This window comes from Stigmatopora nigra, chromosome 20, assembly GCF_051989575.1.
Source record: "Stigmatopora nigra isolate UIUO_SnigA chromosome 20, RoL_Snig_1.1, whole genome shotgun sequence".
In the NCBI taxonomy this organism is placed as follows: Eukaryota; Metazoa; Chordata; class Actinopteri; order Syngnathiformes; family Syngnathidae; genus Stigmatopora; species Stigmatopora nigra.
In genome coordinates, this window is record NC_135527.1 from 2739764 (window position 1) to 2883942 (window position 144179).

General features: G+C 40.1%; 4 protein-coding genes, 1 long non-coding RNA gene and 16 other non-coding genes across 25 annotated transcripts in view; 9 read left to right on the top strand and 12 right to left on the bottom strand.

Moving 5' to 3' along the window:
* LOC144213406 (uncharacterized) overlaps nucleotides 1-3356 on the bottom strand; it is a 7154-nt gene extending 3798 nt beyond the window's left edge. Inside the window, exons 1-2 of the mRNA XM_077741857.1 lie at nucleotides 2881-3356; nucleotides 1-339 (exon numbers count right to left, since the gene is read on the bottom strand). The exon at nucleotides 1-339 is cut by the window's left edge and continues 3798 nt beyond it. Of these exons, the coding sequence (XP_077597983.1) occupies nucleotides 1-339; nucleotides 2881-3004 (463 nt within the window). The 5' untranslated portion in view covers nucleotides 3005-3356. The remainder of the gene's footprint in view (nucleotides 340-2880) is intronic.
* Nucleotides 3357-3656: 300 nt separating this feature from the next.
* On the top strand, nucleotides 3657-3738 carry trnal-uag (transfer RNA leucine (anticodon UAG)). The gene has a single exon. It is a non-coding gene; the product is annotated as a tRNA-Leu (tRNA).
* A 4240-nt stretch (nucleotides 3739-7978) lies between these two features.
* Nucleotides 7979-8050, top strand: trnae-uuc (transfer RNA glutamic acid (anticodon UUC)). The gene has a single exon. It is a non-coding gene; the product is annotated as a tRNA-Glu (tRNA).
* A 12156-nt stretch (nucleotides 8051-20206) lies between these two features.
* Nucleotides 20207-31831, top strand: LOC144213414 (uncharacterized). Its single transcript, XR_013329951.1, has 3 exons — nucleotides 20207-20506; nucleotides 26832-27110; nucleotides 30231-31831. It is a non-coding gene; the product is annotated as an uncharacterized LOC144213414 (long non-coding RNA).
* A 384-nt stretch (nucleotides 31832-32215) lies between these two features.
* On the top strand, nucleotides 32216-32297 carry trnal-aag (transfer RNA leucine (anticodon AAG)). Its single transcript has one exon. It is a non-coding gene; the product is annotated as a tRNA-Leu (tRNA).
* A 4248-nt stretch (nucleotides 32298-36545) lies between these two features.
* trnal-aag (transfer RNA leucine (anticodon AAG)) lies at nucleotides 36546-36627 on the bottom strand. The gene has a single exon. It is a non-coding gene; the product is annotated as a tRNA-Leu (tRNA).
* Nucleotides 36628-39065: 2438 nt separating this feature from the next.
* Nucleotides 39066-39137, top strand: trnap-cgg (transfer RNA proline (anticodon CGG)). Its single transcript has one exon. It is a non-coding gene; the product is annotated as a tRNA-Pro (tRNA).
* A 2982-nt stretch (nucleotides 39138-42119) lies between these two features.
* On the top strand, nucleotides 42120-42193 carry trnai-aau (transfer RNA isoleucine (anticodon AAU)). Its single transcript has one exon. It is a non-coding gene; the product is annotated as a tRNA-Ile (tRNA).
* A 9868-nt stretch (nucleotides 42194-52061) lies between these two features.
* On the top strand, nucleotides 52062-52133 carry trnae-uuc (transfer RNA glutamic acid (anticodon UUC)). The gene has a single exon. It is a non-coding gene; the product is annotated as a tRNA-Glu (tRNA).
* A 1834-nt stretch (nucleotides 52134-53967) lies between these two features.
* On the bottom strand, nucleotides 53968-54041 carry trnai-aau (transfer RNA isoleucine (anticodon AAU)). Its single transcript has one exon. It is a non-coding gene; the product is annotated as a tRNA-Ile (tRNA).
* A 1324-nt stretch (nucleotides 54042-55365) lies between these two features.
* Nucleotides 55366-55439, bottom strand: trnai-aau (transfer RNA isoleucine (anticodon AAU)). Its single transcript has one exon. It is a non-coding gene; the product is annotated as a tRNA-Ile (tRNA).
* Nucleotides 55440-57628: 2189 nt separating this feature from the next.
* LOC144213360 (uncharacterized) lies at nucleotides 57629-73108 on the bottom strand. 3 transcript variants are annotated; one of them, XR_013329939.1, is made up of 4 exons: nucleotides 72705-73108; nucleotides 69486-70369; nucleotides 59290-62212; nucleotides 57629-59003 (listed from the first exon to the last, which is right to left on the bottom strand). XR_013329939.1 is itself a non-coding variant. In XM_077741785.1 (3 exons), exons 1-3 carry the CDS (start codon nucleotides 72838-72840, stop codon nucleotides 62192-62194), a joined length of 1041 nt encoding a protein of 346 aa, XP_077597911.1. In that variant the 5' UTR covers nucleotides 72841-73108; the 3' UTR covers nucleotides 57629-62191. The 3 variants fall into 3 exon arrangements, 2 of the variants coding, with proteins under 2 accessions (XP_077597911.1, XP_077597910.1); XM_077741785.1 differs by having other exon boundaries at nucleotides 57629-62212; XM_077741784.1 differs by lacking the exons at nucleotides 57629-59003; nucleotides 59290-62212 and having other exon boundaries at nucleotides 65108-70369.
* On the bottom strand, nucleotides 58383-58455 carry trnaf-gaa (transfer RNA phenylalanine (anticodon GAA)). The gene has a single exon. It is a non-coding gene; the product is annotated as a tRNA-Phe (tRNA).
* Nucleotides 62828-62899, bottom strand: trnae-uuc (transfer RNA glutamic acid (anticodon UUC)). Its single transcript has one exon. It is a non-coding gene; the product is annotated as a tRNA-Glu (tRNA).
* A 4409-nt stretch (nucleotides 73109-77517) lies between the features above and the next one.
* On the bottom strand, nucleotides 77518-77591 carry trnat-agu (transfer RNA threonine (anticodon AGU)). Its single transcript has one exon. It is a non-coding gene; the product is annotated as a tRNA-Thr (tRNA).
* Nucleotides 77592-83533: 5942 nt separating this feature from the next.
* Nucleotides 83534-83615, bottom strand: trnal-aag (transfer RNA leucine (anticodon AAG)). The gene has a single exon. It is a non-coding gene; the product is annotated as a tRNA-Leu (tRNA).
* Nucleotides 83616-97466: 13851 nt separating this feature from the next.
* trnal-aag (transfer RNA leucine (anticodon AAG)) lies at nucleotides 97467-97548 on the top strand. Its single transcript has one exon. It is a non-coding gene; the product is annotated as a tRNA-Leu (tRNA).
* A 5853-nt stretch (nucleotides 97549-103401) lies between these two features.
* trnal-uag (transfer RNA leucine (anticodon UAG)) lies at nucleotides 103402-103483 on the top strand. The gene has a single exon. It is a non-coding gene; the product is annotated as a tRNA-Leu (tRNA).
* A 19189-nt stretch (nucleotides 103484-122672) lies between these two features.
* On the bottom strand, nucleotides 122673-122744 carry trnal-uag (transfer RNA leucine (anticodon UAG)). The gene has a single exon. It is a non-coding gene; the product is annotated as a tRNA-Leu (tRNA).
* Nucleotides 122745-133999: 11255 nt separating this feature from the next.
* On the bottom strand, nucleotides 134000-135083 carry LOC144213938 (uncharacterized). Its single transcript, XM_077742663.1, is given in 1 exon segment — nucleotides 134000-135083. A coding segment is annotated over 1 exon segment (840 nt). The 5' UTR covers nucleotides 134840-135083.
* Nucleotides 135084-136990: 1907 nt separating this feature from the next.
* Nucleotides 136991-144179, bottom strand: part of LOC144213354 (uncharacterized) — a 10316-nt gene continuing 3127 nt past the window's right edge. Inside the window, exons 2-3 of one of the 3 annotated variants that reach the window (XM_077741778.1) lie at nucleotides 139183-140157; nucleotides 136992-139014 (exon numbers count right to left, since the gene is read on the bottom strand). In XM_077741778.1, coding sequence (XP_077597904.1) covers nucleotides 138173-139014; nucleotides 139183-140157 — 1817 coding nt within the window. In that variant the 3' untranslated portion in view covers nucleotides 136992-138172. Of the gene's footprint in view, nucleotides 140158-144179 lie in introns of all 3 variants that reach the window. The other 2 variants (XM_077741777.1, XM_077741776.1) reach the window with 2 other exon arrangements.

Sequence of the window (144179 nt, forward strand, 5' to 3'; positions counted from 1 at the left end):
CACCTGGTGACCAGGTGAAATGATCTTCCTCCTTTTTGATTGGAAGTTGCTCTTCTATTTGTTTTAGAGGGAACTCTGGCTCCTCCTCTTTAATTCGGGGCCATGTTTTGGTGTTTGCAGGTTCCGCCCCTCCACTTGCCACGCCCAGAACATCTTCCCTCTTCACAAACTCACCAAGTGACCAGGTGAAGTGATCTTTCTCCCTTTTGATTGGAAGTTGCTCGTCTCCCATTTGTTGCTGAGAGAACTGTAGCTTCTCCTCTTTGATTTGGGGGAGCTCAACTTCCCCTTCAAGGTCAACAGACTCTTGCCCATCAGCACTAAGATCATTTATGAAACCTGCAAGGACACAAACATAATTGATTAACCATTTACTAATTATAAAGTGACTGAATTTCTTGTTCACAGAAATGAAACCAAACGGAAAAGGGCGCCATACATTCATTTTGTCTCAATGCTGTACTTACTACTGTATTATTTTCTTCAACAGCAACACGATTTGAAAACTGTTTATGGGTGCATTTTTCAAAGTAAGGCACTATTAGTCAGAAAAGTTTCTTCACTGGTGATGTATCTCCTTAAAATTAGTCAAATCTTTTTTGGAGCCCTTTCATTGTAAACGTTCTCCTTTATGTTTTAGATTTTAATTTAATAAAAATGCTTTCACCAAAGGGGAGACATTAAAAAAGAATTAACTTGTATTAAGTAGCAGGTCTGTTATTATTTGGAGGATTAATGAGATTGAAATAGAGGTAAAGTCTGATTGGACACTTAATTTCCCTTAGGTACGAGTGTGAGCCTGAATGGTTGTTTTTCTCCTCATGCTCTGCGATTGGCTGGCCACCGATTCAAGGTGTTCCTCGCCTCTGCCCTGAAGGCAGCCAGGATAGGCTCATGCACCCCATAACAAGATTTAGCATATCAGAAAATGAATGAATGAAGGGATCAAAAACAGTGGGAGAAGCCCAACGTAACCTCAGCAGCAAATCTCGACTGGTTAGATGGTGCATTTCCAGACAATTTTCTGGCACTTGGCTGCCAGATTCAAGTATTCGGCCTTCTTGCCTTCGAAGGTGGTGTCGATCCCCTCCTCTGATGGTACTGGTAGTTCTATGAAGTGAAGCGCTCTTGCCTTGGAGGACCATACCTCAATGTCTGTGCGGATTGATGCAGTGAATATCTCTAAGGATAGTTAATGTTCTATTTATTTATAAGCTGCATTTGAATTTTAGCATTAAATGTTGAACTACTTTTGCAGGCCGCACCACGGAGTGGTAGTGGGCCAGGCTTGGCCTTCGGGCCGCAACTTTGAGATCATTGTTTGATCGTTGCTCTCGTTGTTTAGTTCCTCTTTATTCTTTTCCATGATGGCGCCTTTCACACCGGCTGCCGGTGGAGGTAGCTCTGCCCACTCATGTCTTTCAGGTTTTACAGCCCTTCTATCTTTTTTCATGACATTTTAATATTTCTTAATATATTCCTTTTTACTTTACTTTGTACTTTATACTTTAATGTTTTTACAACTTTCCTTATTATGTTAGCCTGGCTTCTTTCTGCTACTTATTTTTTGGAACCATTCAGCCTTGCCTACGCTCTCATACACATGGGGCTAGCTGTTACAATACGCAGCAAAAGGAGAAACACCTCAATACCGGTGGATATTCGGTGCAGGACAAAAGTGGCGGGAGAAGAAGCAACACCTCTGACCAATCATTCCATCATGGGCTTCATAATTACCAGGCCAGAAACGGAGTCGAGGAGTTCTACTCTCCTACTCTTGTCTTCAGCTCCACACTTCTGAGGAACTGTGTGGATAAGCTTGGAAAGTGACTCTGCATATTCTCTACCTCGGTCACAGTCTAAAGAAGTTCCCCATCTTTTGGAAGACTTCCTGTGTGTTGTTCCAAAAAAGACTGCGCTACAATGGTAAACAGCCTCTCATGTCATAGCCACCTGGCTTGATCGCATCTCGACACTTTGATCAGATCGCGGGCGGACTATTCAATCTAAATTTTCATCGTACCACGAGCATGTCGTAGGTTGAGGTACCACTGTACAAGAATATTTAATGTTCAGAACAATACATCATGGTGGGCAGCAATGTTTTATCTGAATACAAGGTTACTTTAAAGTTACAGAACACATACCTGTCAACCTCTGCCGTTAACTGCCCTTATAAATGATTATGATTCCCCGTACAAACCCCCCAAAAACTGTACACACACCGTACGACGTATGTTTACGCGCAGTAACTCATTTTTTACTATGTGGCTCATCCAAGCGTGTTTCCACGATATTTACCCCATGTATATCTACGCATGTGCATGTCATCTTTTACCGATATTGCCGTACCCACCTCTAAAACAATACATACGATTGAGGATAATTTTCGCTGGTATACCGTGACAATAGTAACGATCGATGACAGTAGCGTTGTTGGCTACCAGCCGACGAAACTATCTAGATTTTAGCCAAAACGGTCTCCTTGAGATGGGTTGTCATAAATATTGGCGATTTTTTTTGTATTTCCCCGTACAAAAGTCGATGTACGGCGTACATGATTTGAAATGGTAAGAAAACGTATAACATACGTATAAAACGTACAAATTGACAGGTATGAGAACAGTAATCTAAAGGAAGATGTTGCAGATTAAAGGCATGAATATTGAGCAGCTGGCGACATCTAGTGGTTTATTATTGTAGCACGTTCTCAGTTCGACTAATAATGCGAAGCGCTGTCGTGCTGCGATTCATTCAATAAAGTCACGATCAGAAACAACATTGCCACCCTGTTCAATATTTCATTAGGAAATATTAATTGTGTAACATAAAGTATATATTGGTCTATTATGCAATAATGCTCGTCTAAAGTGAACGTACCTTCGAGTTTGTGAAGAACAACTTTAACTTGCATCATTTTGCAAACAATAGAATGTTGATGACATGAGAGATCCTCTTTCACGCCATAGAGTTCCATCTGAAACTTTTCCGCAACCGGCTTCATTCTCGCAGGCAATTTTTCCACACTTTATTTGTCTTCGCTTGACGACGTACTGATGCAGACGACGTGTTCCTTTGTTAGCTGCCAGCTAGGCTAGGCTCAAGCACGATTCCCAAAGCGGATTGAAGAAAAACGGACTGGCCTCCGATTTCACAAACTATTTAATTTTGAGCATGTTGTCGAGGTTTAGTTTCATTTAAGTTCAATCAAATTGAGGAGAAACAAGAGGCGCACAAACAAAAAGTTAAAATCCTAGCCATGCAGAAAAATGAACACCCCACCCCTTCTTCCTCTTTAGGTTTTACGTTTGTAGGCAGCCAACGTACTGTAGCATTATCGCCCTCTACTGTCTCAGTACCTCATGCCAGGTTCTCAATTCAGATTTTAAACAGAGGGGGCGATAATGTTAAATTTGGTCTCCTAATGCCACAGCGTGAAGAGAGCAGCTCGAAGTCCAGTTCGAGTCGAGTTAGCCGTGACAATAAATCGAAAAGCTACATTTTGAGAAAAAGTTAGGTAATTTTAAGGACATTTGCTATAAATGATACATTGTGTTTTATCTGATTGCAAGTAACAAATAACATATTTCAATATTTAAATATATGGGTGTTTAAGGTACAATGATTTTTATTAATGCACAACCACCAATTCCAAGGGTAGTGTGGCCGAGCGGTCTAAGGCGCTGGATTTAGGCTCCAGTCTCTCAGGAGGCGTGGGTTCAAATCCCACCACTGCCAGTCATTCATTCTGCCCAACATGATCATTTTGTTCTTGGTGCTTATGGCTCTTCACTAACCTGGAAGACAAAATATGAAACCATGGGTTAGAGAGCTGAGTCCCAAACACACTAATAGGAGTGTCGTGTTTGCACACAACCGTGTCACTGACTGACTTTGCATTAATCATTATGAATTTTTTATGAGACCCATTTTTGCATATCAAAAGTGTAACAATGTTAAAGAATTCAGAGATTTTTGTGTTTTAAAAGTGTAGGAATATTAAATTAATTGCACACATTTTCAGCTGTTCGGCCTAGTGTCATGAGTGGTTCGCGTGTTGGCTTCACATCTCTGGGGTCTTGGTTTCAAAGCCAGGTCATGTCCATCTATGTGGAGTTTGCATGTTCTCCCTGTGCCTACGTGGGTTTCCTCTGGATTACTCTGGTTACCTCCCACATTCCCAAAACATGCATGGTAGGTTGATTGGACACTCTAGATTGCCCCTAGGTATGGCTGTGTGTATGCGTAATTGTCCGTTTCCTTGTGCCCTGCGATCAGCTAGCCACTGATTCAACATGTCCCTGCTTCTGGCCCGGAAACAGCTAGGATTGGCTCTAGTATGCAGGGGTTTCATGAGCCTAGAGAGGATAAAGCGGTTCAGAAATGAAATGAGAGATGATAGACATTTTCAGGTATTTTTACTTTTAAATTCTGGATCTAAAGAATACTACAATTTAAGAATATAAATTGTTTATGACTCTTTGTCAAAAAGTCTGATGTGTTAGTTTCAACCCCACCAACATTTTGCTTGTAACATTCTGCTAAAAGAGATGCCTCCCTAAACAGCCGAGGAGTTACAACTCATTGATTTTTGGGCTGAGCAGACCACTACTGCTGCGGGAACTTGTCTTTTCTTACACAGTACTTGGGATGAAGCTGTATGTAGACTATAGGCAAAGTCAGTCCATTATGAGAATTAAAATTTGGCAATATTTCTTCCATTTCTAAAGCAATACTCGCAATAATTGGCAGTTATTTTTTATTTTATAAGTGGAAATAACACATCAAATTTCAATTAGATTGGTAGCATGGTTTAGAAAATCCCCTATTCACTCAACGTTAAATAATAGTCAATAAATTCCTATTCACCTAATGTTAAAATCTATCAATTGCATGCTAATTGGGTAAACATGAACATTTTTTAAGTGTCCATCTGATCTTTATCAAATTTGGTGGGAAGTTAACCTCTTATAAAATAAATAATAACTGTCACAAATTGTGAGTATTTGTTAAGATTTATTGAAATTACAGTGATCCCTCGCTTATCGCGGTTAATGGGGACACCCTCAACATAACGCCTCTCTGCTGCTCCGTCTGCAGAGGCTGCATCTCCATGCAACGACACATTCTTTAGTCCGACTCGCCGCTTAAATCTCTCAAGCCAGCCCTTGCTGGCAGCGAAAGCCGTACGTGGTCGATGGTTAGTCTGGCTTGAGGCACCGGGCAGAGGATCACCTTCGTCGTCGTCACGTCCTCTTCTTCCTCGTCTAGAACGTTGTCGTCATCGTCACCACCCTCAGGCACCATAGCATCAAACAAAGATTTAGCCTTACTTCGGATTAAGTTTCCGTCCAGGCTGATTTGCTTCGCGCAACAATCACGGATCCAAATAACCAGTGCATGGAGAGCGTTTGGGAGGCATCACGAAGGGCTTCACAAAACTTTTACGCTTAACTTGGCGAGAAGCGTACTGTATAGCACGAGATAAGCGTGGACTGAGAATGGGCATCGGGAGAAGCTTGGGCTTCCGTGGTGAATGGGCCAATGGGGAGTCGAGTATATTCAGTGAGCATTCAGATGGCCAATCAGCTTGCGTTTTTGCCGTGATGCTTCCGTGATGCCCCGTGATGCTTTGCGCATACGTGCATTCTTTGTGTTTTAAAATTTTGTAAAATTATGCAATTACTAATTCCAATTGAATATTTTGTTTCCACATCTTGTAAAATTATCTCATTTATAATTTTAATATAATATCTTTAATTTTTTTTTCCCAGAAAAAAATCCGCAAAGCTCTGCGTCCGCGTTAACTGAGGCGCGAAGTAGCGGGGGAACACTGTATCTTATGAGAGTAGTTTTTTTACATTCAGGGAGGACGGGGTTGGTTGCCACAAGGGTTGGATTTGCCTACATATTTATGGAATAGATGAGCGTTTGTTTTCCTCCGTCTGCCATTGTGGGTGGAGTTTGCGATTTTATGATCTATTGTGGTTTTTCAAAGGTTTTCTTGTGTTTGCAGTTGTTTAAATATATAGATACCATCTAATCTGTTTAGTTAATCTGATACGATTCATGTCAGAAACTGTATTGTAAAATAAGTTCAATATTAACATTTCGATTTTAAAAAGGGGCCTATATTTATTGCTTGACATATGTGCAATTATCTTTGTTATATGATTTACGATTTCTGCTGCTAAATCTCTGACGCCAAAACTTGGGGGTTATGCTTCTAAGTAGTGTGTTCATAAATTGCTTTGTTGTGATTTGGAAAAAAGAATCATTTTTAAATGTGAAATTACCCATCACATTCAAATTACTATTGTCGCGTATATTTTCATAGATGAACTTAGTGGATGAACTTAATACAGTTGAACTTCGGTTATCGCCGTTAATGGGGACGGAGACCACCCGCGAAAACTGAAAATCCGCGAGGTAGCGGCGCCCCTTCAAAAATGCTTAAAAAAGCATAACCACGTGCACAAAAGCACCACCAAACTATATGCTGTTCATTCAGGTGTTTTATTCCACATCAGAATGCAGGTGCCATGTTGATGCATACAAACAAATCAAATACAGTTTAGTAAAAAAAACTGTAAAATATGTTGTCTATTTACAATAACAATTGAGGGTCTAGAACACTGTTCTTCCAAACAATTTACTTACAAACAACTAATTATCGTTATTCAGCTTTCAAAAACAAGCAAACACTACAATTAGCTAACACAATTAGCTAACATAGTAGTCCGCATGGAGGATCTTCTGCTGTTTTTTGCACGTAAGAAACATCGTTATTGGGAGTTTTTTTTGGTCGACGAAGATGCGCCTATGAACAGCCATGACGTCATCAATACGATTGCTAAATTCGACCGCTCTTACCATGTTATCATCAATTTCTTTGGCCCTTTTTTGGAGGTCTTTGGCAACATTGAAGAGGTCCTGTAAATTATTCAATGTAAGGCCACCTTTGTCAGCTTCGTCAGTAGTAGACTCGTCTTCCTCCTCACTCGCCGATTTGGTCATTACCTGTAGGTCCTCCTCTGTCAGTGGGTTTAGGGGCAGTCGATGAGATTTGTAATTTCATCAGCTGTCATATCCGAAAAGCCTTCAGTCTGCACCAACCGAGCCAGCCTGACAGCCTTATCAACGGCAGAGCGATGGATTTCGTTAGGCTTGAAACCCTCATAGTCTTGAGTGATTTTGTATGGCCACAATTTCTTCCAGCTGGAGATGAGTGTCTGTTCTTTCAGGTCCCTTAGGGCATTCTGAATATTAGTCAGACACGTAGCTATGTTGTAGTCCTTCCAATAAGATTTGATGCTGAAGGTCTCGTCGGGCTCTTCAATGGAGGACGTTAGACCCTCCATTGTCAACCAGATTCTCTGGCTACGCTCGCGTAGCTATTTCATGCTCTCAACCTATCCAATAAACTCACTTTTTCGTTAATTGTTAACATATTTCGCTTTTTCTTCGATTCCATAGATGCACCAAGGGATAAAGAGCGTTTGGGAGGCATCACTAAGGGCTTCACAAAACTTTTACACTTAAGTTGGCGAGAAGCGTACTGTATAGCAGAAGATAAGCGTGGACTGAGAATGGGCATCGGGAGAAGCTCGGGCCACTGTAGTGAATGGGCCAATGGGGAGTCGAGTAGTTCAGTGAGTATTCAGATGGCCAATCAGCGTTCGTTTATGCCCGTGATGCTTTGCCCATACGTGCATTCTTTGATTTAAAATGTTGTAAAATGATGCAATTACTAATTCTAATTGAATATTTGTTTTCAAATTTTGTAAAATAATGTAATTTCTAATTTTAAATTAATATTTTTCATTATTTATTTATTTTTACATTTAAAAAAAAAAACCTCAAAGCTCTGAAGCCGCGATGGATGAACCGCGAAGTAGCGAGATCCCAATATAATTTCATGAGTCTATCATCCAAACTGCATGCTTCTACTTGATCTGGATCAGCTTCAGAAGATGTATCCCATATGGTCTAGCGGTCAGGATTCCTGGTTTTCACCCAGATGGCCCGGGTTCGACTCCCAGTATGGGAAACCTCGTGCTATGTGGATGGATTGAGAACTTTTGACTTTCTATAATTTCCAGAAACAAATCCCACAAGCCTTTCCCACTTCTAGCCGAGTAGATGTGTATTGCAAATGATGTGGTAATTGAATGAGTCTGTCATCAAAGCTTTATACTTCTTATGAAATATCCCATATGGTCTAGGGGTCAGGATTCCTAGTTTTCACCTAGCAAGGCCGGGTTCAACTCCTAGTATGGGAAACTTTGAATTAGATGTCTGGAATCAGAAATATTGGACCTCTATACCTTCCGGAAACTAACCCTAATTATTCGCCATAAGGCGAGATAGAACAACCATCTAAAACTAATGACAACTTTCAGGGTCGGCAGACTCGAAGTGAGGAGGTGAGTGAGCAGATCCGTAGTCGACTGTTAAAACTGGAGAAGGAGAACCAAAGTATTCTCCAGACTGTCGAAGAGCTCAGAGCGGTCCATATTCACAATAGCATGCAGTCCCACAAACATACTCACTACAGTGAGAAGGATGATGCCCAACATCACTTTTGTGTAGTGGCTGGAAGTTATTGATAAAGGAAAACATGCCATTTACACAGTTAGTGAAACAGGAGATATTTAATACCTTGCCGTCTAGAGTTTTCATGAGCATCAGCTCACAAAAGAGGATGAGAAGCAGCGAGTTCGCAAGACTGTTCAGAATAACCAATTGGAATGTAATGATGTCATCTTTTGTGGGGGAGAGTGTGACATGCTAAAGTGTTTAAGTTATTAATGATAGAGTGTGACATGCTGAAGTGTTTAAGTTATTAATGATAGAGTGTTGGGGATTACAACTAGTTTTGGATTGGATGTTTATCAGTGTTCGATTATTGATTCCTTGATCCAAATAGCAAGAGTGACATGGTAAAGCCTGAATCGGTATTTGATTACTGCTGTCTATATGCATATAGCTTGTTAAACACAGGAGATGTTCCTCATTACAGTAAAAGTTGGATTGAGGACAACAACTAATCACTGTGATAATTTCTCCCTGTGTGTGAAAAAAAAAGAGTTGGTAATTTGCTTCAAATATTGCCCATGAAAAGTGACAGCTGATTACATCAACATTAAGTAAAAAGTATATTCTAGATTTGTATCCCTACAGAGCAGATTTTTCCGCAGTATCAAAGTAATAAACAAAGACAAGTAGACTCTAGACTTGGCAAATAATGTGTCGACTGTGGGGGAAGCGCTTTGTTGCGGCGGCTGCTGATTATATTGGAATGAAACATGTGGGCCGTGGGGCGGCTGATTTGTACAAGCGACTAAAATATTTTTTGGGCCCCTTCCGTGAAGACATTACAATAATTGGCCTTGGGGGTCCTGAAGCAAAAATGGTGTTTGCTATGATATGGTTGTGCTTGCAGTATATTTTTGATTATGGGGTCTTGGCAAAATATTGTGATATAGTTGGATATCGGATGAGGAATTAATTTAGCTTATTAATGATAGTCTTCTCTAAAATGTGTTATTCACAGGGAAAAGAGAGATGACAATTCAATTCATTTGGGACCTCGCTGGGGAGGAATAAAAGACTAAACAAAACAAAAAGATAAGAATGCTGCTTTCGCAGCGAGCGTCAAGGTCACAGGTAGCGGCTAAAGCATTTCATAATAAGAGCAAAACACGGTCTGCAAGAAATGCAGGGATATGCGAATGCTTTCACATTCATTTTTCGGGTTTTAAACAGAAATGTATAATAAGTTGATAGAAAATCTGTTTAGTAAAAGGTTGATTTGGTAAAAGCTTTGGATTTGGTAATTGAGCAAAATGGCCATTTTTGAGCAATTGTGGGTTTCAAAGGGCTCTTAATTAAAGAAAACTAGCTTTTGGAGGATAAAAGAATATTAATACTATTTTTGAATGGTTGGATTGTTCAAAATACTGTAACGTAGGGGGTTGGTATGGTATATTGGTGACAATTTTTAGGTCTTTTAATAAACATTGAAAATTGTTATTAGGATTTGCCTAGCAAGAGGTTGATTTCTCGAATTTAATTGTTGTAGATTTTTATTGTGGTAACAGAGAGCTATATGAAAGGGCTCTTATCTTAAGTAAACATCGTATCAGGTGATTTGCAAGGTATATCTTAGGTGTTGAGAGTTATTTGGTTGTTGATGATTGTCAGGTTCATTAATAATTACCTTCGTCCGTAATTATCAATAACTGCAGGAAGACATCTTATTCAATTATTGACATTTAATTAAATAGAAATGGATACAACAGGTAAAAGCCTCCGGAGGGGAGCATTACAGCAAGTGTCCCTTACAACTTCCGAACGTCTCCTCGAATAGACGTTTTCGTCCCATTCTTATGGTCACAAGTTACAGAGTTGTTGATCATTCCATCACGTATGAGTAAAAACAACATCTGGGACTACAATAACAATCAAAGTATTTTACTAATAACAAAAACAGGGACTAGACCTAACAACATTTAGATTAGAGTAATTATACAACCTCCTTGACCTAAGAATCATATAATATAATCATAATCATATAATCGTTACATACAGAAAAACCCGAAGTGTACGGTTACATAACGATAACAATATTCTTGTTATTGTCCGAATAGCCCTGTCCTCGTCACCAAGGGCCCACCAAATCTCAAGGACCCAGATTGGGTGGATTGTTTGTATAACCATCCTGGAACAGGCTGTCTAGGTTAAAGATGACTTGGTGTGACCTCAACACTTTTGAAAAACAGAAAGAGAATGATTTAACAAAGTAATGAATTAATACAGAGAAAAGAAAGAGAATGATTTAATAAAGAAATGAATTAATATAACTATTATAATAGTAAAACAGAATAAACCCAACAATGATATCAAACAGGAAATTAACAATGCAATCACAATCGAGCCTGAAAACTTTGAGTGCAGCACAGTAGAGAGTGAGAACATTGGAGAGACCCTTCAATGGTAAGAACATAATCACTTCAACAAACTTCTTGTGTTCACATTTCTTTTTAATGTGGGTTCAAATTACTGTGGTACCTTGAGAAACGACCTTAATGCGTTCAGGGACTGAGCCCGTCGAAATGAACTACCGTATTTTCACGACTATGAGAGTGGTTATCACGTTGGCGTTACAGTTCCGAGGTCATGGGTTAAAAATACACACAAGAACTCATACAGGTGAAAAAACATAGTCAGGAAGAATGTACTCAATGGACGTTTTCAACTTTCAGAACTATGCGTGTGATTTTATCCAATACAAGAGTGTTGGAGTGTGGGAGAATTTGGAATTTTGCTGGATGTTCAAATACTTATATTGAATTCACTGAATTAGGTTATAAAGACACAATAGGATTATTAGGTTCATTAATAATTACCTTCGTCTGTAATTATCAATAACTGCAGGCAGACATCTTATTCAATTATTGACATTTAATTAAATAGAAATGGATACAACAGATAAAAGCCTCCGAAGGGGAGAGATTCAGCAAGTGTCACCTTACAACTTCCGAACGTCTCCCCGAATAGACGTTTTCGTACGCTTCTTATTGCCATGAATCAAAACAATTTACAGAGTTGTTGATCATTCCATCACGTATGAGTAAAAACAACATCTGGGACTACAATAACAATCAAAGTATTTTACCAATAACAAAAACAGGAGACTAGACCTAACAACATTTAGATTAGAGTAATTATACAACCTCCTTGACCTAAGAGTCATATTGTTACGATCTCGCCGCGTAGTGCGACTGGATCGGTGGAGATGTTGAACCCAAATGCAGAGTCGCCGAAGTAAATGGAAAGGTGAGGCAGATCTGTAGCTCTTGTAGGTTGATTTAATAAACGGGGTAACATAACTTAAATAACTTGGCTTGACCACTCATTACAAACGAAAAGAACATGCGGCGTGGCGTCAATGGAAACAGCAATGACTACGAGGATTAACAGGAAACGAAACCAGAACTAAACCAGAACGATCCGACCGCGTCCACAGAAAATCATAATGCTTAAATACCAAAAATAATCTAATCACGTAATTAGTGACAGCTGATAATTATCGTGACGTCATGCCAGGAAAGGCAATCCAGCCACTCCTGACACATATAATATAATCATAATCATATAATGGTTACATACAGAAAAACCCGAAGTGCACGGTTACATAACGATAACAACATTCTTGTTATTGGCCGAATAGCCCTGGCCTCGTCACCAAGGGCCCACCAAATCTCAAGGACCCAGATTGGGTGGATTGTTTGTATAACCATCCTGGAACAGGCCGTCCAGGTTAAAGATGACTTGGCAATACTCGTGACCTCGCAACACTTTGAAAATAGAAAGAGAATGATTTAACAAAGAAATGAATTAATACAGAGAATAGAAAGAGAATGATTTAATAAAGAAATGAATTAATATAACTATTATAATAGTAATTCAGAATAAACCCAACAAGGATGCTTTTTGTATTGAAAGAAACTTTCATCATGGCCAATAATAGATGTATGGATACTGTGCTGTCTAAATAAAAAAAATGTTATTTCTCTTTGAAGCACACTTTTAATAAACTATAAAGCCATAGCTGTCCCACCCAAAACATGGCCCAAACACAAAACTTCACCTCAATGAAAAAATCAGTTTTAAACAGGGGAAAATAGTGTTTGAGTGCATTTATTTTAATCTAAGCTATCACTTTGCATTCAAACACATTTTTTCTTTGATTGAATTAGTTTTGTTTATTATAGTTAGGTTATTTATGAGTTGTTCAAATGCACAACAATATTTTGATTGAGGAATTTTGTTAATGAATATTAAAACAATGATTATACAAATAGAATCACAAATGTACCTCCTTTATCTTGGTTTAACAATATACTTGCGATGAAAAAATAATCCAGAATTATCAGAGAAGAGTTATTTTTTCAATGATCCACAAACTGGTTCTTTTTAATTTTTCCTGACAAAATACCACTACTTCATGTTTGGCAACTATCACCTTATTAGGCTGTTGTAGCATTATCTTTTCACTGATGGTGGATGACTGTTGAAGGAAGAGCACTCTGTCTTCCTTCTCGGGTTCGATTAATTTCGGATGTGGAAGATGTTGGGTGTCCAAATACAGGCTGGAGACGATGGACAGTGACTTTGAAGTTTTGATTACAGAATATTCTGGGCACAGGTTAACCACAGGCAATGCTGTCATCCACAAATGTCCTGAGACAGACAACTTTCATTCCCCTACTTCATACAGTGAGCAATTTATTATAAACCGGCAAATAGAAGATAACGACAATGTTGCAAGTCTTCAAGGATAAGCCATTTGTTATGAACTGGCAAATAGAAGATAATGACAATGTTGCAAGTATTCAAGGACACATCTGAATACAGGACAGAGCTCTACTAAGGAGAAGCTTGAGACTCATGGAGTCATGACTAGAAACAGGCAAAATACACATTTCAATATGAGACCCACTTCATGACCCAGCTATTTGCAAAGCCCCTCTTTTTAGGAAATGAATCGAATATTTGTCCCACTATCAGTGGTGTGCCGTCAGGGCCTTCAAGGCCTTCTCTGCTGGCCTAAGGAATATCTGAATCACAGACCGATGTTAATTATATTTTGCTTATGAAAAAAAATATATATACACATACCCACACACACAGTCACACTCCACCCGCACGCACGCGCACGCACACGCACGCACACACGCGCACACACACACACACACACACACATACATTTGTTAACTGGTAAATCATGCGAAATAAAAGTGATTATTTCGTTTTGCCTGACACGATCAAAATAATTCCACACTGGGGAAAACTTCTCAGAACGAGCCATAATTACGCCAAAGTCCGTCCAACAGACCCACGTACTTTGATACAGTTTATTTCTTTAAACTATTATCACACTTTGGCCAAACGATACATTTCTTGTTCTTGTCACGTGATTCTTTCTTAAAGCTTTACACGCCCCACTAAAGGCTTTCTCTCTTGAGCCATCGGCACAGAGCTGACGCACCAGCGTCGCTCGTTCCATCACTATCTATCAACAAACCTGCTTTAGCTTATCCCAACGAGCAGCTATCAAAGAAACAGGTCGTTGACTAGCATATTTATACTCTAGCTTTATTTAGCTAGCAGCCGTCAAAGAAATAAGTCGACGAAGAAGTCGTTTTAGGTTTACTGGCTATTTTAGCTCAGCATAGCTACTAGCAGCGATGTCGGCAAGAACACAACGGCCAAAGCTCCAGGGGGAACTTTTTGAAGTCAAACAGGTGCATTCAACTCACGAGCAATCGACGGTTTGCTACATAACGCAAGAAAAAGTTGTTCTTCATAGACTAGAAGGTGGGTTCACATTTTTTCCCATATATTCCTTCAAATGTATTCTATTCACATGACACTATAGTAGCGTACGTGCGTTTTCAAGAAGTCGCAGTCGCACCATTCGAAGAAAGAAGTAATATATTATTTCTATTTAAATGTAACCATTCTAAGAGGGAAATGATGAGTCTCAACGCGTGTTAATACTTACCAACTGCATTAAACAGTAGCTTTCCTTTTGCATCCTTATCACAAACAATGTATTTTTCAAATTACGCAAAGCGTGAGCGCCCACCAGAGGCGTTCAAGAGTAAATCCTGCTACTCGCCCTCCATTTTTGGCTACATGCTTGAGGGACATAACACTTATTTACATGCTTTAAATTGAAAATTAAAAAAAAAATAGATGTAGATGTACTAAACAACAACGAGATCAGCGTTCAAAGAATGGTGTCAAAGTTGTGGCCCGATGGCCAAGCCTGGCCCACTACCACTCTGTGGTGCGGTCCGCAAAAGTACCTCATATTTAATGCTGAATTTCAAATGCAGCTTATACATGAATAGAATATTAACTATCATCAGAGATCAGCCAAGTGCCAGAAAATTGTCTGGAAATGCACCATCTACCCAGTTGAGGTTTGCTGTCGAGGCTACGTTGGGCTTCTCCCACTGTTTTTAATCCCAACATTCATTCATTCATTTTATGATATGCCAAATCTTGTATAGGGGTGCTGCCTATCCCAGCTGCCTTTGTGCCAGAGGCGAGGAACACCCTGAATCGGTGGCCAGCCAATTGCAGAGCACGAGGAGCAAAATAACCATTCACGCTCACACTCGTACCTAGGGGCAATGTACAGTGTCCAATCAGACCCTACCTCTATTTCAGTCTCATTAACCCCCCAAATAAAAATAGATCCACTACTGAATAAAAGATAATGCTTCTTTTAATGCCTCTCCTTTGGCGAAATCAGTTTAACTATGTTAAAATCTAAAACATAAAAAGGAATGTTTACAATGAAAAGGCTCCCAAAAAGATTTGACAAATTTTAAGGCGCTACATCACCAGTGAAGAAACTTTAATGACCAATTGTCCCTCACTTTGAAAAATGCACCTATAAACAGTTTTCAACTCATGGTGCTGTTGATTAAAATACTACAGTAGTTAGTACTGGTCACCGGTCTTTTGGTCACCGGTCTTTTGGTCACCGGTCTTTTGGTCACCGGTCTTTTGGTCACTGGTCTTTTGGTCTCTGGTCTTTTGGTCACCAGTCTTTTGGTCGCCGGTCTTTTGCTCGCAGTTAGGGTTATGGTTGTCAAATGTACCGTATTTTCATGACTATAGGGGCACCACATTATAAGCCCTCAATGAATGACATTTTTCCATATATAAGGTGCACAGTATTATAAGGTGCACTGTATTATAAGGCGCACTGTATTATAAGGCGCACTGTATTATAAGGCGCACTGTATTATAAGGCGCACTGTATTATAAGGCGCACTGTCTATTTTGGAGTTATTTTAGACTTAAGTGTGCCTTATAGTCGTGAAAATACTGTAATTGCTATTGACTTCCAGGAAAGAAGCACTCACTACACAGTCACCTCTAGAGCCAGTCATTGTTGATGTTTTGGATTTTTTTGTATAAAATCTTGCAGTGGGGGGGGGGAGCTATATGATGGAAGATTTTGTAAACTAAGATGGCATCTGCATATTTAACAGTATTGTTTCAGTTCAGGCGTTTGTGGTTTTTTAATATCCGACAGTGGTGGTTTTTCGTTTTTGGTTTTCTTTTTTTTCCATATATAAGGCGCACTGGATTATAAGGCGCGCTGTCTAATTTGGGGAAAATGTAAGACTTTTAAGTGTGCCTTATAGTCGTGAAAATACGGTACTTGGATATTAAACACTAACCTTAACCCTAACGGCAACCAAAAGACCGGCGACCAACGGGGACCAAAAGAACTGCGACCAAACGTCCGGTCACGGTAAGTACTGCATTGTGACAAAATGACTGTATGGTGCCCTCTTCCATTGGTTTCATTTCTGTGAACAAGAAATTCAGTCATTCTATAATTAGAAAATGGTTAATCAATTATCTTTGTGTCTTTGCAGGTTTCAGAAATTATCTTAGTGCTGATGGGCAGGAGTCTTTTGACCATGAAGAGGAATTTGAGCTCTCCCAAATCAAAGAGAAGAAGCAAGGGTTCCCTAAAAAACAAATTGGAGAAGAGCAACTTCCAATCAAAAAGGAGGAAGATCATTTCACCTGGTCACCAGGTGAGTCCGTGAAAAGGGATTATCTGGGCGTGGCCAGTGAAGGGGCGGAGCCTGCAAACACCTCAGCATGGCCCCAAATTAAAGAGGAGAGGCCAGAGTTCCCTCAACAGTGCAAAAGAGAAGACCAACCTCCAATCAAAAACGAATGTGTCAAATGTTCAACTGGGGAATCTTTCAAGAGTGAAGATGATCTGGGCGTGGCCAACAGAGGGGTGGAGCTTCTGAACGGCAGCTCAACAGAAGGATGGCGAGCAGAAAATGTAATTTCTCCTTTATCAGATGGCAACAAGTTGATTGATGATGATGATATGAATAATCCCAGCGTTGACAAACTCTGCAAATGCTTTCAGTGTGGCAAAACCTTTGGGAAAAAGTCTTCTTTGAAAATACACACAAGAACCCACACGGGTGAAAAACCATTTTCATGTTCAGTTTGTGGTCAAAGATTCACAGTGAAGGAGCACTTAATTTGTCATGCAAGAACGCACACAGGTGAAAAACAATTTCGTGTTCAGTTTGTGGTCAACGATTCACACAGAAGGGAAGCTTAGATATTCATGCAAGATTACACACAGGTGAAAAACCATTTTCATGCTCAGTTTGTGGTCAAAGATTCACACGGAAGGAATACTTAATTTGTCATTCAAGAACCCACACTGGTGAAAAACCATTTTCATGTTCAGCTTGTGGTCAAAGATTCACAGAGAAGGGAAGCTTAAAAAAACACGTGATAATCCACACTGGTGAAAAACCATTTTCGTGTTCTGTTTGTGGTCAGACATTTAGACTGAAGGATAAATTAAAAGTACACACAAGAACCCACACTGGTGAAAAGCCATTTTTGTGTTCAGTTTGCAGTAAAGCCCTTTCTACAAAAGAAAGCTTAAAAAGGCACACAAGAACCCACACTGGTGAAAAACCATTTTCCTGTTCAGTTTGCGGTAAAGCCTTTTCTCTAAAGCATTCTTTACAAAGACACACAAGAATCCACACTGGTGAAAACCATTTTCGTGTTCAATTTGTGGTCAAGGATTCAGACACAAGGGAAACTTAAAAGCTCACACAAAAACCCACACTGGTGAAAAGCCATTTTCGTGTTCAATTTGTGGTAAATCCTTTTCTCTACTGCAACACTTAAAAAGGCACACAAGTGTACACACAGATAAAAGTTCGTTTTCCTGCTCAGTTTGTAGTCGAACATTTTCCCAAAGGGAAAGTTTAGAAGAACACTTATTAACCCACACTAGAGAACAATGTTTTCCTGCTCAGTCTGTGGCCACAGTTGCGCAACAACAGCCCAATTAAAAAGCTACGCAATTCAGAAACATTTTCCAGGTGCTGTTAATGTTCCAACATTTTCTCATAATGGAACTTTAAAAGAAGACTCAACAACCCACACAGATGTAAAGCCCGTTTTTGCTCAATTTGTGGAAGGAATATCTTAAAAACACAATTACCCACTTCGGTCAGAAACCCTTTTCCTGCTCAGCCTCTTGCCAGAGATTGAGTCGTAAGGATAGGCTTAAAAGATGCAAATTTGTTGTGACAAGCAATAGCCAATGACGTCTTTGCCGGCTTTATCAATTTCTGCATGAAAGATCATTGTAATCAAAGTATAATTGTATTTTGCATTCTGAAAATCAAGTTAACACTTTTTAAAGTGTAATAACAATCCTCACTTCAAATACAGTATTACCTTAAGATACTAGTTCATTGCGGGATTGAGCTAGTATGTCAATTGACTTGTATCTCAAGTCAATTCTTCCCATAGAAATGAACAAAATATAAATGAAGCCATTTCCATCCTAAAAAAACATCAAATTTGTTCTAATTTACTACTGACTCATTTGGTAACCATTTGGTAGGCTCATATCTGAAATTTGTCCCATATGTTGGAACACTTGTATGTCAAGGTATTGCTGTACTGCTCCTCTACTTACGAACAAGTTAGGTACCGATCGCTTGTTCATAAGTTGAAAGTGTTCATAAGTAGAAATTATTCAAATTGAAGTTGATTCAGTGCTATATTTTGTATTATAATTTATGTTAAATGTCTATATAAGTATAATGAGGGTTTATATAAGTGCATTTGTATGTTTAAGGCTTGTATAAGTAACCGGTATTGGTTTGTACTGAAACAAATCATTTCATAAAATGGAGATAATACATACAGTACTGTATACATACATTAGAGAGAGATTTACTAGAAACTGGCCAAAAGAAGCTATCTAATGACGATATCAGTTTTCTTTTTGTTCCATCATAAATGATGCAGTAGCACTATATGGCATCATTCAATTGATTTGAAACCTTTGTGCAACGTTCAATATTTAGGTCCTGCTGCTCGATCTTTCTGTTTATAAATGGTACTGACGGTCAAACGATTCAAGTTGTATTCCCGTGCAATGCTCACCACTTTCTCCCACGCATCAAGCCTCTATATTATTGCCACTTTGGTTTCAAAGGAAATGGCTTGCCTCTTCCTTGTACCTCCCTCACTAGAAGCCTTTTGCTTTTCACCAACCATATTGAATAATGGATGCACCGGATATTTAATGATAGAAATGAAAAAGGTTCTTTGCACACCGGAGATACGCTACGCACTTCTGCATTGCAACGAACTGGGCAGAGGAAGGTAGTAGATGCTGGGTGAGCTGAGCTCTTACAGAGCCAGGCGTCGGTATTAGCGGCGGAAAGAAGCACTACTCAGAAAAAGACGCGCAATAGAAAATCGAACTTGTGAACATTTTTCGACATCAACGCAATTTGCAGGTATGTTCGTATGTACCGTTTGTTCGTAAGTTGAATGTTCGTAAGTAGGAGATCGTCTGTATAATAAAATTGAGTGTTGTTGAAGATTTTATTTACTTCACAATTCTATCCGAAATACTAGAGCCTAAATTAGGAAATTGAAAAAGCAAATAATCAATAATGTGATGTAAATAATATGGAAAATGTCTTTACAGTTAAAAACGAAATTTGAAAATTGCAGTATTTGTCTATTGAATTTGTTTGCAAATCCAATAAAATTTTGATATATTCGAATATATTATTATTATATATATTATATATTATATATTGAAATATTGAGTGTTATTCAAACATAGTCCATTTTAATGAAAATATCTGATATATTGAATCAAGGATCTAAGAAACAGTAGAAATATGGTGTGAAAGAATGAATTTTGTCAAAATGAATAAGCAGTACAATGTCCTTATACTTTTGTCATATTATAAGTTATCTTGTCATATTTTGTGTACTTCCAATAAAGCTCTCTTTTTGGTGAAAATAATTTTGGGGTCTTTTTGTTGAATAAAATGAGCCTTCCAAATTCAACGGTGACAAAAAAGAGAAGCGTTATTTGCTTAGATTTAAAACGTACTTTTTTTTAGTTATGCTTCAAAATAAAACATGAAACAGAGAGAAAGGACTAATTTATACTTCAATAGGGTCAATTTAAGTGACTAAAAATGAGGAATATAATAACAAAAACGCGGATCCAAAAGGCTGTGAGTCTTCTTCTCTTGTATTTCCGGCAGTTGGGCGTAATGCTGCCACCTAGCGGCGAGGCGGGGTTTCTGTCAAATCAATACGATAGTTTGAAGTGTTTGAATTTTTACGGGGTTTTAAGGCAATGTGCTTTTTATTTCGCGCTTTTTATTTCTTCTTAGCCTCATGAACGAATCCATCAAAAGTATCGGAACAGAGCATTTGTTCCAATTCCTTTCGAATTTTATGAACGAAGGCTGAAACCTAGCTTAGCCTAGCTTAGTTTAGCCTGGCATAACTACGACATAAGGGGACAAACAAGGCGATTAGGATCAAGGCATCACCGAGCAAGCTAACAACAAACACCAAAAAATGTCAGGTAAATAGTTTTATTACTCTCATATCTCTCAAATAGATGATCATTTGAATATTTATAGATTTATTTTCACCCCTCGTGGTTGAGGTTCATCATGTAAAGTTGTAAACACAGTCGAGTGTGACATTAGTTTTCGGTTACGTGACAACTCGGAGTCAGCTGGCCCAGTTTTAACGTCAAAATCACGTTTTGCTGATGTTCACGTATACTAAAACTTTGTTTTGGGCTTTTACACGGGTGTACGGTTCGGTTTTATCAGTCGTACCGGAGGAAAATATGACACCTCTAAACCAGGTATAGAGAACCTAAGGCTCGCGAGTCATATGTGGCTCTTTTGTTGGGTGCGTATGGCTAATTTATAAGCTAAAAGCCCAGCTTTAATCATAATTTTTATATCATTAGACGCCCGTGTGAATGCATACTCGTTGATTATCATGGATTAGCAGCAGTGTAAGAATGTTATTAAAAGATTTAAGTGAGTTTTGTTCTTTTAAAAGCGGTGTTTTTTTATTTCAAATTCTGAGTATGGCTCTCAAGGAATAATATTCCAAAATTAAGTATATTTTATGACCCTCTGTCAATAAGGTACGTGAAAATATAGGCTCTTGCTTGTAGTACAAGTACACATAGTTTTAGCAATAGCACCCATACATTTAGTACTAGGACACACAAGTGCACACAAGTACACGTACTTTAGTCCAAGTACTTGCAGTACAAGTACATATCCAAACAAGAGCAATTGAAAGATGAAAAAGCGGTAATTTGACCACCAGAAAGAGCTGTTTTTCAATTGTGGCGTCCAGGATAACTTAATAAATTGTTGATGAAAATTCCGTTCATAATAGAAATTCCAAGTTCAGTCCCGTTATCTATTCTCTGTTACTTATTAATAATTAATTTACTATGGATTTTATTCTGACGAGTGTATACTTAATATTAATCACCGTCGTTTCGTATAAAGTTAAATAATCTTTCAGTTGGTGCATTGATTACTTTTTTCACCAATTGGCGATCATTAAAACGGTGTTTATTAAAATAGCACTTGTTTTCAGATGAAGATGTATTACAATGACAATGTCTTTTAAAAATGGACAATATTGAGAAACCATACTGGTGTCCTGTTTACTCTGTTTTCATTTGAAAAGACGAATTAACATGAATAAAAACTGTAATCAGCAAAGAATTTTGTACATGATTACATTTCTCTAGGGAAAGTTTAAACCCGTTAAAGAGGAGCAGGAATTTAATTACAGTTGGGAACCCCCACATTAAGGGGGTGCAGAATCCCCTCAAAAAGGAAGGACACACTGCGGAAAAACTTTTTTCCTGCTTGGTTTGTGGCCAACGATTTGCTGAGAAGGCTAAATTGACGATCCATACCAGAACGCATACTGGGGAGAAACCTTATACCTGCTCGGACTGCAGCTAGAGAGTTGCGCACATGAACTCCTTAAAAATCCACCAAAGAACCCAAACGGACGAGAAACCGTTCGCCTGCTCCCTTGGTGGGGCAGGATTCCCTGCCAAGTCCCATTTAACAAAACACACGAGGACTCATACCGGTGAGAAACCTTTCACTTGCTCACTGTGTGGCCAAAAATTCGCTCAAAAATTCGCTCGGAACACACGAGAACCCACAGTGGCGAGAAACCCTTTGCATGCTCATTTTGTGGTCGAATATTCTCTAAAAAGGGGAATTTAATGCAACATAAGAACCGACACTGGTGAGAAACCTTTCTACTGCCCAGTTTGTCGTGAAAGATTGTCTTGGAAATATCAGGTTAAGAGACACGTGAATGTTCGGATGGAAAATGGTGACCAATAAACATTTTAGTCCTTAATGCTGATTATTTTGGTTCGAATTAAAATAATTGCATTATTTTCCACAAGTATAAATGTGACAATCAACCAAGCTGCCATTTTTTCCGGACTATATTCCGGGTGGAAGATTAAATATATGAATACAATTCATATTTCACACAAGATATAATCAATCGGTCAGAGATCAAGGTGGAAGAGGATTTGGAAATTTGAAATCGATTTCTGAAATCGCCAATAAGCCCTTTTCAGGTATGCAGCGATAAATTATGGGAAAAAAATATCAAATTAAATGTTTGATGAGAATGTGTTGTACCCGTGATTTTCCACGGGGTGGCGGTATTTCGCCTTTAAAAGACGGGTGAAATAATCAGACAGGTCCTTTGTTGTATTTCAAACCAACTTTAGTTATATCAAAGCAATTCACACAAAACAATATACAATAACACTCAAATATATACATAGTAACATATTAACAACCCGTTATAATCCAAAGCAATGTACTTGCTGCATAAACGATTATAACTTATGAGTATTGTAACTTGTTACCTTTTGTTCCGGCCGTCATATTTTGCATACTCATTATGCTACCCTTATAACGGCAGCCGAAAGTAGCCTGCTGTAAACAATGCACCCGAGACTCGCACATTCACGCACACACATAAAAAAAGTAAACAACCAGCGGTCGAAGGTAGCTCGCTTTAAACAATACCCGAGACTCGCACATTTACGCGCACACATGAAAAAGTAAATAACCAGCGGCCGAAGGTAGCTTGCTGTAAACAATACCCGAGACTCGCACATTTACGCGCACACATAAAAAAAGTAAACAAGCATCACTAAGCATTACGTTCTTTCTCACATGCTACTATTGCCTCTTGCACATCTCACACTCAATCGTTATTCAAAACAAAGCAACATACCTTTAAAAGACGGGTGAAATAATCAGACAGGTCCTTTGTTGTATTTCAAACCAACTTAGAGAAATGTCTGAATAGCCCGTTATTATACTATACCAAGGTCTATGACCATTGGTTAATTACTGCGTGACTTGCGCGTGCCCATTACGTCATCGCCCCGTGTTTAACGCATGCTAGCGGCATGAGTCCCTTTTTAACTTAACACCTGCACTCATGTATAACATCAACTACTTCACCCTGTCACAAATGCAGCAGCAGTATTCCAAACGTGAAACTTGACGTGAAGGAACAAATAATCTCTAAAATGGGGAATTTGAGAGCACTGAGAAGAAGAAAAACAATTGTACATCAGCTGTCAGTGAGCTGCCATATTGAGTCATGGGAAGTCCTACAGGGGCAATGGTGGTCTTGGTACGGTACCACTACACAACTTATGTGTTTAAATTGTTAGTGGAAATTTTTGCACAGCATTCTTAACCTGCGCTCAGCATATCAGTGCACGATACGGAATTCCAAAGAACCATTGATAGTTATAGTAATAACGGCACCCAAATTGTGTAAACAAAATAATTAATGGTATTGGCAAAAGATTCCATATTTTGCTATGACATCACTGCGCGTACATAACAGATTTAACCATAACATATGAAAATAGTATTTGGTACACCATACAAAACGTCGATATTCACTGCACGATTGGAACTGGATGATGAGGCTAATCTCATTAACTACATAAAAAGAGAACATTTTTAAGAAAACGCATTGAGTTGGGGTTAGCAGAAGGAGACTGTGCTTCTCAACAGGAAACGGACTTGACCAACGGTGGTGCCAGGAGACTAGGGGCTCAACCTGAAGTATATAGAAGAAGCATTAGCCGACCCAAAGGGGGAACGTCCAACTTGTTGCTGACCAACCAGCAGACCTGAAAATAGCTGAGAGGAGTATATGGATCCACCTTTTGCACTGTATGAAGGTTTCATCAGTTTAAACGTTTGGGGGGACAAGTGAGAAAAACTTTCTGATGAATTAATTGAAACGGCAACCACTCCAATATTGATTGGAAATAATATTGCAGAGAGCAATGCCATAAACCATAGGGAACTCTTTTATATTGGTTTTATTGTCTCCATATGTGTCCAAATGTGTAAGTGTTTCAATTGAGACTAAACCTTACAAAGGGTTAAAAAATGACCAGACGAGGGTAAATACGATCGGATATAACAGCAACTCCCTCAATCACCATTCTTTGGGGAAAGTTTTTTTTACAAAAGAAAAAAAGTGTCCTGCTTGTAAAGAAAAGGAAAAATATTGAAACATTGTCCATCCTGATACGCAAGCAGTGAATGACAAGCCAATTTTTGTGCTACCTACCTGTTTGAACCTTAAAGGGCATGGTCTGAATCTGGTGCGGTAGATGAGACATTTTGTGCCCATTGTCCAAGACAAACTGCGCCACTGATGGCACGTTATGGCTTATGGTGGTGAAATTGTACAAATACATTATATAATTCCTGTCATAAAATAAATTGGACTATGTTTTGGTTTCACTGTTTTAATCAGTATGTTTTAGAGTGGAGGAGATACAATTGGCGGCTCAGAATTTCGGTGCGGCAGCTGGCCTCTCTCGATGACGTTGAGCCTCATCGATGGATGGCGATCTGACTTACGGGTTCGTTTGCCAAATTGCAGCAGAAGTTTATTTTTTTGGGTAATGCCAAATGAAAATATGAATAGGGTGAACAACAATCATTACAATGTCCAAAAAAAAGAAATTGGATTTGCAATGAAAAAAGTCAGTCTCATGACTTCCCAGGACCGCAAAGCAGTTGATATGCTTCTGATGGTCGATATGCTCTTGATGGAGCAGGGGGCATATGCAATGTTTGAAAATGTTGCACTCTACAACACGTCCTTCACCGAGGTGAAATCAATGGCTGTTTTGGCTAATACTTTGACAATGTGTGGGTATTGTCTTAGCCCCTGCTTACGCTCTTTGCTAGACCGACTTATGGTTGATGCAATTGCTCTAACAAATTCCAAATTGGAAGGATTGTATTTTCTTACTAGACAGCCTATTCGTGATAACATTGATGTCCAGGATTATGCAAATTATGAAAATTAGTTGAACGAGAATTATTTTGTTCTTCCTTTTCAGGCCAGATATGCAAGTAAGGAAGGGCTGGTAAAGATAGAATATATAGAGTTATTGACATTAAAAAGTCATTTTAATACATCTCTTAGAATAATAATGCTCGCTCCCAAGTTAACCGAAACAAATTGAAGGTCACTCCTCTTTGCAGCTGGACTTCTCAGAGCTATTGTTCACACTGAGATCTCTTGGGAAGATACAGAGGACTTTCAATTGTTTTGAGAAACATCGGCTTCTGAAAGTGTGGTTCACATCAAGCTCTCTTAGGAAGATCCGGAGGACTAACAATTTGTTTTGACTTCTGACAGTGTTGTCCACAGCCCTCCCTCGGGAAGATCTGACAGATCTTCAATTGTTTTGAGAAATGAGATGCATATGATTGAAATACAACTTTGGGAGCAGGTTAAGAAAGAGTGAGATCAATTTAATAGGAAAAATATTTATTACCAACTTGCAACAGTGGAGTCCCGTTCAGCGCAATTTTCTTGCAACTCTCTCCGAATGAAGAGTGGGTCCGTCTTTATCTAGGCAAACAGGGTAATATTTCTAAGACAGCAATGTAGGACAACGTTCATGTATAAAAGTTTAGGCTGATATGGTTAGACATTTGCAGCGTTGTATACGAACAATATTTTTTATAGCTCACTGAAAATGCTGCAGCCTATCTTACCGCTTATCGCGATTCGAACAAACAATTGCAAGGTCAGCTAGTTAGCCTATCTTGCATTCCACGATCTTAACAAACAATAGTAAAACCAGTTTGGCCACCTGGCTCGACATAACCAAACAATTATTAAGCCAGTTGGCTTAGTCTATACCACAGCATGTTGTAAATCTTATGTAGTAAATAAGCAAGAGAGGCATCGATTCGATAGAATGATCTCGGACGGAGACGAGTCAGGATCGATTCTCTCTTGCAAGACACCGGTTATGAGTCAGATGCCTATTGGTGAACCTATCTATCACTTGCCATAAAGAAATACTCTTTTTTAAGATAAATCTGAAACAGATGAAGTTCAAGGTGTCCCTTTTTGAGAAAATCATGGTAAAATATCAGTAATAGTCAACTCACGGTTGGCTTCCTTTTAGAAAACAAAATCAAAACTAGATAAAGGCAGGGTCATTGGTGCAGTTTATCTTGATCTCAAAAAGGCATTTGACACCATTAACCACCAGATACTGCAAACTAAACTGTCTAATTGTAATTTCTCACCAAGCACGCTAAATTGGATTGAATCAAACCATCAGAAAAACAGTTTCGGGGGGTACCGCAACTCAGTGCTTGGTCCACTGCTTTTCAGCCTTGACATAAATGATCTGCCAAACTGTTGTGCTTGGATTGTCACCTGAAAAATGTATGCCGATGTTGCCGTTCTATTTGTCCATATGAAAAAAAAACATGCTTATCTCTCATCTCATCTTGTCTTCCTCTTTTCCCAAGTCGGGTCGTGGGTACAGCAGCATCAGCACAGAAACCAAGACTTCCCTTTCCCCAGCCACTTCATACAGTTTTTCCGGTTGTATCCCAAGGCGTTCCCGGGCCAGCGGGAAGACATAGTCTCCCCAGCCTCTCCGAGGTTGGCCCCGTGGCCCCCTTCCGGTGGGACGTGCCTGTTCAGCTGCGATAGGCTCCAGCACGTTCCGCGACCCTAATGTGGATACATTGCGGTTCAGAAAATGAGATGAGATGAAGGGGAGATTTATTCTTTTCATTTCATTGGTGAGTAAATTCTTTTATTTTATTCTCATTTTTTATACCTTTCCTCTCTTTATTAAAAAAGGTAATACAATTTAAAAAACAGAAAAGACTAGTTAATAAAAATGTATTAACATTTCACAAAAAAATATTTATTTTTGCCAGATCCGTTAGACAGGGAATACTCTAAATCAGTGGCCAACCAATCGCAGGCTTTATGGAACCATCGGCAAACACCGCATGGCAGATCTAGCTTCCAGGTGTCTCTCGTTCTCAAAAGTTGACGCTGATTACTTTGGTCCGTTTCAAGCAAAAGGGGCAAGAGGCCTAATAAAGAAATGCTCTAATTGGAATCATTTACTAGTAAGCCATGAGTCAATTTGCAGTCCAGTTTGGTTCTTTTTGTTTAGAAGACTAGATGAGTAATTCGCTCTGTAAAATAACGGGGGCAGGCATTACATGATTTTGTGTAACAAAAATGAGAAAAGACAGTGGACAGCAACTACGGTTAATTCCCAGTCAAATATGGAGTAGAGGTGCATTCTTAGAGAGTTGATTTTAGATTAAGTAACCCCTGACTGCACTTTTGTGCTACTTCCTTGCAAATATTGACATTTTATACAAATCTTATACAATCGCGTCTCAGGTTCAAAATGACAAGAAAGCTTTTATAACTATTGGCTGAGTTATTTGTTTTTGCAGAGCCTTGATTTCCATACATACAGCTTTTCCAACTGAAAGTCAACATTGATGTACTATATAACAATCTATAAGAGTCACTGTTGAGTCAATTAAATCAAGTGATTATAGGCGTATTTCTTACCCTTAGTTCTTAATGTAATCAATATTTAATGAATAATAAACATGTACTCACATGGATTTGTAACAATCTACTGTGAACATTTAACTTCAATTGCTATAATTTTCAAATCTACTGTGTGTCTTCCTATTTTGTTCAAAACTGTCAACCAAATTCACCTCGCACGCAATTCTAAGGGTCAAAGTTAAAATAAAATGTTATAATAACATCTATCTGAATTTTGTAATAAGATTTTGTTATAAAATGAAAATAAGTAGAAAAACACTGGACGGCGCCCGTGGTTCGATCTCAGTCCGGGATTGAGTAGAAGCGAATGCTCAGCAAGTATTGTTTCTAGATGAAGTAACCACTGAGCTAAACCAATGTGACAGTGCAGGTGAAAAAACAACTATTTATATAATCTGATTATATGAATACCTGTCAACTTGTACGTTTTATACGTATTTAATACGTGTTTTTACCATTTCAAATCATATAAGCCGTACACCGACTTTTGTACGGGAAAAAAATATTTTAAAAAATCGCCATATTTATGAAAACCGATTTCAACAAGACCATTAGGGCTAAAATCCAGATATTCTCGTAGGCTGGTAGCCAACGATGCAACTGTCATAGATCGTTACTATTGTCACGGTATACCAGCAAATATTATTCTCAATCGTATGTATTGTTTTTGCGGTGCGTACGGCAATATTGATAAAGGATGACATGCGCATGCGTAGATATACATAGAGTAAATATCGTGGAAGCAAGCATGGAGGAGCCACCTAGTAAGAAGCGAAGAACTCAAGGATCGGGTCAACACCAGAAAGAATGGGAGTTACTTCAAGGTGATATGCTGGCTGGATTAAAGCATCGTTAAGAGGCACTCAATTCTCATTCTCATTTTTTTTTCTCATTCTGTGTCCCTTGCAATATTATTGCAAGGGACACAGAATGAGAAAAAAAATCGTAAAAACCACTCGCAGCAACTTTCACGTCTTTATTGAATAAAGACGTGAAAGTTGCTGCGAGTGTATTTTACGATCTGAAGAGCCACTCTAAAACTGCCGGACACGTGGAGAATGTGGGGAAAAAAAACAATTCACATGTCCCATTAACCAAGCACTTCGTCTCTACCGCAAATCCTGCAGCATCCCACAAGACGACAAATGCGTAAATTCTCTACTGCCATTTTCTTGCTGAGCACAACATTGTTCACAGCTAAGATTTTAGCACCTGAATCCAATTTCTTAACTCTGTCTTATCCCGTCTAACTAAGGAGCGTGTTCACCATCGGAAGAGACAGACCAGGCCAGAGCGAGTGGATCCACAGATGGTTTATTCCTAACAAATTGATCTATACAGAGCAATCTGTGTGATACTAACTTAAAATGAGTGCTCAATAATACAATAGTAACGCAAAATGAATCAGCTATACTAAAATGAATAAGCTAAATTTATCTTCATTTGATAATCGTACAACAGCAATATAGAACTGAGGCAGCTATAATAAAATGAATAAGATAAATATATCTTCGTTTGATAATCGTACAAGAGCAATATAGAACTGATGCAGCTATAATAAAATGAATGAGTTAAACACATCATGTTCTCCATTAGATTATATGGTTAAAATAAGTCATATTCTTCAAAAGTTATGTTTCCGGATCCACTGACAGCTAATGTAATTTATTATTATTAACAATGAATCAGCATTTATGGCACCGTGTCAACCATAACGGCCATGGGAAATGCCCCATTTGTTATTTAGTTTTGATAATTCATGCATTATACCTGTTGTGAGAACAAAGCTCTTTGAGTTCCTGACATTGCTGCCAACTTTAATTGTGAAAAATATGTATTATTTACCAACTGTGTATATATATTTTTTTTTCCAGAAAGAATTGTGTACATTGTTGAATATATATTTATGTGATTAAAATGTTATATTTTAATATTGTCAGGAGTGGCTGGATTGCTTTTCCTGGCATGACGTCACGATAATTATCAGCTGTCACTAATTACGTGATTAGATTATTTTTGGTATTTAAGCATTATGATTTTCTGTGGACGCCGTCGGATCGTTCTGGTTTCGTTTCCTGTTTATCCTCGTAGTCATTGCCGTTTCCACTGACGCCACGCCGCATGTTCTTTTCGTTTGTAATGAGTGGTCAAGCCAAGTTATTTATGTTATGTTACCCCGTTTATTAAATCAACCTACAAGAGCTACAGATCTGCCTCACCTTTCCATTTACTTCGGCGACTCTGCATCTGGGTTCAACTTCCCCTCCGATCGTGTCGCACTACGCGGCGCGATCATAACAAATATTATATTTTTACAGGATTTGCATGTCGGAGGACCAAGGCTATGTTGATTGTTAAGGAGAGCTTTGCACGTGGCTACACCCAAGACGTCATCCAGTACTGCAGAACTCACCCATTTACCCTCATGACTGATGAAAGCAATGATCGTACAACCAAAAAGCAACTTGTTGTGTTAGCTCACTACTTTGATGGGGAGAACACAAATACCAGACTCCTTGATTTACCAGAGTTGGCATCAGGCAGAGCAGCATCAATCTTTGCCATTATTGACAACATTTTACGAGAAAATGACATTCCATGGAGTAACGTTAAGGGATTTGCAAGCGACAATTGCAACACCGTGGTTGGAAAGAAAAACTTTGTCTTGTCTAGGATAAAAGAAAAAAATGGGGCTATTTTTAGTGTTGGATGCATTTGTCATCTTGGCAATCTGTGTGTCAAAGATGGCCTGAAGACATTGCCAGTAAACATAGATGCCTTGCTGGTGGATATATTTTATTTTTTTAAAAATAGTTCCAAACGAATTGAGGATTTTAAAGAGTATCAGGACTTTACAAATTCCGAGCAAGAACAATTCCTAAAGCATTGTCTGACACAATGGTTGTCTCTGCAAAAAGTGGTTGAAAGAACGTTGTCTCAGTACGAAGCACTCAATAGCTACTTCGCTAGCCATGCGGATGTTGAAAGGGCAGGTAAAGTGAAAAACATCCATGATCGACTTCAAGACCCTGTTACTCTCCTCACACTCCACTTCCTCAGCTTCATCCTGCCTCAAATAAATCAATTCAATATTGTGTTCCAAACAGAGGCATGTATGATTGGAGATTTGCTACCAGAAATGGAAAGACTTAAAAAAACTCTTGGTGAAATATGTGAAAATAGAACATGTCAAATCTGCTGATAGCCTGCTGGCAGTTGATTATACAAACAGATGCATGCAGCATGAAGATAGCAGGCTTGCTGTTGGCTTGGGCACCAGGTCCCTCTTCCAAGACACCAATGAGGAGGATCAAATCAGGCATAGCATCACACTAGCCATGCAAGCAACCTTTTATTTTCTCTGTTCGCTCCTTCTATGAGGCTGTTGTAACTAAAATGATACAAAAATTTCCATTTGAGAATACAACACTGAGTGACTTGGTGGTGTTGGACCCAAGAAAGAGAGAGATGTTGGATTACACAAGTATTGTTAAGCTTGCAAACAGGTTTACACCAGACTTTGATCAGGAACAATTAAAAGATGAATGGGAAGACTATCAACTAATACCTGATGATCTTCTCCCTCAGAAAAGTCAGGATGGACAACCAATTTGTCCAGAGACATTTTGCCCTTATGTGTTCAAAATGAAAACTGGTTTGGGGCTGGATCGCTTTCCACTGATGAGAAAGATGTATCTAATTTTACTCAGCCTTCCTCACAGTAATGCTGATAGCGAGCGGGTTTTCAGCCATGTGAGGAAAATTCATACAGAGTACAGAAAGACAATGGGAACAGACACTCTTACTTCTTTATTACAGATGAAATTGAACTGTGACAACTGTTGCTCACAAGTGAGACACAAATTAGAGCAGATAAAGTCTGCCAAACCATGCACATTGGCTTACAATAAGAAGCACTGAAGGCACAGTTTGTTGCATTGTAAACTTTTTAAATTGAATAAAAAAAATTGTATGCAAATTACCTTTGTTATTTCTATTACACTGTCTGGTTACCGTGAGTAAACATGCATCGTACGGTGTTTGTAAGGTTTTTGGTGGGTTTTTAAGGGGAATCAAAATCATTTAAAAGGGAAGTTATCGGCAGAGGTTGACAGGTATGCTAAATCGAAAAGCTACATTTTGATAAAAGGTTGGGTAATTTCAAGGACATTTGCTTTAAATGTTACATTGTGTTTGATCTTATTTCAAGTAACAAATAACACATTTCAATATTTAAATCTAATGGTTTTTAAGGTTAATTCACAATTTGGTGATGCACAATCTCCCGCAGAAATTGGTTGAAGGTAGTGTGGCCGAGCGGTCCAAGGCGCTGGATCAAGGCTCCTGTCTCTTAGGAGGCGTGGGTTCAAATCCCACCACTGCCAGTGGATGTTTTTTTATTTTTATTTTTTAGGATGGAAACTATAGAGAAGTATTTCTTACTATCTTGTATATTCTTTCATTGCCTTTAAATAAGGTGCATCTGTATGTGTCTTGAAATCAAACTTATAACCTTCTTGGGTCAAATTAAGAGAATAAAATAATTTGCAATGGCAGTCGCTCCGTTGTCGGTAACCGGTCAAATAGTCCCGGGGGCTATTTAGCTAGTGACCGGCCAAATAGCCTATATGGCCCCATATAGCTATTAAGCCGATGTGACAGTATATATTATTTAATTCTATAGTAAACCCTTACCCTCCTTTTATATTTTCACAACTTGTATCAAATAACAGTCCACTATCTCAGCATTATATTAATATTGTGATAGGTTCATTAATAATTACCCTTCTTTGTAATTATCAATAACTGCAGGCAGACATCTTATTCAATTATTGACATTTAAATAAATAGATTGGATCACGGATAAGAACCTTAAAGGGAGGTACATCAAGCAACAAGGATTTCCCCTTCACTCCGAAGCATCTCCTCGATTAGACATTTTCGTACGAGTCTTATTGCCATGAATCAAAACAATTTACAAGGTTGTTGATTATTTCATGATGCATAAGCAAAAACAACATCTGTAACTATAATATCAATCAAGGTATTCTACCAATAACAAAACAGGACACTAAAACCAACAACATTTGGATTAAAAACAATCACGCCTTCATTTGACCTAACAATCATATAACAATTCCATGAAGAAAGACCGAAGTGCGTCACGAGGTATTTCCACTATGCTGGAAATGGCGGAAACAACATCTTTGTTATAGGCCAGTGACCCTGGCTCCGTTGCAAAAGAAAACAATCGATCCCGAAGCCCCAGATTGGGTGAGTTGCTGTATAAACAATCCTTGGATAAGAAGTCCACGTGAGAGAGGACTTGACGATTGTATATGACCTCGAGCACTTTAAGAATAATAAGAAGAATGATTTAACAAAGAAATGAATTACTACTCATATATATAATAGTAATACAGAATAAACCCAACATATTGCTCTGATTTGTCTTTGAGTCATCAAAACACAGGGATATGACTTTAATGTAGACTAAAGGCAAGGTCAATCCATTATGAGGATTGAAATTTGTTAATATTTCTCCCATTTCTAAAGCAATACTCACAATAATTGGCAGCTATTGCCTGACAACTTTAGTTTAGCGAGAATCATACCACTAGACCAACGAGCCAGGGGTGTCGATAAAGTGACACTTTTTTCTTGGATGGCTTATCAGGTGAAGTATGTGACATATCAACCCCTATCATAGATCACAATTCGACAAAGCAAGTGCTCGTCTGGGAGTTGGATCTGGGATCTCTTGCGACCTAAGCGAGAATCATACCAATAGACCAACTTTTTTCTCAGGTGGCAAATGTGCCATATCACCCCCATAATAGATCACAATTTGACAAAACTAGGATTCGTCCGATGGTTGGAGCCGGGACTTCTCGTATCCAAAGCGAGAATCATACCACTAGATCTACGAGTCAGTGGTACCCATACCGTGACACTTGTTTTCTCAGGTGAAGTATGTGACATTTCAACCACGATTATAGATAACATTTCAACAAAGTAAAAGGCTCATCCAGGAGTTGGATCCTGTACCTCTCGCACCCAAAGCAAGAATCATTCTACTAGACCAATGACCCAGAGGTGCTTATAAGGTTACACTTCTTTTCTTGGATGGATGATCTTCCATATCACCCCATCATAGATCTCAATTCGACAAAGCAAGGTGGTAGGTTCATTAATAATTACACTTTTCTGTAATTATCAATCACTTAAGGCAGATATCTTATTCAATTATTATTATAATAATAATATTATAATTTGCATCTTTGGTCAGGATACCTTATAAGGGTAGATACATGGATACTTCAAGACTTCCTCCCGATCTCCAAAGTATCTCCACGAACAGTGATTTCTCGTACGGCTTTAAAGCCATAAATCAAAACAATTAAAAGGGTTCTGATTAATCCAACTGCATAAGCAAAAACAACATCTGTAACTATAATAACAATTAAGGTTATTAACAATAATAGAAAGAGGAAACTAAAAACAAACTCCATTTGAATTAAAACAATCACGCCTTCATTTGGCATAACAATTACATAAAGAAGCGCGAAGGGCATCACAATGTCGGAACACTATGCGAGTGTTCCTGGAAGTGATTGACATCCATCTGCTAGTATCAAGAGTCCTTGACGACTCTTCGCTGCAAACCCAGATCAACAGTCCTCGGATGTCAGATAAACAGTCCGTGTGAGAGGACTGTGATTGGGTACAACCCCGAGTTCTCTTCGGACAATTGGAGGAATGCTTTAATGCTTTAGAAATTATTAATTACACACATATATCATAGTATTACAGAATAAACCCAACCTACCGCCGTTTTTTTTATAATATGTATGTTACTAATTGTTTTATAGTAATCACAAAAGGAAATGTCAGGTGACTGCAATTTTACCCGCCTATTCTTTATTCGCATGGCTGGTCTGAAAAAGAAAACAATCATTTTCGCCCAATTCATCCTCGGAATTCCCGTACTCCTGGACTTCACTGCTTTCCCCGGTACGTTTCATAAGCAGAGAATATAATTTGTGTAATTTAGAATTTGTAGGGGCAATTGCAATAGTTAAGGCGGCTTAGCAAGGAGCACGAGGAGTGGTGAGGGACCCATCGGGTGACGTGTTGTTCGGTATGAAGGTGCAACGCTGTTCTCCAAACATTTTGCACACATGCCCCCTTGCTACGCAAGGATCATATCCACCGCTATGCGATCCTGGAACGCCATCAGACTGGTAGCTGCCAGTTGCTCCTTTATGGCCACGAATCCCTGTTCAGTATAATTTCCAATCTTTGCACATTGTACTGCAGGTAATTTATTCTATCTACATTTTTGTTTGCGGACTGCCATCCTACTGCGATCTGATAAGCCAGCTTATACTCATCTGGTATGCCCCGGGGGATGCCAATCGCATCAATGTATGTTGGATCTCCTTCCCTTCATGCCGCTTGACAATGTCCACACCAGATTTCTGAGCAGCCAATTGTATTTCCTCCACTGTAGATGGAAAAGCAGACGCTGGTAAGAGCAGTGAGACCAAAGCACTTAGTCCTGCCACGTTTCGACAGGAGTTGTATAATTTATCTCCACCACACCGCCACCATAGGTCAGGACGTGGTATCAGGGGTGCAGTTTGTTTTAGAACGCTGACACACCACGTCTCATTTATCGCCCCCAGCTTCAGACTATGCACTGTAAGGTTAAGCAGGTAAAATGATTCAACTGTAGAAAAATTGACTTCTCATTTAATGCGTAACAGGATAGACACTGTTTCAATATTTTTCTGTCCAAGTAGGACACGTATTTCATTTGTAAAAACACTTTCCCCAAAGAATGGTGATTGAGTGAGTTGTTATATCCAATCGTATTTCCTTGTCTGGTAGTTTGTTTTAGCCCTTTGTAAGATGGTTTAGTATCAATTGAAACCCTTTCACCTTTCGCATATGGAGACGTCAAACCCAATATAAAAGAGTTCCCTATAGTTTCATGGTATTGCTTGCTGAAAAATAATCTTTCCAATCAATATTGAGGTGTTCCACGCATCTTATTAAGTCAGAAATCTTATCTTACCCATCCTCTCAATGTTTCAACTGAGACCACCCTTTTACAAAAGTAGCTCCACATAGTGCTGGCGCCTGTTCTTTACACTCCATTAACATCACCCAATTATCCCCCGTTTGGGAAATCCCTGTTTCAGAAATAAATTTCACAAGTTAATATGTCAGTCCAAGGTTTCCAATCTTGACCAATTTCGCCAACAATGTGTGAAGTTGCTTAAAACAGGAGTCTTAATAATATGTGCATTACTAAAGAACATCCTGTCTATAATCTGTCTTATTATTATGCTTTTCCATGATGCCTATAATCTCTTCCCAACAAGTCTCAGTGTTCAACTGTTGTACTTTTCCAGGATTTCTATAATCTCAACTAATATACTTTTCCATGACATCATGCTGAAACTTAATAATAGCAACATTCACCTTGGGAAGATAAGAGAGTTCCTCGGAGCCGAGCGCAAGTTATCATCTCACGCCTCTGACCTCTCCCAGCAACCGGTTGCTTTAAAATGTAGCACAGTGTCATGCCTGTCTGTAACTTCAGACCCAGCAAGATCAGAAGGAATTGGCAGTGGTGGGATTTGAACCCACGCCTCCTAAGAGACTGGAGACTTAATCCAGCGCCTTAGACCGCTCGGCCACACTACCTTAGAGGAGTCAGTGGACGTTTTCCACAAACTTATAGCAATCTATCCCAGATCCCCGAGGGTGCAGTGGGACACCCGGCTGACTGGCTTACTGGTGTTTGTTTGTTTGTTTGTTTTGTTTTTGCACTACAAGCGCCTGAGGATTGCCCTCAGATAGCGCTAGAGCTGCCACTGGAACGCGGATTATTTCATCCGGGGGGTAGTCGGAGGTGAGGGGCAGTCAAATGTCTCCGGCTGGATGAAAAACGTAGGGTGCCACGGTCCTTGTTGGCAGCTCTGAGTGGTATTTGTTGGAATTCGCAGGCCGCAGCGAGCGGCCTCTCAGGAGACACCACGTGAAGGTTTCCAACTTTGTCTCCCGGTGTTGTTTGCCTTTTGCTTGAAGCCTGGGGGGATAGACTCCACCAACCCCCGCAACACTTGCTAGGATGTGTAGTATGGAATATGAATGAATGAAATTTACATTACATTAGCATGCCCAACTCCAGCCCTCGAGGGCCACTATCAAATTGGTTTTCCATGTCTCCCTCCATCAACACGCCTGAATTAAATAATTGGGATCGTTATCATGCTTCTGGACAGCTGCCTGATGAGTTGACCATTTGGTTATGATGTGGTAGAGGAGAGAGACATGAAAAAGAGACCGCAAAGGGGCCCTCAAGGACCGGAGTTGGGCACCCCCCCATAGTCATTTTGGTGTTATGACAGACACTAATGCTAATCCTCAAGAAGATTGCCAATTATTAATGTTTAAAAATAGTAACATTAATATGAAGTTAATACATTTTTCTAACCTATGAGAAAATATACGTGACAATATTAAATTTGACAGTGATAGGGAAATTCACATTGAAAATGTATCTTTTTTTCCAAATCATATAAAGCAATTTAGTAACACACTATTTTGAAGCATAACCCCAAAATTTTGGCGTCATAGATTTAGCAGCAAAAATCAAAAATCGTTTAACAAAGTCAATTGCACATATGTCGAACAATAAATATAAGCCCCTTTTCAATTTCAAAATGTTAATATTGAACTTATATTACAATACAGTTTCTGACATGAATCTTATCAGACTAACTAAACAGGATGGATGATATCTATATATGAAAAATGAAAAAATGAAAATCAGACATAGGCATTGTCGTCATCATTGACTTGACAAAAAGCCTAGTAGTCATCATACCCTCAGCAGCGTATGACGAAATTGTATAGTGCTTCTCCACAAGTTCGTCTTCCCAGGCCAGACACATTTATGACATTTATTTATGACATATTCATACTTGTTAGCTCTCCGCCTTGAGCGCCATTTTCCGGCGACTACAAGTTGCCTCACCGATGCCAACAAGAATAAGATGGATCACTTACCTCTGTCTTTATACTTACCCTCCCTCAGTCATCCTGTGGAAGGTAGATCTGCACCAAACAACCTTCCTGTTTCTTCAATTCGACTTGACTTAATTTCATAGTAGTTTCATATATTTAAACAACTGCAAACATTGTAGGGAATAAGCTTGTAATGTTTAAAGAAAGTTTTAATTTGAAAAGATGCACACGGGTAGTACGCTTGTGACAGCTTTTTGACATGTAGTATGATTAACTATGTTTTTATAATATCTGAAATCCCCAAAAACCCTCACAGGTGAAAGACCTTTTTCTTGCTCAGCCTGTTGTCAAAAATCTTAAAATTAATAACTCACTTCACATTTTTCTTAAGGATACCAACCGATCAAAATTCGTATCAGAATTTAACCGAAATCGGACCCAATGCGTCATTTTCAGAGTATAGGAATCGGGTAAAAGCAATTTTTTTTTTGATTTAATGAATGACATTTGGGGCGGCCCGGTGGTGCGATTAGCCTCACAGCTCTGGGGTTCTGGGTTCAAGACCAGGTCGGTCCAACTGTATGGAGTTAACATGTTATCCCCTGCGTGGGTTTCTTCCGGGTACTCTGGTCTCATCCCACATTGGACATTCTAAATTGCCACTAGGTGTGAGCGTCATTAGTTGCCATTGACAGGGAGAGATGTTCAATCCAGTTTAACTGCAATCCCTCTGGTCAAATTGTATTGCATGCCTGTCGTCGTCAATGGGAGTGAAATAGGATCACTTGCTCTGGCAGATAATGAGTTAAGATAGCAAGTCACAAGCATGTCCATAAAGGTCAGGCTAAACAGATCTGACACATTTGTAGGTTTTAAAATAATGAAAACAAGCTCTGGCTCATTGGTCTTGTGTTAAAATTCTTGCTTAGGGTGAAAGAGGTCCTGGGTCCAACTCCTGGATGAGACATAACTTTGTCGAATTGTGATCTATTATGGGAGTTGATATGTCACATGCTTCACCTGAGAAAAAAAGTGTTGAATTGTCATATATGGTGGGGTGGTATGGGACATTAGCCATCTGAGAAAAAAAGTGTCATGGTATGAGTAAGTCTGGCTCGTTGGTCTAGTGGTATGATTCTCGCTTCGGGTGTGAGAGGTCCCGGGTCCAACTCCCGGACGAGCCCTGGTTTTTTTGAATTATGATATATGATGGGGTGGGTGATGTGGGACATTAGCCATCTAAGAAAAAAAGTGTCAGTTTAAGAGCACCTCTAGCTTGTTGGCCAAAATAATTCAATAAACTCGAACATTGGAAGACATACTGAGGCAGATATAATGAAAGTTAAGGCCGCGTCTGCAGAGGCAGGGATACAACAATTTAGAGGCCGGAGAGTGTTACTACTCTTCAGGCTCCCCAAAGCTATTTCCTGCTGAAAAGCTGCTTCAACTGTGTTTTTGAAAGAGATAAGACAAGTCATAAAAATGGGAGGAGTTAATACAAATGAAGGAGGTGGAGTACAAAACGTATTGGGCACATTTTAACCAATAGGTGTAAATTAAATTCTATTCTAGTAACTTTTAATACATCAGAGTGCAAAAGGGTGCAAGATTAAATATAAGAATACAATTTATATTTCACATTAGCCACCTAAGGAAAAAAGTGTTACCGTATGGGCACCCTTGGCACGTCTGTCACATTGACTTTAGAAATTTGACAGATAGGCCGGGTCAGCACAAGAAACGATACATATAAAAAAACTGCATCCTTTAACAGTACATATGAAACATTAACAGAAAAAAGGACTAAAGTACTAACATACTGATCACTCATCTTTAAAGTAAAAAGTATGAAGTACAAAGTAAAGTAAAAAGCGATGTAATATGAAATATTCAAATGTAATTTAAAAAAAGATAGAGGGACTGTAAAACATGAAAAACAAAAAGAGTGGACAGACCTACTGCCACAGGCGAATTATTCGATCGAAATGTTTGTCATAAGACAAAATGTTGTATGGCGAAGTGGTCGTATCACAAGGTACAGTGTTTAACATGTGAGAAAGAAGATTATGTTTAGTAAGGATTATTTACTTTTGATGTGTATGCATGAATGTATGAGTATGCATGAATGTATGAGTCTTGAGTAAAGCCCATGGAATAGTAAGCCATGAGTCAATTTTCAATTCAAGTTGGTTGTTCATTTTACAAATCAGCTGTAGTAGCTCAGTTGGGAGAGTGTTAGACTTAAGATCAAAAGGTCCCTCGTTCAACCTCTAGTGTCGGCAACACATCGGACTTTGCAAACCCAACCTAATTCAGCTGGCAGTCAGTTTGAAAATGGTTTCCTTGCAAGCCACTTTGCAGTCAAGTTAGATTCTTATCACCTCCTTAATCCAAATAGGCTCAGACTGAGATTGACAATATGCGAATAATCACAAAGGTTGTTCAAACGGTGATCCCGCTGCATCAGCATCTTCTTAAATGTCCTTCTAGGTCTGCATTCTGGGGTGAAGGTCCCGTAAACAGTCCTTGGGACAAGGACTTGGTGACTTGTTGCAATCTTGAGTTCTCCTCAGACAAATTGAAGAAGCTTTCATACAAAAATGCTTAAACACATATAATAGTATTAATGAATACTGTCCAACACTAAGGATAAATATTTCTTTTCTCATATTTAGATGTAATTTTCGATTGTTTACATTTTTTTTACCTGTCTTGTTCAGTTGTTTTTTTGAAATGATACTGCATTTTTTGTTGGTAACATGCTCTCAAGTATGTGTATGAATCTATAAGGCAATTTCAAGAACATTTTTTTCACAGCAATGGTAACTCTTGGAAGTGGGGTAGTTTGCCTCTACAAAAAAAGGAACTGATGTTGTCTCCCGTGGGGTTAATCAGGCCCAGTGATTCTTGGACCAATGTTGACCGGAGCCTTGTAGCCCTGGTAGGGTTACCCATGGCCAACTGGTCTGATGTGTGGGATTAGACGAATAATGGCTCAGAGGATATCTTATGATGAGCAACATTATTGGATGAAATCTTCCCTCGCCCGGACGCGGTTAGGAAGAGCCTGAGCGTAAGGTTGAGAAATCCCGGCTCGAGATAGTTTGGCTCTGGAGTTGCCCGCGGGACAAAAGGGTTGCATCCCTCCGTTTTCAGGTGGGGGAACGGCACTTGATTGTTGTATGTGTGCATGCACAAAACAGCAGTTCAGGGTATCTACCCCTTTTGGAGTCCTTGGGGGGGTTGCTGGAGAGTGCTCCTTAGGGGGACTCCATGTTCTGCTCGGGGACTTCAATGTTAATGTGAGAACTGGAGGGATTGATTGGGAAGAACGTCCCCCCCTGATCGAAACCCGAGTGGTGTTCTATTGTTGAATTTCTGCGCTCGTAGTGGATTGACAAACGAACACCATGTTCAAGCATAAGGGTGTCCGTATGTGCATTTGGCACCAGGACACCCGCATGTTTTGGATACTCGGTAAAGAGAGGGACGGAGCTCTCAACCAATCACAACCTGGTGCTGAGTTTGCGCCAAAGGTGGGGGCAGATGCCAGTGCAACCCGGGAGACCTAAAGGTTTTGGTCCCCTATTAGAAGGACCTCCAATTCCCACTTGCTGCTCTCTGCTCGACCTCACCCGTTCGTCCACGCATCTCCGTGCCGACTGGCCCGACAGTCGCACCCGGGCCAATGCCATCACATTGCTGTTCATCTCATTTAGGCAGAGCGTGGTGCTGAAAATGCCAAAATCGTGGGTTCGACCGCCCAATGGGCACAGCCTCTCAAGAACACCGGTGTCAAAGAGGCAGCCCGGGGAACAAATCTGGCCGGCTGCATCATTTTGTGCGGTTTGACACCCTTATTCTAGAGTAAGTTAAGATTGCCTAAATTTATTTATTTTGCTGTAACATAACAGTTTAGCTCGCTGACATTTGCAATTGAGGTCACACAAAATTCATGGTAACTTTGCACATGGCTGGTTAACTCAGTTGGTCAGAGTGAGGTGCTAATAATGCCAAGGTCGTGGGTTTGACCTCCATATGGGCCATGACCTCTCTATAGTCAGATAAAATTACCTAGACTAACTTCTTTAGCCGTAACATAAGTGTTTAGCGAGTTAAGGTGTTGCATTGGTGTTATAGTTCAAATACTGGGGTGATGGGCACATGGCCTGTTAACTCAGTTGGTCAGAGTGTGGTGCTAATAATGCCAAGGTCGTGGGTTCAACCCCCACACGGGCCATGACCTCTCTGTAGTAGTATGCCTAACACAAAGTATTTTGCCCCAACATAACATAATATCTTGTCTTGATGTTTCCTCAGTTTCTGTGATCTGGTAATTTCTCTGCTCCACTTGAAATCTCAGTGAGGGAATATTAGCTAAGTTTGTTCCCACCACATTTCTGTTCGTCCCAAATTGTTGTGAAATTATATTTGTCTTCATACTCAAGCGGCCAGAACAGTGTTTTTCAACTTTGCTTAGCCTCCAATGAGGAAGCCTGTAGAAAAGAGCTACCTTGCTAACGCTAGTTGGCTAACGTTCTGAACCTTAGCTTTTCATGCTAATTGCTAGCATGCGCAAACATGAGATGGGACACAATTGACGTATGTTCTGTCAATATTAGAATACAACAACACATCACAAAATATTTATAGTTGAGGATTCTGGGTCACATTTTTCACTCGTTCATGGATATCTTTTTAACGCGAAAAGCTAAGCTAACCAAAAATGACAGAACCCTTCTTGAGAGAGTAATTACTTGCTCAAGATGCTAAACAAAAAGTGCATAAGCTGATGACAACACTTTTTTTTCAAAATTGGATGTAATTTTTACAAATGGAAGTATAGTTCTATAACCATAAAGACATAATTAAATCTTAAATGGCCATCCAGAAAAATGTATCACATTTCCCTTCCCAATACGTGTATGAGACCAACAAAAACGGCGACCATATTGAAGCATTTAACCAATCACATTTCAGCCGTTATTTGTTGCTAGGATCAGAAATCGTCCTCAAGGCCATCACAATCAGTTCTGCAGGCTCTGCTGCAATATACAAGCGTCGATAAGACTGTTGCTCTAACCAACCAGAATTCGATTTGGTGACACCAAGGCCATTTCTTAGGCGGAGGGATACGTCATCGCTTTCGCCAGCTATGATTGGCTGGTAGGCAGACCAAAGCCTAAGTGTGCCAGCCAGAGATTGTGAACTCCACCCACAATGGCAGACGGAGGAAAACAAATGGATTTAGTTGCAGATTATCCCACAAAGCTATTTTCCAGACAGACTTTTCCGGAAAAAAATGGACATTAAGAAAGGGCGGTCAACTCCAAAGCTAGCAAGCTTTTGAGTTGTCTGACCATTCTTAATGATGTCCAGCTTTTCTTGAAAAGTCCGACTTCAAAATGGCTTTGACAGTAAATCTGCAATCAAATCCATTACGAGATCATCTTCACTCTTGAAAAGCTAGCCAGATGACCCGGTTACATCTTCCTCCTTTTTGATCGGATATTGATCTTCCCTCTTTTGCTGTTAAGGCGGCTCTGCTTCCTCTTCAATATGGGACCCTGCAGAGGTGTTTGCAGACTCCGCCCCTTCACTGGCCCTGCCCAGATCCTCTTCTATCTTAAAAGATTCCTCACCAGTTGAGCAGGTGACATCTTCTTCCTCCATTTTTATTTCAAGTTGCTCTTCTCTCTTTTGGTCTGGAGAAAACTCGGGCTCCTCCCCTTCGAATTGGGGGTGCTGATTTATGAAACTTGCAAAGACACAAAGATAAATGATATTCAGTCATACTTCTAACAAAATTAATTGGCTCCAGAAGTTTTTTCGTAACTTGAAAATTTTGTAAAAAGAGGTGTAATATATATATATATATATATATATATATATATATATATATATATATATATATATATATATATATATATATATATATATATATATATATATATATATATATATATATATATATATATATATATATATATATATATATATATATATATATATATATATATATATATATATTTATATATATATATACATATTTTTATATATATATATATATATATATATATATATATATATATATATATATATATATATATATATATATATATATATATATATATATATATATATATATATATATATATATATATACATTTATATTTTTATATATATATATATACATATTTTTATATATATATTCTCTAATTTTTTACACGGTCCTCACACAACTGCTAACTAAACCCTTTAAAATTGGTAGTAGCGTTCCACTTTTGTATTAAAGAACAAAAAAGTGATGAGAAAAATGAGGAAATGATTTATTAATGTTTAATAAAAAAAACACGTGAAAATGTGCCCTGCGCCGCTGAATTAGTTCCCTCCGCGGCCGTTATTATTGAAGACGTAATACTCGTGTCCGTCTGCCAGATGGCGGCAAGAGCATTTCCTACCAGGGCCAAATGCTGTCCACTTGTGCTACATTTTACACTTTGACCTATGCCTGTATGTGAATATATGTGCCATGTTGCATTTTGTATGATATTTAATCACTTAATAGGGGCAATTGCAGTCATTAATAAGGGGTGCATTTAGTTGAGGTGGACAGGTATGTAAGAATCTTGAAACATGGACAGTGGTAGTTGTGAGACAGCCAATTGAATTGAATGCTTTTATTGTGATTATAGAAGATAAAATGGGACCGATGAATGAAAGCCTAGTAGAGGGTAGATATGTTCTAAAGTGAGAATGAATGCGTCCATGACAATATATATATATATATATATATATATATATATATATATATATATATATATATATATATATATATATATATATATATATATATATATATATATATATATATATATATATATATATATATACATATATATATACATATATATATATACATATATATATATACATATATATATATATATACATATATATATATACATATATATATATATATATATATATATATATATATATATATACATATATATATATATATATATACATATATATATATACATATATATATATATATATATATATATATATATATATATATATATATATATATATATATATATATATATATATATATATATATATATATATATATATATATATATATATATATATATATATATATATATATATATATATATATATATATATATATATATATATATATATATATATATATATATATATATATATATATATATATATATATATATATATATATATATATATATATATATATATATATATATATATATATATATATATATATATATATATATATATATATATATATATATATATATATATATATATATATATATATATATATATATATATATATATCCAACTAAAAATCCATAAGGTTAGACTGGGACCAATGTTCCCTCTAATTTTCCGTTGGTTTGGGCAGAAAGACAACCTCCCTGAATGCACTGAGTACCAGTGTGAGTGACATCATCATTGCTCGCTATGGGCAGACCAGTATCACACCTGCCATAAGCAGTTGCATGCCAATGTTCCCTCTAATTTCATATAAAACATGCTGTAAAACACAAAAAAACTTTGCAAAGTTGGCAAATCTGTAAAATTTTTAAAGTCAATGTGGCCCCCAGGCCAAAAAGTTTGCGGACCCCTGCAATAGATAGATGAGCCAGGGGTGCCCATACAGTAACACTTTTTTCCTTAGGTGGGTAGGTAGGTTATGCCACATCACCCCCAAAAGAGATCACAATTTGACAAAGCAAGGGCACGTTCGGGAGTTCGACCCGGCATCTCTCGCACCCTGAGTGAGAATCATACCACTAGAGTCTACATTTGCCACCTGAGAAAAAAAGTGTCACTATGTGGGCACCCCTGGCTTGTTGGTCTAGTGACTAGACCAACAAGCCAGGGGTACCCACATAGTGACACTTTTTTTCTCAGGTGGCAAATGTACCATATAACCCCCCCATATTACATCACAATTTGACAAAACAAGGGCTCGTCCGGGAGTTGGACCCAAGACCTCTTGCACCCTATGTGAGAATCATACCACTAGACCAACGAGCCAGGAGTACCCATACAGTGACACTTTTTTTTCTCATGTTGCAAATGTGCCATATCACCCCCCATATTGAATCAGAATTTGACAAAACTAGCACTAGTCCTTGAGTTGGACCCAGAACCTCTCGCACCTAAAGCAAGAATCATACCACTAGACCAACGAGCCAGGGGTATCCACAAAGTGACACTTTTTTGTCAGGTGAAGCATGTGACCTATCAACCCACATAATAGATCACAATTGGACAAAGCAAGGGCTCATCTGGTAGTATACATCCAATAACTTCGGATCATAGGAAGCACACAGAGTCAGTCATGATGAGGTTTACCCGACTTCAGCTGAAGGAGGGGGTCAGAATAGCCAGCACTGGGAGATGTGTCCATCCTCCGGCCTGACCAGTTCGAATTCCCAAACAGATGAGCTAGTTTTATCAACAGAACCTCATGTGACATAGGTACAAACTTTAGGCGGGAAAAGGTGAACAAAGAAATGGGCGTGTCATGGTATGTGATGCACCCCGAACCCATAGGTGTCATCATGGAAATTCCCTCTAGGCCAGTGGTCTCAAACCGGTTCCACATAGGGCCGCAGTGGGTCCTGGTTTTTGTTCCAACCGATCCAGTGCCGACATTTTAACCAATCAGGTGTCTTTAAAATAAGTAGCACCTGACTCTAATTAACTGATTGCACTTGCAAAAGGTATCCTTGTTGAGTTGGAATGAAAACCTGCACCCACTGCGGCCCTTTGAGGACTGGTTTGAGACCACTGCTCTTGGCTATCTAAATTTCAAACCTCGTGACTATACTGAATAAGAATATAAAGAATACATTCTATACTCCACATTTCCACCCTATAGTAACTTTGAAAGAATTTTCATTAAATACATCAATTTATATCCCTCCTATCCAGGTTCTAGAATACAAATATCATCAGCAGTTATTTATCAAGAGGTATGAAAAACAATAAAATCACTTGTCAAGGCAGAGGCAAAAAACTCGAGGTAATTTTAGGGTTATTCGAGAAAAATTCCTCTCCGTCCCTCTTTATGAACAGTAATAAAATCGCAAGTGAGGCAGTTGCAAATTTAAACAGAATTGAGAACCACGACCCGTGTTGGACAAGGCTTTCATTTCAGCTATCGCACGAGTCATGTACTGGTTTCATCTGGGAGGAAGGTGCAGCAGTGTTCTCCCTTCATGGCACACACACCTCCATCCTTGGCTGTTATCAGATCCAGGACCATCTGGTCCTGCAACTCCATTTCCCTTAGGGCGTTTAAATCATCTGCTATACCCTGTAGGGCCTTGACAGTTTGGGTAAATCACACACATGTAACAGTTCAATGTAATTTTACCCACTCAAAGTTGGCAAAGTTGCGACAGTATGATTTTCTGGGGGCCGGACCAAAACTTATGGTCACGTGGAACACCTCCACCCCAGATTGAATCATGTGGTTTGAATTGCACTGATTTTGATCTCATATCGCCTACTGTTATTTTCATTACCCTTAAAAGGTATCATGTCATCTGCATAACTGCAGATTTAAGTATGACGTCTAGACCCAGTGAATTCCGAATGTCAGGATACCACACATCTTCTTAATAGTAGTTCTCCAGATTGATCTTTTCATACCACTTCACTCTCCTTTGTGACAGGAGTATGTCACCATCTTGTTTTCCAACTCGAGTCTCTGTGGGCGGGGCATTCAGACACGCCCAGGCAGTGCAACCAGGGGGAAAGGAAGCTAACAGACAATTTGGAATTATTTAGTATTGATGGACAAAATATAATATATGATTCAGATATTTCTTACCCTGACGGCCCACTACTGTCGTACAAGTGCAATGAGATTTAATGCTTTCACCATGTAGCGCACAAATAATAACAACAAACAGACAAATAAATAATCAATAAATAAGAACTAAGTAGCAGCCCAGTGATGCGAGTGGTTAGCGCGTCGACCTCACAGCTCTGGAGTCCTGTGTTCAGATCCAGGTCGGTCCAGCTTTGTGGAGTTTGCATGTTCTCCCAGGGCTTGCGTGGTTTTTTTCAGGGAACCAATAGCATTCCAATACTCTGAAAATGACGCATTGGGCCCGATTTCCGTTAAATTTTGATACAACTTTTGATCGGTGGGCATCCATAAGAAGAATGTGAAGTGAAGTATTAATTTCCAGAATTAATAATTGTCAAGATCAGATTTTCACAGCAACTGCAACACAATAATTGAGGTATTTTGCTTCTGCAAAAAACAAATTGATTGTAAAAAGCAGAGAATGATTTCGATCCATCGACCTCTGGGTTTGGGCCCAGCACGCTTCCGCTGCGCCACTCCGCTTCTTCTTACTATGCACCAGCACAAGCATCTCGGTCTCGAATGTAGACTATTACATTCACGGTGAGTTCATCCATTTTGCAGTTAAAAACTTCCACTTCAATGAAGAACACAAATACGACATACCATGTCAAATTTAAATTGGCACTTTAGGGAATAGCTAATGTTACTTTGACACATCGAGCAGGAAGAAATTTTTGTTTTATCAGTATGAGATATTGTGTTCTTTTGATTGAATGTTCGATGATACACTGGGCAGGGAAAAAAAGTTTTTTTCTCTGTGTGGATTCGTTCTGTGAGGCTTTAAATGGGCCTTCGAATTGAATGTTTAACTACAAACTGACAAAGAAAATATGTCTAACCCGTGAGGGTTATTTTGTGTGATTTTAAGGTCTTTTGGCAACTGAATTTTTGACAACAGACTGAGCAGGAAAATGGATTTTTCACCAGTGTAGGTTTTTGTGGATTTTTTATATTATAAAAACATAGTTAATCATACTACATGTCAAAAAGCTGTCACAAGCGTACTACCAGTGTGCATCTTTTCAAATTAAAACTTTCTTTAAACGTTACAAACGTATGCCGCACAATGTTTGCAGTTGTTTAAATATATAGATATCATCTAATCTGTTTAGTTAATTTGTTAAGATTTTTGTCAGAAACTGTATTGTTAAACAAATTCAACATTGACATTTTGAAATTGAAAAGGGGCTTATATTTATTGCTTGACATATGTGCAATTGACTTTGTTCATCGATTTTAGATCTTTGCTGCTAAATCTCTGATGCCAAAATTTTGGGGTTATGCTTCAAAATAGTGTGTTACTAAATTGCTTTGTTGTTATTTGGAAAAAAACATTTGAAATTGCCTATAAGTGTCAAATTTAATACTGACTGTTATATTTCTTAAGTTAAAAAATGTATTAATTTAATTTGATGTTTCTATTTTTCAACACTAAAAATTGACAATCTACTTGAGGATTAGCATTAGTGTCTCTCATGACTCCAAAACAACAGTGATTTAACTATGGGGGGGGGGGGTGCTGGTTGCCCAACTTCGGTCCTTCTGTCAACATACCAGACAGATAGACAACTCTGGTACAGCATTTTGTTGTTTCGAATTTAAGAGTTTTTACATCTTTATTTTGAGATTTTTGCACTTGTGACAACTATTAAGAGTAATCATTTTATGGTTTTCTACAGGCTTCGTCATTGGAGGCTAAGCATAGTTGAGAAACACTGTTTTGCCCGCTTGAGTATGAATACAAATTTAGTTTCACATTAATTTGTGAAGAACAGAAATGTGGTGGGAACAAACCTAGCTAGTATTCCCTCACTGAGATGATTCACATGCTGGGTGGCATCTTCTGCGTTGTGGACCAGATAAATTAACAGATCACAGTAACTGAGGAAACATCAAGAAAATATATTATGTTATGTTAGGGCAAAATAAGTTGTATTTCACAATTTCAACTACTACAGAGAGGTACTGACCGTCGTGGGGGTCGAACCCACGACCTTGGCATTATTAGCACCACACTCTGACCAACTGAGTTAACAGGCCTCACGCTGCACAATTCAGGTATTTGCATCATGACGGAATACGTCAACTAGCTAAACACTTAAGTTACGACAAAAGAAGTTGGACTAGGTAATTTCAATCGATTTTGTAGAGGTCTTGGCCCATATGGAGGTCAAACCCACAACCTTGGTATTATTTGCACCTCAATCTGACCAACCGAGCTAACCAGCCATGTGCAAAGTGACCATGAATTTTGTGTGATTACCGCAATTGTAAATGTCAGCTAGCTAAACTGTTATGTTACGGCAAAATAAATCATTTTAGGCAATCATAACTTACTCTGGAGGAAGGGTGTCAAACTGCACAAAATGACGCAGCAGGCCAGATCTGTTCCCCAGGGTGTCTCTTTGACACGTGTTCTCGAGAAGCCGTGCCCGTTCAGCAGTCCAACCCACGACTTTGGTATTTACAGCAACACACTCTGACTAAAAGAGATAACCAGCAACGTGCTGGCATTGGCTCGGGTGCGACTGTGGGGCCAGTCGGCAGTGCCGACTGGCACGACTATATATATATATATATATATATATATATATATATATATATATATATATATATATATATATATATATATATATATATATATATATATATATATATATATATATATATATATATATATATATATATATATATATATATATATATATATATATATATATATATATCTATATCTATCTATCTATCTCTCTCTCTCTCTCTCTCTCTCTCTCTCTATATATATATATATATATATATATATATATATATATATATATATATATATATATATATATATATATATATATATATATATATATATATATATATATATATATATATATATATATATATATATATATATATATATATATATATATATATATATATATATATATATATATATATATATATATATATATATATATATATATATATATATATATATATATATATATATATATATATATATATATATATATATATATATATATATATATATATATATATATATATATATATATATATATATATATATATATATATATATATATATATATATATATATATATATATATATATATATATATATATATATATATATATATATATATATATATATATATATATATATATATATATATATATATATATATATATATATATATATATATATATATATATATATATATATATATATATATATATATATATATATATATATATATATATATATATATATATATATATATATATATATATATATATATATTTATATATATATATATATATATAAACGCCTATAAACAGCCATGACGTCATCAATACAATTGCTGAATTCGACGGCCCTTACCATGTTATCATCAATTTCTTTGGCCCTTTTTTGGAGGTCTTTGGCAACATTGAAGAGGTCCTGTAAATTATGCAATGTAAGGCCACCTTCGTCAGCTTTAGTCCTTCCAATAAGATTTGATGCTGAAGGTCTCGTCGGGCTCTTCAATGGAGGAGGTGAGACCCTCCATTGTCAACCAGATTCTCTGGCTACGCTCGCGTAGCTATTTCATGCTCTCAACCTGTCCAATAGACTCACTTTTTCGTTAATTGTTAACATATTTCGCTTTTTCTTCGGTTCATTAGATGCACCAAGGGATAAAGAGCGTTTGGGAGGCATCACAAAACTTTTACACTTGACTTGGCGAGAAGCGTACTGTATAGCAGAAGATAAGCGTGGACTGAGAATGGGCATCGGGAGAAGCTTGGACCACTGTAGTGAATGGGCCAATGGGGAGTCGAGTAGTTCAGTGAGTATTCAGCTGGCCAATCAGCTTGCGTTTATGCCCGTGATGCTTTGCGCATATGTGAATTCTTTGTGTCTAAAAATGTTGTAAAAGGATGCAATTACTAATTCCAATTGAATATTTGTTCTCAAATTTTGTAAAATAAGGTAAGTTCTAATTTTAATTTAATATTTGTCATTATTATTATTTTTTTTCATTTAAAAAAAACGTGAAGCTCTGAAGCCGCGATGGTGGAACCGCGAAGTAGCCCAAGGTCCCAATGTAATTTCATGAGTCTATCATCCAAACTTCATGCTTCTACTTGATCTGGATCAGCATGTCATGATATATCCCATATGGTCTAGTGGTCAGGATTCCTGGTTTTCACCCAGGTGGCCCGGGTTCGACTCCCGGTATGGGAAGCTACATATTAGATGGGTGGATTGGGAACTATTGAACCATTATATTACAGAGGTTCAATAGTTGTCCCACATGTCAGAAAGCTGTCACAAGCATACTACCCGTGTGCATCTTCTAAAACTTTCTATAAACGTTACAAACGTATGCCGCACAATGTTTGCAGTTGTTTAAATATATAGATATCATCTAACCTTTTTAGTTAGTCTGATCAGATTTATGTCAGAAACTGTATAGTAAAAAAAGTTCAACATTAACAATTTGATATTGAAAACGGGCCTATATTTATTGCTCGACAAATGTGCAATTGTCTCTGTGATATGATTTAAGATTTTTGCTGCTAAATCTCTGAAGCCAACATTTTGGGGTTATGCTTCTAAATAGTGTGTTACTAAAATGCTTTTTTTAGATTTGGAAAAAAGAAACATTTCCAATGTGGAATTGCCTATCACTGTCAAATTTAATATTGTTGCGTATATTTTCATAGGTTAAAAAAAATTAACTTAACACTGATGTTACTGTTTTTAAACAATAAAAATCTTCTTGAGGATTAGCATTCGTGGGAATTGGGGCGTGCCTGCCTGCAAGTCAGCCAGGTGTCTCACTGCACCCTCAGAGATCTGGGATAGATTGCTGTAGGTTTGTGGAAACCTTCTATCACCCTCATTTATGGTGGTGTGGCCGAGCAGTCCAAGGCGCTGGATTTAGGCTCCAGTCTCTCGGGACACTCTGATGGGATTAATCCATCAACGCTGCTTTTTCTACAAACCTCCTGGGACTTCTTACATGAAGATCTTGATGAAAGAGTCCTCACTGAGGGAGCCCAGATACACAGTCGCTTGTGCAGGCAGATTTTCTCGTGGAGCGGCTGGGAATAACTGTCCACGGAGTGTTTGTTAGTGGCTGTCAAGTGGAGGGACAAACAATCCACTCACAAGTTGTCCTTTTCTGGAATCCCCTAGATGGCGATGTGCACTTGGTTACTAACGTCCCTGCCGGCATAGAGCACCCCGTACATGCCTTTTCCGAGGACCACTTGGTCGCCGTTTTCGTTGGTCTCATACAAGTATTGGGAAGGGAAATGTGATAAATCATTATGGATGGCCATTTAAGATTTAATTACCTCTTTATGGTTTTAGTACCATACTTCCATTTGTAAAAATTAAATTCAATTTTGAAAAAAATTTGTTGTCATCAGCTTATGCAGTTTTTGTTTAGCATCTTGGACAATTAATTGCTCTCTAAAGAAGGGTTCTATGTCATTCGTGGTAATCTTAGATTTTTGCGTAAAGTTAAAAAGATATCCATGAATGAGTGAAAAATGTGACCACAATCCTCAACTATAAATATTTAGTGATGTGTTGTAATATTGATAGAACATATACCAATTGTCTCTCATCTCATGTTCGTGCTTGTTAGCAATTATTATGAAATGCTAAGGTTCAAAATGTTAGCCCACTAGCATTAGCAAGGTAGCTCAGTCACCTTACCAGACAGATAAACAACTCTGGTACTGCATTTTGTTGATTCGAATTTAAGAGTTTTTACATTTTTAGTTAGAGATTTTTGCACTGGTGACGACTATTAAGATAACCACATTGTGATTTCCTACAGGCTTCCTCATTGGAGGCTAAGCAAAGTTGAGAAACACTGTTCTGCCCGCTTGAGTATGAAGACAAATTTAATTTCAAAACAATTTTGGAAGAGCAGAAATGTGGTGGGAACGAACCTAGCTAGTATTCCCTCACTGAGATGATTCTAATCCAGAGTGGCATCTCCTTCCTTGTGGAGGAGAGAAATTACCAAATCACAAAAACTGAAGAAACATCAAAATAGTCATGGCCCATGTGGGGGTTGAACCCACGACTTTGGCGTTATTAGCACCACACTCTGACCAACTGAGTTAACAGGCCATGTGCAGGGACCAGTTTATGTATAAAAGTTTAGGCTGATATGGTTAGACATTTGCAAGGCTAAGTGGTATTCAAACACAATATTTTTTATAGCTCACACAAAATGCTGCAGCCTATCTTACATCACGCGATTCGAAAAAAACAATTACTAAGCGAGTTGGCCACATCGCACAATACAAGCAAACAATTGCAAGGCCAGCTTGTTAGCCTATTCCACGATCTTAACAAGCAATAGTAAAACCAGTTTGGCTTGTCTATCTTACATTCTACGATCTTAACAAACAATTGTAATACCAGTTTGGCCACCTGGTTTGACATAAACAAACAATTATTAAGCCAGTTGGCTTAGTCTATCCCACAGCATGTTATAAATCTTATGTAATAAATAAGCAAGAGAGGCATCGATTCGACAGAATGATCTGGGACAGAGACGAGTTAGAATCGATTCTCTCTTGCATGACACCGGTTATGACTCAGATGCCTATTTTATTTATGTGTGCATTTGTGAATGCCTATTGGTGAACCTATCACTTGCCGTAAAGAAATACTCTTTTTTTAAAGATAAATCTATAACAGATGAAGTTCAATGTGCCGCTTTTTGACAAAATCGAAAATCAAAACTAGATAAAGGCAGGGTCATTGGTGCAGTTTTTCTTGATCTCAAAAAGCCAGTCGACACCCCTAACCACCAGACACTGCAAACTAAACTGTCTAATTTTAATTTCTCACCAAGCACGCTGAATTGGATTGAATCAGACTAACAGAAAAACAGTTTTGGGGGGTACCGCAAGGCTCAGTGCTAGAACATACGCCAATTGTGTCTCATCTCGTGTTCATGCAAGCTAACAATTAATATGAAAAGCTAAGGTTAAAAATGATAGCCCACTAGCATTAGCAAGGTAGCTCAGTCAACTTACCAGACAGATAAACAACTCCGGTACAGCATTTTGTTGTTTCAAATTTAAGGGTTTTTACATTTTTATTTGGAGATTTTTGCACTTTTGACGACTATTAAGAGTAATCCTATTATGATTTTCTACAGGCTTCCTCATTGGAGGCTAAGCAAAGTTGAGGAGCACTTTTCTGACCGCTTGAATATGAAGACATATTTAATTTCACAACAATTATGGGAAGAACAGAAATGTGGTGGGAACAAACCTAGCTAATATTCCCTCACTGAGGTGATTCACATCCTGGGTGGCATCTTCTGCCTTGTGGAGCAGAGAAATTACCCGATCCTAGAAACTGAAGAAACATCAAGACAAGATATTATGTTAAGTTAGGGCTACATAAATTCTATTAGGCAAGTACTACAAAGAGGTCATGGCCCATGTGGGGGTTGAACCCACGACTTTAGCGTTATTAGCACCACACTCTGACCAACTGAGTTAACAGGCCATGTGCTGTACAGCCCATATATTTTCATAATGAAGCAAATGCAACACATCAACTAGCTAAACACTTATGTTAAGGCAAAAGAAGTTGGACCAGGTAATTTCAATTGACTTTGGAGTTGTCATGGCCCATATGGAGGTTAAACCCACAACCTTGGCATGATTAGCACCTCACTCTGACCAACTGAGCTAATCAGCCATGTGCAAAATGGCCATGATTTTTGTGTAATGACCGCAATTGCAAATGTCAGCTCGCTAAACTCTTACTTTGCGGCAAAATGAATCATTTTAGGCAATCTTAACTTACTCTAGGGCAAGGGTGTCAAACGGTACAAAATGATGCAGAAGGCCAGATTTGTTCCCCAGGCTGCCTCTTTGACACCTGTGTTCTAGAGAGGCCATGCCTGTTGAGCGTGTTGAGCGGTCGAACCCACGACTTTGGCATTTACAGCACCATGCTCTGCCTAAATGATATAAAGAGCAATGTGTTGGCATTGGCTCGGGTGCGACTGTCGGGCCAATCAGCATGGAGATGCGGGGATGGACGGGCGAGCGGAGAGCTTGAACGGATGAGGTCGAGTGGGGAGCGGCGAGTGGGAATTGAATGTCCTTCTAATAGGGGAACGAAACGTTTAAGTCTCCCGGGTTGCACTGGCATCTGAGCAAACCCACCACCAAGTTGTCATTGGTTGAGAGCTCCATCCCTCTCTTTACCTGAGTATTCAAGACATGCGGGTGTCCTGGTGCCAAATGCACATATGGACACCCTTATGCTTGAACATGGTGTTCATTATTGTCAATCCAATACGAGCGCAGAAATCCAACAATAGAACACCACTCGGGTTTCGATCAAGGGGGGGACGTTCTTCCGAATAACCCCCTCCAGTTCTCACATCAACATTGAAGTCCCCCAGCAGAACAAGGGAGTCCCCCTAAGGAGCACTCTCCAGCACACCCTCCAAGGACTCCAAAAGGGGTATTCTGAACTGCTGTTTTGTGCATGCACACAAACAACAATCAGGTAGCTAAGATGCTAAGATGGAGGGACGCAACCCTTTCGTCCCGCAGGCAACTCCAGAGCCAAACTATGTCGAGCCGGGATTTCTCAACCTTACGCTTAGGCTCTTTTCCTAACCGCGTCCGGGTGAGGGAAGATTTCATCCAATAATGTTGCCCATCATAAGAGGTCCTTTGAGCCATTCTTCGTCTAATCCCTCACATCAGACCAGTTGGCCATGGGTAAGCCTACCAGGGCTACAAGGCCCCGGCACAACATTGCTCCAAGCATCACTGGGGCTGATTAACCCCACCACCGGGACACACAAACCCCACCACCAAGATAAGGTAACGACTCGTCGGTGGGGTATTATAAACTTAAATACAACATGGTATATTGTTTTGTAAATCCTGGCGCCGAATGTCTCGTACCGAGTTTTTCATTGGAATGGAAATTTTTAAATGCATAATGGATGACTCTCTGAATAGCAGGACTAACTCATGACAGTCCCCGGCCGAGACCGAGGTTCTTGCGCTGGTGGTCCACAGGAGCTCCGTCAGCAGGTGAGAATACCCATGATTCATCTGTATATGTGCTTTGATTTGATAGCTGAAGATGGAAGAAGCAGTGTGGCGCAGCGGGAGCGTGCTGGGCCCATAACCCAGAGGTCAATGGATCGAAACCATTCTCTGCTATTAACATCAGTTCTTGTTTTGTAGAAGCAAACTACACCACTTCCAAGTGTTACCATTGGTGTGAAATAATGTTCTTGAAAATTATTGATTCTGCAAAAGTTACCTTTTCTCACTTCATATTCTTCTGATCAAAATTCCGATAGAAATTGATCGGGAATCAAAACTGATCGCATCATTTTCACAAGATCGGAATCTGACAAAAAACTAATCATTTTTCTGAAACACGTCCCGCAAATGCTTTGACATTTTGATGAAGGCAGAAGTAATACAGTAAAACATGGTCAGGCCTAAAAATCATTGTGAAAAAGGAACAGAAAATAGTCAAATAGGAAAATTCCTTTTTATTTCATTCCATTTTTCTTTTTGTCATCTATTTAAATACTAACAAGTGTTTAATTGCCTTCTAGTTTCAAACACATATTTGAGAGCATGTTCTCACCAAAAAGAAAATGCAGTCTCAGTTAAAAAAACAAATGAAAAAGACAGGTAAAAAAGTGAAAACAATCGAAAATTACATCTAAATATGAGAAAAGAAATTCTTATTGTTGGGTTTATTCTGTAATACTATTATATATGTGTGTATTTAATCATTGTTGTATTAAATCATTCTTCAAATTGTCCAAAGAGAACTCGGGGTCATAACCAGTCACCAAGTCCTCATTCCAAGGACTAGTTTCTGGACCTTTACTTTAGAATGCAGACCTAGAGCACTTAAGAAGATGCTGGTGCAGCAGGATCGCTATCCGCTCAACCTTTGTGATTACTCGCATATTGTCGTAAATTTGCAACATTCTCTATCTGAGCCAATTTTGGTCATGGAGGTGACAAGGAACAAACTTGACTGCAAAACCACTCATGGCTTACAAGGAAGCCAATTTCAAACTGACTGCCTCCTGAATTAGAGTTGGTTTGTAAAGTCCAATGTGTTGCCAAAAGCCGGGATTGAACCAGGTACCGTTACATCCTCAGTATAACACCCCATCTGAGCTACTTTGGCTGATTATTATGATTACCAACCAATTTGGACTGCAAATTTACTCCTGGCTTACTAGTACAATATTGAAACTGGAGCATTTAATTTAGAGAGTCCAATGGACTGACAAAGACGACGGTCGATCAGGGGAATGTTCTCCATCATTTCTTATCTGAGCAAATTCAGACCATGTTGGTGACAAGAGTAAAACTTGACTGCAAAACTACTAATGGCTTACAAGGAAACAGTTGATTTAGGACACATTTGCCTAGTGCAATGTGCTGCCGAAACCCGGGCTGGAACCAGGGACCTTCAGATCTTCAGTCTAACACTCTCCCAACTGAGCTACTTCGGCTGATTGATAAGGAATGCAAACAACTTGGATTGCAAAACGACTCATGGTGTGACATGCTAAAGTGATTCAGTTATTAATGATTGCATGTTGGGGATTACAGTAAAAGTTGGATTGAGGACAACAACTAATTACTGTGATTATTTCTCCCTGTGTTTCAAGCAGTATGAAAATGCAGGGTGCAATATTCGTAGGCACCGCTGGGATTGCAGTTCAGATGACCAGTGTGTCGGTGACCTGCTCACTAAATTCTGAGCCAGCTAAATCCAAACATTACAAACCAGGAAGAAGGCAGTGAGGAGAGGTGCTGTTAAGAAATGGAAGTTGGCAGTTGAGTACTCGTCTTCTGAGGCCAAGCTGAGATCATCAGAGAGACAGTAAAGACGTGCCAGAAATTTCCGTGTTCAGCGGAGGTGTAAAATGGTCAGTTTGGGGCGACTGAGCATACTCAACTTTAGGGAGTGGTCCCCCCACCCTTTCATTAAACAAACCTTTCCAGGCAGGTGATGCTCTCTTGTTGTGATGTAAGAGATCCACTTGGGAAACAGAAACTGGAAGCAACAAAAACACAGTAGAACACACCAGAAGCAACTTATCACTTCCATACCATAACCAGATGCAAGCTTGGGATCAGGGGCATGGCACCGGAAAAGACAGATTTACAACACACTAGTCAGATGGAATGTGACCCAACGATTTTCCAGTCCTATTTATTTGAGATAGGTAAAATTTTGGTGGGCTACTGATTTGTCAAATTATTATTATTATTTTTATTTTGTTTTTCGCTGGCATCTTGCTCTGCCATTAACAGCCAATTGTTAGATACTACCGTAATACCTGTAGTCATCCTAAACCAATCGTCCACCGATGGGTCACCATGGATTATACGGATCAGAGGACCACACACAGTGTCAGGAAGCCAGTGGTGTCTCATTTGTTGGACATTGCGGTGTCATTGGAGCCACCTCTGTCTGATTGGGGTTCGTCCAACAGGAGTATGACATACGCATGTGAAGCACTCCTTCACAAAATAAAAAGAACAATTAGAAGCAAAAACATCCTGTACCCTACCTCCCTCTCTTGGACTGGGATAAGACCAATCCGGACCAGGAAACATGTCCAGGGACTACGTGTCATGTTAAGACAGGGGTGTCAAACTCCCTTTGGTCTGCGGGCCGAATACAGCTCAATTTGAGATCAAGCGGGCCGGACCAGTAAACTCATTGCAAAATTACATAGAACTAACAACAAGCCCACTTTTTTCCTTTGTATTAGTCACTAATACTAATAAGTAGTGCAAAGAATGAGTACATTATCAAAATGTTTATTAAAATAATTTTCCTTTTACATTATGAACAATATATTATGAACAAGAGAATAACATAAGAACATAAATAAATGTCAATTCATGTTGTCTGCACATACTAAAACACTGCGCCCCTAGCAGATAATACAAGAACTACAGATTTTAAAGAATTTTTTTTTTTTTAATACAATGCAGCTTTCTTCCCCGGGCCGTACTAAACCACCAGACGGGCCGGATCCAGCCCGCGGGCCGAATGTTTGACACCACTGTGTTAAGGTGTATGTGACCTGTCCCCAGGAGAATCAAATGCCACCTTTGGGGGATCACGTGCAGCTGCAGCAGCCTCCTGTACCTGTGAAGAAATACTAGATACAAGAGAATGCAGTTGAGACAAATATGCTGAATGTGAGAGATCTGGTAATGGAACCCCTTCAGTAAAGCCAATGGGAGAGCTTGGAGCCAAAATAATGACTACTGCCGAGTCCTCCCTAGCACATGGTACGCTTCCGGCCAATCTACATTGACCAGAAGGTATCATTTTCCTGTTTACATGTATCATGTCCATGAAGTCAATGGTGATCTCATCTCAGCCCCTGGCCATAGGGCTGTATGAAAATCACCAGGTCTTAGTTTAAGGGTCAGTTTGGCATTGTCAGCACATCAAGATACAAGGGTTTGTCAAAATTCAGGTTTGCCAGGGCAGCCGCCGGGGCCAGTTCTTGGACCAGAGACACATAGGCTGCATCGGTTTCCTCTTTTCCAATCATGAAGCTTATTGACCTCCAGACAGATTTCAGAAGTAGTTAGCGCAATACAAAGGTCATCCACATACTGTAAAAGAACAGTACCTTCAAGTCCTCTGTCTGGTGGTGATCAGTCAATTTCCTGCCATGTTCTCGAGTCAAGATTATTTCTTCCAAAATGGCGTGCATTTTGGAATAAGTCAGTCCTGGGATGTCAGTGGTCTGTCACTCAATGACTTTAAGAAGTTTTAATTTTTTTATTATTATTTTTTTAACATTGGACCTAGTTAGTGAGCTACATGACCATGAGAAAGAGCCAAAGAAATGTGTGGGTCAGCTTTATCTGACATTTTGTACCACACTTTTTGTGATTTATCCAAATCAACATATGACGCTACACCTTCCAGACCCACAACAATTTTGGTGGATTTCAACTACCAGAGTGTTCCAAGAACCTTCTGAAAACGGTCAGGATAGATTAAGTCATCGTCTGTCATGAAATAACGTACAATGAAAATCATCCATGGGTGAATGGTAAGGTCAGAGTGAGTCAATGAATGATTTCTACAGGTAATAAACAGACAACAGTCCCCCAGTGGCCGGAGTTTCAGGGTCAATAGATTCTTTCTACCTCCGAATCTTGTTGCAAAGGACACATCAACCATTGTCCACGTGTTCGTACTGGTTGTGAACACGGAATCTTTGCGTCATTTGGTAAAGTCACTGTGAGGCCATCCGGCCCACGTTGGATGGTAGCTCCAATAGATATTGTGAAGTGTGGATGTATTTTATGCTTATTATTATTATGTCTTTTGGTTTATATAGTGTAGTCACTAGAATATAATTTTGCATGACCTAGTGGAAACTTCCATCATGATACCTTTTAGTTAGGGAGGTGTCATCTATCACGACACCCCCATTTCTTTGTTCACCTCTTCCCGCCTAAAGTTTGTACCTAGGTCGCATGACCCTTTGTTAATAAAACTAGCTTGACTGTTGGGAGTAGTCAGGGATTCGGCCACCAGAGAAACCGCGCCCGCGACCACCGTACCCACCATAGAACTGACTATCATCTCGGGCCTCATCATAACCCTGGAACATCTGAGCAGATTGCCCGTCTTGTTAAGTGTAATTTAGAAAGTTGGAGTTTTAACAGGGCAGAGGTCAAATTGTGTTTTGTTTTTTTCTTTGACCTTTTTCTTCATCATACATCTTACAATGGTGAGTCAGGTTATGTTTAAATCTAGGTTCGTCACCTGTCAACAAGTCTGGGTCCTTCTTCAATTCCTTTTACACAGGTTCCGGAAGACCCTCTGACAACAGCTGTTCTGAACAATATTTCACTCTCAAATATGCCAGATGGATGGAAGCCGGTGCTTTCTATCCAGTTTTTAACACATTGTTCATAGTGCACCGGACCTCCAGTTCCATCGGTGTGTGGAAACAATCATGAGGTCTTGGGAAGGCATTTTAAATTGCCTTAAATAAGGCGTCTGATACCTGGGTCAATGGAATTTCATGAGGATGTCTAGTAGCTCCTGCCTCTTCTTCTATCATTCATAGCTGATGTTAAGTGCAGGAAGCTGTCATGGCCTGTCTCAGGTCACCAAGCGCACAATTCTGTCCACTCATTGAGGCCAAGAATTTCATGAGCCATGGACTTCCTCCACTAGCCAGAGGAGGGAGTTGTTCAGTCAATGCCGCCAGATCTCTATGAACAAGAGGGTCATATGTATCGCTTTTTGTCAAATTGTGTTGTGTTTTGTTGTCATTCATTTGAAAAAGAAAAAAAAACTTGAGAACATAAAAAGCCATCTAGTTGGAAGTTTCCCATCGAGGGAGTCGAACCCAGGCTACCTAGGTGAACACCAGGAATCCTGAGCTCCAGACCATATGGGAAATTTCATGGGGAAGCCAATCCAGATCATATAGAAGCATGAAGCTAGGATGATAGACTCAATAAATGACCACATCATTAGCAACAGAGATCTACTTGGCTAGAACCGAGAAAGGCTTATGGCAAACAATTGGAATTTGTTTCCGGAAAGTATAGCGGTCCGATGTAAGAAAGTTTCCAACTGGGAGTTAAACCGGGGGCACCCAGGTGAAAACCGGGAATCCTGACCACTAGACCAAAAGGGATATTTTATAGAAACCTGATCCAAATCAAGTAGAAGTATGAAGCTTTAATGATAGACTCATTACATTAACACATCATTAGAAACAGACATCTACTGGGTTAGAAGTGGGAAAGGCTTGTGGAAAACAATAGGGATTTGTTTCTGAAAATTATGAAACTTCTCACTCCATCCACACAGTTTGAAGTTTCCCATACCGGGAGTCGAACCCGGGCCACCTGGGTGAAAACCAGGAATCCTGACCGCTAGACCATATGGGACACATCATGCAAAGCTGATCCAGATCAAGTAGAAGCATGCAGTTTGGATGATAGACTCATGAAATTACATTGCGACCTCGCTACTTCGCAGTTCCACCATGGCGGCTTCATAGCTTTGCGTTTTTTTTAATGAAAAAATAAATAATGAAAAACATTAAATTAAAATTAGAAATTACATTACTTTACAAAATTTGAAAATAAATATTCAATTAGAATTAATAATTGCATCATTTTACAAATTTTTAAAACACAAAGAATGCACGTATGCGCAAAACATCACGGGCATAAACACAAGCTGATTGGCCAGCTGAATACTCGCTGAACTACTTGACTCCCCATTGGCCCATTCAATATAGTAACCCAAGCTTCTGCCGATGCCCATTCTCAGTCCACGATTATCTCGTGCTATACAGTACGCTTCTCGCCAAGTTAAGTGTAAAAGTTTTGTGAAGCCCTTAGTGATGCCTCCCAAACGCTCTTTGTCCCTTGGTGCATCTAGTGAACCGAAGAAAAAGTGAAAGTCCAAGAGAGTTCAGCAATCGCATTGATGGCGTCATGGCTGTTTAGAGGCGCATCTTCATCGACCAAAAAAAAACAACGTTCACAGCTACTGTTACGGCTGGCAGCCTGGACACACACCAGTAGGAGGTGTTTTATCTCCAGCTCTGGCTCCACCCCTGTGACAGAGCCCTGCCCAGGCCAAACACAGCTGTAATTAATTCCCCAATCATCCCTCCTGACCTTATTTAAAGCCTTTTCAGTAGTCAGTTCACTCCCTTCTTGCCCTGGCCCTTGCCTTGCTGAGTTGCAGGCTTGTGAGTATGTTACTCCATTATATTTTGTATGTGTTGTTAATGATTTTGGGTTGCATAGGGGGACTTGAGATAAGTTTAGACACCCATGGGTATACATATAGTTTGTGCATTTAGACACAGTTATTCCCCTGTCTAGATTATATTACATCAGTTTAACAGTGGCATCCTTCGGTCTTATTTCCTGTATTTTGTGGGTGTTCATTTGGACACCTGTCTGGGAGGGGGTTTTACCGTGTTTATTTGAGGGTGCCACTTTAATGTCTCGTGCTTCCCCTATGTTATCCCGTAGTCTGTTTTGTTGACTTTATTGTAAATAAAAATAACTGAAGGCTACTTGCAATGTGTGTCCGAACTCATCTTTGACCGAACCTGTCTGCTGTGATAGTTGCGACTCCCTGGTATATCATACCCCAGGGGGAGTCGTAACAGCTACCAATAACGATGTTTCTTACGCGCAAAAAAACAGCAGAAGATCCTCTTGCATCCCTTACGCCACCTCCTATAGCCACTAGGCCACCTCCTATAGCCACTACGCCACCTCCTGCATCCATTACAACACCACCTGCTGCCACTATGCCGCCTCCTGCATCGTCTGAGGCGTCATCCGAGGAGCAGTAAAGCTCTTCATGCCCCTGTGCAGTCATTCATCGTTATTACATCATCGTATTGCACAGATCTTTTCATCAACTACGCTTAGAAGAACTTATTGTAAGAGGTAAGTTAATGTTGCTTGATTGTTTAACACAAATCTCTCTCTCTCTCTCTACACCCATTTTCTATATGGTATGGTACAATTTTATTCATGTGCGGGTATTACTGTAATCTTAAACCCCCAGAAAGAAATTATAAATGTTAATTTGTTGCGCAAAACGACGAGCTAATTGTGTTAGCTAATCGTAGTGTTTGCTTGTTTTTGAAAGCTGAATAACGATAATTGGTTGTTCGAAAGTAAATAGTTCAGTAGAACAGCGTTCTAGACCCTCAATGTTATTGTAAACAGACAACATATTTTAGTTTTGATTGTTATAACATGAATTTCACTCTCTCTACCCGTATTCTTTATGGTGTACTGTAAACAGAGGGGGTATACTGTATACCTGTATACGTTTTTTTAAGCATTTTTTGAAGGGGCGTCACTACTTTGCGGATATTCAGTTTTTGCGGGTGGTCTCGGTCCCCAATAACCGCGATAACCGAGACTTCACTGTATATATGATCAATACTGTTTGCTGATGTTACAATGTCATTTGTTTTTGTGTGTGTTTGCAGTCAAGAAGGCGAGGCCAAGTATGACCAGGGAGTGGTTGGCCTTTAAGGGTCATATGGTCCTGTTGTTAACTGCATGTGTCTTCACCCACAGAGAGAGGGTTCAAGTCCCCGGGTTAAGTTTTATTGATGTTTAGTTATTTTAGGTTGAGCACTTGGATTTAAAAAATAAGTTGAAGTCCCAAGCAGGCTTTTGTTATTTGTTTTGATGAATTTAATGTTTATTTGGGCCAAATGTGCATATGGCTTTTAAGGAGTAGAGTTGGATATTGCCTTTTTAGAAAATCCTTCATCATGCCTAAGAGTAAACAGGTTGACCCTTTCTGGAGAAAATATTTGAAATATGATTAATGTTAGTGAAATGTTCATTAGTTGTTTGTGATACATCTCATTTGAATATTACTCTATTAGTTTTAGGATTTTTTTTAGGTGATAAAATAACTCCTTAAATAGCAATTCATTTACATTCCTTTTTGGTCCAGGCTTGCTTTTATTATGATATATTAGTTTTCTCAATGGTCTTGTATTCTTAACTCAAAGTACTAAAGTACATAGAATGAAGGACACAATAGTATTAGTTCTAACCATTTCTATTCCTAAGTAGTCATTTACGATATATTTTCAAAAAGTGGGGGCTTATGTTTCTTATCAGCAATCATTGGCATGTTCAAAAAATGAAGTCAAATTTGTATAAGTGTCAATTAGGAAACTCACCTTTCACATTTGTAATTAATTGTGTTGAAAAGAGTTGAAACTAAATGAAAGTAAATGTTAAGTCTTCCAATAGATACAACAGATGGAATTGTGAATGTCATTTCATGTAAAAATGCATGTGCAAGTGTGTTAACAATAAAATGATTCTGACCAGTACTAATATCGAGGATTTATGACTTGGAACAGCAATATGTCTTGTAATCTATTTGTATTTTATATAATGGTGAATCTCTATACTAATAAAGATTATATGTGATTCAAATTTGGTGTGCTTTGTATCATGTCATGTTAACTAAATAAATATCTCTAGGCATGTACTTAGTCACGTAAAGGGTGGATGTTAAAGATATTTTATATTATTGTGGTGTCACATAGTTGTCTTAAGAGGGGTGTTTAATAATAACTTATTTAAATGTCTATACCTGAGACAATCGGTTAGTATTCACAACAAAACTATGTTATGTAATTCTCTGTTCTTAAGAAATACGTATTCTAATAAGTGTGTGTCAAGCATGTCACATGGCTGACTACCTGGACTATCTAAGGATGGAATTATTCTATGAAAGGCTGGATCTATTTAGTATAGTGAAGCTCAGCCTCTCGGTAAGTGATTAGTTTGTTAGTTCTAATGGGTATGTATCATAGTACAGACACTTCCCTACTTACGAACATTCAACTTACGAACAAACTGTACATATGAACATGTCTGCAAATTGGGTTTTTGTGGAAAAATGTTCACAAGTTCGATTTTGTATTGCGTGCCATTTTCCAAGTAGTGTTTCTTCCCACCGCTAATACTGACGCCTGGCGCTGTGAGAGCCTCCTCCTCTGCAGTGCGTGACGTATCTCCAGTGCGCAAAGAACCTTTTTCATTTTTATCATTAAATATCTCGTGCATCCATTATTCAATATGGTTGGTGAAAAGCGAAAGGCTTCTAGTAAGGGAGGTGCAAGGAAGAGGCAAGCCATTTCATTTAAAACGAAAGTGGCAATAATAAAGAAGCTTGATGTGTGCGAGAAAGTGGTGAGCGTTGCACGGGAATAGAACTTGCATCGTTCGACCGTCAGTAACATTTATAAACAGAAAGATCGAGCAGCAGGACCTAAATATTGAACGTTGCAAAAAGGTTTCAAATCAATTGAATGATGCCATATAGTGCTACCGCATAATTTATGATGGAACAAAAAGAAAACTGCAATCGTCATTAGATAGCTTCTTTTGGCCAGTTTGTAGTAAATCTCTCTCTCTCTCTCCAATGTATGTATGTATACATTACTGTATGTATTCTCTCCATTTTATTAAATGTTTCTTTGAGTACAAACCAATGCCGGTTACTTATAAAAGCCTTAAACATACAAATGCACTTATATAAACCTTCAATATACATATTAAGGCCTTAAACATAAATTATAATACAAATTATAGCACTGAATCAACTTCAATTTGAACAATTTCAACGTATGAACACTTTCAACTTATGAACAAGCGATCGGAACCTAACTTGTTCGTAAGTAGGGGAGCAGTACAGTAATACCTTGACATACAAGTGTTCCAACATATGGGACAAATTTCAGATATGAGCCTACCAGATGGTTTCCAAATGAGTCAGTAGTAAATTAGAACAAATTTGATGTTTTGTTTTTTAGGATGGAAATGGCTTAATTTATATTTTGTGCATTTCTATTGGAAGAATTGACTTGAGATACGAGTCAATTGACATACTATCCCGCAATAAACTAGTATCTTAAGGAAATACTGTATTTGAAGTGTGGATTGTTATTACACATTAAAAAGTGTCAACATGATTTTCAGAATGCAAAATATAATTATACTTTGATTACAATGATCTTTCATACAGAAGTTTGATAAAGCAAGCAAAGCCGTCCTTGGCTATTGCTTGTCACAACACATTTGCATCTTTTAGGTCTATCCTTACGACTAAATCTCTGGCAAGAAGCTGAGCAGGAAAGGGGTTTCTGACCGTTGTGAGCAATTGTGTTTTTAAGATATTGCTGCCACAAATTGAGCAAAATGGTGCTTTTCTCCTGTGTGGGTTGTTGAGTTTTCTTTTTAGGTTCCCTAATGTGAAAATGTTGGAACATTAACTGCGCCTGGAAAATGTTTTTGAATTGTGTAGCTTTTTAATTGGGCTGTTATAGCGCATCTGTGGTCACAGACTGAGCAGGAAAACATTGTTCTCCAGTGTGGGTTAATAAGTGTTCTTCTAAGCTTCTCTTTCGGGAAAATGTCCGACCACAAACTGAGCAGGAAAATGGCTTTTTACCTGTGTGTACTTATGTGCCTTTTTAAGTTTTGGTGTTGAGAAAATGATTTACCACAAACTGAACACGAAAATGTTTTTTCACCAGTGTGTGTTCTTGCATGCCTATTTAAGTGTCCCATCCGTGTGAACCTTTGACCACAAACTGAACATGAAAATGGTTTTTCACCTGTGTGGGTTTTTGTGTGGGTTTTTAAGTTTTCTTTTTTAGAAAAAGCTTTACTGCAAACTGAACACGAAAATAGGTTTTCACCAGGGTGGGTTATTACGTGTCTTTTTAAGCTTCTCTTCTCTGTGAATCCTTGACCACAAACTGAACATGAAAATGTTTTTTCACCAGGGTGGGTTGTTGTGTGTCTTTTTAAGCTTCCCTTGTCTGTGAATCCTTGACCACAAACTGAACATGAAAATGGTTTTTCACTTGTGTGGGTTCTTGTGTGCCTTTTTAAGTTTTCTTTTGTAGAAAAGGCTTTACTGCAAACTGAACGCGAAAATGGTTTTTCACCAGTGTGGGTTCTTGTGTGTCTTTCAAATTGATCCTTCCGTACAAATGTCTGACCACAAACAACATGAAAATGATTTTTCATCAGTGTGTGATCTTGCATGAATATTTAAGCTTCCCTTCTGTGTGAATCGTTGACCACAAACTGAACACGAAAATGGTTTTTCACCAGTGTGGATTATTACGTGTTTTTTTAAGCTTCCCTTCTCTTTGAATCTTTGACCACAAACGGAACACGAAAATGGTTTTTCACCAGTGTGGGTTCTTGCATGACTAATTAAGCTTCTGTTCTCTGTGAATCTTTGACCACAAACTGAACATGAAAATGGTTTTTCACCAGTATGTGTCCTTGCATGGCTAATTAAGTTTCCCTTCTTTGTGAATCCTTGACCACAAACTGAACACGAAAAGGGTTTTTCACCTGTGTGTATTCTTGCATGGCTAGTTAAGCTTGCCTTCACTGTGAATCTTTGACCACAAACTGAACATAAAAATGGTTTTTCACCAGTGTGGGTTCTTGTGTGTCTTTCTAATTTATCCTTCCGTGCAAATGTCTGACCACAAACAGAACACGAAAATGTTTTTTCACCAGTGTGTGATCTTACATGAAAATTTAAGCTTCCCTTCTGTGTGAATCGTTGACCACAAACTGAACACGAAAATGGTTTTTCACCTGTGTGGGTTACTACGTGTCTTTTTAAGCTTCCCTTCGCTGTGAAACTTTGACCACAAACTGAACATGAAAATGGTTTGTCACCTGTGTGTGTTCCTGCATGACTATTTAAGTGTCCCACCTGTGTGAATCTTTGACCACAAACTGAGCATGAAAATGGTTTTTCACCCGTGTGGGTTCTTGTGTGTACTTTCAAAGAGGACTTTTTCCCAAAGATTTTCCCACACTGAAAGCATTTGCAGAGTTTGTCACCGGTGGGATTTTTCATATCTTCATCATCATCATCATCATCATCATCAAGCAACTTGTTGCCATCTGATAAAGGAGAAATTACATTTTCTGCTCGCCATCCTTCTGTTGAGCTGCCGTTCAGAAGCTCCACCCCTCTATTGGCCACGCCCAGATCATCTTCACTCTTGAAAGGCTCACCAGTTGAACATTTGACACAGTCGTTTTTGATTGGAGGTTCCTCTTCTCTTTCGCACTGTTGAGGAAACTCTGGCCTTTCCTCTTTAATTTGGGGCCATGCTGAGGCGTTTGCAGAATCTGCCCCTTCGCTGGCCACACCCAGATAATCCCTTTTCACGGACTCACCTGGTGACCAGGTGAAATGATCTACCTCCTTTTTGATTGGAAGTTCCTCTTCTCCAATTTGTTTTTGTGGGAACCCTTGCTCCTCCTCTTTAATTAGGGGCCATGTTTTGGTGTTTGCAGGCTCCGCCCCTCCACTGGCAACATCATCATTGTCCGAAAGCAGGTCGTTGCCATCTGATGAAGGAGCAATGAAATGTTCTGCTCGACATCCTTCTGTTGAGCTTCCGCTCAGAAGCTCCTTCCCTCTGTTGGCCACACCCATATCATCTTCACTCTTGAAAGGCTCACCAGTTGACCATTTGACACATTCCTTGTTTTTGATTGTTGTTTGCTCTTCTCTTTTGCACTGCTGAGGGAACTCTGGCACCTCCACTTTAATTCGGGGCCAAGTTGATGTGTTTGCAGGCTCCGCCCCTCCGCTGGCCAAGCCCAGCACATCTTCCTTCTTCAGTAACTCACCAAGTGACCAGGTGAAATCATCTTTCCTCCTTTTAATTGGAAGTTGCTCATCTCCCATTTGTTGTTGAGAGAACTGTAGCTTTTCCTCTTTGATTTGGGGGAGCTCAACTTCCCCTTCAAGGTCAACAGACTCCTGCCCATCAGCACTAAGGTCATTTCTAAAACCTGCAAAGACACAAAAATAATTGATTATCCATTTTCTAATTATAAAATGACTGAATTTCTTGTTCCCAGAAATGAAACCAAACAGAAGAGGGCGCCATACATTTTGTCTCAATGCAGTACTTACTACTGCATTATTCTCTTCATCAGCAACACGAGTTGAAAACTGTTTATAGGTGCATTTTTCCAAGTAAGGGACTATTGGTCATTCAAGTTTCTTCACTGGTGATGTATCTCCTTAGAATTAGTCAAATCTTTTTTGGAGCCCTTTCATTGTAAACATTCTCTTTTATGTTTTAGATCTTAATTTAATAAAAATGCTTTCACCAGAGGGGAGACATTAAAAAAGCATTAACTTTTATTAAGTAGCAGGTCTGTTATTATTTGGAGGATTAATGAGATTGAAATAGAGGTAAAGTCTGATTGGACACTTAATTTCCCTTAGGTATGAGTGTGAGCGTGACTGGTTGTTTTTCTCCTCATGCTCTGCGATTGGCTGGCCACCGATTCAAGGTGTTCCTCACCTCTGGCCTTAAGGCAGCCGGGATAGGCTCAAGCACCCCATAACAAGATTATGCATATCAGAAAATGAATGAAAGGATCAAAAACAGTGGGAGAAGACCAACGTAGCCTCGGCAGCAAACCTCGACTGGGTAGATGGTGCATTTCCAGACAATTTTCTGGCACTTGGCTGCCAGATTCAGGTATTCAGCCTCCTTGGGGTCGAAGGTGGTCTTGATCCCCTCCTCTGATGGTACTGGCAGTTCTATGAGGTGAAGCGCTCTTGCCTCAATACCTTAATGTCTGTGCGGAGTAATGTAGTGATGATCTCTTATGATCGTTAATATTCTATTTATTTATAAGCTGCATTTGAATTTTAGCATTAAATGTAGAACTACTTTCGCAGGCCGCACCACGGAGTGGTAATGGGCCAGGCTTGGCCTTCGGGCCGCAACTTTGAGATCATTGTTTGATCGCTGCTCTCGTTGTTTAGTTCATTTTTATTTTTTTCCAAGATGGCGCCTTTCACACCGGCTGCCGGTGGAGGTAGCTCTGCCCACTCATGTCTTTCAGGTTTTATAGCCCTTCTATCTTTTTAATGACATTTTAATATTTCTTAATACATTCCTTTTTACTTTACTTTGTACTTAAGTCTTTAATGTTTTTACAACTTTCCTTGTTATGTTAGCGTGGCTTCTTTCTGCTACTTTTTTTTGGAACCATTCAGCCATGCCTACGCTCTCATACACATGGGACTAGCTGTTACAATGCGCAGCAGAGGGAGCAACTTCTCAATACCGGTGGATATTCGGCGCAGGACAAAAGTGCCGGGAGAAGAAGCAACACCTCTGACCAATCATTCCATCATGGGCCTCATAATTACCAGCCCAGGCACAGAGTCGAGGAGTTCTACTCTCCTACAGTTGTCTTCAGCTCCAGACTACTGAGGAACAGTGGGGATAAGCTTGGAAGAGTACCTCTGCATATTCTCTATCTCGTTCACAGTCTGCAGAAGTTCCCCATCTTGTGGAAGACCTCCTGTGTGTGGTTCCAATTTTTAACACATCTTTGAGTCTGGATCCGTTTTTGCTACCGCAACCAAGATGGCGCTGTTCAAGTGGCAGCCTATGGCGGTAGCTCCTCTTGCGCGTTTTGTGTTTTTGCTGCTTTTCTGTCTTAATGATTTAATTTGATGATTCTTAATGATCCCATTTACTTTGCTTTGAACTATCTGCAAAACGCACCCGTAAACGAACACATTTAAATTAACTTGGATTAATATATACATACACACTCAAATATATGTTTAATGTAACTTTACACAAAAGCTCATAGATATCTGTTACACAAAAGAGATGTGGCAAAAAAATACGCTACAGTGGTAAACAGCCTCTAATGTCATGGCCACCTGGCTTGGTCGCATCTCGAAATTTTGATCATATCGCAGGCAAAATATTCGATCGAAACTTTCATCGTAGGTGGAGGTACCACTGTACAAGAATAGTTCATGTTCAGAACAATAAGTCATGGTGGGCAGCAATGTTTAATGTGAATAAAATTTTACTTTAAAGTTACAGAACAGTAACCTAAAGGAAGGAAGATGTCACAGATTAAAGTAATGAATATAGAGCAGTTGCCGACATCTAGTGATTCATCATTGTAGCACTTCTAAGTTCTACCCATAATGCTATGTGCTGTCGTGCTTCGATCCATTCAATAAAGTCACGATCTGAAACATTGCCCACCCTGTTAAATATTTCATTATGAAATATCAATTGTGTAACATAAAGTATATATTGGTCTATTATGCAATAATGATCGTCAAAAGTGAACGTACCTTCGAGTTTGTGAAGAACAACTTTAACTTGCATCATTTTGCAAACAATAGAATGTTGATGACATGAGAGATCCTCTTTCACGCCATAAAGTTCCATCTGAAACTTTTTGGCAAAGGGTGTCGTTCTCACGGGCATTTTTCACACTTTTTTGTGTTCGCTTGACGACGTACTGATGCAGACGACGTGTTCCTTTGTTAGCTGCCAGCTAGGCTAAAGTACGACTCCCAAAACGGATTGAAGAAAAACGGACTGGCCTCCGATTCCACAAACTATTTAATTTTGAGCATGTTGTCGAGGTTTAGTTTCATTTAAGTTCCATCAAATTGAGGAGAAACAAGAGGCGCACAAACAAAAAGTTAAAATCCTAGCCATGCAGAAAAATGAACACCCCACCCCTTCTTGCTCTTTAGGTTTTACGGTTGTAGGCAGCCAACGTACACTGTAGCATTATCGCCCTCTACTGTCTCAGTACCTCATGTCAGGTTCTCAATTCAGATATTAAACAGAGGGGGCGATAATGTTAAATTTGGTCTCCTAATGCAACAACGTGAAGAGAGCAGCTCGAAGTCCAGTTCGAATCTAGCTAGCCGTGACACTAAATCGAAAAGCTACATTTTGAGAAAAAGTTAGGTAATTTTAAGAACATTTGCTTTAAATGATACATTGTGTTTTATCTTATTGCAAGTAACAAATAACATGCTTCAATATTTAAATAGAAGGGTGTTTAAGGTTCATTTACAATTAATGCATGCACAACACGTAGTTCCAAGGGTAGTGTGGCCGAGCGGTCTATGGCGCTGGCTTTAGGCGCAATCTCTCAGAAGCCCTGGGTTCAAATCCCACCACTGCCAATAATTCATTATGCCCTACATGGTTCTTTTGTGCTTATGGCTCTTCACTAACCTGGAAGACAAAATATGAAACCATGGGTGAGAGAGCTGAGTCCCAAACTCACTAATATGAGTGTTGTGTTTGCACACCACCGTGCCACTGACGGTGCCTCAAGCTTTGCGTTAATCATTATGAATTTTTTACGAGACCCAGTTTTGCATATCAAAAGTGTAACAATGTTAAAGAATTCAGATATTTTTGTGTTTTAAAAGTAGGAATATTAAATTAAATGCACACATTTTCACCTGTGTGGCTTAGTGTCATGAGTGGTTAGTGTGTTGGCTTCACAGCTCTGGGGTTTTGGGTTCAAAGCCAGGTCATGTCCATCTTTGTGGAGTTTGCATGTTCTCCCTGTGCCTGCGTGGGTTTCCTCTGGGTTACCTTGGTTACCTCCCACATTCCCAAAACATGCATGGAAGGTTGATTGGACACTCTAAATTGCCCCTGGGTATGGGTGTGTGTATGTGTCATTGTCCGTCTCCTTGTGCCCTGCAATCAGCTGGCCATTGATTCAACATGTCCCCTGCTTATGGCCCGGAGACAGCTAGGATTGGCTCTAGTATGCAGGGGTGTCATAAGCCTAGAGAGGATAAAGCAGTTCAGAAATGAGATGAGAGATGATAAACATTTTCAGGTATTTTTACTTTTAAATTCTGGATCTAAAGAATACTACAATTTAAGAATATAAATTGTTTATGACTCTTTGTCAAAAAGTCTGATGTGTTAGTTTCAAACCCACCAACATTTTGCTTGTAGCATTCTGCTAAAAGAGATGCCTCCCTAAAAAGCCAAGGAGTTAGAATGCATTGATTTTTGGGCTGAGCAGACCACTACCGCTGCGGTCTTTTCTTACCCAGTACTTGGTATGAAGCTGAATGCAGCACCTAAGATTGGTCGGTTACATGACCTGAAGTTCAGGACGTCCATATTGTAATGTCTATATTGGGCAGTGGCGCTCCGTGACCATCGAATACTATTTAATGACTATTTTTTATATTTTTATATATATATATATATATATATATATATATATATATATATATATATATATATATATATATATATATATATATATATATATATATATATATATATATATATATATATATATATATATATATATATATATATATATATATATATATATATATATATATATATATATATATATATATATATATATATATATATATATATATATATATATATATATATATATATATATATATATATATATAAAAATATATATATATATATATATATATATATATAATTGTATTACTGAATAACTCCAACACATCATATTTACCATATTATTTACATCGCATTATTGATTATTTAATTTGTAATTTCCTAATTTAGGCTCCACCATTTCGGAAAAAAATGTGAAGTAAATACAATCTTCAACGACACTCAATTTTCTTATACAGTAATGCCTATTTCTAACTATCTTGTGTATTCTTTCATTGCCTTTAAATAAGGTGCATCTGTATGTGTCTTGAAGTCAAACTTATACCTTCTTGGCTCAACTTGAGAGAATGAAATAATTTGCAATGGAAGTCGCTCCGTAGCCGGTAACCGGTCAAATAGTCCCGGGGGCTATTTAGCCAGTAACCAGTCAAATACCCTATATGGCCCCGTATGGCTTTTAAGCCGATGTGACAGTATATATTTTTTATTTCTATAGTAAACCCTTACCCTCCTTTCATATTTTCACAACTTGTATCAAATAACAGTCCACTATCTCAGCATTATATTAACATTGCTCTGATTTGTCTTTGAGACATCAAAACACAGAGATACGACATTAATGAAGACTAAAGGAGAAGTCAATCCATTATGAGAATTGAGATTTGGTAATATTTCTCCAATTTCTAAAGCAATACTTACAATAATTGGCAGTTATTGCCCGCCGACTTTACTTTTTTACTTTAATACACATGTTAATGCGTTAATGGTCTTTTTTCTGTTTATGTTTCATATGTCTTGTTAACGGATGCAGTTTTTTATATGTATCGTATCTTGTGCTGACCCGGACCATCTGTCAGATTTTCAAAGTCAATGCGGCCCCCGAGCCGAGAAGTTTGCCCACCCCTGCACTAGACGGACGAGCCAGGGGTGCCCATACAATGACACTTTTTTCCTTAGGTGGCTAATGTCCCATATAACCCCATCATAGATCATAATTCGACAAAACCAGGACTTGTCCAGGAGTTGGACCTGGCACCTCTCACACCCCGAGCGAGAATCATAACACTAGACCAACGAGCCAGATGTCCTCTTAAGATGACACTTTTTTTCTCAGGTGGCTTATGGCCCATATTACCCCACCATAGATCACAATTCGACAAAATTTGGTCTAGTCCGGATTTTGCTTCCGGGACCTCTCTTACCCTGAGCTAGAATCAAACCACCACACCAACGAGCCAGGAGTTCCCATACTGAGACACTTTTTTTACTCAGGTGGTAAATGTGCCATATCACCCCCATGATAGATCACATTTTGACAAAATAACAGCTCATCAGGGAGTTGGACCCAGGACCTCTTGCACTGAAAGCGAGAAATAAACCACTAGAACAACAGGCCAGACACACTCTTACATTTCACTTTTTTTCTCAGGTGAAGTGTGTGACATATCAACCCCCATAATAGATCACAATTCGACAAAGCATGGGCTCGTCCGGGAGTTGGACCCGGGACCTCTCACACCCTAAGCAAGAATCATACCACTAGACCAACGAACCAGACATGCTCGTAGTGTGACACTTTTTTCCCCAGGTGAAATATGTGACATATTAGTTGGACCCAGGACCTCTCGCATCCAAAGTGAGAATCATACCACAAAAACAAAGACGCCCAAACAATTACACTTTTTTCTAAGATGGCTGATCTCCCACATCACACCGTCATATATCACAATTCGACAAAGCGAGGGCTCATCCAGAAGTTACATCCGCGACCCCCCACACATTAAGTAAGAATCACAGCACTAGACCAGTGCTTCTCAATTATTTTCTGTTAGGCCCCCCCTAGCAAGAAGAAAACTATTCGCGCCCCCCCCCCCCCCTACTTCCCACCGTGACTAAATAAAATCATTTTATAAAAGTGTTATAGGTACAACATGTGAAATGTTGCACTCTCACAAACATGACAGAAGTAACAATGAGAGCGCCACTGCCAGCTACTGTTGTGGATTCGCGATTACACTTTATACTAGTACGGCCAAATAAAATCGTGTTCCCCAGGGTTACACGCGCCCCCCCCAGGTTTCGCACCGCACCCCCCCAGGGGGCGCTCCCCACTATTTGAGAAGCACTGCACTAGACCAACAAGCCAGATACGCTCATTTAACAACCCTTTTTTTCTCAGATGGCTAATGTCCCGTACCACCCCATAGATCACAATTCGACAAAGCAAGGGCTCGTCCGGCAGATGGACCCGGGACTTATGGCACCCTAAGCAAGAATAATACAACTAGACCAACATTCCTAGGGTGCCCAATTAGAGACACTTTTTTTTTTTATCTCAGGTGGCCAATGTCCCAAAATACCCCACCATAGATCACAATTTTAGCAAAGCAAGGGCTCATGCGGGAGTTGGACCCAAAACCTATTGCACCATAAGCAAGATCATTCCACTAGACCAACATGCCAGGGGTGCCTGTGCAGTGACACTTTTTTTTGCTAATCTTCCATATCACCCTATTCACCATATTCACAACAATTTGGGAAGAATAAAAATGTTGTGGGAACGAACCTAGCTTTTATTGCCTCACTGAGATGATTCACATTCTGGGAGGCATCTTCTGCCTTGTGGAGCAGAGAAATTACCAGATCACAGGAAGTGAGGAAATATCAAGACAAAATATTATGTTATGTTAGGGCAAAATACACTGTATTTCAACTACTACAGAGAGGTCTTGGCCTGAGTGGGGGTTGAACCCACGACTTTGGCGTTACTAGCACCACACTCTGACCAATTGAGTTAACAGGCCATGTGCTGCATGACCCAGGTATTTGAATAATAGCAAAAATGCAACACTTCAACTAGCTAAACACTTATGTTACGGCAAAAGAAGTTGGATTAGGTAATTTTATATGATTTTGGAGAGTTCATGGCTCATATCGAAGTCAAACTCACAGCCTTGGCATTAATGGCACTATTCTGACCAACTGGGCTAACCAGCCATGTACAAAGTGGTCATGATTTTTGTGTGATGACCGTAATTGCCAATGTCAGCTAGCTAAACTGTTATGTTACGGCAAATCATTTTAGGCAATCTTAACTTACTCTAGAGCAGTGCTTCTAAATTATTTTCTGTTAGGCCCCCCCTAGCAAGAAGAAAACTATTCGCGCCCCCCCCGTGACTATAAATATAATCATTTTATACAATTGTTATAAGTACAACATGTGAAATGTTGCACTCTCGCAAACATGAAAGAAGTAACAATGAGAGCGCCACTGCCAGCTACTGTTGTGGATGCGCAATTACACTTTATACTAGTACGTACGGCCAAATAAAATCCTGTTCCCCAGGGTTACACGCGCCCCCCCAGGTATCGCACCACGCCCCCCCAGGGGGGCGCGCCCCACTATTTGAGAAGCACTGCTCTAGAGCAAGGTGCCAAACCACACAAAATGATGCAGCAGGCCAGATTTGTTCCCTGGATTGCCTCTTTGACACCTGTGTTCTAGAAAGACCGTGCCCATTCGGCGTTCGAACCCACGACTTTGGCATTTTCAGCACTACGCTCTGCCTAAATGAGATGAACAGCAATGTGCTGGCATCGGCCCAGGTGCGACTGTCGGGCTAGTCGGCACAGAGATGCGGGGACGGACGGGCGAGGTCGAGCGGATTATTCTTCCCAATCACTCCCTCCAGGTCTCACATCAACATTGAAGTCCCCTAGCAGAACAAGTGAGTCCCCCCAAGGACTCCGAAAGGAGTAGGTACTCGGAACTGCTGTTTTGTGCATGCACACAAACAACAATCAGGTGCCGTCCCCCCACCCGAAGATGGAGGGATGCGACCCTTTCGTCCCGCGGGCAACTCCAGAGCCAAACCATGTCAAGCCGGTATTCTTTCCTAACTGCGTCCGGGCGAGGGAAGATTTCATCCAATAATGTTGCCCATCATAAGAGGTCCTTTAAGCCATTCTTCGTCTAATCCCTCACATCAGACCAGTTGGCCATGAGTAAGCCTACCAGGGCTACAAGGCCCCGGACAACATTGCTCCAAGGATCACTGGGGCTGATTAACCCCACCACCGGGACACACAAACTTCACCACCACGATAAGTTAATGACTCATTTGTGCGGTATTATCAGCTTAAATTCAACATGGTATATTGTTTTGTAAATCCTGGCGCCGAATGTCTCGCACCGAGTTTTTCATTGGAATGGAAATTTTTAAATGCATGATGGATGACTCTGTGAATAGCAGGACTAACTCATGACAGTCCCTGGCCGAGCCTGATGTTCTTGCGCTGGTGGTCCACAGGAGCTCCGTCAGCAGGTGAGAATACCCATGATTCCTCAGTTTATCTGCTTTGATTTAATATGTGAAGGCGGAAGAAGCAGAGTGGCGCAGCGGGAGCGTCCTGGGTCCGTAACTTAGACGTCAAAGGATCGAAACCATTCTCTGCTACTAACATCAGTTCTTGTTTTGTAGAAGCAAACTACCCTACTTCCAAGTGTTACCATTGGTGTGAAATAATGTTCTTGAAAATTATTGATTCTGCAAAAATTACCTTTTCTCACTTCATATTCTTCTGATCAAAATTCCGATAGAAATTGATCGGAAATCGGGCCTGTGAAGTATGAATGTATTTTATGCTTATTATTATGTCTTTTGGTTTCTATAGTGTAGTAACTAGAATAGAATTTTGCATGACCCTGTGGAAACTTCCATCATGACACCTTTTAGTTAAGGGGGTGTCATCTATCACGACACCCACTTCTTTGTCTACTTCTTCCCGCCTTATGTTTGTACCTAGATCACATGACCCATTGTTAATAAAACCAGCTCAACTGTTGGAGGGAGGCAGGGATTGGAACTGGTCAGGCAAGGAGATGGACTCATCTCTAAGCGCTGGCTCCTCCCGACCCCTCCCTCAGCTGATGTCTTTGAAAATCTCATCAAGCCGACTCTGCGTGTGCTACCTCTGATCCGAATTATTGAATGTATATGTTTCTAAACCTGACATTTTCTGGTGCCGAAAAACCCGGGGATTCATTTCTGAATTTCTCGGACCGCGGTGGACTGAAGGCCAAGAATTACTGACGTCAGCCCTCTTACTTTGAAAGAGGGGGCATTTCGGTCGATCGCGGCCCGTTTGAAGAAGGAACCCGGCCGGAGAGAGGATGCACGCACAAGAGACGGTAGGGCTGTTTAAAATTTATATATAACAAGGCTGGTGAAAATCCCGTTTTTCCTCTCGTGAAAAAGTCGAAGAAAAACGTTCCATAAATAGGAAATATTTGCATATCGTTGGGGAGTATGTATGTCAAAAAAATAAAGGGAATACACAAGATATGCGGCGAATGTACACTTCGGCCATAGGTGACATTCGTAAGGAAAACTGGTGACGCGGTTTAGACTAGAGGGTGAAAGAATCCCTCGTAAAGGATTTTTGGAGATTGTTAAAAATAAGGGAAACCTTCCAAAAATACAGCACCTGGGAGACAAAGTTGGAAACCTTCACGTGGTGTCTCCTGAGAGGCCGCTCGCTGCGGCCTGCAAATTCCAACAAATACCACTCAGAGCTGCCAACAAGGACCGTGGCACCCTACGTTTTTCATCCAGCCGGAGACATTTGACTGCCCCTCACCTCCGACTACCCCCCGGATGAAATAATCCGCGTTCCAGTGGCAGCTCTAGCGCTATCTGAGGGCAATCCTCAGGCGCTTGTAGTGCAACAACAACAACAACAACAATACAGCACCTGATGAGTAAAAGCGCTTGATAAAAGTAATCTTCATATGAAGTATATATATATATATATATATATATCAACCAGAAGGATATATATATATATATATATGAACCTGAAATATGCCGTGACGCAGTCATAAATCTCGATGATTGCCGCGCAAAATAAGAGTATAAACGACTATCTAGGCGGGTAAATAAGATAATAAATTAGTTGGGACGTCCCTAAAAAATCCTAAAGAAATATATTAATAGAGTAACATTTGACCATTGTTTGGAAAAAGTTCGGCTGGGGACCGTCATAGCACGGTTAGTGCTGATATTCACAGTCATCCATTTTGCATTTATAGAATTCCATTTTCAAAAAAACGACGTACGAGACATTCGGTGCCGGGATTAACAAAAAAGATACCATGTTGAATTTAAACTTGCACTTTCGCTTATAGTTTACATTACATATAAGACCTTTGTGGAGCAGGCTGACCAAAATTGTGCTCTTTTCTCCCTTTTCCATTTTTGGGGGGTACGTATTTCTAGTTTTTTTTCTAACCGTGAAAAACTACTGCATCTAAAAATGTATGGATATCATGTATCCCACTAAGATGGGGAAAGTTTGTATTTTTGTTGCAATATCTTATGAGAGTAGTTTTTTTTACATTCTGGGAGAACGGGGTTGGTTGCCACAAGGGTTGGAATTGCCTACATATTTAGGAAATAGATGAGCGGGGTGTTATGGATTCACTTGTTCATCCTCTGTATTGCCTATCCTCAAGGGGGTTAAGGGTTTGCTGGGTCTATCCCAGGTAGTTATTAACAGCAGCAAACCTGGGTAATTTTGCACCCTGCAATGAAAATTCACATTTAAAATAGAGTCATGGAAAAAATAAAATTTCCCAAGTTTCTTTAACCCTGGAAAAACTTGTTTCATTTATAATGTAGACAATGCACAAAACATACCCTAATAGGTGAGCCATCATTATTTTTGGTATACATTTTTGCATTATTGATACAACGATGCGCAACACGGAAGTTGAATAAATTAATTTATTGAAAGTTTCATCTTCCCTCGACACTAATGCTTGCCTCAATAGAATCAGAAGATATCTTGCCAAAAGAAGACAAGTAACAGAGATGTATTCTGATAAAGGAACAGATTTCCAATCAGCTGACAAGGACATAAATCAATAAATGAAACACAAACAGGATTGAAAAATACTTGCAACAAAAAGGAAGTATTTGAGCTCTTACAGTATAAATTAACCAATAGACAATATGCAGTTCAGGGTGTTTTTGTGGTGAGTCTGACCTGAAATAGCTCCAATGGGAAAGCATTGGATCTAAGATCTAAAGTTGCCTGGTTTAACCTTGGGCTTCAGCACTCACTTGGCCTTTATCTAATCAGCTAATAATCCATTTGAGTTCAGTTTACTAGGGACCCTAGAGTCAATATACAGTTCATGTCAATTTTTATTGACTTACTGAAGCGGATAAATCTTTGGTGAGAGAGCATTTGACTGAAGATCTAAAGGTCCCTGGTTCAACCTTAGGCTTTGGCAGTCTGTTGGACTATATCAAACCAGCCAAAATCAGCTACAATTCAATTTGTGATCAATTGACTTGTAATCAGTGTGTAAATATGCAGTCTAGGTTGATTTTTGTTCACCTATGTGAGTCAAAGTAAGCCAAGTCAGGTTCTCGAGAGCCCTTATCCGGTCTATTTTCCATAACTCGCTCCACCAACAGACCTGCATCAAATAATCTATATATTCAGCTTCTGGATATCTTGCTAATGAGTTGATCATTTGATCCAGGTGTGGTAGTGGGGGAGATTTGGTAAACAGACTGGATAGGGGCTCTTGAAGACTGGACTTTGCCACCCTCGATCTACAGAATAAACCCCAATCTTTGGCAGTTCATTGGACTTTGTAGACTCAACCAAAACCATTTAGACTGGAGATCTAAAGTTCCCTGCTTCAACCCCGGGTTTCGGCAGCATATTGGATTTCGCAAACCCACCCTAAAACAGCTGGCAGTCAGTTTAAAAACCGTTTCCTTGTAAGCCATGAGTCGTTTTGCAGTCAAGTTTGACTCTTATCATTAACATGACCCGAATTGGCTCGGATAGGAATGTTGGAGAGCGTTCCCTAAATTTACTTTGGGCTTTGTCAGTCAATTGGACTCTCTAAACCAGACCAATATCACTTAATGCTCCAATTGGAATATTATACTAGTAGGCCATGAGTCAATTTACAGTTCAAGTTGTTTTTGGTTTTTATCAATCAGCCAAAGTAGCTCAGTTGAGAGAGCATTAGACTGAAAATCTAAAGGTCCCTGGTTTAACTCCTCGTTTCGGCAATACTTTGGACTTTGCAAGCTCAGCCTAATTCCGCTGGCAGACAGTTTGAAAACAGTTTCTTTGTAAGCCATGAGTCATTTTGCAGTCAAGTTGGGTCCGGAACCACTCGCATCCTATGTGAGAATCATACCACTAGACCAAGGAGCCTGGGGTTCCCATACAGTGACACTTTTTTTCTCAGGTTACTTTGTGACATGTCAACCCCCATAAGAGATCACAATTCGAAAAAAAGCAAGGGCTCGTCCGGGAGTTGGACCAGGGACCTCTCGCACCCTAAATATAATCATACCACTAGACCAACGAGCCAGATGTGCTCATGGGATGACACTTTTTTCTCAGATGGCTTATGTCCGATATCACTCCACCATAGCTCACAAAACAACATAGCAAGGTCTCGTACAGTAGTTGGACCCAGGACCTATGGCATCCTAGGCAAGAATCATACCGCTAGACCAACGTGGTATGGGTGTACAAACAGTGACACTTTCCTTCTCAGGTGGCTAATGTCCCATGTCACTCCTCCATAGATCACAATTCATTAAAGCGAGGGCTCATGCAGGAGTTGGACCCAGGACCCATTGCACCCTAAGTGTGAACTATACCACCAGACCAACAAGCCAGATGTAGAGACACTTTTATCAGAAGATATTGGCAGTGGTGGGATTTGAACCCACGCCTCCTGAGAGACTGGAGCCTTAATCCAGCGCCTTAGACCGCTCGGCCACACTACCTTACTACATTACATTAGCATGCCCAACTCCAGCCCTCAAGGGCCACTATCAAATATGTTTTCCATGTCTCCCTCCATCAACATGCCTGGGAGACAAAGTTGGAAACCTTCACGTGGTGTCTCCTGAGAGGCCGCTCGCCGCGGCCTGCGAATTCCAACAAATACCACTCAGAGCTGCCAACAAGGGACGTGGCACCCTACGTTTTTCATCCAGCCGGAGATATTTGACTGCCCCTCACCTCCGACTACCCCCCGGATGAACTAATCCACGTTCCAGTGGCAGCTCTAGCGCTGTCTGAGGGTAATCCTCGGGCGCTCGTAGTGACTCAACAACAACAACTCAACATGCCTGAATCAAATCTTTGGGATCGTTATCAAGCTTCTGGACAGCTGCCTGATGAGTTGACCATTTGGTTCAGGTGTGGTAGAGGAGGGAGATGTGAAAAAGAGACCGCAAAGGGGCCCTCAAGGACCGGAGTTGGGCACCCCTCCATAGTTAAATTACTGTCATTTTGGTGTCATGAGAGACTGTTAGGTTCATTAATAATTACCTTTGTCCGTAATTATCAATAACTGCAGGCAGACATCTTATTCAATAATTGACATTTAATTAAATAGAAATGGATAACAACAGGTAAAACCTCCGAAGGGGAGAGTCAGCATGTTCCTTTTACAACTTCCGAACGTCTCCTCGAATAGACGTTCTCGTACGACTCTTATTGCCATGAATCAAAACAATTTACAGAGTTGTTGATCATTCAATCACGTATGAGTAAAAACAACATCTGGGACTACAATAACAATCAAAGTATTTTACCAATAACAAAAACAGGAGACTAGACCTAAACAACATTTAAATTAGAACAATTATGCCTTCCTTGACCTAAGAATCATATAATAATTACATAAAGAAAAACCCGAAGTGCGTCACGAGTGTTATGGACGTGGCAGAAACAAAATCTTTGTTATGGGCTCCGTTGCTGGAAATGGCAGATATCCAGTCGTTGCCCGATCAACAACCCTCTCAGCCCGATACTGGGTATGTGGATGTAGCAACAATCCTTGGAGAAGTCCATGTGAGAGTGGACTAGGCGGCAGTTCATGACCTTGCAACACTTTGAGAATAATAAGAGAATGATTTAACAAAGAAATGACTTAATACAACTATATTTATAATAGTAATACAGAATAAACCCAACATTCCCCCGTTTTTATAATATGTATGTTATTAATCATTTCTTAATAATCACGAATGGAAATGTCGGTGACTGCGATTTTATCCGCCTACTCCTTACTCCCATGGCTGGTCTGAAAGAGAAAAACATAATCATATTCGTCCAATTGGTCCTCGGATTTACCGTACTCCTGGACCTCACTGCTTTCCCCAAACCGTCCCATAAGATACAACTCATGTACTTTAGAATTTGTAGGAGCAATTGCAGTAGTTATAAGTCGGCTTAGCAAGGAGCGCAAACAGGGGATACTACATCACCCACACAATGTTAGGATAGCGGTAATTGTGCCTATAGTCACCACGAAGGATGTAGCCAAATCTTTAGATTTTCCAAAGGTCTTATCCCACCAATCTGACAATGCGGACATATCTACTCCAGAAGGCTCTTGCATATTGCGGTTCAGTGTTTGCAGGCCAGTAATGGCCCTGGTGAGAGATCCACTGGGTGACGTGTTGTTCGGTATGAAGGTGCAACATTGTTTTCCAAACATTGCACACACGCCCCCTGTTTCAAGGATCATATCCACCGCTATGCGATCCTGGAACGCCATCAGACTGGTAGCTGCCAGTTGTTCCTTCATGGCCACAAATCCCTGTTTAACAGTGATAATTTTACAATTGGCACACTGCGAGTCCCAGGGATTCGCTTGTCTGAAAACTGTGCGTCCCAGGAAACTTGTCACGAGTCCCAACATACTACGGATGCAAATAAAACATAAGCAACGATATATAAACATTCAGATTTAATTTATTTATTATATGGTTTAGGGTTAGGGTTTATTTATCATTGTACTAGTCTTTCAGCTCGTAGATCCTCCTCTCTTTGCAGCCAAAAGTCTTTTGAAATGTGCGTATTTTTCCTTGCTTCCCCCGTTTTGCTTCATGATCATCGATCGAATCTTCTGCAGTTCTTTTCTTACTAGTTGTATTTTTTAACTGCGAAATAACTATCCAGACTGTTTTGCTTTTTCTGAAACATTTTTTATCTTTCTTACACTATTACGAAACTCTTGCGATCGCTTTCTCTCCTTCGTCTGCTAGTGTCTGCTAGTCTCGTTCACGCGAGAATTATTTCGCAAAGATTATGTGGAATAAATTGGTTTGCTATCGGATATGTGTTTTGTTTTTTTTTTTGATAAAAATTTCTTTGCGTCCGAAAAAAGCACATTACTTGAAATTGTGCGTCTGGAAGAAAAGCTGTGCGTATCAGACGCAGGACGCAGAGGTAACGAGAACACTGGTTTAATATAATTTCCAAGTTTTGGACATTGTAATGTACGTAATTTATTCTATCCACATTTTTGTTTGGGGTGATTAGAAGGAAGATAGACTCCCAACCTGCTGCGATCTGATTAGCCAGCTTATACTCATCTGGTACGCCCTGGGGGATGCCAATCGCATCAATGTATGTTGGATCTCCTTCCCTCCAAGCCTCTCGACGATGTCGGGAGGGACGTCCCTTCACCTCCGAATTCTGAGCCGCCAATTGTATCTCCTCCACTGTGGATGGATAAACAGACACCGGTAAGAGCAGTGAGACCAAAGTACCTAGTCCTGCCGCGTTTCGGCAGGAGTCGTATAATTTATCTACCACCCCGCCACCATAGGCCAGAACGTGGTATCAGGGGTGTAGTTTGTTTTCGAACGCCGATACACCACGTCTCATTTATCGCCCCCAGCTTCAGACCATGCCCTGTAAGGTTTAAGCAGGTAAAATGATTAAACAGTGGAATAACTGACTTCCTATTTACTGCGTAACAGGATGAAGACTGTTTCAATATTTTTTTTCTTGCCAAGTAGGACACGTTTTTTCATTTGTAAAAACACTTTTCCCCAAAAGAATGGTGATTGAGGGAGTTGTTAGATCCCATCGTATTTTCCCTTGTCTGGTAGTTTATTCTAATCCTTTGTAAGATGGTTTAGTCTCAATTGAAACCATATGGAGACGTCAAACCCAATATAAAAGAGTTCCCTATAGTTTTATGGTATTGCTTGCTGAGCAATAATCTTTTCAATTAATATTGGTGTTTCCCGTATTTTATTAAGTCAGAAAGTTCATCTTACCCGTCCCCTCAATGTTTCAATTGAGACCACCCTTTTACCAATGTAGCTCCACATAGTGCTTGTCTTCTTTACACTCCATTAACAGCGCCCAATTATCCCTCGTTTGGGAAATCCCTGTTTCAGAAATAAATTTCACAGGTTAATATGTCAGTCCAAGCTTTCCAATCTTGACCAATTTCTGCAACAAGGCTTTTCCCAACCTTCAATTTTTTGCTGTTAATGTACCACACATATTTCCCACCATAGATTGACCCCTTGTATGGCAACCGGGACGTCGCCGAGTCCAAATATATATTTTCAATCTGGAAATTTGATTTAGTAGGTAATGTTAATTAAATGTAAATGTGAATGTTTCTCGGTTTACCCTCCCGTAAGAAGGTGTGTCCTCAATTGAAACGCCTCCGCCTTTTTCTCCAACTGGAGAAAACAACCCTACTGTGGAAAGGAATAGAATCACAATCATCATTAATCTCATTGCCCCAAAAGCAATAATTGTTTTCAACATGACTTTTTGTCTTTGTTTAGGGAGTTTTCCTCTTGAAACGTTTCAATTTAGACAACCTTCTTACTGTGGGAAAGGTGCATCCGTGTCCCCTTTCTGTAACAAGGACCCTCCCACTTTGCGTTGCTCCGATGTTTCTTCTTTTATGCTGCGTATCAGCATCCAGTCTTCCAGAATCACCGTCGCTTCGTCCGTTTCCTGTTGAGAAGTAAAATCTCCCTCTGATAGTCTAAATTTGGTGTGTGCGTTTTTTTTCTCTGATAGATTCGCCTCATCATCCAATTGTCATTGTGTAGTGAATAATAACAATTTGTAAGGTCTACCAAACAGGACTTCATATAAGGTCCGCCAATTGTGGATGGTAGACAACTATTATATTAACAAAATGGGAGTCATTATCACTATAAATAGTTTCTGGAATTCCATATCGTGCAATGATATCCATATGATCTAATAAAAATAAAATAAAATCTGTGAATGTATCTTTTGAAATGGATATGTGGGTATGCATATAGATTTAAACCCTAAGCCTTGTAGTGCCGTTGTAGCAAGGCCACCTCCCCCTTGTCGAGACATAGGTCTTCCCTTGACTCAAGCCCAAATTATTTTCTTTATTGATCTTTTATTGATAGATTATGTCTCGGTGGTCTGCCAATCAAAAGACACAAAAAGACAAACTATCATTCACGCTCACACTCATAAACAGAAGAATTTAGTGTGTTCAACCAGTCTAGCATCCATAATTTCATTTTGTGGGAGTAAACTGGAGTACCCGGAGAAAATCCACAAATTCTCGAGGACGCCATGAATACCCCACATTCCGGAAAGTCTGGATCCACCCCGCATTCATTAGTAGATCCTTTAATATACACACCCCCACTCTAGCATTTTAACCGTTTGTAGAAAATTACCTTCAAGTTTCACACAAAGTTATATCCTTTTTAATGCTATCAGTTTAGCTGTTTGTTCCCCGAATTGAGGTGGCAATAGTTTCACATCTAAGGTTTTTATTTTCACAGCCGCCATGACCTAATGGCCCCCTATCAGGTTTTTGGAAAATCCCAATTTCCTCTAATAGCATGCCAATCACCTTTTAATGCGGCCATCCAATTTTGTTTCCACTTGTTTCAGGTGATAAAATAATCTCCCCCATTTGTAAAACAAATTCATCCACGCCTATTTTATACAACATGACGCCTATGGCCTTTATTACGTCGCCTTGACTCCAAATTCTATGAACCAAGATAACACGGCGAATTTGTAAGCGAATTTCACCCATCCCATTTTGTTCATAGACAACCCATCTACCTAAAGCGTCACTTGTTTCAAAACATGAAAGGCCCCACTAGAATTCGGGCATCCAGCGCCAAATAGAGCCTATTTACACATTTGTCTCAAATTTGTTTTAGATATGGGGTCCCCAATTTCCCAAAATTTCCCAGAATTTATGTACCACCACATCCTGTCAAAAACCCAAAACGACTAACATAACCTGTTTCTAAGCCAGATTCTGGAATTTGGAGAATTTCTCCTTTCCCTCCCTTATCTAAGCTTGTTATTGCCACTCGTTATCACTGTAACATTCAGGCGTATTAACCCCATCGTTGCTAAAGTTTTCACCAATTTGCATGCCCTTAAAGCCGTAAAAGCAACGTTATTTGGTTGTATCAATTGACCAATGCTTATCCAATCCGTAATATCCTTAAAGTCATCAATATGACCTGTGACAAAGCATATTTCCTCCCGCCAGGACAACAGACAATGTTCTTTCAAGTGCACTTTGAAAAACATTCCATGTTACTCCATTCTTAGGGAAAATATGCTCATCCTAAACCAATTATTTTATTTACAATTCACCTAATTATTTGGATGAATACCATGAATTTTATCATGCCACTATTGCATTGTAAATTTCCCATCTGATGTCGTTAACAGCCAAATAATTCAATACCTACTATACTTTGTAAATCACCTCATATGATGTTTACTTAAGACAAGAGTCATTTCCCATAGCCTGTTACCAAAACAAAAATCTACAACAATTAAATTAGAGAAATCAACCTTTTGTTAGGCAATTCCTAATTACAAACTTTAATGTTTTAAAACCTTATTGTCACCAATATACCATAATATTGTAAATTTTGTCATCCTGGCCTTTTCTTTTTTTTTTTTTTTTTTTTTTTTTTTTTTTTAACCAGCCAACCTTCTGGATTAAAGTATTTTGAACAATCAAAATATTCTGAAATAGTATTAATATTATTTTATCCTCCAAAAGCTAGTTTCCTTTAACTAAGAGCCCTTTGAAATCCACAATTGCTCAAAAATGACTATTTTGGTCTATTTCCCAAATCCAAGGCTTTTTACCAAATCAACCTTTTACTGAACAGATTTTTTATCCTCTTAATACATTTCATTTTAAAACCCAAAATATCAATGCGAAAGCATTCGCATAACCTTGCATTTCTTGCAGCCCATGTATTGTTCTTATTCTGAAAAGTCCAAACAGAAAACGCAATTAGCCGTTAACTATGACCTCCACTCTTGCTGCGAAAACAGCATTGTTATCTTATGTTTACAAACCAGCTTTTTCCCTGTGCCCAAATACAACGCTTTTTAGAGAAGACAACCATTAAAACGTCAAATTAACCCCTCTTCCGATATTCAACTACATCACAATATTTTTCCAAGACCCCATATATCCAGAATATGTATGCTGCAAGCACAACAATATGGCAAAAACCCATTTTCTGCCCTCAAGTTTGCTTCAGCACCCCCAAGGCCAATTATGATTATTATAATGTCTTCACGGAAGGGATCACAAAATTTTAGTCGTTTACACGGTCCGAACGCTCCCGAAAGCCCAACACAGTTAAATCGTCTGTCCCGCGGCCCACATGTTTCACTCCCATCTAATCAGCAGCCGCTGCACCAGAAACGCTTCCCCCGCAGTCGACACATTTTTTTTTGCAAGTCTAGAGCATAATAAAAACACAGGTGACATTCCCTGCTAAACATTTAAATGATCATTTTGTATATATTCTTGTGTCTTTTTAAACACCATCTTCCCGTTAGCGGACGGGATCAAAAACCAAGCTGCAATAAGCCATCACATTGCTGTAAATTGACAGTACATATAGGTTATATTAACAAAGCACCACCAGCACTTGGAAATAACCATTCTAATTGTTGTTATACAAGCCCAAGCATCACAAAAAAAAAACCAATTTATTGTAATCACAAAACGTCATACCCGGATTAACCAAATCAAATACCAGTGTCCCCATTAATTTTCTAGCTCCCTTTATTTTTGTTAAACTTCCTCCGCGCCCGTCACCTAGCTCGGTAAATATTTTCCCCGTCAGCCAAGGAGGCCCCGCTATTTTTCCTTACCAAACAGTACTTTCCCGCCGCCACGGTCTTAAATATATCCCCGTTATCCGAGGGAACCCCCACTATTTTCCCAAAATAGTATTTTTAACTTCTCCCCGGCCTTATTTTGCCATTAGTGTCTGTGGAACAAGCTGTTACACTTTTATCCACTCACATATTATTTATATATGTATATTACCTCTATGCATTAGTGCATATATTATCCTGCATTTTATGCATTTTAAGCTGGCCAGCAAACCCATTTTTATTTATCCATAAATATAGCTGTGTAATAATTTTAAAGCGCTTTGTCTTACCAATTTTTTCCAATCCTTACAAGTTAGACGTATTTTTTTGGATCGTCATCCAAACCCGCCTTACAACACGTGTTTCCCATATTTTACTTTTTTGTAGTGAGTTCGTGTGCCTCACACAGTTAACTTTATTATATTTATTATTAATATTATCACCCCTTCGACTGTATTTCCTAGGCTTATCTTAATTTTACTGCAGAAACCACACAAACACCATACAACATTTACAACATATTCGTGCCTACCCTTTAGACACAGGACACTTCCCAGCCCCACCATTGTACCTCCAGTACAATACATTCGTGCCTACCCCTGAGACACAGTCCCCTTTCCAGCCCCAACATTGTACCTCCAGTACAATATATTCGTGCCTACCCCTGAGACACAGGACACTTTCCAGCAAAGTGCCCCACCGTACCTGCCATTGACTAGTATAAACACAGGGTTTTGTCGCCGTCACCCAGGACGCGAAACCAGCCCACAATGGACCTCACATACAATGTCCCTTTAACGCATTTGGAAACACCGTCACAACATGCAGACATTAATGTGGACTTACCCGAGATCCATCAGATGTCTCCCTCCAGCAGGAAAAGTCTTCAACCGCCGAGAATCCAGGCGCCCCCGTCGAAAACTCCGGCCCACCAAGGGTTTTGAAGACGCCGTGCGCACGGTCACTTACCAGATGTCGAACAGCAGCGCCTGGGTTCTCGCTCCGGTATATTGACCTCCATGGCTCAGAAGGACCAAAATGTTAGATTCATTAATAATTACCTTCGTCCGTAATTATCAATAACTGCAGGAAGACATCTTATTCAATTATTGACATTTAATTAAATAGAAATGGATACAACAGATAAAAGCCTCCGGAGGGGAGCGTTACAGCAAGTGTCACCTTACAACTTCCGAACGTCTCCTCGAATAGACGTTTTCGTCCCACTCTTATGGTCATGAATCAAAACAATTTACAGAGTTGTTGATCATTCCATCACGTATGAGTAAAAACAACATCTGGGACTACAATAACAATCAAAGTATTTTACCAATAACAAAAACAGGAGACTAGACCTAACAACATTTAGATTAGAGTAATTATACAACCTCCTTGACCTAAGAATCATATAATATAATCATAATCATATAATCGTTACATACAGAAAAACCCGAAGTGCACGGTTACATAACGATAACAATATTCTTGTTATTGGCCGAATAGCCCTGGCCTCGTCACCAAGGGCCCACCAAATCTCAAGGACCCAGATTGGGTGGATTGTTTGTATAACCATCCTGGAACAGGCCGTCCAGGTTAAAGATGACTTGGCGTGACCTCGCAACACTTGGAAAATAGAAAGAGAATGATTTAAACAAAGAAAGGAATTAATACAGAGAATAGAAAAAGAATGATTTAACAAAGAAATGAATTAATACGACTATTATAAAAGTAATACAGAATAAACCCAACACAGGGCTACAAGGCTCCGGTCAACATTGGTCCAAGAATCACTGGGCCTGATTAACCCCACGGGAGACAACATCAGTTCCTTTTTTGTAGAGGCAAACTACCCCACTTCCAAGAGTTACCATTGCTGTGAAAAAAATGTTATTGAAATTGCCTTATAGATTCATACACATACTTGAGAGCATGTTACCAACAAAAAAAAATGCAGTATCATTTCAAAAAAACAACTGAACAAGACAGGTAAAAAAATGTAAACAATCGAAAATTACATCTAAATATGAGAAAAGAAATATTTATCCTTAGTGTTGGACAGTATTCATTAATACTATTATATGTGTTTAAGCATTTTTGTATGGAAGCTTCTTCAATTTGTCTGAGGAGAACTCAAGATTGCAACAAGTCACCAAGTCACCAAGGACTGTTTATGGGACCTTCACCCCAGAATGCAGACCTAGAAGGACATTTAAGAAGATGCTGATGCAGCGAGATCACCGTTTGAACAACCTTTGTGATTATTCGCATATTGTCAATCTCAGTCTGAGCCTATTTGGATTAAGGAGGTGATAAGAATCTAACTTGACTGCAAAGTGGCTTACAAGGAAACCATTTTCAAACTGACTGCCAGCTGAATTAGGTTGGGTTTGCAAAGTCCGATGTGTTGCCGACACTAGAGGTTGAACGAGGGACCTTTTGATCTCAAGTCTAACACTCTCCCAACTGAGCTACTACAGCTGATTTGTAAAATGAACAACCAACTTGAATTGAAAATTGACTCATGGCTTACTATTCCATGGGCTTTACCCAAGACTCATACATTCATGCATACACATCAAAAGTAAATAATCCTTACTAAACATAATCTTCTTTCTCACATGTTAAACACTGTACCTTGTGATACGACCACTTCGCCATACAACATTTTGTCTTATGACAAACATTTCGATCGAATAATTCGCCTGTGGCAGTAGGTCTGTCCACTCTTTTTGTTTTTTGTGTTTTACAGCCCCTCTATCTTTTTTTAAATTACATTTGAATATTTCTTATTTTATCGCTTTTTACTTTACTTTGTACTTCATACTTTTTACTTTAAAGATGAGTGATCAGTATGTTAGTACTTTAGTCCTTTTTTCTGTTAATGTTTCATATGTACTGTTAAAGGATGCAGTTTTTTATATGTATCGTTTCTTGTGCTGACCCGGCCTATCTGTCAAATTTCTAAAGTCAACGTGACAGACGTGCCAAGGGTGCCCATACGGTGACACTCTTTTCCTTAGGTGGCTAATGTGAAATATAAATTGTATTCTTATATTTAATCTTGCACCCTTTTGCACTCTGATGTATTAAAAGTTACTAGAATAGAATTTAATTTACACCTATTGGTTAAAATGTGCCCAATACGTTTTGTACTCCACCTCCTTCATTTGTATTAACTCCTCCCATTTTTAATGACTTGTCTTATCTCTTTCAAAAACACAGTTGAAGCAGCTTTTCAGCAGGAAATAGCTTTGGGGAGCCTGAAAAGTAGTAACACTCTCCGGCCTCTAAATTGTTGCATCCCTGCCTCTGCAGACGCGGCCTTAACTTTCATTATATCTGCCTCAGTATGTCTTCCAATGTTGGAGTTTATTGAAGTATTGGCCAACAAGCTAGAGGTGCTCTTAAACTGACACTTTTTTTCTTAGATGGCTAATGTCCCATATCACCCACCCCATCATATATCATAATTCAATAAAACCAGAGCTCGTCCGGGAGTTGGACCCGGGACCTCTTACACACGAAGCGAGAATCATACCACTAGACCAACGAGCCAGACATACTCATACTATGACAATTATTTTCTCAGATGGCTAATGTCCCATACCACCCCACCATATATGACAATTCAACACTTTTTTTCTCAGGTGAAGCATGTGACATATCAACCCCCATAATAGATCACAATTCGACAAAGTTAAGTCTCATCCAGGAGTTGGACCCAGGACCTCTCTCACCCTAAGCAAGAATTATACCACCAGACCAATGAGCCAGAGCTTGCTGTCATTATTTTAAAACCTACAAATGTGTCAGATCCGTTTAGCCTGACCTTTATGGACATGCTTGTGACTTGCTATCTTAACTCATTATCTACCAGAGCAAGTGATCCTATTTCACTCCCATTGACAACAGGCACCCAATCCAATTTGACCAGAGGGATTGCAGTCAAACTGGATTGGACATCTCTCCCTGTCAATGGCAACTAATGATGCTCACACCTAGTGGCAATTTAGAATGTCCAATGTGGGATGAGACCGGAGTACTCGGAAGAAACCCACGCAGGGGATAACATGTTAACTCCATACAGTTGGACCGACCTGGTCTTGAACCCAGAACTGTGGGGCTAACCGCACCAACAGGCTGTCCCAAATGTCATTTATTGAATCAAAAAATTTAGCTTATACCCGATTCCCATACTCTGAAAATGACGCATTGGGTCCGATTTCCGTTAAATTCTGATACAATTTTTGATCGGTGGGTATCCTTAAGAAAAATGTGAAGTGAGTTATTAATCTTAAGAATTAATAATTATAAGGATCAGTTTTTCACAGCAACTGCAACACTTGAAAGTGAGGTATTTTGCTTCTGCAAACAAGCAAGTGACTGTGAGTAGCAGAGAATGGTTTTGACCCATCGACCTCTGGGTTATGGGCCCAGCACGCTTCCGCTGCGCCACTCTGCTTCTTCTCATTCCTACCTGTTGGGTTTATTCGATAATTATATTATATATGTGTGCATTCAATCATTTTTATATGAAAGCTTCTTTAAATTGTCTGAAGAGAACTCGGGCTCGTATCAAGTCACTGAGTCCTCGTGCCAAGGACTGTTGTCCTGACGTCTCACCCAGACCGGGGCTCCGAGGACTGTTGATCTGGGTTTGCAGCGAAGAGCCGTCAAGGACTCTTGATACCAGCAGATGGATAGCAATCACTTCCAGGAACACTCGCATAGTGTTCCTACATCAGGACGCCCTTCTCGCTTCTTCATGGAATTGTTATGCCGTGTAAAGGCGTGATTGTTTAAATTCAAATGAAGTTTGTTTTTAGTTTCCTCTTTTTATTATTGTTAAAAACCTTCATTGTTATTGTAATTTCAGATGTTGTTTTTGCTTACGCATGTTGGATTAATCAATAACCTTGTAATTGTTTTGATTTATGGCTTTAAAGCCGTACGAGAAATTACAATTATTAATTGTTTATCATAGATGCCTATTTAATTAAATGTCAATAATTGAATCAGATATCTGCCTGCAGTGTTTGGAAATTATATTAAAGTGTAATGAACCTATCAATACCATGACAAGCTGACTCACAAATCTAATCAATCAGACTAATCCAAGCAGACATACAGAGGAACGTGATGATTCCCACCTGCTGCCAGAGCTTCTGAGGACCACCAGCACAACCACCTCGGTCTCGACTGTGGACTGTCACATCCATGGTGAGTTCAACCATTTTGCTGTTAAAAACTTCAATTTCAATGAAAAACACAAATACAAGACGTTCGGCGGCGCAATTAACAAAATCAAGATACCATGTCAAATTTAAACTGGCACTTTAGCTAATAGCTAATGTTACTTTACAAATCGAGTGGAAGGATTTTTTTTGTTTTATACAACTGTGAGAATTTGTGTTTTTTTTAAAGGTTTTGTTGTGATTGAATGTTTGACCACGGACTGGGCAGGGAAAACGTTTTTTTTCCTGTGTGTGGATTCGTTCTGTGATGCTTTAAATTGGCCTTTCAAGTGAATTTTTAACTACAAACTGACAAAGAAAATATGTCTAACCTGTCTAGGTTCTTTTGTGTGATTTTAAGGTTTTTGGCAACTGAATTTTTGACAACAGACTGAGCAGGAAAATAGTCTTTCACCTGTGTGGGTTTTTGTGGATTTCCGATATTGTAAAAACATAGTTAATTATACCACATGTCAAACAGCTGTCCCAAGCGTACTACCCGTGTGCATCTTTTCAAATTAAAACTTTCTTTAAACGTTACAAGCTTATTCCCTACAATGTTTGCAGTTGTTTAAATATATAGATATCATCTCTAAACTTTTTAGGTGGTCTAATACGATTAAAGTCAGAAACTGTATTGTAATATAAGTTCAATATTAACATTTTGAGATTGAAAAGGAGCTTATATTTATTGCTTGACATATGTGCAATTGACTTTGTTAAACGATTTTAGATTTATTTCTGGGGTTATGCTTCAAAATAGTGTTACTAAATTGCTCTGTATGATGTGGAAAAAGGATACATTTTCAATGTGAAATTCCCTATCACTGTCAAATTTAATATTGTCAGGTATATTTTCTCATAGGTTGGAAAAATGTTTTAACTTAATATCAATGTTACTATTTTTAAACATTAAAAATTGGCAATAGTGTCTCTCATGACACCAAAATGTCAGTAATTTAACTATGGAGGGGTGCCCAACTCCGGTCCTCGAGGGCCCCTTTGCGGTCTCTTTTTCATATCTCCCTCCTCTACCACATCTGAACCAAATGGTCAACTCATCAGGCAGCTGTCCAGAAGCTTGATAACGATCCCAATTATTTAATTTAGGCGTGTTGATGAAGGGAGACATGGAAAACAATTTTTATAGTGGCCCTCGAGGGCTGGAGTTGGGCACGCTAATGTAATGTAAATTTCATTCATTCATATTCCATACTACACATCCTAGCAAGTGTTGTGGGGGTTGCTGGAGTCTATCCCACCAGGCTTCAAGCAAAAGGCAGACAACACCAGTAAGCCGTAGGGCACAAAAAAACATTTGCACTAAACAATCATACCGCCACTATTGGGAATTGAGGCCACCGTGAGAGATCTGGGATAGATTGCTATAGGTTTGTGAGAAACTTCTACACCCGTATGCAAGGTAGTGTGGCCGAGTGGTCTAAGGCGCTGGAATAAGGCTCCAGTCTTTCAGGAGGCGTGGGTTCAAATCCCACCACTGCCAATGTCTTCTGAGCTGCTTAAGTCCCTTTTAATGGGTGCATATGGCTCTTCCCTGACATTTTGACCAAAATGTGAAAACCACTGGGGAGGGAGCCGAGTCCCGGGGGCATAAATAGGAGCCTTGTGGTTTTTTCACCACTGTGTTTGTTAATATCCACAAAATACATTTGTTCTGTGTTGAAGCCATCATGGATGACAGACAATCGTTATTGTCCACTGCTCACCATCCAAGACATATCTGTCTCTTTGCTTTTACCTTCTGACTAAACCTTTTGCCTGAGCAGGAAAAAGGTTTGTCACCAATGTGGGTTGTTAAATGTATTTTTAAACACACTGTTTAATTTTCTTTAAATCAAGCTTGTACATTCAGTCGACTTGGGAATTTAAAAAAAATCAATTGCAGTGCACAAAAAGCCCTTTTGTTACACACTGAGAAAATATATAAATATAAAACAGTGAACCCACCTTCTAGTCTGTTAAGAACAACTTTTGAATGCATTATTTTGCAAACAAGTGTTCTTCGTGGAACACTCCGACACGTAAATTCTGTTGGCGGCACCTTTGATATTTAATAGCAGGCTAAACCTAAAGGCAGTGGCTCCTTAGCCGGTAACCGGTCAAGTAGTCGCAGGGGCTATTTAGCCGGTAACTGATCAATTAGCCTATATGGCCCCATATGGCTATTTACATGCACCATGTTTTTGGAGAAGGGCAGACATCATGAATTTGAAATAAAGGCTTGGTGTACTCTGGCAGGCCCATGACGGATGAGTATAGTATGGCTTGTTTAATGGTGTGGAAAGCTTCTTCAGCAGCTGGAGTCCATTCTGACATCTGACGGGTTGAGGTCTTTGTCACTCATGAGGTCCAATAGTGGCTGGGTGATTTGTGCGAAGTGAAGGATCCATCCTCGACAGAAGTTGGCTAACCCAAGGAAAGCCATGACTTCTTCCTGTAGTCCGTTAGCCTTCGACCTTTTTGTGACAAGAGATGTCCCAAAAATGTGACTTCAATCTGGCAAAATGGAAGTTTAGGTAACGAGGCCTTGTTCCCCGTCTTTTACAGGTGTTGGAACACTCTGACGGACAGTTTTCGGTTTTCTTCTGCTGATGGGCTTGCAATTAGGATGTCGTCCACATAGATGAGGACTTGTGTAGACTCTGGATATGGATGGTAACTCATGGATCTCTGGATCTCTGTGGAGAATATGGTTGGGCTGTCGCAGAATCCTTGTGGCAATCTGGTGGAGGTGAACTTTGTGTTGCCAAAGGTGAAGCCGACATGGTGGTGGCTTGAAGCAACTCAGTTATCATTTGTGCGCTGGCTGTCACCTGGGCCCTTTCCTTCTTGGAGCGCATGTTCTCCTCTGCGTGGCTTGCTCAATGGAGTATCTCAGCGGATGAGGCAGTCTTGTAGGTGACCAAGTGTATTTTGATGAATCCAGAATACTGAATCCAGAAAAAAAAAAAATCTCAATTTTATAACAATTTTGCCTGAATCGCATTCACTTTAGAAACACTCTGGAATTGGGGCATGTCTACTTCTGAAATGGGGTCCGCGGAGGCTGGCACCTTTGATATCTGTTCGATTGGTTTGATTGATTAGTTTTGAGATTCAGCTTGTGAAACCTGAAGTGAGAAGAAGCAGAGTAGTGCAAGGGAAACATGCTCGGCCATAACCCAGAGGTCATTGGATCAAAACCATTCTCTGCTACTCAATGACCCATACTACCGCATAATCACACTGTAGCAAGAAAACTATCTTTTATATATTATTAATTTGTCAAATAGTTCAAAATGACGTATTCATTTTACTCTTAGTTTTAAATCTTAGCAAATAACGTTTCTATTTTTTTGTCACCTTTGAATTTGGAAAGCTGATTTTGTCATCAAAAAGACCAAAAAAGTATTTTTCACCAAAAAGAGAGATGTATTGGAACTACCAAAAAGATTACACGTTAAATCGGTTTAAAAACATGATTCAACTTATAATATGACAAAAGTACATTGTACCACTTATTTATTTTGAGCAAATTCATGGTCTTTCACACACACCATATTTCTACTAAAGTTTCTTAGATCCTAGATTCAATATATAAATGATTTTCATTAAAATGTATGTTTGAATATCACTCAATTTTTTATTGGATTTGCTAGCAAATAAAAAAAATTCAAATTTCTTAGGCATGCCTTTTACTGTGAAGACATATTTTCCATGTTATTTACATCGCATTATTGATTATTTACTTTCTAATTTCCTAATTTAGGCTCTACTATTTCGGATAGAATTGTGAAGTAAATAAAATCTTCAACAACACTCAATTTGCTTATACAGTAATACCTTGACACCAAGTGTTCCAACATATGATAACATTTGGGATACGAGAAAAATTCTGAGCAAGTTTTTGACTTGAGATATGAGATATTTGAGATATGAGCACACCAAATGGTTCCTGATTGTGAGTCGGTGGAAATTTTGAACAATTAAGATTTTTTTTCGAATGTAACTTTCTGTGTTTTTTTTTTCTCTCGGGAGGAAACAGATCAATTTGTATTTTGTTAATTTCCCTGGGAAGAATATACTTGAGATATGAGTAATTTGACATACTAGGTCAATCCTGCTCTAAGATCATAGCTTAATGTCTTACTGTATTTGAATAAAAAAATGATTTTCAGAATGCAAAATACAATAATACTTCAAGCCAAGCCGTGATTGGCCACTGCTTATCACACCACATTTGCGTATTTTAAGTCTATCATTTCGACTAAATGTCTGGCAAGAAGCTGAGCAGGAAAAGGATTTCTGACCAATGTGGGTAATTGTGTTCTTAAGATATTCCTGCAACAAATTGGGCAAAAAAGGGCTTTTCTCCTGTGTAGTTTGTTAAGTCTTCTTTTTAGGTTCCCTTATGTGAATATGTTGGAACATTAACTGCGCCTGGAAAATGTTTTCAAATTGTGTAGCTTTTTAATTGGGCTGTTTGAGTGAATCTGTGGCCACAGACTGAGAAGGAAAACATTGTTCGACAGTCTGCGTTAATAAGTGTTCTTTTAAGCTTCCCCTTTGGGAAAATGTTCGACCACATCCTGAGCAGGAAGATGGTTTTTCGCCAGTGTAGGTTCTTGTGTGACCTTCTAAGTGGTACTTTAGAGAAAAGGCTTTTCAACAGTGTGGGTTCCTATGTTTTTTAAGCTTTTCTTGTGTGCGAATGTTTGACCACAAACTGAACACGAAAATGTTTTTTTTACCGGTGTGGGTTCTTGTGTGTATTTGTAAATCATGCTTTAGAGAAAAGGCTTTACCACAAATTGAACACGAAAATGTTTTTTCACCAGTGTGGGTTCTTGCATGTGATCTTAAGCTCTTTTTGTTTGTGAACGCTTGTCCGCAAACTGAACAAGAAAAGGTTTTTCACCAGTGAGGCTTCTTGTGTTTTTTTTAATTTCCCTTGTCATTAAATGTTTTACCGCAAACTGAGCATGAAAATGTTTTTTCATCAGTGTGGGTGCTTATGTGGGCTTTTAAGCTTGTCATTTGTGTGAATCTTTGACCACAAACTGAACACGACAATGGTTTTTCACCAGTGTGTGTTCTCACATGACTATTTAAGTGTCCCTTCTGTGTGAATGCATGACCACAAACTGAGCAGGAAAGTGTTTTTACACCAGTGTGTATTTTAGCATGACTATTTAAGTGTCCCTTCTGTGCGAATGCTTGACCACAAACTGAGCAAGAAAACGGTTTTTCACCAGTGTGGTTACTTGCGAGAGATTTTAAGCTTTTTTGTGTGAACACTTGACCGCAAACTGAACAAGAAAATGGTTTTTCACCAGTGTGGGTTCTTGTGTGTGCTTGTAAATCTTGCTTGTGAAAAAAGGCACTACCGCAATTTGGATACAAAAATGTTTTTTCACCAGTGTGGGTTCTTGTGTGTCTGTTTAAATTTCCCTTCTCAGTAAATTTTTTACCACAAACTGAGCATGCAATTGGTTTTTCGCCAGTGTGGGTTCTTGTGTGTATTTTTAAGCGACCATTCTCTTTATATCTTTTACCACAAACTGAACACGAAAATGGTTTTTCACCAGTGTGGGTTCTTGTGTGTATTTTAAATCTTCCCTTGTGTGTAAAGATTTTACCACTAACTGTACATGATAAGGATTACTCCCCAGTGTAGATCCTCATATGTCTTTTCAAATGAGACTTTTTCCCAAAAGTTTTTCCACACTGTAAGCATTTGCAAAGTTTGTTGCCCCTGGGATTTTTCTTGATATCTTTTACATCATCATTTTCAAAAAGCAAGTTGTTGTCATCTGATTAAGGAGCAATTACATTTTCTGCTCGCCATCCTTCTATTGAGCTGCCACTCAGAAGCTCCGCCCCTCAGTTGGTCACACCCAGATCATCTTCACTATTGAAAGGCTCACTAGTTGACCATTTGACACAGTCCTCTTTATTGATTGGAGGTTGCTCTTCTCTTTTGCACTGTTCAGGGAACTCTGGCTCCTCCTCTATAATTTGAGGCCAAGTTGAGGCCTTTTCAGGCTCCACCCCTACGCTAGCCACACCCAGATCATCCCACTTCACGGCCTCACCAGGTGACCAGGTGACATCATGTTCCTCCTTTTGGATTGGAAGTTGCTCTTCTCTCATTTGTTGTTGAGGGAACTCTGACTCCTCTTCTTTGATTTGGGGGAAATCTTTAAAGCCAAAAAACTTTTGCCCATCATTTTCCCTGAAACCTGCAAAGACAAAAAGTTCATATGCATCAGGACATGTACTGTATTTTCACGACTATTAAGCGCGTCCTGTTTTTTTGCCGCAATGTCAATAACTAGTGCTATTTCTGTATTTTAGACACACAAAGGCCGGTTGTTGTTGTTGTTGTTGTTGTTGTTCTTCTTCTTCTTCTTCTTCTTCTTCTTCTTCTTCTCTTCTTCTTCTTTTTCTTCTTCTTCTTCTTCTTCTTCTTCTTCTTCTTCTTCTTCTTCTTCTTCTTCTTCTTCTTCTTCTTCTTCTTCTTCTTCTTCTTCTTCTTCCTCTTCTTCTTCTTCTTCTTCTTCTTCTTTTTCTTCTTTTTCTTCTTCTTCTTCTTCTTCTTCTTCTTCTTCTTCTTCTTCTTCTTCTTCTTCTTCTTCTTCTTCTTCTTCTTCTTCTTCTTCCTCTTCCTCTTCTTCTTCTTCTTCTTCTTCTTCTTCTTCTTCTTCTTCTTCTTCTTCTTCTTCTTCTTCTTCTTCTTCTTCTTTTTCTTCTTTTTCTTCTTCTTCTTCTTCTTCTTCTTCTTCTTCTTCTTCTTCTTCTTCTTCTTCTTCTTCTTCTTCTTCTTCTTCTTCTTCTTCTTCTTCTCCTTCTCGTTCTCCTTCTCCTCATTCTCCTTCGACTTCTCCTTCTCCTCCTCCTCCTCCTCCTCCTCCTCCTCCTCCTCCTCCTCCTCCTCCTCCTCCTCCTCCTCCTCCCCCTCCCCCTCCTCCTTCTTCTTCCTCAATAAGTTTTACGGTTGTTGGCAGCCAACGTACTGTAGCAGTATCACCCTCTACTGTCTCAGTACCTCAAATTGCCAGGTTCTCAATTCAGATTTTATACAGAAGGGGCGATAATGTTAAATTTGGTCTCTTAATACCACAGCGTGAAGAGAGAAGCTCGAAGTCCAATTCGAATCGAGCTAGCCGTGACACTAAACGAAAAGCTACATTTTGAGGAAAAAGTTAGGCAATTTTAAGGACATTTGCCTTAAATGATACATTGGGTTTGGTCTCATTGCAAGTAACAAAAAACATATGTCGATATTTAAATATAAGGGTGTCTAAGGTTCATTTACAATTTACTGATCCCCAATCCCCCATTTGATTACATGGAAGGTAGTGTGGCCGAGCGGTCCAAGGCGCTGGATTTAGGCTCCAGTCTCTCAGGAGGCGTGGGTTCAAATCCCACCACTGCCAATAACTCATGCACTGTACATATTTATTTTGTTCCTAGTGCTTATGGCCCTTCACTAACCTGGAAGATAAAATGTGAAACTATTGGTGAGAGAGCTGAGTCCCAAACACTAATAGGAGTGTCGCGTTTGCACACCACTGTGCCACTGATGGTGCCTCAAGCGTTGCGTTAATCATAATTAAATTTTTATGAGACCCAAATTTTGTTGATGGTTTGACGAATAGAGAGCAAAGCCAATGGGAGATCTTGGAGCCAAGACATTTTGCTGCAGTACATTATTTTTGACAATTTCTCTTTCATTCGTTCAACTTTACCTTGGCTTTGTTGGTGATAAATGTGGAGTATAGAATGTATTCTTTATACTTTCTATTCAGTATAGTCACTAGGATAGAATTTTGGATAGCCGAGTGGAAAATTCCATCATGACACTTATGAGTTAGGGGTGCGTCATATACCAAGACACATACCAAGACCCATTTCTTTGTTCACCTCTTCCCGCCTAAAGATTGTAACTAGGTCAAATGACCCTTTGTTGGGTAGTTAGGGATTCGAACTGGTCAGGCTAGGGGATGAACACATCTCCCAGCGCTGGCTACTCTGACCCCTCCTTCAGCTGAAGTCTAGTGAATGTCATCAAGCCGACTCTCCGTGTGTTTCCTCTGATCCGAAATTATTGAATGTATATGGTTTTAAACCCGACAATAAACACAACCAAATCGATGTTTAGGGCTCAAGATGCTCTCGACCGTCTGTAGGGCCTTATTGTTAAAATGAGTACCATGATCTGATCGAATGAGTGCAGGAAAACCATGTGTAGGGATATAATCAGTCACCAAAGACTTAAAGACTTCCGAGTCCTCCCTAGCACACGGGTATGCTTCCGGCCAATGAGAGAATAAGTCTACAATGACCAGAAGGTATCTTTTCCCATTTACTTGTTATATCATGTCTGTGAAGTTGATGGTGATCTCAGCCCCTGACCAGGGGCTGGATGAAATTCACCATGTCTTGGTTTAAGGGTTGGTTTGGCGTTGAAAAACATACATGTCTTACTGTTGGGTTTATTCTGTTTTATTATTATAATAGTTATATTAATTCATTTCTTTATTAAATCATTCTCTTTCTTTTCTTTGTATTAATTCATTACTTTGTTAAATCATTCTCTTTCTGTTTTTCAAAAGTGTTGAGGTCACGCCAAGTCATCTTTAACCTAGACAGCCTGTTCCAGGATGGTTATACAAACAATCCACCCAATCTGGGTCCTTGAGATTTGGTGGGCCCTTGGTGACGAGGACAGGGCTATTCGGACAATAACAAGAATATTGTTATCGTTATGTAACCGTACACTTCGGGTTTTTCTGTATGTAACGATTATATGATTATGATTATATTATATGATTCTTAGGTCAAGGAGGTTGTATAATTACTCTAATCTACATGTTGTTAGGTCTAGTCCCTGTTTTTGTTATTAGTAAAATACTTTGATTGTTATTGTAGTCCCAGATGTTGTTTTTACTCATACGTGATGGAATGATCAACAACTCTGTAACTTGTGACCATAAGAATGGGACGAAAACGTCTATTCGAGGAGACGTTCGGAAGTTGTAAGGTGACACTTGCTGTAACGCTCCCCTCCGGAGGCTTTTATCTGTTGTATCCATTTCTATTTAATTAAATGTCAATAATTGAATAAGATGTCTTCCTGCAGTTATTGATAATTACGGACCAAGGTAATTATTAATGAACCTAACATTTTGGTCCTTCTGAGCCATGGAGGTCAATATACCGGAGCGAGAACCCAGGCGCTGCTGTTCGACATCTGGTAAGTGACCGTGCGCACGGCGTCTTCAAAACCCTTGGTGGGCCGGAGTTTTCGACGGGGGCGCCTGGATTCTCGGCGGTTGAAGACTTTTCCTGCTGGAGGGAGACATCTGATGGATCTCGGGTAAGTCCACATTAATGTCTGCATGTTGTGACGGTGTTTCCAAATGCGTTAAAGGGACATTGTATGTGAGGTCCATTGTGGGCTGGTTTCGCGTCCTGGGTGACGGCGACAAAACCCTGTGTTTATACTAGTCAATGGCAGGTACGGTGGGGCACTTTGCTGGAAAGTGTCCTGTGTCTCAGGGGTAGGCACGAATATATTGTACTGGAGGTACAATGTTGGGGCTGGAAAGGGTCCTGTGTCTCAAGGGTAGGCACGAATGTATTGTACTGGAGGTACAATGTTGGGGCTGGAAAGTGTCCTGTGTCTCAAGATGTTGTAAATGTTGTATGGTGTTTGTGAGCTTTTGGAAGGTAAAATAATATTAATACTATTTCGGAATATTTTGATTGTTCAAAATACTTAATCCGGGAGGTTGGCTGGTTAAAGAAAAGGCCAGGATGACAAAATTTACAATATTATGGTATATTGGTGACAATAAGGTTTTTAAGGGTTTTTAAGGTTTTTAAAACATTAAAGTTTGTAATTAGGAATTGCCTAACAAAAGGTTGATTTCTCTAATTTAATTGTGTAGATTTTTGTTTTGGTAACAGGCTATGGGAAATGACTCTTGTCTTAAGTAAACATCATATGAGGTGATTTACAAAGTATATAGTAGGTATTGAATTATTTGGCTGTTAACGACATCAGATGGGAAATTTACAATACAATAGTGGCATGATAAAATTCATGGCATTCATCCAAATAATTAGGTGAATTGTAAATAAAATAATTGGTTTAGGATGAGCATATTTTCCCTAAGAATGGAGTAACATGGAATGTTTTTCAAAGTGCACTTGAAAGAACATTGTCTGTTGTCCTGGCGGGAGGAAATATGCTTTGTCACAGGTCATATTGATGACTTTAAGGATATTACGGATTGGATAAGCATTGGTCAATTGATACAACCAAATAACGTTGCTTTTTACTGCTTTAAGGGCATGCAAATTGGTGAAAACTTTAGAAATTCATATCATTGCAACGATGGGGTTAATACGCCTGAATGTTACAGTGATAACGAGGGGCAATAACAAGCTTAGATAAGGGAGGGAAAGGAGAAATTCTCCAAATTCCAGAATCTAGCTTAGAAACAGGTTATGTTAGTCGTTTTGGGTTTTTGACAGGATGTGGTGGTACATGAATTCTGGGAAATTTTGGGAAATTGGGGACCCCATATCTAAAACAAATTTGAGACAAATGTGTAAATAGGCTCTATTTGGCGCTGGATGCACGAATTCTAGTGGGGCCTTTCATGTTTTGAAACAAGTGACGCTTTAGGTAGATGGGTTGTCTATGAACAAAATGGGATGGGCGAAATTCGCTTACAAATTCGCCGTGTTATCTTGGTTCATAGAATTTGGAGTCAAGGTGACGTAATAAAGGCCATAGGCGTCATGTTGTATAAATTAGGCGTGGATGAATTTGTTTTACAAATGGGGGAGATTATTTTATCACCTGGGGGGAAAAAAAAAAAAAAGTGGAAACAAAATTGGATGGCCGCATTAAAAGGTGATTGGCATGCTATTAAAGGGAATTGGGATTTTCCAAAAACCTGATAGGGGGCCATTAGGTCATGGCGGCTGTGAAAATAAAAACCTTAGATGTGAAACTATTGCCACCTCAATTCGGGGAACAAACAGCTAAACTGATAGCATTAAAAAGGATATAACTTTGTGTGAAACTTGAAGGTAATTTTTTACAAACGGTTAAAATGCTAGAGTGGGGGTGTGTATATTAAAGGATCTACTAATGAATGCGGGGTGGATCCAGACCTTCCGGAATGTGGGGTATTCATGGCGTCCTCGAGAATTTGTGGATTTTCTCCGGGTACTCCAGTTTACTCCCACAAAATGAAATTATGGATGCTAGACTGGTTGAACACACTAAATTCTTCTGTTTATGAGTGTGAGCGTGAATGATAGTTTGTCTTTTTGTGTCTTTTGATTGGCAGACCACCGAGACATAATCTATCAATAAAAGATCAATAAAGAAAATAATTTGGGTTTGAGTCAAGGGAAGACCTATGTCTCGACAAGGGGGAGGTGGCCTTGCTACAACGGCACTACAAGGCTTAGGGTTTAAATCTATATGCATACCCACATATCCATTTCAAAAAATACATATAGATTTTATTTTATTTTTATTAGATCATATGGATATCATTCCACGATATGGAATTCCAGAAACTATTTATAGTGATAATGGCTCCCATTTTGTTAATATAATAGTTGTCTACCATCCACAATTGGCGGACCTTATATGAAGTCCCGTTTGGTAGACCTTACAAATTGTTATTATTCACTACAGAATGACAATTGGATGATGAGGCAAATCTATCAGAGAAAAGAAAAAAACACACACACCAAATTTAGACTATCAGAGGGAGATTTTGCTTCTCAACAGAAAACGGACGAAGCGACGGTGATTCTTGAAGACTGGATGCTGATAAGCAGCATAAAAGAAGAAACATCGGAGCAACGCAAAGTGGGAGGGTCCTTGTTACTGAAAGGGGACACGGATGCACCTTTCCCACAGTAAGAAGGTTGTCTAAATTGAAACGTTTCAAGAGAAAAAATCCCTAAACAAAGACAAAAACTCATGTTGAAAACAATTATTGCTTTTGGGGCAATGAGATTAATGATGATTGTGATTCTATTCCTTTCCACAGTAGGGTTGTTTTCTCCAGTTGGAGAAAAAGGCGGAGGCGTTTCAATTGAGGATACACCTTCTTACGGGAGGGTAAACCGAGAAACATACACATTTACATTTGATTAACATTACCTACTAAATCAAATTTCCAGACATGCATTCGAGATTGAAAATATATATTTGGACTCGGCTAAGTCCCGGTTGCCAAGGGATCAATCTATGGTGGGAAATATGTGTGGTACATTAACAGCAAAAAAATGAAGATTGGGAAAAGCCTTGTTGCAGAAATTGGTCAAGATTGGAAAGCTTGGACTGACATATTAACCTGTGAAATTTATTTCTGAAACAGGGATTTCCCAAACGGGGGATAATTGGGCGCTGTTAATGGAGTGTAAAGAAGGCAAGCACTATGTGGAGCTACTTTGGTAAAAGGGTGGTCTCAATTGAAACATTGAGGGGACGGGTAAGATAAACTTTCTGACTTAATAAAATACGGGAAACACCAATATTAATTGAAAAGATTATTGCTCAGCAAGCAATACCATAAAACTATAGGGAACTCTTTTATATTGGGTTTGACGTCTCCATATGGTTTCAATTGAGACTAAACCATCTTATAAAGGATTAGGATAACCTTTCCAGACAAGGGAAAATACGATGGGGTCTAACAACTCCCTCAATCACCATTCTATTGGGGAAAAGTGTTTTTACAAATGAAAAAACGTGTCCTACTTGGCAAGAAAGAAAAAAAAATATATTGAAACAGTGTTTATCTTGTTACGCAGTAAATAGGAAGTCAATTTTTCCACTGTTTAATCATTTTACCTGCTTAAACCTTACAGGGCATGGTCTGAAGCTGGGGGCGATAAATGAGACGTGGTGTACCGGCGTTCTAAAACAAACTACACCCCTGATACCACGTTCTGGCCTATGGTGGCGGGGTGGTAGATAAATTATACGACTCCTGCCGAAACGCGGCAGGACTAGGTACTTTGGTCTCACTGCTCTTACCGGTGTCTGTTTTTCCATCCACAGTGGAGGAGATACAATTGGCGGCTCAGAATTCGGAGGTGAAGGGTCGACCCTCCCGACATCGTCGAGAGGCATGGAGGGAAGGAGATCCAACATACATTGATGCGATTGGCATTCCCCGGGGCGTACCAGATGAGTATAAGCTGGCTAATCAGATCGCAGCAGGTTGGGAGTCTATCTTCCTTCTAATCACCCCAAACAAAATGTGGATAGAATAAATTACTTACATTACAATGTCCAAAACTTGGAAATTATATTAAACAGGGATTTGTGGCCATGAAGGAACAAATGGCAGCTACCAGTCTGATGGCGTTCCAGAATCGCATAGCGGTGGATATGATCCTTGAAACAGGGGGCGTGTGTGCAATGTTTGGAAAACAATGTTGCACCTTCATACCGAACACCACGTCACCCAGTGGATCTCTCACCAGGGCCATTACTGGCCTGCAAACACTGAACCGCAATATGCAAGAGCACTCTGGAGTAGATACGTCCGCATTGTCAGATTGGTGGGATAAGACCTTTGGAAAATCTAAAGATTTGGCTACATCCTTCGTGGTGACTAATTGCACAATTACCGCTATCCTAACATTGTGTGGGTGATGTAGTATCCCCTGTTTGCGCTACTTGCTAAGCCGACTTATAACTACTGAAATTGCCCCTACAAATTCTAAAGTACATGACTTGTATCTTATGGGACGGTTTGGGGAAAGCAGTGAGGTCCAGGAGTACGGTAAATCCGAGGACGAATATGATTATGTTTTTTCTCTTTCAGACCAGCCATGGGAGTAAGGAGTAGGCGGATAAAATCGCAGTCACCGACATTTCCATTCGTGATTACTAAGAAATGATTAATAACATACATATTATAAAAACGGGGGAATGTTGGGTTTATTCTGTATTACTATTATAATAGTCGTATTAATTCATTTCTTTGTTAAATCATTCTCTTTCTATTCTCTGCATTAATTCCTTTCTTTGTTTAAATCATTCTCTTTCTATTTTCAAAGTGTTGCGAGGTCACAAGTATTGCCAAGTCATCTTTAACCTGGACGGCCTGTTCCAGGATGGTTATACAAACAATCCACCCAATCTGGGTCCTTGAGATTTGGTGGGCCCTTGGTGATGAGGCCAGGGCTATTCGGCCAATAACAAGAATGTTGTTATCGTTATGTAACCGTGCACTTCGGGATTTTCTGTATGTAACCATTATATGATTATGATTATATTATATGATTCTTAGGTCAAGAAAGTTGTATAATTACTCTAATCTAAATGTGTTAGGTCTAGTCTCCTGTTTTTGTTATTGGTAAAATAATTTGATTGTTATTGTAGTCCCAGATGTTGTTTTTACTCATACGTGATAGAATGATCAACAACTCTGTAGCTTGTTTTTATTCATGACCATAAGAGTGGGACGAAAGCGTCTATTCGAGGAGACGTTCGGAAGTTGTAAGGAGACACTTGCTGAAACGCTCCCCTTCGGAGGTATTACCCATTGTCATCCATTTCTATTTAATTAAATGTCAATAATTGAATAAGATGTCTGCCTGCAGTTATTGATAATTACGGACGAAAGTAATTATTAATGAACCTAACAATCACAGAACAAATCCACACAGGGAAAAAAAAACGTTTCCCCTGCCCAGTGTGTGGTCAAACATTCAATCACAAGAACACCTTTAAAAAACACACAACATCTCATACTGGTAAAACAAAAAATGTCTTCCTGCTCAATTTGTATATTAACATTAGCTAATAGCTGTTATCTTGATTATGTTAATTGTGCCGCTGAACGTCTTGTATTTGTGTTTTTCATTGAAATGGAAGTTCTTAACTGAAAAAAGGATGACTGTAAATTGCAGAACTCACCGTGGATGTGACAGTCCACGACCGTTCAAGACCGAGATGCTTGTGCTAGTGGTCCTCAGGAGCTCAGTCAGCAGGAGGGAATCGTCATGTGCCTCTGTATGCCTGCTTGGATTAGTCTGATTGATTAAATTTGTGAGTCAGCTTGTCATTTCTCAATTGAGAGGAAGCAGAGTGGCGCAGCGGAAGCGTGCTGGGCCCATAACCCAGAGGTCAATGGATCGAAACCATTCTCCGCTACTTACAATCATTTCTTATTTAAAGAAGCAAAATCCCTCACCTTCAAGTGTTGCAGTTGCAGTGAAAAACTGATCTTGACATTTATTAATTATTAAAATGAATAACTCACTTCACATTCTTCTCAAGGATGCCCACCGATCAAAAATCGTATCAGGATTTTACGAAAATCGGGCCCAATGCATCATTCTCAGAGTATTGGAATCGAACAAAAACAAGATTTTTTGATTTATTGAATTTACATTTGGGATGGCCCGGTGGTGCGGGTGGCCTCACAGCTCTGGGGTTCTGGGTTCAAGAACAGGTCGGTCCACCTGTGTGGAGTTAGGATGTTCTCCAAAAGCCTGCGTGGGTTTCCTCCGGGTACTCCGGTCTCCTCCTGCATTACAAAATCTCGCATTGTAGGCTGATTCTAGTAAGTGTCATTAGCTGCAATTGACAGGGAGGGATATTCAATTTATTTTGACTGCAAACCCTCCAGTCAAATTGAATTGGATGCCTATCCTCAATTGGAGTTAAATAGGATTACTTGCTCTGGCAGATAATGAGTTAAGATAGCAGGTAACAAAATGATGCATAAGGGTCAGGCTAAAATGCTCTGACACATTTGTAGGTTTAAAAAAATGTAAATAAAGTCAAGAAACATGTTGGGGTCATTCTGAGATGCTATTATATGTGTGCATTTACTCATTTTTATATGAAATTGTCTTCAATTTGTCTGAAAAGAACTCGGGATCGTAACAAGTCACCGTGTCCTCGTTCCAAGGACTGTTTGCTGGACCTTTACACAAGGAATGCAGGCCTAAAAGGACACTTAAGAGGATGCTGATGCAGCAAGATCACTATCCAAGCAATCTTCGTGATTACTCGCATATTGTCGTAAATCGTGACGCTCTTTCCGCTTCTTTATGGCATTAAAATGTGGAATGAAGGCTTGTTGGTTCAAATTCCAATGGAGTTTTGTTTTGAGTTTCCCCTTAATTGTTATTATTGAATACTTGATATGCTATGATTGTTGCAGGTGTTGATTTTGCTTACGCAGTTGGATTAATCAATAACATTTTAATTGTTTTGATTTATGGCCTTAAAGGGGCAGGAGAAATTACCGCACGGTAGAATTATTCGTTACAAGGACGATGTCGGAATGTATTCTCCCTTGAAAGTGGATCACCAGAGATGCCAAATTATTCAAATGTATATAATTGAATCAGGTGTCCCCCTGTATTGTTTTATAATTATATTAAAGAATAATTATTGATGTACATAGCATTTTGGTCCTAAGAGCCTTGGAGGTCAATATGCCAAAGCGGGAAGCCAGGCGCTACTGATCGACGTCTGAGAAAGCGACCGTGTGCACGGCGTCTACAACACCCTTCTGACGGCATCCCTGGTGAGTCCACGTAAATGTCAGCATGTTGTGACTGAGGCTCCAAATGCGCGAAAGGGGTTTTTCATGTGATGGTCCATTTGAGAAATGAGACTGGCATCCTGAGAACGGCGATTTTTGGAAAACCCTGTTGATACTAGTCTCTGGCAGGTAGATTTGGGGCAGTTTGTCGGAAAGTGTCCTGTGCTGTGGGTAGGCACGATTATAAAATCAACGTTGTACAGGGTATGTGTGTAGTTCTGGAGATATGGGACATTAGCCATCTGAGAAAAAAAGTGTCATTCAGAGAGCACATCTGGCTCGTTGGTCTGGTGGCGAGATGTCCTGGGTCAAACTCCCGGACGAGCCCTTGCTTTGTCGAATTGTGATCTATTATGGGGGTTAATGTGTCACATTTCACCTGAGAAAAAAAAGTGTCAATGTATGAGCAGACCAGGCTCATTGGTCTATTGGTATGATTCTTTCAATGAGTGCGAGAAGGCCCGGGCACAACTCCTGGACTAGCCTTTATTTTGTAAAATTGTGATCTATTATGGGGTAGATATAGGACATTAGCCACCTGAGAAAAAAAGTTTCACTGTATAGGCACCCTAGGCTCGTTGGTCTAGTGCAGGGGTGGCCAACCCGCGGCTCCCGAGCCGCATGCGGCTCTTTGCCCGGTTTCATGCAGCTCCTACGTCCATATCAAAGTTTGTATTTGTGTTTTATTTTTATTTGCGTGTGCACTTCGCTTGAGTTCAATACGGTATTTTCGTCCAATGCGCATGTGCTTGGGATGAAAATACCTCAAAGTTTCCCAGTAGGAGCAAACTCATTTCAGTAAACGTTTTTAACAGAGTGGGAGAGCTCCCGTGAACCAGAAGCGACAATGAGCGGCGTCGCGCACACAAAAAGTATCCCAAAGATCGAGCGTCGGCTTAAAAAGCCACACCTCCTGCGAGGCAGACCAAGGCGAGAGTGCTCAGCCGGGAGCAGCCAATAGGAGAGCGAGGTGTACACCCACGTGGTGGGCGCGCTAGTTAAAAGCCATTCATAATAAATGACAGCTCACAAGGAGCGAATGTTGCGCAAAAATAGGCTCTGATTTTATGACAGAAGTCCCACTAAGTAACATGCATAGTAAAAGAAAAACGCTATTGAAAATTATTATCTTTTTGTTTGTGGACTTGGTTGAACTGAGAGTTTGTCTGTGTGAGACAGTGCACACAATGTTCATTGTTGATAATGACTGGCCTGTGCTGTTAGTACTGTAGGAGTCAATTTATGTCATTACTATGCTGGTGTGTGACATTTACAATAAATCTGGCTGAGCAAAGGTATGTGTGTGATGTGGCTCTTTGCGGTAACACAGTAAAAAATGTGGCTCTTTGCGGTACCACAGTAAAAAATGTGGCTCTTGGTCTCTGACTGGTTGGCCACCCCTGGTCTAGTGGTATGATTCTCGCTTTGGGTACGAGAGGTCCCGGGTCCAACTCCCGGACGAGCCCTTACTTTGTCGAATTGTGATCTTTTATGGGGGTTGATATGTCACATTTGCCACCTGATAAGAAAAGTGTCATTGTAGGAAAGCCCCTGGCTCATTGGTCTAGTGCAGGGGTGTCCAAACTTTTTGCAAAGAGGGCCGGATTTGGTAAGGTGAAAATGTGTGGGGGCCGACTATTTAGCCTGACATTCTTTGAACCATTAACATTAAATACAAATTAACTTTTTGGGATTTTTTTAATTACAAATGGCATACTTTTACATTTACATTTTTTTTTACATTCAGGTTTTTACCGAAATCACAAACCACAAAAAATTAAGAAAACTATCAAGGATATCTAAGTTCATGTGAAACATTACATATTATTCACTATTATATGCTCACTGTAGGAACAGTGGTGAAAACAAAACAATGATCACTGCATATTCAAACTGTGATTTTGACCATCACAAAAAAAATAATGAACTGAGATTTAAGAATTTATTCAACTCAGAGGACTTAACAAATATCTTGCCTGCACTAATGTGAAGGGTGATACTGGGATCTTGACTGCAGTATGTAGTCCAGGTCTTCATCGCACGCTAACGAGAAAAAGTCAAACTCAGTTCCTTTTGCCTCTAACTGTCTCTTAATATCTAATGAAACGTCTTCAATTCTCCGTGCCACAGTATTACGAGCCAGGCAAATATTGGCAAACTCTTGCTTCTTCGCGGGACAAATTTTCTCAACCATTTTCATTACACAGTCTTTAATAAATTCACCGTCACTGAAAGGTTTGCAGTGCTTTGCAATTAGCGTTGCCACTTCGTAGCTTGCCTTTGTGGGATTTTCATTTGACTCACGGGCTCTTGTGAAAAAGCTTTGCTGTGCCGTTAAAACAGCTTCCAGTTGCTTCACTTTTTCACCGCGTTCGTTCCCAGTTAGCTTGTCGTAGCTAGCATGTTTCGTCTGGTAGTGCCTCTTAATGTTGAATTCCTTGAAAACAGCCACAGTCTCTTGGCAAATTAGGCAGACACAGTTGTTTCGTATTTCAGTGAAAAAATACTCAAATTTCCACTTGTCCTGGAAGCGGCGGCCCTCGCGGTCAACTTTCCTTTTTTTGTTTACAGTCGCCATGTTAGAAATGGACTGGGCTGAAACGATGACGCAAGGCCAAGGGTCACGGCGGCCAGAGTCCGGCCACAGGGCTACTGCCATCTTCTGGTGAAGTGAAAAATAGCTTTTTGTACACATGTATTTTATACTGTGCTCAACAGTGCTGGCGGGCTGTATATTATTGATTTCATGATAGAGGCCGCGGGCCAGTAAAAAATTGTCCACGGGCCTTAATTGGCCCGCGGGCCGGACTTTGGACTTATAGCACGAGTCATGTACTGGTTTCATCTGGGAAGAAGGTGCAGCAGTGTTCTCCCATCATGGCACACGCACCTCCATCCTTGGCTGTTATCAGATCCAGGACCATTCGGTCCTGCAACTCCATTTCCCTTAGGGCTTTTAAATCATCTGCTATACCCTGTAGGGCCTACAGGGTATAGCAGATGATTGTAGGGCCTACAGGGTATAGCAGATGATTGTAGGGCCTACAGGGTATAGCAGATGATTTAAAAGCCCTAAGGGAAATGGTGTTGCAGGACCGAATGGTCCTGGATCTGATAACAGCCAAGGATGGACGTGCGTGTATCATGATGGGAGAACACTGCTGCACCTTCTTCCCAGATGAAACCAGTACATGACTCGTGCTATAGCTGAAATGAAAGCCTTGGCCAACACGGGTCGTGGTTCTCAATTCTGTTTAAATTTGCAACTCCCTCACTTGCGATTTTGTTACTGTTCTGTATTTTCTCTATGTGTGTAATCCCCTGTATGAAAGTTTTGATTCGAAATACTATCTAGGACACGCTGGTAGCTTACAGCGCCATACAGTATCACTGCATGGCAAATAATAATGGAGATTCTCCCACTCTTTCAAATTGTGACGAGTCTCGGTATGTCGAGTCCTCCGGGAAATTGTACTTGTCTTGACTTAAGAATTGTGTTCGCTCATAAAGAGGGACGCAGAGGATTTTTTCTCGAATAACACTAAAATTACCTCGAGTTTTTTGTCTCTGCCTTGACAAGTGACTTTATTGTTTTCCAAACCCATTGATAAATAACTGCTGATGATATTTGTATTCTAGGACCTGGATAGGAGGGATATAAATTGATGTATTAAATGAAAATTCTTTCAAAGTTACTATAGGGGGAAATGTGGAGTATAGAATGTATTCTTTATAATTTTATTCAGTATAGTCACGAGGATAGAATTTTAGATAGCGCGTCATATATCATGACACACCCATATCTGTGGTCACCTTTTCCCGTCTAAAGTTTGTACCTATGTCACATGGCGTTTTGTTAATAAAACTAGCTCACCTGTTGGGGGATTCGAACTGGTCAGGCTGGGGGATGGATGCATCTCCCAGCGCTGGCTACTCTGACCCCCTCCTACAGCTGAAGTCCGGAAAATCTCATCATGACTGACTCTGTGTGCTTCCTTTGATCCGAAGTTATTGAATGTATATGGATTAGATCCCACAGTCCCGGGTCCTACTCCCGGATGAGCCCTTGCTTTGTCCAATTGTGATCTATTATATGGGTTGATAGGTCACATTCTTCAACTGACAAAAAGTGTCATGTTTAGTACATTCATGGCTCGTTGGTCTAGTGGTATGATTCTCGCTCTGGGTGTGAGAGGTCCCAAGTTCAACTCCTGGACGAGCCCATAGTTTGTCAAATTGTAATCTATAATGGGGATGATATGGCACATTTTCCACCTGAGAAAAAAAGTCTCACTGAGTGAACACCCCTGGATTGTTGGTCTAGTGGTATCATTCTCGCTCAGGGTGCAAGAGGTCCTGGGTCCAACTCCCGGATGAGCCCTAGTTTTGTCAAATTGTGATCTATTTTGTGGGGCGATGTGGCACATTTCAACCCAAAGAAAAAGTGTCAATGTATGGGCACCCTTGGCTCGTCTGTCTCGTGCAGGGGTGGGCAAACTTTTTCGCCTGGGTGCCACATTGATTTTAAAAATTTGACAAATGGGCCGGGTCAGTGCAAGATACGTTACATATAAAAAAACTGCATCCGTTAACAGTACATATGAAACATAAACAGAAAAAAAGGACTAAAGAATTAACACTCATCATTAAAGTGTAAAGTACAAAGTAAAGTAAAAAGGAATGTATTAAGAAATATTCATATGTAATTTAAAAAAAAGATAGAGGGGCTGTAAAACACAAAAAACAAATAAGAGTGGACAGAACCAAAAAATATTAATTTTTAGATTTTATTTTCACAACAACGCACTGGTAAACGGAACAAACAAATTTGAATGAACTTGGATTAAAATATCAGACACACTTAAACATACGTTTAACGTAACTTTACACAAAACTGAATTCTATTTTTTTTTAAATATTTTTCTTTACCTTCGTTCTGGCTGGGTTAGATGTTTTCCACGCTTCCAAACGCATGTTTGCTATTGACGGGATGTTTGCTGTTCTGCGTATTCCCTTCAAAATATTCCAAAAATGATGCACACAAATGTCCTCACAATAGGATAACCCACGACCACTTGCCAATGAAAAGTATTCTTGTAGTACTAGCGATCGCTCCCCTGCTTATAGAACAACATTGCATCTGGCTCGCTCTTTCTGCCCAGACCAACAGGAAATTAGAGGGAACATTGGTCCCAGTCTAAACTAAAGGATTTCTAGTGGGATTGACAGTTGATAAAATAGTCATACCTCTACTTACGGATGCCTCTAGGTATGATATTTTCAGGTTATTAAATTATTATATGCAAATGAGTAACTCGAGTTTTACGAAGAAGATCCAGGTTACGAAATCGTGCAAAATTGATTTCCTTTTATGTTTTCATTTATTTTATATTTATTGTCGTGGATGCATTGATTCTCACTTTAGAACATATCTACCCTCTACCAGTCGTTCATTTCATCGCTCTCATTCTATCTTCTATAATCACAATAAAAGCATTCAATTCAATTGGCTGTCTCACAACTACCACTGTCCATGTTTCAAGATTCTTACATACCCGTCCACCTCAACTAAATGCACCCCTTATTAATGACTGCAATTCCGCCTATTAAGCGATTAAATACCATACAAATGCAACGTGGCACATATATTCACATACAGGCACAGGGCACAGGTCAAAGTGTAAAATGTAGTACAAGTGGACAGCTTTTGGCCCTGGTAGGAAATGCTCTTGCCGCCATCTGGCAGACGAACACGAGTATTACGTCTTCCATATTAACGGCCGCCGAGGGAACTAATTCAGCGGTGCAGGACACATTTTCACATGTTTTTTTTATTAAACATTAATAAATCATTTCCTCATTTCTCTCATCAATTGTTTGCTCACATCTTTAATACAAAATTGGGACGCTACTACCAATTCTAAAGGGTTTAGTTAGCAGTTGTGTGAGGACCGTGTAAAAAATTTGAGAATTTATATATGTATAGTACACCTCTTTTTACAAAATTTTCAAGTTACGAAAAAAGTTCTGGAGCCAATTAATTTTGTCAGAAGTATGACTATATAATTTATCTTTGTGTCTTTGCAAGTTTTAGAAATCAGACAATTCGAAGGGGAGGAGCTCGAGTTTCCTCCAGACCAAAAGAAATAAGAGCAACTTGAAATTAAAATGGAGGAAGAAAATGTCACCTGGTCAACTGGTGAGGAGTCTTTTAGGGTAGAAGAGGATCTGGGCAGGGCCAGTGGAGGGGCGGACTCTGCAATCACCTCTCTATGGCCCCCATTTAAAGAGGAAGCAGAGCCACCTCAACAGCAAAAGAGGGAAGTTCAATCTCACACCAAAAAGGAGGAAGATGTCACCTGGTTATCTGGTGAGCTTTTCAAGAGTGAAGATGATCTCGTAATGGATTTGGATGCAGATTTACTGTTAAAGCCATTTTCAAGTCGGACTTTTCAAGAATAGCTGGACATCATTAAGAATGGTCGGATAACTCCAAAGCTTGCAAGCCTGTCACAAACGGGAAAAGGGTTTGTCCGCCACATCCAGTCCACTAGCTCCAAACGGTACCCCAGGCTTACAGATTCGGAGGAACACTGCAAATTGTATTGCTGGTAGTGCTTATCATTTGCCACAGATGGAATTTCTGTTTGGAGCAACACTGGATTTGTAAATTAGACTGGCCTAACCAAGGCAGCAATGAGACACCAAAGCACTGCCGGACACTTACAAGAAACGGTGCTCTCCAAAACCTTTGGGGAAACCAGAGTGGTGTTACAGCTCAGCGAGCAAATGCACAGGGAAACAGCTCCACAATGAAAAGGCGAAGAAAAATAGGGACATTTTAAAAAGACTGATTTTGGGGTAAGCAGGAACTTTCATTTCAGGGACACGATGAAAGTGCTATATCCCCAAACAAAGGGAATTATGTAGAGCAGTGGTCTCAAACTGGTCCTCAACGGGGCGCAGTGGGTGCAGGTTTTCATTCCAACTCAACAAGGATACCTTTTGCAAGGGCAATCTGTTAATTAGAGTCAGGTGCTACTTATTTTAAAGACACCTGATTGGTTAAAATGTCGGCACTGGATCGGTTGGAACAAAAACCAGGACCCACTGCGGCCCTATGTGGAACCAGTTTGAGACCACTGATGTAGAGCTTTCTTTCATTGGTGAAAGAAACACAGATTTACATTACAACCTGTCCACTAATAATATGTTTAGTGGAACGTCGATCAAAATACAAAATGACCTGATCACTGCTATTGCTGAAGTGATGAGCGAAGAGATCAAGAGGGAAGTTGATAAAGCAAGCCAGGGTCACTGGCCAATAACAGAGATGTTGTTTCTGCCATTTCCACTATAGTGGCCATACCTCGTGATGCACTTCGGTCTTTCTTTATGTAATTGTTATATGATTGTTAGGTCAAATGAAGGCGTGATTGTTTTTAATCCAAATGTTGTTGGTTTTAGTCTCCTATTTTGTTATTGGTAAAATACCTTGATTGTTATTATAGTTACAGATCTTTTTGTTTACGCATTATGAAATAATCTGTTATGATCACGTCGCGGAGCGCGACGCGATCGGGGGAAGGTTTACCCAGATGCGGAGGTGCTGAAGGAAAAGGGAGGCCGTTCCGTTGCATTTGTTTCTTGGTTTAATTAACTGGCAAAGAACGTAACATAAACAACTTGGGCTTGAAACAACTTACTATGACTGAACTGAAAACATGATCTCCCACGATGCAGCGTGGCGTGGTGTCAAGTGACGTAAGCATGATAACGTGGAACAACTCAGGGGAACAAATCAGTCGTTCCGACGACGATCAACACAACTCATAATGCTTAAATAGCCAAGGAAAAGATAATCAGATAATTTCAACAGCTGATAACAATCATGACATCACGCCAGGAGAGGCAACCGAGCCACTCCTGACATAATCAACAACCTTGTAAATTGTTTTGATTCATGGCAATAAGAGTCGTACGAAAATGTCTATTCGAGGAGGTGCTTCAGAGTGAAGGGGAAATCCGTGTTGCTTGATGTACCTCCCCTTAAGGTTTCTTATCTGTGATCCAATCTATTTAATTAAATGTCAATAATTGAATAAGATGTCTGCCTGCAGTTATTGATAATTACAAAGAGGGGTAATTATTGATGAACCTATCCTTTGGTCCTTCAAGCCGGATCTGAACCAGCGACCTAAGGATCAAATGATAGGTTCCTCAATAATTACCCAACTTTGTAATTATCAATAACTGCAGAGGAGTAATGAAGAACAAATTTGATAGAGGCCCTCGAGGGCTGGAGTTCGGCACGCTAATGTAATGTCAGTTTCATTCATTCATCTTCCATACTACACATCCTAGCAAGTGTTGCGGGGGTTGGTGGAGTCTATCCCACCAGACTTCAAGCGAAAGGCAGACAAAACCAGTCAGCCGTAGAGACAAACAACTCTTTGCACTCCCAATCATACCGGCACCATTGAGAATTGAGGCCACGCCTGCCTGCAAGTCAGCCGGGTGTCCCACTGTATCCTCGGGAGACAAAGTTGGAAACCTTCACGAGGTGTCTCCTGAGAGGCTGCTCGCCGCGGCCTGCAAATTCCAACAAATACCACTCAGACCTGCCAACAAGGAACTTGGCACCCTACGTTTTTCGTTCAGCCGGACATATTTGACTGCCCCTCACCTCCGACTACCCCCCGGATGAACTAATCCGCGTTCCAGTGGCAGCTCTAGCGCTGTCTGAGGGTGATCCTCATGCGCTTGTAGTGACTCAACAACAACAACTGCATCCTCAGAGATCTGGGATTGATTGCTATAGTTTTGTGGAAACCTTCTACATCCTCATCTGAAGTAGTGTGGCCGTGTGGTCTAACGCACTGGATTAAGGCTCCAGTCTCTCATGAGGCATGGGTCCAAATCCCACCACTGCCAACATTCTGTTTTAATGGGTGCAAATGGCTCTTCCCTGACATTTAAACTAAAATGTCAAAACCACTGGTGAGGGAGCCGAGTCCCGGATGCATAAATAGGAGACTCGTGGTTTCCCACCACTGTCTTTGTTAACATCCACAAAATACATTCGTTCTGTGTTGAAGCCATCATGGATGACAGTCAATCATTGGAAGAAATTCAGCAAACATTTTTAAAGAAAAAAAACCCTAAAAGAAAATTTGGAAAAACATACTATTTTGTCTAAAATTAGAAAATTGCAAAAATAGACAAAATAAACAAAAATGGGCCGAAATAGCAGAATTTCAACAAAAATTCCAAAAGAAAAAAAACCCTAAAACAAAATTTGGAAAAAAATACTATTTTGTGTAAAATTCGAAGATTGCAAAAAGATGCATATAAATGTATTCCTAAAATTATTGGTCTTATAACTGGGCCATTGATGACAAAAATAATATTGTGAGGAAGTTATAAAAATCAAATTCATACACGTTACCAAACTTTTTAATGCCAAGTAACGGCCATAAGAAATGTCAAGCTCCCCACGTTTGTCGGGGAATATTTGAACAACTGAGTTTCTTTCTCTGGGACAACACTGCCTTAAAAGAGAAAAGCAGTTTTTTACTTGCCAGGGGAAGTACAAGCTTACTCCTTGTTGTTGCCTTCCGCTCACATTGTGTTGTCTAAACGGCAAGTTGTGCCACGACAGTTACATAACTCTCTCACAAACCATTCAAAGTTATGACCGTGAACTGGCCACGTGACAGTGTTGGTTTGGTAAGGGTCCCTTCACTCCATTGAGTAGTAAATCCTTATTATTGCGCCAGATGTACTCATTAAATGACACTTTCTTTTTCAGATGGCTAATGTCCCATATCACCCCACCAAAAATCACAAAGCTGAAGCCCGTCTGGGAGTTGGACCCAGGTCCCATGGCAACCTTAGCAAGATTCATACCACTAGAACAATGAGCCAGGGCCTTTCATACAGTGACACTTTTTTCTCAGGTGGCAAATGTGACATTTCAATCCCCATAATAGATCACAATTTGACAAAGCAAAGGCTCGTCCGGGAATTGGACCCAGGACCTCTCGCACCTAAAGCAAGAATCATACCACTAGACCAACGAGCCTGGCGTGACTCTTCAGTGACCCTTTTTTTCCCAGGTGAAGTATGTGACATATCAACCCCCATAACAGATCACAATTTGACAAAGCAAGGGCTCGTACGGGGATTGGACCCGGGACTTCTCGCACCTAAAGCGAGAATCATACCACTTGACCAACTAACCTGGTGTGCCCAAACAGTGACACTTTTTTTCTCAGGTAAAGTATGTGACATATCAACACCCATAATAAATCACAATTTGACAAAGCAAGCGCTCATCTGGGAGTTGGACCCAAAACCTCTCACATCCTACGCAAGAATCATACCACTAGACCAGGGGTGGCCAACCCGCGGCTCGCGAGCCGCATGCGGCTCTTTGCCCGGTTTCATGCGGCTCTTACGTCCATATCAAAGTTTGTATTTGTGTTTTATTTTTTTTTGCGTGTGCGCTTCGCTGGAGTTCAATACGGTATTTTCGTCCAATGCGCATGTGCTTGGGATGAAAATACCTCAAAGTTTCCCAGCAGGAGCAAGGTCATTTGAGTAAACGTTTTTAACAGAGTGGGAGAGCTCCCGTGAACCAGAAGCGACAATGAACGGCGTCGCGCACACAAAAAGTATCCCAAAGATCGAGCGTCGGCTGAAAAAGCCACACCCCCTGCGAGGCAGACCAAGGCGAGAGTGCTCAGCCGGGAGCAGCCAATAGGAGAGCGAGGTGTACACCCACGTGGTGGGCGCGCTAGTTCGCCCACCACGTGGGTGTACACCTCGCTCTCCTATTGGCTGCTCCCGGCTGAGCACTCTCGCCTTGGTCTGCCTCGCATGAACATTGTGTGTGCACTGTCTCACACAGACAAACTCTCAGTTCAACCAAGTCCACAAACAAAAATATAATAATTTACAATAGCGTTTTTCTTTTTCTATGCATGTTACTTAGTGGGACTTCTGTCATAAAATCAGCGCCTATTTTTGCGCAACATTCGCTCCTTGTGAGCTGTCATTTATTATGAATGGCTTTTAACTAGCGAAAAGCCATTCATAATAAATGACAGCTCACAAGGAGCGAATGTTGCGCAAAAATAGGCGCTGATTTTATGACAGAAGTCCCACTAAGTAACATGCATAGAAAAAGAAAAACGCTATTGTAAATTATTATATTTTTGTTTGTGGACTTGGTTGAACTGAGAGTTTGTCTGTGTGAGACAGTGCACACGCAATGTTCATTGTTGATAATGACTGGCCTGTGCTGTTAGTACTGTAGGAGTCAATTTATGTCATTACTATGCTGGTGTGTGACATTTACAATAAATCTGTGTGATGTGGCCCTTTGCGGTAACACAGTAAAAAATGTGGCTCTTTGCGGTAACACGGTAAAAAATGTGGCTCTTGGTCTCTGACTGGTTGGCCACCCCTGCACTAGACCAACAAACCTAGGGTGCCTTTACAGTTACACTTTTTTTTCTCATGTCCCATATCTACCCCATAATAGATCACAATTTTACAAAATAAGGGCTAGCCCAGGAGTTGTGCCCAGGCCTTCTCCCACTCATTGCGAGAATCATCCCAATGAGGCTAGTCTGCTCATATATTGACACTTTTTTTTCTCAGGTGAAATATGTGACATATTAACCCCTATAATAGATCACAATTCGACAAAGCAAGGGCTCGTCCGGGAGTTCGACCCAGGACATCTCGCCACCAGACCAATGAGCCGGATGTGCTCTCTGAATGACACTTTTTTCCTCAGATGGCTAATGTCCCATATCTCCATAACTACACACATACCCCATACATCATTGATTTTATAATCGTGCCTACCCACAGCACAGGACACTTTCCGACAAACTGCCCTAAATCTACCTGCCAGAGAATAGTATCAACAGGGTTTTCCAAAAATCGCCATTTCCAGGATGCAAGTCTCATTTCTCAAATGAAACATCACACGCTTTCGCGCATTTGGAGCCTCAGTCACAACATGCAGGCATTTACGTGGACTCACTAGGGATGCCGTAAGAAGGGTGCTGTAGACGTCGTGCACACGGTCTCTTTCTCAGACGTCGATCAGTAGCGCCTGGGTTCCCCCTTCGGCAATATTGACCTCCAAGGCTCTTAGGACCAAAATGTTAGGTTAATCAATAATTATACTTTAATATAATTATAAAACAATACAGGGGGACACCTGATTCAATTATATATATTTAATTAATTTGGCATCTCTGGTGATCCACTTTCAAGGGAGAACACATTCCGACATCGTCCTTGTCATGAATAATTCTACCGTGCGGTAATTTCTCCTGCCCCTTTAACGCCATGAATCAAAACAATTAAAATGTTATTGATTAATCTAACTGCGTAGGCAAAATCAACACCAGCAACAATCATAGCATATCAAGTATTTAATAATAACAATTAAGGGGAAACTCAAAACAAAACTCCATTGGAATTTAAACCAACAAGTCTTCATTCCACATTCTAATGAAATGAAAAAAATGAAAATCAGACATAGGCATTGTCGTCATCATTGACTTGACAAAAAGCCTAGTAGTCATCATACCCTCAGCAGCGTATGACGAAATTGTATAGTGCTTCTCCACAAGTTCGTCTTCCCAGGCCAGACACATTTATGACATTTATTTATGACATATTCATGCTTGTTAGCTCTCCGCCTTGAGCGCCATTTTCCGGCGACTACAAGTTGCCTCACCGATGCCAACAAGAATAAGATGGATCACTTACCTCTCACTGTCTTCTTACTTACCCTCCCTCAGTCAGCCTGTAGAAGGCAGATCCATGCCAAATGACCTTCCTGTTACTTCACTGCGACTTAATTTCATAGAAGGGATTTGTGTTGCCGTCACGTCTCGTGTTGCTGCAGGTTCAAAGTCCTGATGGCTGTTGGGAAAACGCTGTCCTTGAGCCTGTTTGTCCGTGCTTTGTAGGACTTGTAGCGTCTGCCAGATGGAAGCAACTGGAACAGGCCGTGTCCAGGATGGTATGGGTCCCCAACAATGATCCCGGCTCTGCTGAGGTACCGGGGGTTGGCAATGTCTTCCAGTGATGGCAGAGAGAAGCCGACAATCTTCTGGGCAGTGTTAATCACCCTCTGCAAGACTTTTTTGTTTGCTGCCGTGCTTCCGGCATACCACAATGTAATGCAGTAGGCCAGGATGCTCTTCTGTCAGGAGTCGCTGGATCGCCTCTCCTGACATGACGTCATGATAGTTATCACCTGTGGCTAATTACGTGATTGGATTATTTTTGGTATTTAAGCATTGTGACTTTCTGTGGACGCCGTTGGATCGTCTGGTGTAGTACTGACCACTGCCTCGTCACGTTCTTGGCCGGCGCGGACGCCCGCCGGATCGACCACAGCCTCGTCTCGTTTCTGGCCGACGCGGACGCCCGCCGGACCGACCACTGCCTCGTCTCGTTTCTGGCCGGCGCGGACGCCAGCCGGATCGACCACTGCCTCGTCTCGTTTCTGGCCGGCGCGGACGCCCGCCGAACCGACCACAACCTCGTCTTGTTTCTGGCCGGCGCGGACGCCCGCCGGATCGACCACCGCCTCGTCTCGTTTCTGGCCGGCGCGGACGCCCGCCAGACCTGCCACTGACTCGTCTCGTTTCTGGCCGGCGCGGACGCCCACCGGATCGACCACAGCCTCGTCTTGTTTCTGGCCGACACGGACGCCCGCCAGACTTGCCTCTGCCCCGTCTTGTTTCTGACCGGCACGGACGCCCGCCAGACTTGCCTCTGCCCCGTCTTGTTTCTGACCGGCACGGACGCCCGCCAGACCTGCCACTGACTTGTCTCGTTTCTGGCTGGCGCGGACGCCCGCCGGAGCGACCTCTCCGTCTGTTCTTGGGTTGGTGTGGAAGACCACCGGACAATTGTAGCTCTCCCACCCACCCTCCCTGCTTGTTCCCGTTTCTCATGTTGTAATTGACCTTGGGACGTCTAGAATCCGTCCCTTAGAGGGGGTGTACTGTCAGGAGTCGCTGGATCGCCTCTCCTGACATGACGTCATGATAGTTATCACCTGTGGCTAATTACGTGATTGGATTATTTTTGGTATTTAAGCATTGTGACTTTCTGTGGACGCCGTTGGATCGTCTGGTGTAGTACTGGTTTAGTTCTGGTTTCGTTTCCTGTTAATCCTCGTAGTCATTGCTGTTTCCATGACGCCCCGCCGCATGTTGTTTTCGTTTGTAATGAGTGGTCAAGCTAAGTTGTTGAAGTTATGTTACCCCGTTCAATAAATCAACCTACAAGAGCTACAGATCTGCCTCACCTTTCCATTCCTTCGGCGACTCTGCATCTGGGTTCAACTTCCCCTCCGATCGCCTCGCATTACGCGGCGGCGATCGTAACATCTTCACAGTGGCTCTGTAGAAGGTTGCCAGAAGTTTGGTGTCCAATTTGTTCCTCCTCAGTACCGTGAGAAAGTGGAGTCGTTTCTGGGCCTTCTTCACGACCACTTTGGTGTTTGTAGACCAGGAGAGCCTATCCGTGACATGGACTCCCAGAAATTTGAAGGACTGGACCCTGTCTACACTTATTCCATTAATGAGTGGGGCCAGGTCTGTGCTGTGCTTGCGAAAGTCCAGGATTATTTCTTTAGTCTTTGTGGTATTTAGTGTAAGATTGTTCGCCGAGCACCAAAGAGACAGTTTGTCGACCTCCTCTCTGTAAGCCGACTCATCCCCACCTGAGATGAGTCCGATCATAGTGGTGTCATCGTCAAATTTGATGATGGAGTTTGACTGGTGGGCTGGTGTGCAGTCGTATGTGTACAGGGAGTACAGAAGAGGACTCAGTACACAGCCTTGTGGTGGGCCAGTGCTCAGTGTAATGGAGGAAGAGAGGTGTGGACCCAGTCTAGCAGTTTGTGGTCGGCCAGTCAAGAAGTTCTTTATCCAGCAGCAGATTGAGGAGGATAGTCCAAGGTGGGAGAATTTGTCCTTCACAATGTCCCGCTTAATGGTGTTAAAGGCTGAGCTATAGTCAATGAAAAGCATCCTCACATGAATCCCCTGGTGCTCTAGGTGGCTCAGTGCTGTGTGTAGAGCCACAGCGATAGCATCCTCAGTGGACCTGTTTTCTTTATACGCAAACTGGTGAGGGTCAACTGAGTGGGGGGGATTGTAAAAAGATGCTGATGCAGCATAATCACTATCCAAGTAACCTTCGTGATTACTCGCATATTGTCATAAATCATGACGCTCTTTTGGCTTCTTTATGGCATTAATTTGTGGAATGAAGGCTTGTTTGTTCAATTCCAATGGAGTTTTGTTTTGAGTTTCCACTTAATTGTTATTATTGAATACTGAATAATGATATGATTATTGCAGGTAATTATTTTGCTTACGCAGTTCGATTTAATCAATAACCTTTTAATTGTTTTGATTTATGGCCTAAAGGGGCAGGAATAATTACCGCACGGTAGAATTATTCGTGACGAGGACTCTCTTGCAAGTTGATCACCACCATATATAATTGAATCAGATGTCCCCCTTTTTTGTATTATAATTATATTAAAGTATATTTATTGATGAACCTATCATTTTGGTCTTAAGAGCCTTCGAGGTCAATACGCCAAAACGGGAACCCAGGTGCTACAGATCGATGTCTGGTGTGCACAGCGTCTACAACACTTTCTGCGGGCAGGATATTCTACGGGAGCGCTTGGACTCTTGTCGGTTGAAGACTAATCCGAATGGAGGGCGACATCTGATGACATCCCTGGTGAGTTCACATATGGGACAATAACCATGAGAAAAAAAAGTGTCACTTAAAGAGCACATCTGGCTCGTTGGTCTGGTGGTATGATTCTTGCTTACGGTGCGAGAGGTCCTGGGTCCAACTCTCAATTGAGTTCATGCTTTGTTGAATTGTGATCTATTGTGGGGGTTAATATGTCACATGAGAAAAAATAAGTGTCTTTGCATGGTCATGCCAGGCTCTTTGGTCTAGTGCAGGGGTGGCCAACCCGCGGCTCGCGAGCCGCATGCGGCTCTTTGCCCGGTTTCATGCGGCTCTTACGTCCATATCAAAGTTTGTATTTGTGTTTTATTTGCGTGTGCGCTTCGCTTGAGTTCAATACGGTATTTTCGTCCAATGCGCATGTGCTTGGGATGAAAATACCTCAAAGTTTCCCAGCAGGAGCAAGGTCATTTGAGTAAACGTTTTTAACAGAGTGGGAGAGCTCCCGTGAACCAGAAGCGACAATGAACGGCGTCGCGCACACAAAAAGTATCCCAAAGATCGAGCGTCGGCTGAAAAAGCCACACCCCCTGCGAGGCAGACCAAGGCGAGAGTGCTCAGCCGGGAGCAGCCAATAGGAGAGCGAGGTGTACACCCACGTGGTAGGCGCGCTAGTTAAAAGCCATTCATAATAAATGACAGCTCACAAGGAGCAAATGTTGCGCAAAAATAGGCTCTGATTTTATGACAGAAGTCCCACTAAGTAACATGCATAGTAAAAGAAAAACGCTATTGTAAATTATTATATTTTTGTTTGTGGACTTGGTTGAACTGAGAGTTTGTCTGTGTGAGACAGTGCACACAATGTTCATTGTTGATAATGACTGGCCTGTGCTGTTAGTACTGTAGGAGTCAATTTATGTCATTACTATGCTGGTGTGTGACATTTACAATAAATCTGGCTGAGCAAAGGTATGTGTGTGATGTGGCTCTTTGCGGTAACACAGTAAAAAATGTGGCTCTTTGCGGTAACACAGTAAAAAATGTGGCTCTTTGCGGTAACACAGTAAAAAATGTGGCTCTTGGTCTCTGACTGGTTGGCCACCCCTGGACTAGAGTCTTAACCCAGCGCCTCAGACCGCTCAGCCACACTACATCAGACACAAGTGTGGAAGGTTTCCACACTAATGACACTAATGCTAATGCTAGTCCTCAAGAAGATTTCCAATTTTCAGTGTTGAAAAATAGTAACATCAATATTAAGTTAATCAATTTTTTTACCTATGAAAATATTTGCCAAAATATTAAATTTGACAGTGATAGGGATTTTCACATTCAAAATGTATCTTTTTTTCCAAATCATACAAAGCAATTTAGTAACACTATTTTGAAGCATAACCCCAAAATTTTGGCGTCAGAGATTTATCAGCAGAAATAAAAAATTATATTACAAACACGAATGCACATATTACAAGCAAGCAAAAATATAGGCTCCTTTTCAATATCAAAATGCTAATACTGAACTTATTTTACAATACAGTTTCTGACATGAATCTTATCAGACTAACTGAACAGGTTAGATGACATCTATATATTTAAACAACTGCAAACATTGTAGGGCAGGGGTCTCAAACTCAATTTACCTGAGGGCCGCAAGAGGCAGAGTCTGGGTGAGACTGGGCCGCATCAGGATTTCCACATGAAAAGCGCTGATAAAACATTTCAACGTTATCAAATATCTTTATTTTTTAACAAAAAAATAATGAATTAAATACATTAACTTCAAGATGAATAAAAAATAAATCAATAAGTAATAAAAAATAATAATAATAATAATGAGAATACAATAGATATACAGTGGCTGGCTAAGTAGAGAAAACTAATTATTTTTATTTTGTTTCAAATGTCTGTATTAACAGCTCTTTATATTTTATCTTTCTGAACTTTACTTCTTGCTGCTAGAGACCTGGCAGTGCTTCTTCTCACATAGCTGAGTCACATTTGGCTTGAGGGAGGAAGCAGTGGAGACCCTCAATAGAGCTTGAAGATGCTCATCAGTAAGTCTGGACCTATGCTTGGACTTATTGAAGTTCAAGGTGGGGAAGAGTTTGTGCTCCCAAAAAGGCACATGGTCCGCTTGAACATTCGGGAAAGTTCAGGGAAACTGAGGGTCAACTCTCTCAAAAATGGCCCAAGCTTGTCTGCTTCTCCACTCCCCTCTCCTCCCTGAACTTGGCTTTGAGTGCAGAGTTGCACTGCAGGTCAATGAGCTCCATTTGAAGCTCAGGGGGGGCATCTTTCACATCAAAGGAGAAGGGGGCTGCAAAAATTTGAAATGTGGCTTTGTGCGTCTTGAAGTCTGCAAATCTGTGATCAAATTCCTCCTGCAGCTTCGAAACACATATTTCTCACCACTGAATGCTGTGTCTGCGTCCACAAGAGCCTTTCGTGCTGGAAAATGGAAAAGGTTTGCCTAAGAGAGCTGGGCTTTCCATAACAAAGGTTTAGTGCAGAATGCTCTCACGTTGTCATAGGCAGCACTGACAAGTTGCCCCTGGCCTTGTAGCGTCTCGTTCAGTACATTAAGCTCATGTGTGATATCAACAAGAAAAGCTAAGTCTATGAGCCATTTGGGATCACTTAGCACAGGAACAGCAACCCTGTCTATCTCCATGAAGTCTTTTACTTCTGCTCTCAACTCAAAAAATATCTTCAACACATTTCGTACCTCAGTGAAGTAGAGCACATCCGCATATTCAACAAAGAAATATTGCACTCCCCATTTTTCTTGAAACTGTCTGTGCTCATCACTGACCTTTCTCTTCACAGCAGGCTTTGAAACAAACATCTCTGGGGCTGTAATATGTGTTTACACTAAGAATGAGCCTCGGATTGAATTTTTAACTTTCAGTCGCGCGGTTCTGTGGCGCGTGCGCACTTTCGATTTGACCGTTTAACTTTCAGTCGCACGGGTCTGTGGCGCATGCGCACTTTCGCTCTACGATCGTATTGGATTATGGCAGCTCTCCGAGCCAAGCGGAGTGAGCGAAGCACTGGACAGCCCAGCCAATGTCCCACCCTCCAGAGCCGTATACGTCACCGTGATTGGTTCATCCAGCTCCGAACACATTCCCCCATGTTATTATATATTTGTACGCAATCCCATAATCTTTTTTTATTTATGACAAATACAAATACACTTGGGAGAAGTCCGTTCTCTCGATCTTTACCAGCGCTTCCTTACTTGCATATCTGGCCTGAAAAGGAAGAACAAAATAATTCTCGTTAAACTCATTTTCATAATTTGCATAATCCTGGACATTAATGTTATCAGGAGTATGATGTCTAACAAGAAAATACAATCCTTGCAATTTGAAATTTGTAAGAGCAATTGCATCAAGCATAAGTTGGTCTAGCAAAGAGCGTAAGCAGGGGCTAAAACAATACCCACACATTGTAAAAGTTTTAGACAAAACAGCCATTGATTTCACCTCAGTGAAGGACGTGTCGTAGAGTGCAACATTTTCAAACATTGCATATGCCCCCTGCTCCATCAAGAGCACATCGACCATCAGAAGCATATCAACTGCTTTGCAGTCCTGGAAAGTCATGAGGCTGCCAGCTGTTTTTTCAATGCAAATCCAATTTCTTTTTTTTTGTTTTTTTTTTGGACATTGTAATGGTTGTTGTTCACCCTATTCATATTTTTATTTGGCTTTACCCAAAAAAATAAACTTCTGCTACAATTTGGCAAACGAACCCGTAAGTCAAATCGCCATCCCTCGATGAGGCTCAACGTCATCGAGAGAGGCCAGCTGCCGCACCGAAATTCTGAGCCGCCAATTGTATGTCCTCCACTCTAAAACATACTGATTAAAACAGTAAAACCAAAACACATAGTCCTATTTCTTTTATGACAGGAATTATATAACGTATTTGAACAATTTCATCACCATAAGCCAAAACGTGCAATCAGTGGCACAGTTTGTCTTGGACAATGGGCACACAATGTCTCATCTACCGCACCAGATTCAGACCATGCCCTTTAAGGTTCAAACAGGTAGGTAGCACAAAAATTGGCTTTTCATTCACTGCTTGCGTAACAGGATGGACACCGTTTCAATATTTTTCCTTTTCTTTACAAGCAGGACACTTTTTTTTTTGTAAAAACACTTTCCCCAAAGAATGGTGATTGAGGGAGTTGCTGTTATATCCGATCGTATTTACCCTCGTCTGGTCATTTTTTTTTAACCCTTTGTAAGGTTTAGTCTCAGTTGAATCACTTTCACATTTGGACACATATGGAGACAATAAAACCAATATAAAAGAGTTCCCTATGGTTAATGGCATTGCTCTCTGCAATATTATTTCCAATCAATATTGGAGTGGTTGCCATTTCAATGAATTCATCAGAAAGTTTTTCTCACTTGTCTCCCCAAACGTTTAAACTGATGAAACCTTCTTACAGTGCAAAAGGTGGATCCATATACCCCTCTCGGCTATTTTCATGTCTGCTGGTTGGTCAGCAACAAGTTGGACGTTCCCCCTTTGGGTCGGCTAATGCTTCTTCTATATACTTCAGGTTGAGCCCCTAGTCTCCTGGCACCACCGTTGGTCAAGTCCGTTTCCTGTTGAGAAGCACAGTCTCCTTCTGCTAACCCTAACTCAATGCGTTTTCTTAAAAATGTTCTCTTTTTATGTAGTTAATGAGATTAGCCTCATCATACAGTTCCAATCGTGCAGTGAATATCGACGTTTTGTATAATCTACCAAATACTTTTTTCATATGTTGTTGTCCGGTTAAACCTGTTATGTACGCGCAGTGATGTCATAGCAAAATGTGGAACCTTTTGCAATCCCATCAATTATTTTGTTCACACAATTTGGGTGCTGTTATCACTATAAGTCAATGGTTCTTTGGAATTCCGTATCGTGCACTGATATGCTGAGCGCAGGTTAAGAATGCTGTGCAAAAATTTCCACAAACAACTTAAACCCATAAGTTGTGTAGCGGTACCGTTCCAAGGCCACCATTACCCCTGTCGAGAGATAGGACTTCCCATGACTCTATATGGCAGCTCACCCAAGTAAACTGATGTACAATTGTTTTTCTTCTTCTCAGTGCTCCCAAATTCCCCATTTCAGAGATTATTTGTTCCTTCACGTCAAGTTTCACATTTGGAATACTGCTGCTGCATTCTCATCAAAAATGTTTTCCCATAATTTATCACTGCATTCCTGAAAAGGTCTTATTGGCGATTTCAGAAATCGATTTCAAATTTCCAAATCCTCTTCCACTTTGATCTCTGACCGATTGATTATATCTTGTGTGAAATATGAATTGTATTGTTATATTTAATCTTGCACCCGGAAAATAGGCCGGAAAAAATGGCAACTTTGTTGATTGTCACATTTATATTCGTGGAAAATAATACAATTATAATTCGAACCGAAATAATCAGCATGAATGACTAAAATGTTTATTGGTCACCATTTTCCATCCAAACACACACGTGTCTCTTAACCTGATATTTCCAAGACAATCTTTCACCACAAACTGGGCAGGAGAAAGGTTTCTCACCAGTGTCGGTTCTTGTGTGGCATTAAATTCCCATTTTTAGAGAAAATTTGACCGAAAAATGAGCATGCAAAGGGCTTCTCGCCACTGTGTGTTCTCGTGTGTTCTGTCAAGTGCTCCTTCTGAGCAAATCTTTGGCCACACAGTGAGCAAGTGAAAGGTTTTTCACCGGTATGGGTCATTGTGTCTTTTGTTAAATCTGACTTGGCAGGGAATCCTTCCCCACCCACGGAGCAGGAGAACGGTTTCTCGTCCGTGTGGGTTCTTTGGTGGATTTTTTAGGAGTTCTTGTGCGCAAATCTCTGGTTGCAGACCGAGCAGGCATAAGGTTTCTCCCCAGTATGCGTTCTGGTATGGATCGTCAATTTAGCCTTCTCCGCAAATCGTTGGCCACAAATAAAGCAGGAAAAAGGTTTCTCCCCAGTGTGTGTTATCGTGTGCTGTGTCAGGTTCTGCTTGGAAGTCATTTTCTTACCGCAAACTGAGCAGGAAAAAGGTTTCTCACCAGTGTGAGCTCGGGTGTGGTTGGTTAGGTTTTGCTTGGAAGACAATTTCTTCCCACAAATGGAGCAGGGAAAAAGTTTCTCACCGGTGTGGCTCCTCGTGTGCCTCTTCAAGTTGGACTTCTTCCCGTAGGTTTTCCCGCACTGTGAGCATTTATTGCCCGCGGACGCTGCATTGTGAACTTCGTCTTCGTCATTGGTGTCCAACGACGTAGCGGCGTTGCTATCCGTTAGCGGAGCAATGAGCTTGAGTGCTTCCGTTGAGCAGCTGCTGGCCTCGCTCAGACCGTTGTCTTCGCTTTTTAAAGGCTCAAAAGTGCACGTGAGGATGTCCATCTCTTCTTCTTTAACATTGGGGGGTAGGGTCTCCTTCCTTTTTGAGGGGATTCGGCACCCCCTTAATGTGGGGTTCCCAACTGTAATTAAATTCCTGCTCCTCTTTTACGGGTTCAAACTTTTCCTCCACTTTGATGAGTACAAATTCTTTCTCTTCTTTTTTGATATATGGCGACCTCTCTTCTTCTTTGAGACAAGCGGACGTCGGGTGGTCGAGACAATGCCCTGGGTGGATATCTGTGAGGTGGAGAAATGTCATTGTGTGCAAAATTCTTTGCTTATTTCAGTTTTCATTCATGTTAATCTGTCTTTTCAAATGAAAACAGAGTAAACAGGACACCAGTATGGTTTCTCAATATTGTCCATTTTTAAAAGACATTGTCATTGTAATACATCTTCATCTGAAAACAAGTGCTATTTTAATAAACACCGTTTTAATGATCGCCAATTGGTGAAAAAAGTAATCAATGCACCAACTGAAAGATTATTTAACTTTATACGAAACGACGGTGATTAATATTAAGTATATACTCGTCAGAATAAAATCCTTAGTAAATTAATTATTAATCAGTAACGGAGAATAGATAACGCGACTGAACTTGGAATTTCTATTATGAACGGAATTTTCATCAACAATTTATTAAGTTATCCTGGACGCCACAATTGAAAAACAGCTTCTTCTGGTGGTCAAATTACCGCTTTCTCATCTTTCAATTGCTCTTGTTTGGATATGTACTTGTACTGCAAGTACTTGGACTAAAGTATGTGTACTTGCGTGCACTTGTGTGTCCTTGTACTAAATGTATGTGTGCTATTGCTAAAACTATGTGTACTTGTACTACAAGCAAGAGCCTATATTTTCACGTACCTTATTGACAGAGGGTCATAAAATATACCTAATTTTGGAATATTATTCCTTGAGAGCCATACTCAGAATTTCAAATAAAAAAACACCGCTTTTAAAAGAACAAAACTCACTTAAATCTTTTAATAACATTCTTACACTGCTGCTAATCCATGATAATCAACGAGTATGCATTCACACGGGGGTCTAATGATATCAAAATTATGATTGAAGCTGGGCTTTTAGCTTATAAATTAGCCATACGCACCCAACAAAAGAGCCACATATGACTCTCGAGCCTTAGGTTCTCTATACCTGGTTTAGAGGTGTCATATTTTCCTCCGGTACGACTGATAAAACCGAACCGTACACCCGTGTAAAAGCCCAAAACGAATTTTTGGTATACGTGGACATCAGGAAAACGTGTTTTTGACGTTAAAACTGGGTCAGCTGACTCCGAGTTGTCACGTAACCGAAAACAAATATCAGACTCGACTGTGTTTACATGATGAACCTCAACCACGCAGGGTGAAAATAAATCTATAAATATTCAAATGATCATCTATTTGAGAGTTATGAGAGTAATAAAACCATTTACCTGATATTTTTTTGGTGTTTGTTGTTATCTTGCTCGGTGATGCGTTGATCCTAATCGCCTTGTTTGTCCCCTTATGTCGTAGTTATGCCAGGCTAAACTAGGTTTCAGCCTTTGTTCATAAAATTCGAAAGGAATTGGAACAAATGCTCTGTTCCGATACTTTTGATGGATTCGTTCATGAGGCTAAGAAGAAATAAAAAGCGCAAAATAAAAAGCACATTGCCTTAAAACCCCGTAAAAATTCAAACACTTCAAACAATCGTATTGATTTGACATAAACCCCGCCTCGCCGCTAGGTGGCAGCATTACGCCCAACTGCCGGAAATACAAGAGAAGACTCACAGCCTTTTGGATCCGCGTTTTTGTTATTATATTCCTCATTTTTAGTCACTCAAATCTCCCATATTGAATTTTAAATTAGTCCTTTCCTTTTGTTTCATGTTTTATTTTGAAGCATAACTAAAAAAAAGTACGTTTTAAATCCAAGCAAATAACGCTTCTCTTTTTAGTCACTGTTGAATTTGGAAGGCTCATTTTATTCAACAAAAAGACCCCAAAATTATTTTCACCAAAAAGAGAGCTTTATTGGAAGTACACAAAATATGACAAGATAACTTATAATATGACAAAGTATAAGGACATTGTACTACTTATTCATTTTGACAAAATTCATTCTTTCACACCATATTTCTACTGTTTCTTAGATCCTAGATTTAATATATCAATTATTTTCATTAAAATGGATTATGTTTGAATAACACTCAATACTATTATTGGATTTGCAAACAAATTCAATAGACAAATACTGCAATTTTCAAATTTCGTTTTTAACTGTGAAGACATTTTCCATATTATTTACATCACATTATTGATTATTAACTTTGTACTTTCCTAATTTAGGGTAGAATTGTGAAGTATATAAAATCTTCAACAAACCAATGGCAGTTACTTATACAAGCCTTAAACATACACATGCACTTATATAAACCCTCAATATACTTATATAGACATTAAACATAAATTATAATACAAAATATAGCACTGAATCAACTTCAATTTGAACAATTTCAACTTATGAACACTTTCAACTTATGAACAAGCGCTCGGAACCTAACTCCTTCGTAAGTAGGGGAGCATCTGCACAGTAATACCTTGACATACAAGTGTTCCAACATACAAGAAAATTTTGAGATACGAGCCTACCAGATGGTTCCCAAATGAGTCAGTAGTAAATTAGAACAAATTTGATGGTTTTTTTTAGGATGGAAATGGCTTAATTTATATTTTGTTCATTTCTATGGGAGGAATTGACTTGAGATGCGAGTCAATTGACATACTAGCTCAATTCCGCAATGAACTAGTATCTTAAGGTAATACTGTGTGGATTGTTATTACACGGTAAAAAGTGTAAACATGATCCTTGGAATGCAAAATACAATTCTACTTCGATTACAAAGATCTTTCATACAGAATTTGACAAAGCAAGCAAAGACATCATTGGCCATTGCTTGTCACAATACATTTGCATCTTTTAAGTCAATCCTTACAACTAAATCTCCGGCAAGGAGCTGAGCAGGAAAGGGGTTTCTGACCGATGTGGGCAATTATGTTTTTAAGATATTCCTGCCACAAATTGAGCAAAAAAGGGCTTTTCTCATGTGAGGTTTGTTGAGTCTTCTTTTTAGGTTCACTTATGTGAAAATGTTGGAACATTAACAGCGCCTGGAAAATGTTTTTGAATTGCGTAGCTTTTAAATTGGGCTGTTGTAGCGCATCTGTGGTCACAGACTGAGCAGGAAAACATTGTTCTCTAGTGTGGGTTAATAAGTGTTCTTCTAAGCTTCTCTTTCGGGAAAATGTCCGACCACAAACTGAGCAGGAAAATGGCTTTTTACCTGTGTGTACTTATGTGCCTTTTTACGTTTTGCTGTTGAGAAAATGATTTACCACAAACTGAAAACAAAAATGGCTTTTCACCAGTGTGGGTTCTTGCGTGTACTTTTAATTTATCCTTCAGTGCAAATGTCTGACCACAAACAGAACACGAAAATGGTTTTTCACCAGTGTGGGTTCTTTTGTGTCTTTCAAATTTATCCTTCAGTATAAATGTCTGGCCACAAACAGAACACGAAAATGGTTTTTCATCAGTGTGTAACCTTGCATGAATATTTAAGCTTCCCTTCTGTGTGAATCGTTGACCACAAACTGAACACGAAAATGTTTTTTCACCAGTGTGGGTTATTATGTGTTCTTTTAAGCTTTCCTTCTCTGTGAATCTTTGACCACAAACTGAACATGAATATGTTTTTTCACCAGTGTGTGTTCTTGCATGCCTATTTGAGTGTCCAATCTGTGTGAATTTTTGACCACAAACTGAACATGAAAATGGTTTTTCACCTGTATGGGTTCTTGTGTGCTTTGTTAAGCTTTCTTTTGTAGAAAAGGCTTTACTGCAAACTAAACACGAAAATGGTTTTTCACCAGTGTGGGTTCTTGTGTGTCTTTGAAATTTATCCTTCCGTGCAAATGTCTGACCACAAACAGAACACGAAAATGGTTTTTCACCAGTGTGGATTATTACGTGTTTTTTTAAGGTTCCCTTCTCTGTGAATCTTTGACCACAAACAGAACACGAAAATGATTTTTCACCAGTGTGGATTATTACGTGTTTTTTTAAGGTTCCCTTCTCTGTGAATCTTTGACCACAAACTGAACACGAAAATGGTTTTTCACCTGTGTGGGTTCTTAGGTGGGCTTTTAAGCTGTTCCTGTGTGTGAATCGTCTACCACAAATTGAACACGAAAATGGCTTTTCACCTGTATGTGTTCTTGTGTGGCTTTTTAAGTATTGCTGTCGAGAAAAGGCACGACCACAAATTGAGCACGAAAATGGTTTTTCACCAGTGTGTATTCTTGCATGGTTAATTAAGCTTGCCTTCACTGTGAATCTTTCACCACAAACTGAACATGAAAATGGTTTTTCACCTGTGTGTGTTCTTGCATGACTATTTAAGTGTCCCACCTGTGTGAATCTTTGACCACAAACTGAGCATGAATATGGTTTTTCACCCGTGTGGGTTCTTGTGTGTACTTTCAAAGAAGACTTTTTTCCAAAGGTTTTCCCACACTGAAAGCATTTGCAGAGTTTGTCACTGCTGGGATTTGTCATATCTTCATCATCATCATCATCATCAACATCAAGCAACTTGTTGCCATCTGATAAAGGAGAAATTACATTTTCTGCTCGCCATCCTTCTGTTAAGCTGCCGTTCAGAAGCTCCACCCCTCTGTTGGCCACGCCCAGATCATCTTCACTCTCGAAAGATTCCACAGTTGAACATTTGACACATTCGTTTTTGATTGGAGGTTGGTCTTCTCTTTTGCACTGTTGAGGTAACTCTGGCCTCTCCTCTTTAATTTGGGGCCATACTGAGGCGTTTGCAGGCTCCGCCCCTTCACTGACCACGCCCAGATAATTCCTTTTCACGGACTCACCTGGTGACCAGGTGAAATTATCTTCCTCCTTTTTGATTGGAAGTTGCTCTTCAATTTGTTTTTGAGGGAACACTGGCTCCTCCTCTTTGATTTGGGGGAGCTCAACTTCCCCTTCAAGGTCAACAGACTGCTGCCCATCAGCACCAAGATCATTGTTTGCAGGCTCCACCCCTCCGCTGGCCACGCCCAGAACATCTTCCCTCTTCACGAACTCACCAAGTGACCAGGTGAAATGATCTGCCTCCCCTTTGAATGGATGTTGCTCGTCTCTCATTTGTTGTTGAGGGAACACTGGCTCCTCCTCTTTGATTTGGGGGAGCTCAACTTCCCCTTCAAGGTCAACAGACTGCTGCCCATCAGCACCAAGATCATTTCCGAAACCTGCAAAGACAAAGATAATTGAATTATCATTTTCTAATTACATTAATCCCTCGCTACTTCGCGCTTCAGCTATCGCGGACTCAGAGCTTCGCAGATTTTTTTCAGGAAAAAAATTAATAAAAAATTTAAAGATATTAAATTAAAATTATAAATTACATCGTCTTACAAGGTGTGGAAACAAAATATTCAATTAGAATTAGTAATTTCATCATTTTATAAATTTTAAAACAAAAAATGCATGTATGCGCAAAGCATCATGGGGGATCACGGCCACATCACGGGCATAAGCGCGCAAGCTGATTGCTCACTGAATGTACTCGACTCCCCATTGGCCCATTCACCACGGAAGCCCAAGCTTCTCCCGATGCCCATTCTCAGTCCACGCTTATCTCGTGCTGTACAGTACGCTTCTCGCCAAGTTAAGCGCAAAAGTTTTGTGAAACCCTTCGTGATGCCTCCCAAACGCTCTCCATCCCTTGGTGCTTCTAGTGAGCCGAAGAAAAGGCGAAAGATGTTCACCATTACCGAAAAAGTGAGTTTATTGGACAACTTGAGAGCAGGAAGTAGCTACGCTAGCGTAGCTCGACATTGCGGCCTGAATGAATCCACGGTGCGGTACATAAAAAAGGAGGAGAAGAACATCCGCAAAACTGCTGCAACATCTTTCACGAAAGATGCCAAAAGGGTTGTGAACACCCAGAATAAAGTCATGGTGCGAATGGAAAATCCACTGGTTATCTAGATCCGTGATTGTTGGGCGAAGCAAGTCAGCCAGGACGGAAACTTAATCCGTAGCAAGGCTAAAACTTTGTCCGACGCCATGGTGCATGCGAGTGGTGACGACGCCGTCAGCGTTCTGGATGAGGAAGACGTCGACGAAGGTGATCCTCTGCCCGGTGCCTCAAGCCAGACTAACCCACGACCACGTACGGTTTTCACTGGCAGCAGGGGCTGGCTTGAGAGGTTTAAGCGGCGAGTCGGACTAAGGAATGTGTCGCTGCATGGAGATGCAGCCTCTGCAGACGGAGCAGCAGCGAGGCGCTATGTTGAGGAGGTGTTTCCGGGAATGATAGAAGAAAATGGCTATGTCCCGGAGCAAGTTTTCAACAAGGATGAAACTGGACTCTACTGGAAGAGGATGCCGTCCCGAACCTTTCTCTTCAAGGATGAACTCAATAAGACACGTTTCAAAGCCCACAAGGATCGGGTGACTCTGCTCTTGTGTGGCAATGCAGCAGGATTCATGCTGAGGCCCGGCCTGATCCACAGGTCACTGAATCCTCGCGCATTGAAGAACAGAGCGTTACTTCCAGTCTACTGGATGTCCAACAAAAAAGCATGGATCACCAAGTCCCTCACACTTGATTGGTTCTTTCACTCTTCCATACCACAGGTAAAGTTTTACCTAGCTGAAAAGGGACTGGCCTTCAAAGTGGTTCTCCTCATGGACTGTGCAGGAGGTCATGCAGCTAATTTGCACCATGAAGGGGTGCAGGTGCAGTTCCTGTCAGGTTTAGAACCATATACATTCAATAACTTCGGATCAGAGGTAGCACACGCAGAGTCGGCTTGATGAGATTTTCAAAGACTTCAGCTGAAGGAGGTGTCAGAATAGCCAGCTCTGGGGGATGAGTCCATCCCCCAGCGTGACCAGTTCGAATCCCTACCTACCTCCAACAGTTGAGCTAGTTTTATTAACAAAGGGTCATGTGACCTAGGTACTTAAGGCGGGAAGAGATGAACAAAGAAATGGGTCTGTCTTGGTATATGACGTGCCCCTAACTCATAGGTCTCATGAAGGAAATTTCCACTTGGCTATCCAAAATTCTATCCTAGTGACTATAATAAATTCTATACTCCACAGTTTCTTCCCCCAACACCACTTCCCTTATACAGCCCATGGATCAGGGGGTTATTAGGGCCTTCAAAGCCCTCTACAATAGGGCGACAATGGAGGGTCTCATCTTCTTCATTGAAGAGCCCGACGAGACCTTCAGCATGAAATCTTATTGGAAGGACTACATCATAGCCACGTGTCTGACTAACATTCAGAATGCCCTAAAGGACATGAAAGAACAGACACTCGTCTCCAGCTGGAGGAAATTGTGGCCAAAGAAAATCACTCATGACGATGAGGGTTTCACGCCTAACGAAATCCATCACTCTGCCGTTGATAAGGCTGTCAGGCTGACTCGGTCAGACTGAAGGCTTCTCGGATATGACGGCTGATGAGATTAAAAATCTCATCGACTGTCACTCAGACCCACTGACAGAGGAGGACCGACAGGAAATGACTAAGTCGGCGAGTGAGGGGGAAGACGAGTCTGCAGGACCTCTTCAATGCTGTCAAAGACCTCCAAAAAAAGGCCAGAGAAATGGACGATAACATGGTGAGGGCCGTCGAGTTCAGCAATCGCATCGATGACGTCATGGCTGTTTATAGGCGCATCTTCACCGACCCAAAAAAAAAACAACATTCACAAATCCCCATAACCCCCATGTTTCTTACACGCAAAAGAACTGCGGAAGATCCATCCGGACTGCTATGATGTTTTTGAATTTCTGAGTTTTCTGAATAAAAGTTTACATTTATTACATTTGCAGTTTTTTTACTGGTTTTTACTGTATGTATACTGTATTTGATTTATTTGTATGCACCAACATAACACCTGCATTCTGATGTGGAATAAAACACCTGAATGAACAGCATATTAGCCTGGTGGTGGTTTTGTACACGCCTTATACCTTTCTTTAAGCATTTTTGAAGGAGCACCCCTACTTTGCGGAAATGCACTTATTGCGGGTGGTCCCGGTCCCCATTAACCGCGATAACCGAGGGAACACTGTAGAGCCACACCTCACCCTCACCTAGCTGGATCAGACGATCTCTGCCCCCCCCATACACCCCACTCCAGAGCCTAACAAGGCCACAAATAAAGATAATAAAAACGCCCTGAGGACACCCTTTTTCAGCTGCAGGACTGTTTTTCCCTCACCACTTTGGGAACTTTTTGAACACCACAACCTTCCGGACTACATGTACACTGTACTTTCCTACATCAAAAATTGCACGGTCAACGTCACTGTTAATAAACGGGTATGGGCCTTTTCCGAACGAAAAACCCTGGATGACCAACGAGACACAGACACACATCAAATGCCACAACACCGCCTTCAGGTCAGGGGACAAGGCACAATACGGCGCTGCCAGAGCAGACCTGAAGAGATGCACTAAAACGGCCAAGGCAGCGTATATAAGGAACATTGAGGAGCACTTCACAGAAAATAACCCAAAGAAGTGGCAGGGAATACGACATATTACCAACTACATTAACAATAATATGTCTGTTAATGCAGATCCCTCACCAGCAAAGAAACTGAACCGTTTCTTTGCCCACTTTGAGACTGACAAATCAGACCCAGTCTCAACACCACCACCACCCTGCAGCAATACACTGAAGTTCCAGGAACAGAAAGTGAGAATGGTAATACGGTTTGTGAACAACAGGATGGCTGCTGGCCCAGATGGATTACCTGGGAAGGTGCTCAAAGCCTGTGCTGACCAGCTGGCTGGAGTCTTCACAAAAATGTTCGATTGTCCCCTGCAACAATACATCATCCCATCCTGCCTGAAATCTTCCACCATTATCCCTGTCCCCAGAAAGGCAACCATTGACAGCATGAATGATTATAGGCCTGTTCTACTCACGCCTGTGATCATGAAGTGCTTTGAAAAGTTGGTCTCCCGCCATATCAGGGATACATCTCCTCCCTTAGTTGAGACTCATCAGTTTGCTTATAGCGCAAACTGGTCCACTGAGGACGCTATAGCTCAACAAACAGCACTGAGCCACCTAGAGCACCTTGGGAATTACGCGAGGATGCTTTTCATTGACTATGGCTCAGCCTTCAACACTATAAAACCGGACATTCTGGCTGACTAACTCTATCACCTTGGACTATCCTCTTCCATCTTCTGCTGCATAAAGAATTTCTTAACCAACCGGCCACAAACTGTTAGA

Coding starts and splice junctions, on each gene's coding strand:
- LOC144213360 (XM_077741784.1), bottom strand. CDS start 72,840: ATGCCCGTGAGAACGACACCCTTTGCCAAAAAGTTTCAGATGGAACTT. Junction 70,370..72,704: donor TGTTCTTCACAAACTCGAAG/GTACGTTCACTT, acceptor GTGTCTTTGCAG/GTTTTAGAAATGACCTTAGT.